Here is a 144179-nt window from a genome sequence, read left to right as displayed (position 1 = left end):
AATGTGGGTTTATTCTATAACAATAACATTGACAACAGCTTCTTCTGTTGAGAAAATTCACTTTACTTCTGCCTCTTTTTGTTACATAACAAATAAGGAATAACATGCTATAACATGACAAAGCCCCCTTGAAATAGAGTGGTTATTGATACTCGAATCTAAATAACTCTCACATCCATGTGATAATCAGCATAAAGATAATATGTAATTCAGGCACAATGTGTACAATGACAAAGGGCTCGATTCAATCTGTACAGCTGAAGCGCTATCGAAATGTAAAGGTAATTCACGATTGAGCCAACATAGGCAGCGTTTACCGTGATGCAGTCTCCACTAACGTGGTAACATTGCCAACATTTCAATGATGCTATAACGCTGACCTTCACCAATACAGATTGAATCCAGCCCAAACTTTCCGAGGCTCTCATGCCCTCATCCCTTCAAAAAATGTTATAGTTAAATGATCGAAATACCTTGCTGTGAAATGTGTGTGTTAGATAATTATACAGCCTGAGCCTATCTACTGTATATCTACACTCTGAGAAAAAACATGCTATCTAAAAACCTAAAATTGTTCTTCTGCTGTTCCCTTGGAGAACCCTTTTGAAGAACCCTTTTGGTTTCAGGTAGAACCCTTTTGGGTTACATGTAGTACCCTTTCCACAGAGGGTTCTAAATGGAAACCAAAAGGGTTATCCCATGGGTACAGCCAAAGAACCCCTTTTGGAACCCTTTTTTCTAAGATTGTACTCTTGGAATGTTACAGGTTTGCATTTTTCATCACAAATCTTGTTCTGGAGGCAGCTCTGCAGAGTGATCACTAGCTTGCACAGCCACAAAGTAATAAAATCAGATTTTAAAGCTAACCCTAACCTTAAATCAATTAAATTGTTTTCATACATTTTTACAATATAACAATTTTGACTCTTCTAATGGAAATCTCTCAGTTCTGCCTCCATGACAAGACTCATGACAATAAACGTCAACCAGCAGAAATGTCAGCTTCTATTTCAGCCACTTGTTTTGAATAATCAAGTTTTCATTCCCCGACAGAAGCACTTTTGTCATACTAGACAAGGCAAATATACTTTGCTTTGATTGTATTGTAATTCATGAGAATAACTCAAAATGCTTGTCGATGTTTTTACAGTGATAACTTTGAAACAGGATATGATTCAATTAACACACACACACACTCAGCCCTGGCCCAGTTTGCAGGCCATATAATTATTTAACCCTTCGCATTGGTTTTCTAACTCCTCATTTCTCCACTGATGTTGAGATTGGCACTTGACAACAGAGTGCTAAGAGTTACAGGCCGCTCATTAGGCAAGTGGGTCCTCAATTATCTGTGTGAAGACAAACATTGGAAGTGTCAGCCACCCTCACTCAGTCATTTAAACGATGTTTATAAACTGTCAACAAGTGGTCAAGCTACACTTGTAAGGGATTCCTGCTGCCTTTTCGCTGGATTCTGACAGAGATAATAAGCTAACATCATTCTTATGTCTACATCAGTGTGTGTGTGTGTGTGTGTGTGTGTGTGTGTGTGTGTGTGTGTGTGTGTGTGTGTGTGTGTGTGTGTGTGTGTGTGTGTGTGTGTGTGTGTGTGTGTGTGTGTGTGTGTGTGTGTGTGTGTGCCAAACCAAAGCAAAAACTAATACAGAATGTGAGGATAATGTCTTTATTGAATCGGTTGTTAGCCTAGATATTGCTTTTTCATTTGGGTAAACATTTTTGAATTGATTACATTCTATTAATCTACGTACATCTACATGAGCAGCGTTTGCCCATGGGATGATGCTTCTATGAAAATTCTGAAGTCAAGTGAGTCATCCAAATCAGGCAGTACCATCTGTGTTACATTTTTGGGGGCTCTTTGCAAGCTATTTCCAGTTAATAGGGTAAATACATGCAGTTGAAACCCAACACGGATTCCCACCTCTGTCTCAACAACTCAACCCCATTTTCTGTAGATAACGACCAACACACTATCACAGCTTATTGTGAAATAGACACAAACTACTTATTCTAGATTTGTGATGGGATTTACATCACAACGCATTTTGTGTGTATTACACAATTTTCTTCCTTCATAACGCATTTCAAATTTGTTGTGGCTGATATTAGCTAAGCTAGCTAGGTGGCTAACATTATCTGGGTTAGGGTTAGGGGTTAAGGTTAGAGCTAGTTAGCTAAGTAGTTAAAGGGTTAAGTTTAGGAGTTAAGTTAAAGGGTTAAGGTTAGGGTTAGCTAACATGCTAAGTAGTTGACAGTAGCTAAAAAGTTGTAAGTAATAGCAAAGTAGCTAAAGTTATCCATGATGAGATTTGAACACACAACCTTTGGATTGCTAGAAGTTTGCGTTTTAGGTCCACCCATCCTCCCCAACCAACTTCCCTCTTATCGTTTCTGTTTTATTAATTTAAGTAACCTATTGTCTTCATCTGTGATTGTAACGCACTGTATACAAAATCTTATACTGCAATTGAAAAAATGTTTTTTGTGCGCCTGTCACAAATTTCCGATAAGCAACTTGTGTCTATTTCACAATAATCTGTAATACTGGGTTGGGGGGGGGGGCGACAAGTACACAGACCTATGTTACTGAAAGGGGAGGGTGGTATGTTTTACACCTAGTTCACTAACGTCCTCACCTCCTCACTGTGAAAACCGCAATGTATGGTTGACATTCTGTGGCTGATTTTTGGTATTACATGTTGGGAGCTCTCCCTATTAGCACAGTGCCTTGAAAACAATTGTACAATTTTTCCGCCAACCAAAACTATCTATCACCCTCTCTGTGACTGATTTGATAATAACATTTATTCATAATGAGAAAACTGTTGAATCCATGTACTGTAGGAAAAATGTATATCAGTCATTTTCAATTCAACAGACACTCAGACAGTACTCACACTATACAAACACTTCCATCCACAACAAGCACACTGTTCTCTCTTGTTGAACTTTCTGCACCCCTTTTCTTGGTCGTGAATGATTTTTCAATAACACTCCCAACAGACAGCCTCTAATTGTCTGTTTCCCCTCAAAAACTAATCCAAAAGGCATTTCTCTTTGAGAGGTTTGCAGATGAACACTAACCAAACAAACAGTCTTCTATCCCCTTTCCAGAAGAAGGGCTAGATTTCACCGTGTATCCAGATAAGGGGTCAAATTAAATCAGCATAAAAATAATAACTCAAATAACATGAATTGTGATGAATCGCCCAGATTCTGTAACACACCTTTCCTTGTCAAAAACAAATCTCTGCATAATTTAAACTGATCGCCTGTTGAAATTAATAGAAAATGGAGAGAGAGCTGCCAACCCCAAGAATTCGCCCCTGTAGCAGCTTCGGGCCAACACTATCAATTGTGCTGTAGATTCGAAACCATTGTTATTCTTGCAGATGTTAGCAATAAAGGAAGGGGGGGGGGGTGAGAGATGAGGGAAGAACAGGATTAAGCAAAAGCAGACGTTAGAAATTACACTGTGGGCCTGTAATCATGGGAGCCGGCTGTAGTTTAGTAGTTATGGATACCAGACCGCAGAGCACCTGACGTTCTATTGCTATATTTATATCTTTCTAAATAGGCTTTTGGCCCATCACCCAAAATCATTCTTGTCGGCTCCTACAGCAGCAGTAAAAAGGATGTGGGGGAAAAGGAGAATTGGACTGTGTCCCAATGCTCTTAAATGGCTTCTCTTCTTATACTCTCTCTCACGACCATTGAGGTGAAAAGACAGGATAGGCTTAGGTCAAACACCATGTTGTACACCATGTACTGTACACTGACTCTCTTACAGTACCCACACACTTACACATACTGTACCTACACCGACACTCCAAAACACACACACACACACACACACACACACACACACACACACACACACACACACACACACACACACACACACACACACACACACACACACACACACACACACACACACACACACACACACACACACACACACACACACTACATTTGCTCACACACATACACGCACACGCAGAATAATCTATGTACATTGTGTGCAAAATGCATGAGGAGGTAGGCAATAAATAGGCCATAGGAGTGAATAATTACAATTTAGCAGATTAACACTGGAGTGATAAATGATCAGATGAACATGTGCAGGTAGAGATACTGGTTTGCAAAAGAGTAGAAAAGTAAATCAAATAAAAAAAGTATGGGGATGAGGTAGGTAAATTGGGTGGGCGATATACCGATGCACGATGTACAGCTGCAGCGATCGGTTAGCTGCTCAGATAGCAGATGTTTAAAGTTGGTGAGGGAGATAAAAGTCTCCAACTTCAGAGATTTTTGCAATTCGTTCCAGTCTCAGGCAGCAGAGAACTGGAAAGAAAGGCAGCCAAATGAGGTTTTGGCTTTAGGGATGATCAGTGAGGTACACCTGCTGGAGCGCGTGCCATGGGTGGGTGTTGCCATTGTGACCAGTGAACTGAGATAAGGCGGAGCTTTACCTAGCATAGACTTGTAGATGACCTGGAGCCAGTGGGTCTGGCGACGAACATGTAGTGAGGGCCAGCCGACTAGAGCATACAGGTCGCAGTGGTGGGTGGTATAAGGTGCTTTTGTGACAAAACGGATGGCACTGTGATGAACTGCATCCAGTTTGCTGCGTAGAGTATTGGAAGCTATTATGTAGATGACATCGCCGAAGTCGAGGATCGGTAGGATAGTCAGTTTTACTAGGGTAAGTTTTGCAGCGTGAGTGAAGGAGGCTTTTTTGCGAAATAGAAAGCCGACTCTAGATTTGATTTTGGATTGGAGATGTTTGATATGAGTCTGGAAGGAGAATTTACAGTCTAGCCAGACACCTAGGTACTTATAGATGTCCACATATTCTAGGTCGGGACTCATCCAAGGCGGTGATGCTAATCGGACGTGCGGGTGCAGGCTGCGAACGGTTGAAAAGCATGCATTTAGTTTTACTAGCGTTTAAGAGCAGCTGGAGGCCACGGAAGGAGTGTTGTATGGCATTGAAGCTCGTTTGGAGGTTAGATAGCACAGTGTCCAAGGAAGGGCCAGAAGTAAACAGAATGGTGTCGTCTGCGTAGAGGTGGATCAGGGAATCGCCCGCAACAAGAGCAACATCATTGATATACACAGAGAAAAGAGTCGGCCCGAGAATTGAACCCTGTGGTACCCCCATAGAGACTGCCAAGGACCGGACAACATGCCCTCCGATTTGACACACTGAACTCTGATTTGAGGCTATTGAAAGGAGGCTATTGAAGACTGTTTGGAACCAGCCCTGAGTTGGGAAGTGTCCAACTACTTCTCTGTAATGATCCTTCGCAAAGTCAAAATACTAATCCAAAATGTACTCCTAATTTCCTCTTTCCCCCATCTGACACTGTTCAGAAGACTTGAGCGAGTAGGTGAGAACAGGTGAATGTAGAAAAGCGTCACATCATGATGGCTTTTAAATTCCTTTTGATCCCTGGTTTGTCATTTCAAACTCCGGTTACGTTTTTTTAATAATGCGCTGCGATGACAGATGAATGGATGGTAATAAGTACACCTTATCTACATCCCTTATTTAGCTCAAGAGATTGGTTCTTAGAGAAACAATGAAAAAGACATTAGGGGTGTTGCTCATGGAATAGTGGTTGGTAGACTTGTTGGGTTTCACCTGAGGACTGGAATTGTAAAAAATGTACATTCAACCTCCAGTCAATCCATCCTTAATCCCCCATATCCCCAAACCACTTTGGAACAATGAGGGCGGAGATTCACAGTCCCTCTGTGAAAGAGATGCCATCTCTCGCGTTGGATTTTGTGGCCACATAAATTCTTAGGGGATATTGTAGCAATTTGCCAGGAATCTGCTTTTGTAAAAGAGCCCTGTTGTCAGACGAGGCCTCATGTCAAACTGAGGAAATTCTTGCGATCGTTTTGTAGAATCAACATGCCAAATCCTGGGCTCCCCACCACTCTGCTTCTGCTAGTATTATAGTAGTATAACATTGGTCTGTGGTTGAATTTTTTTCGGGTTTCTAGGAGACTTCTACACCACAGACATTCATGTTAGCTCTCTGGTAGCTTTATAGCATTGACTCTTTCGTGCACTGGTTCCGTTTCAAGTGCTTTGCAGCTTTGTTTTATGGCGGGAACACTCAAGCTCCCTAGCTAAATCATCTGTGCAAACAACCATCCACAGTGTAAATTAATTGCGATATTTATGTATGTATTGATTTATAGTTCTCAACCAAGTTTAGTGCAGGGGGCAACCCACAGCCCCTGTGCTAAATGACTCTATTAAATAAACAGCCTATGTCTAATGTTGGGCATTAGTGTGTTGAATTACCATAAACACTGACACCTCTAAAAGTCTTGAAATGGGAGCAAAAACACCAGCATTTAATTCCTTATTGCTTCCATATTAACCATTACATTATTACAAGACAAAAGAGATGAAGGAGGGGGTTAGAACCCAGGAGAGAGGAAGTGTTGGGGGGTCAGCCTCTTGGGCTTTCTGGGATCCAGATGAACAGAAGCAGCTCCGACGGCAGCCATCGGGGATTTGTGTTTGCAGGAGTCGTCAACGGGCTAGACTGGCCTGAGATAAAGAGAGTATAGGGAGAGTCTCGGTCATGTCAACACTGGTCGGGCACACGGCGTCCTGCTCCTAAACCACTCTTTCAGCCATTTGTCAAAGGAATGCAATTATAGTGACTCGCACCCGAGGAGCACATACCTCTATTCATCCTCAAGGGCCTTTATCCAAACAGAAGCACCAAATTGTACAGTAAATAAAAACTGCAATGTTTTTTTTTTTGCTCACTGTGACAGCATGGGCCGACGGGCGGATGTGAGACTGCACTCAGAGTAAACCTGTTGATATACTGAGGGCAAAAAGAAAACACCAGGACGATGACACGGTTAATTACAGGCTGAAGACACAGTGCCATAGTCTTCAATAGGACCCACTTAACCCAGTTTACGGGAGAAGTCGATGACATCACTTGTCTTGAATCTGAAGAATGTGCTATTTGATTCATGTTCTTGACATTACGCTGTTTACAATGTGAACCAAAAAATAACTCTATGCATATTAATTTAAAAAATGCCTTGATATTGTGCAAGACAAATATTCCAGAAACCCAGTAATTAGTTTTAATTGATTGTAGCCCTCATAAGTAGACTTGTTGGTTCACTTTGATACTTTGGTTCAAAGTGATTCACAGGGATTTTTGACATATAAAAACATATTTGACGTTCGCACCCTGATGCAGTTCCCCATTTATGAGAATTCCAGAATATGTTTCAATTTCAATCTCAAAGTAAAAATGTCAGGGTGTGTTGAACACTATGCACGTTCTATAGTACGTTAACACACTCCCAGCTGTCTAAAAACTGCCACTGTTGAACACCGTGGCATAAAACAAAGACTTCAATAACTATAGGCCTGGCTAACACCGACCCCTCAGCACGAAGTTGGGTTGGTTTATGTAGGTGACTTTTTCAATTATGTAATGCACCGAAGAGTGTGTACACGCAGAGTCCCATCCATCCGTCAAAAGGAATGCCCATCAGCGGACCACCATCTCTGGGGGATGCCCCCCTCCCGACCCTCTCCTTATGCTGTCACCCCTGGCCCAACCTTCCATCATGAACCCTGAAAGGCTGCGTTGAAATATGAGGCACCTCACAGTCAAGGTCACCCTGTTCCTCCCTGCCCCGGGTTCATATTTATTTAGGGATTGGCCACCAAGCAAAGCGTGCCAGTAAGCTAACTGTTTCCCTGCACTGGCAAATATCCAACTTCAAGGCTGGAATTATGGCATTGAAAACCACCTTCTAATTGGGAGAGGAAGAAAAAAGTGGGAAAAGAATGTAGGAGAGTTCCTGAATATCAGAGTGAGGAATTCATGTTGCTCTCCTTCCACAAATGTGAGTGTGGTTGAGGTTCCTACAGTGTGGCAAACTACCAAAGTGGTCCAAAGTACACAGGTCCAGGAGTGCGCAAGTTAATATTGGTTCCTATCACACAATATAAAAACTGTACTGAATGGATCTGACAAAGTAGAACGAGCCCCTCTGTTTGAAAAGCCCGGGAGCGTACTGACACTGTGACTATTTTAGCTCAGAAAGAAAGGATTAGCTCCAAAAATGGGATAATTTCATCCATCGTATAACACTATTTCTTCTACTTTTACTTCATTGTTGCGTCTACATATACACATCCCTCTACTAGCACCCAATTTAAATTGGACGAACTATCCCCTTAAATATTTTCAATATACTAAAGTATGCATGCAAGTGTGAATGCAACGCTTCTGTCAAACTAACAATAAGCATCACCATTACACCTTATGTGAATGTATCCTTATTGCTGATATTAAGTCCCATGGTGTAAATGCCCTATATCAAACTCAAGAGCCATGGAGGTTTTGACAATGACTGCAGGTACTTAACAGGTTAGCGGTACGCAATATGATAAACTTGGCAAGTACTGTATGTGTTTGATGAAGCTTCTGAAGAAGCACCCTAGAGCTATGCTAAAGACACCAGATAGACTGGTAAAGTAAAGTTGAGGAAAGTGTGACAAACTATAGTGTTAGCCATGGCACCATTTCAATCAAATATGCCAGATAACAGCTGAAAACAATTATAAACGAAAGAATATAGATAAGATAACAAACCTTGATTAATTTAACAGATATTAATATCAATGTCATTCAGCCAACAAAATGTAACACTTGAATTTCAAATGCCCAGGAAGCTTTCATTACCTCTTTCATTGAAACTAATCTTGAGTCAACACAGACATCAGGCGAAAGGCTCACACGAGAGCTGAGGAAATAGTCAGAAGAGAAAAAGAAAGATGGACCTAACGACTCGTACTTATGTAGTCATTGTAGGATTGACATGGCATTAATAAAACTTGAATGTCTCCAGGTGTGGCTTCAACTTGGATCCCACAAAAATATGTAAGCATGTTTATGTTTGTTTAGTCTGGGATCAACCGTGAGAATCCCGCCAGGTGTTCTCCACACCTAAAACATATAAGATGAGATAAGAAAACGATGAGAGATTCTGCACTTGGATTCAATAAATACAGTTGAAGTCAGAAGTTTAATACACTTGGGTTGGAGTCATTAAAACAAGTTTTTCAACCACTCCACAATGTCTTGTTAACAAACTATAGTTTTGGCAAGTTGGTTAGAACATCTACTTTGTGCATGACACAAGTAATTTTTCCAACAATTCTTTACAGACAGATTATTTCACTTATAATTCACTGTGTCACAATTCCAGTGGTCAGAAGTTTACATACACTAAGTTGACTGTGCCTTTAAACAGCTTGGAAAATTCCAGAGAATGATATCATGGCTTTAGAAGCTACTGATAGGCCAATTGACATCATCTGAGTCAATTGGAGGTGTACCTGTGGATGTATTTCAAGGCCTACCTTCAAACTCAGTGCCTCTTTGCTTGACATCATGGGAAAATCAATAAAAATCAGCCAAGACCTCAAATTTTTTTTGTAGACCTCCACAATCTGGTTCATCCTTCGGAGCAATTTTCAAACACCTGAAGGTACCGTGTTCTTCTGTACAAACAATAGTACGCAAGTATAAATACCATGGGACCACACAGCCATCATACTGCTCAGGAAGGAGACGCATGGCATCATGGCATCATTATGGGGTGTTGGACATTATGAGGTGTTGGACTGAAAGGTTGCAAGTTAAAATCCCTGAGCTGACAAGGTACAAATCTGTCGTTCTACCCCTGAACAGGCAGTTAACCCACCGTCATTAGGCCGTCATTGAAAGTAAGAATTTGTTCTTAACTGACTTGCCTAGTTAAATAAAGGTAAAATATATATATATATACAGTGGGGCAAAAAAGTATTTAGTCAGCCACCAATTGTGCAAGTTCTCCCACTTAAAAAGATGAGAGAGGCCTGTAATTTTAATCACCGGTACACTTCAACTATGATGGACAAAATGAGAAAAAAAATCCAGAAAATCCCATTGTAGGATTTTTAATGAATTTATTTGCAAATTATGGTGGAAAATAAGTATTTGGTCACCTACAAACAAGCAAGATTTCTGGCTCTCACAGACCTCTAACTTCTTCTTTAAGAGGCTCCTATGTCCCCCACTCGCTACCTGTATTAATGGCTCCTGTTTGAACTTGTTATCAGTATAAAAGACACCTGTCCACAACCTCAAACAGTCACACTCCAAACTCCACTATGGCCAAGGCCAAAGAGCTGTCAAAGGACACCAGAAACAATATTTTAGACCTGCACCAGGCTGGGAAGACTGAATCTGCAATAGGTAAGCAGCTTGGTTTGAAGAAATCAACTGTTGGAGCAATTATTAGGAAACGGAAGACATACAGGACCACTGATAATCTCCCTCGATCTGGGGCTCCACGCAAGATCTCACCCCGTGGGGTCAAAATGATCACAAGAACGGTGAGCAAAAACCCCAGAACCACACAGGGGGACCTAGTGAATGACCTGCAGAGAGCTGGGACCAAAGTAACAAAGCCTACCATCAGTAACACACTACGCCGCCAGGGACTCAAGTCCTGCAGTGCCAGACGTGTCTCCCTACTTAAGCCAGTACATGTCCAGGCCCGTCAGGCCCCAAAACATCACTGCTCGGGAGGAGATCTGCATGGAGGAATGGGCCAAAATACCAGCAACAGTGTGTGAAAACCTTGTGAAGACTTACAGAAAACGTTTGACCTCTGTCATTGCCAACAAAGGGTATATAACAAAGTATTGAGAAACTTTTGTTATTGACCAAATACTTATTTTCCATAATAATTTGCAAATAAATTCATTAAAAATCCTACAATGTGATTTTCTGGATTTTTTTTCTTCTCATTTTGTCTGTCATAGTTGAAGTGTACCTATGATGAAAATGACATGCCTCTCTCATCTTTTTAAGTGGAGAACTTGCTCAATTGGTGGCTGACTAAATACTTTTTTGCCCCACTGTATATGTTGTTGGGGTTCGGCTGCAGGAAGAACTGGTGAACTTCACAAAATAGATGGCTTCACGAGGAAGGAAAAGTATGTGGATATATTGAAGCAACATCTCAAGACATCATTCAGGAAGTTACAGCTTAGTTGCAAATGGGTCCTCCAAATGGACAATGACCCCCAAGTTGTGGCAAAATGACTTAAGGATGACAAAGTCAAGGTATTGGAATGGCCATCACAAAGCCCTGACCTCAAACCTATAGAAAATGTATGGGCAGAACTGAAAAAGTGTCTGTGCGAGATAGGAGGTTGGAGTGTAATGCCACTTACCAAGTCCCAAAGTTGTTAGTGTGCAACTACACTTGACTGGATCAATCTTTGCCCTTTTAAAAAATGATTTTAATGGCTTCCCTATTTGAATTGGCTTGGACCTCCAGAACACAGGAGTATGCACCTGGTGGACCCCACTGGCAGTAGCACTAATGAAATGGGAACATATATAGCACATGAAGAAACAACAGATCTGTACAGAAACCATTACAGCCATCAGAAGAGTGTACTGTAAAAGCTAAATATTAGTTGAAAGAATGGATTTACATTGAGGGGTGAATGGTGTGGTTCTGAATGATAATATTGGTTCAAGAGCAAAACAAAGAGTTGATGGTCACTGTAAAAATATCCCTTTGCTTAGGGCCCTATACAGCTTGTTGAGTGCGATCTTAGTGCCTGCATTGGTCTGTGGTATTAAATATACAGCGACGAAAAATATAGATGAAAACTCTCTTGGAAAACAGGGGCATGCAGAGTATCATAATGTATTCTAACAGAGCTGTCACGATCGTCGTCAAGGAAATGACCGCACCAAGGTGCAGCGTTGTAAGCGTACATTCTTTGATTTTAAATGTCGCCAACAAAACAATAAACAACAAAAAGAATGTGAAGCTCTATAAGGCTACATGCCACTAACAAAGACAACAACCCACAAATGAGAAACGGAACAAAGGCTGCCTAAGTATGATTCCCAATCAGAGAAAACTAATGATAGTTATCCCTGAATCCCTGATTTTTGATTTGATTTGAGATTTTTGAATCATACCTGGCCAAAAACAAAGAACCAGAAAGCATAGACTTTCCCACCCGAGTCACACCCCGACCAAACAAACATTATCTCTACAGTCAGGGAGTGACACGAGCAAAACTGTGAGACTTACTTACCATTAAAGATTGCGCACCAGCTGTTGTTAACAAAGAGACACAAACCTCCCTACTTACCTTAACCGAAGCAGCCGTTCAGCCGTGTGTAAAAAAATCAGCTAAATGTACACTACCATTCAAAAGTTTGGGGTCACTTAAAAATGTCCTCGTTTTTTAAATACAATTAAAAAAATTGCCCATTAAAATAAGATCAAATAGATCAGAAATACAGTTTAGACATTGGTAATGTTGTAAAGGACTATTGTAGCTGGAAAAGGCAGATGTTTTATGGAATATCTACATAGACGTACAGAGGCCCATTATCAGCAACCATCACTCCTGTTTTCCAATGTCACGTTGTGTTAGCTAATCCAAGTTTCTCATTTTTAGTCTGACGATTTTCAGAAGAAAGTTATTTATTTCTAGCCATTTTGAGCCTGTAATCGAACCCACAAATGCTGATGCTCCAGATACTCAACTTGTCTAAAGAAGGCCAGTTGTATTGCGTCTTTAATCAGCACAACAGTTTTCAGCTGTGCTAACATAATTGCAAAAGGGTTTTCTAATGATCAATTAGCCTTTTAAAATGCTAAAATTGGATTAGCTAACACAATGTGCCATTGGAACACAGGAGTGATGGTTGCTGGTAATGTAGATATGTCATGTAAAAATCTGCCGTACATAACCGGAAGCCATGGATGACAGGCAACATCTGCACTGAGCTACAGGATAGCGCTGTCGCTTTCATGGAGCGGGACACTAATCCGGACCCTTATAAGAAGCTGCCCAGATAAGCGAGCCTACCAGACGAGCTAAATTCCATCTGTGCTTGCATCGATGCAAGCAACACTGAACCATGCATGAGAGCACCAGCTTTTCCAGATGACTGTGTGATCTCGCACTCAGTAGCCGATGTGAACAAGAACTTTAATCTGAAAACAAGACTCCTTAAATTTTATTTTACATTTACATTTAAGTCATTTAGCAGACGCTCTTATCCAGAGCGACTTACAAATTGGTGCATTCACCTTATGACATCCAGTGGAACAGCCACATTACAATAGTGCATCTAAATATTTTAAGGGGGGGGGGGGGTGAGAAGGATTACTTTATCCTATCCTAGGTATTCCTTAAAGAGGTGGGGTTTCAGGTGACTCCGGAAGGTGGTGATTGACTCCGCTGTCCTGGCGTCGTGAGGGAGTTTGTTCCACCATTGGGGAGCCAGAGCTGCGAACAGTTATTATTATTAGTTTTATCAGCATATCGATTGCGCAAACAGGGATGGAAAAACCTTGGATCATTGCTATTCCAACTTCCGCGACGCATATAAGGCCCTGCCCCGCTCTCCTTTCGGAAAAGCTGACCACGACTCCATTTTGTTGATCCCTGCCTACAGACAGAAACTAAAACAAGAAGCTCCCGCGCTGAGGTCTGTTCAACGCTGGTCCGACCAATCTGATTCCACACTCCAAGACTGCTTCCATCACGTGGACTGGGATATGTTCCGTATTGCGTCAGACAACAACATTGACGAATATGCTGATTCGGTGAGCGAGTTCATTAGAACGTGCGTTGAAGATGTCGTTCCCATAGCAACGATAAAAACATTCCTAAACCAGAAACCGTGGATTGATGGCAGCATTCGCGTGAAACTGAAAGCGCGAACCACTGCTTTTAATCAGGGCAAGGTGACTGGAAACATGACCGAATACAAACAGTGTAACTATTCCCTCCGCAAGGCAATCAAACAAGCTAAGCGTCAGTATAGAGACAAAGTAGAATCTCAATTCAACGGCACAGACACAAGAGGTATGTGACAGGGTCTACAGTCAATCACGGATTACAAAAAGAAAACCAGCCCCGTCATGGACCAGGATGTCTTGCTGCCAGGCAGACTAAATAACTTTTTTGCCCGCTTTGAGGACAATACAGTGCCACTGACACGGCCCGCAACTAAAACATGCGGACTCTCCTTCACTGCAGCCGACGCGAGGAAAACATTTAAACGTGTCAACCCTCGCAAGGCTGCAGGCCCAGACGGCATCCCCAGCCGAGCCCTCAGAGCATGCGCAGACCAGCTGGTTGGTGTGTTTACGGACATATTCAATCAATCCCTATCCCAGTCTGTTGTTCCCACATGCTTCAAGAGGGCCACCATCGTTCCTGTTCCCAATAAAGCTAAGGTAACTGAGCTAAACGACTACCGCCCAGTAGCACTCACTTCCGTCATCATGAAGTGCTTTGAGAGACTAGTCAAGGACCATATCACCTCCACCCTACCTGACACCCTAGACCCACTCCAATTTGCTTACCGCCCAAATAGGTCCACAGACGATGCAATCTCAACCACACTGCACACTGCCCTAACCCATCTGGACAAGAGGAATACCTATGTGAGAATGCTGTTCATTGACTACAGCTCGGCATTTAACACCACAGTGCCCTCCAAGCTCGTCATCAAGCTCGAGACCCTGGGTCTCGACCCCGCCCTGTGCAACTGGGTACTGGACTTCCTGACGGGCTTCCCCCCAGGTGGTGAGGGTAGGCAACAACATCTCCACCCCACTGATCCTCAACACTGGGGCCCCACAAGGGTGCGTTCTGAGCCCTCTCCTGTACTCCCTGTTCACCCACAACTGCGTGGCCACGCACGCCTCCAACTCAATCATCAAGTTTGCGGACGACACAACAGTGGTAGGCTTGATTACCAACAACGACGAGACGGCCTACAGGGAAGAGGTGAGGGCCCTCGGAGTGTGGTGTCAGGAAAATAACCTCACACTCCACGTCAACAAAACGAAGGAGATGATTGTGGACTTCAGGAAACAGCAGAGGGAACACCCCCCTATCCACATCGATGGAACAGTAGTGGAGAGGGTAGTAAGTTTTAAATTCCTCGGCGTACACATCACAGACAAACTGAATTGGTACACCCACACAGACAGCATCGTGAAGAAGGCGCAGCAGCGCCTCTTCAACCTCAGGAGGCTGAAGAAATTCGACTTGTCACCAAAAGCACTCACAAACTTCTACAGATGCACAATCGAGAGCATCCTGTTGGGCTGTATCACCGCCTGGTACGGCAACTGCTCCTCCCACAACTGTAAGGCTCTCAAGAGGGTAGTGAGGTCTGTACAACACATCACCGGGGGCAAACTACCTGCCCTCCAGGACACCTACACCACCCGATGTCACAGGAAGGCCATAAAGATCATCAAGGACAACAACCACCCGAGCCACTGTCTGTTCACCCCGCTATCATCCAGAAGGCGAGGTCAGTACAGGTACATCAAAGCTGGGACCGAGAGACTGAAAAACTGCTTATATCTCAAGGCCATCAGACTGTTAAACAGCCACCACTAACATTGAGTGGCTGCTGCCAACACACTGACTCAACTCCAGCCACTTTAATAATGGGAATTGATGGGAAATTATGTAAAATATATCACTAGCCACTTTAAACAATGCTACCTAATATAATGTTTACATACCCTACATTATTCATCTCATATGTATACGTATATAATGTACTCTATATCATCTACTGCATCCTTATGTAATACATGTATCACTAGCCACTTTAACTATGCCACTTTGTTTACATACTCATCTCATATGTATATACTGCACTCAATACCATCTACTGTATCCTGCCTATGCCGCTCTGTACCATCACTCATTCATATATCTTTATGTACATATTCTTTATCCCCTTACACTTGTGTCTATAACATTTACATTTACATTTAAGTCATTTAGCAGACGCTCTTATCCAGAGCGACTTACAAATTGGTGCATTCACCTTATGACATCCAGTGGAACAGCCACTTTACAATAGTGCATCTAAATCTTTTAAGGGGGGGGGGGTGAGAAGGATTACTTTATCCTATCCTAGGTATTCCTTAAAGAGGTGGGGTTTCAGGTGTCTCTGGAAGGTGGTGATTGACTCCGCTGTCCTGGCGTCGTGAGGGAGTTTGTTCCACCATTGGGGGGCCAGAGCAGCGAACAGTTTTGACTGGGCTGAGCGGGAACTGTACTTCCTCAGTGGTAGGGAGGCGAGCAGGCCAGAGGTGGATGAACGCAGTGCCCTTGTTTGGGTGTAGGGCCTGATCAGAGCCTGGAGGTACTGAGGTGCCGTTCCCCTCACAGCTCCGTAGGCAAGCACCATGATCTTGTAGCGGATGCGAGCTTCAACTGGAAGCCAGTGGAGAGAGCGGAGGAGCGGGGTGACGTGAGAGAACTTGGGAAGGTTGAACACCAGACGGGCTGCGGCGTTCTGGATGAGTTGTAGGGGTTTAATGGCACAGGCAGGGAGCCCAGCCAACAGCGAGTTGCAGTAATCCAGACGGGGAGATGACAAGTGCCTGGATTAGGACCTGCGCCGCTTCCTGTGTGAGGCAGGGTCGTACTCTGCGGATGTTGTAGAGCATGAACCTACAGGAACGGGCCACCGCCTTGATGTTAGTTGAGAACGACAGGGTGTTGTCCAGGATCACGCCAAGGTTCTTAGCGCTCTGGGAGGAGGACACAATGGAGTTGTCAACCGTGATGGCGAGATCATGGAACGGGCAGTCCTTCCCCGGGAAGAAGAGCAGCTCCGTCTTGCCGAGGTTCAGCTTGAGGTGGTGATCCGTCATCCACACTGATATGTCTGCCAGACATGCAGAGATGCGATTCGCCACCTGGTCATCAGAAGGGGGGAAGGAGAAGATTAATTGTGTGTCGTCTGCATAGCAATGATAGGAGAGACCATGTGAGGTAGTAGTTTTGGAATTGTTAGCTAGATTACTTGTTGGTTATTACTGCATTGTCGGAACTAGACGCACAAGCATTTTGCTACACTCGCATTAACATCTGCTAACCATGTGTATGTGACAAATAACATTTGATTTTAACTAGGTTAACATTCACAAGGCATTTGGGCTCCCGAGTGGTGCAGCATTCTAAGACACTGCATCTCAGTGCTAGAGGCGTCACTACAGACCCTGGTTCGATCCTGGGTTGTATCACAACCGGTTGTAATTGGGAGTGGTGCACAATTAGCCCAGTGTCATCCGGGTTAGGGTTTGGCCGGGATAGGCCATCACTGTAAATAAGAATTTGATCTTAACTGACTTGCCTAGTTAAATAAAGATTAAATAAAATTTTAAAAAACAATGCTGAGGGGCCAGAAGTATTACCAGGATGTGTACTCAGAGCACTTGCTGACTCAGGATGATGCTGGGCCAATTGTGCGCTGCCCTATGGGACTCCCAATGACCTACTACATGTTTCAAGCAGCCAAGATAGCAAGTTTAAAAGACAATAGACCCATAGCACTGACATTTGTAGCCATACAATGCTTTGATAGGCTGGTCATGGCTCACATCAACACCATCATCTCAGACGCACTCTAATTTTTCAATAGATACACAGATGAAACAATCTCTATTGCACTCCACCTGCCTTTTCCAACCTGGACAAGAGGAACACCAATGTGAGAACTCTGTTCTTTGACTATAGCTCAGCGTTCAACACCATAGTGCCCTCCAAGCTCATCACTAAGCTCAGGACCCTGGGACTGAACTCCTCCAACCACAACTGGATCCTGGACTTCCTGACGAGCCACCCCTAGGTGGTGAGGGTAGGAAACAACACATATTTCATGGGGGCCCTCAGGGGTGCGTGCTTAGTCACCTCCTGTACTCATTAAGTTTGCTGATGACACGATCATGGTTGGCCTGAATCACTGACGACGATGAGACAGCCTATAGAGAGGAGGTCAGTGACCTGCCAGTGTGGTGCCAGGACAACAACCTCTCCCAAAGCGTCAGCAAGACAAAGGAGCTGATCATGAACTACAGGAAACGGAGGGCCGAGCACACCCCCATCCACATGACAAGGCTATAGTGGAGTGGGTCGAGAGCTTCAAATTCCTCGGTGTCCACATTATTAAGGAATAATCATGGTCCACATACACCAACACAGTCGTGACACCACAATGTCTCTTCCCCTTCAGGAGGCTGAAAAGATTTGGTATGGGCCCTCGGTACCTTAAAAAATACTACAGCTGAACCATTCATAGCATCTTGACTGGCTGCATCACTGCTTGGTATGGCAACTGTTTGGCATCTGACCAATGGCGGTACAGAGGTTAATTTTTTATTTATTTTACCTTTATTTAACCAGGCAAGTCAGTTAAGAACAAATTCTTATTTTCAATGACGGCCTAGGAACAGTGGGTTAACTGCCTGTTCAGGGGCAGAACGACAGATTTGTACCTTGTCAGCTCGGGGGTTTGAACTTGCAACCTTCCGGTTATTAGTCCAACACTCTAACCACCAGGCTACCCTGCCGCCCACATGCGTATGGCTCCTTGCCATCCAGGACCTCTATACCAGGCGGTGTCAGAGGAAGGTCCTAAAAAGACTCCAGCCACCCAAGTGGTACTGATGCACCAAGTCTGGAACCAACAGGACCCTGAACAGCTTCTACCCCCAAGCCGTGAGACTGCTAAGTAGTTGGTTAAATAGTCTGGGTAGCTATTAGTTAACTATCTACATTAACCCTTTTTTTTCACTAACTCTTTTGACTCATCACATTCGCTGCTGCTACTGTTTATTATCAGTCCTGTTGCCTAGTCACTTTATCCCTACATATATGTACATATCGACCTCAATTATCTCATACCGCTACACATTGACTCGGTATTGGTACGCTGTGTATCTAGCCAAGTTATCGTTCCTAATTTTGTATTCATTGCTAGTGTTACTATTTTTCTATTTTTTTTCTCTCTGCATTGTCTGTAACCATTTCCCTGTTAGTCTTCGCCTGTTGTTTACGAAGCATGTGAGAGGGAGGGAGGGAGGGAGTGAGGAATAGAGGGAGGAAGAGAGGAAGGGAGAAAGGGAGAGAGAGGGAGGGAGAAAGGGAGGGAGAGAGGGAGAGAGGGAGGGAGATCTGCACATATAGTATATGACGTAGTACTCAATTTTCGGCGACCTGTTTTGGCTCGAGCGCTACTTTCAAAACTATTGGCTAAAAAGGATGGAAATCTTCAGGAAAGTCTAAGTAGACCACTAATCCTTTGTGTGTGTGTGTTTGTTTGTGCATGTTCAAATTTTTGGTGGGTGAATGATGAAGTAACATTTAAATAATATTACTTTTCTCTGACCAATGTTTAGAGAGACATGTTAGACCTCAAGAAGAATTGCAAGTACAAATTATCCAAGTTCAAATATCATGTAAACTCCGTTTCATATGGGATTTCTATAAAAATAGATAATTTCACAAGGAGGAATGTAAACTCTAACAGGGGAGCAAATTAACCGCCCGCAAATGATTGCTAAGAGTATGAAGTTTTCCACCAAAAGTCCCAGTGGAATGCCTTTGCCAAGGGCATGAAATAAGAGTTACACATGTTTCTATTTGAACAGACTGTAACTGTGGTTTTGTTACGCTTTCAGAGGATGTACAGGAGAACAAGACTTGGTGCTCTGTGAATTCACTCAACATCAGAAATGTCTTCCTCTTTCTTCTGGAGACATTTAATGAGCAGGAAATCGTACTTATTGTGTGTGTGTGTGTGTGTGTGTGTGTGTGTGTGTGTGTGTGTGTGTGTGTGTGTGTGTGTGTGTGTGTGTGTGTGTGTGTGTGTGTGTGTGTGTGTGTGTGTGTGTGTGTGTTGGGGTAGTCCACGTGTCAAGAAATAGACAGAGAAATCAGTAACATGATTCATGAGTGATTTATAAGTTCTTCATAAGAATTAAATAACTCAAATACTTCACTAAACCATGCTTTTTATGGCTTCTGATTGAGCTACAGGTCCTATATGAAGGGTCACATGACACCAATGGAGAACAATATTGGGCTGTATCATATAATAATAATTATTTAACCTTTTTTTAACTAGACATGTCAGTTTTCTGCCCCAACTTCAGACTATCACCTTTTTCTGGTTGAAACTACAATCCCATTGGACTCTAATCTAGGGGACTGTGTTTCTCCAGATGTGAGAGGGGTGTTGGTGAATTCTGCTGCCATTATGTGGCCACTAGACTGTAAAGATCAACACCGATTAGGATAGAAATTCCTCAGCTAGTGATTTTGTCAACCTATTTACGCCTGATAGAATGATGTAGTAGGCAGCAGGTAAACTGTGATATTGAACTTTCGATTGTTAGGTTGGGGGGATTTCAGCAAATTTTCGAATGGTGGCCTTTTTTAAACTGTTATTTAACATTTACATTTACATTTAAGTCATTTAGCAGACGCTCTTATCCAGAGCGACTTACAAATTGGTGCATACACCTTATGACATCCAGTGGAACAGCCACTTACAATAGTGCATCTAAATCTTTTTAGGGGGGGAGAAGGGGGGTGAGAAGGATTACTTACCCTTACTTACCCTATCCTAGGTATTCCTTGAAGAGGTGGGGTTTCAGGTGTCTCCGGAAGGTGGTGATTGACTCCGCTGTCCTGGCGTCGTGAGGGAGTTTGTTCCACCATTGGGGGCCAGAGCAGCGAACAGTTTTGACTGGGCTGAGCGGGAACTGTACTTCCTCAGTGGTACGGAGGCGAGCAGGCCAGAGGTGGATGAACGCAGTGCCCTTGTTTGGGTGTAGGGCCTGATCAGAGCCTGGAGGTACTGAGGTGCCATTCCCCTCACAGCTCCGTAGGCAAGCACCATGGTCTTGTAGCGGATGCGAGCTTCAACTGGAAGCCAGTGGAGAGAGCGGAGGAGCGGGGTGACGTGAGAGAACTTGGGAAGGTTGAACACCAGACGGGCTGCGGCGTTCTGGATGAGTTGTAGGGGTTTAATGGCACAGGCAGGGAGCCCAGCCAACAGCGAGTTGCAGTAATCAAGACGGGAGATGACAAGTGCCTGGATTACTCTGCGGATGTTGTAGAGCATGAACCTACAGGAACGGGACACCGCCTTGATGTTAGTTGAGAACGTCAGGGTGTTGTCCAGGATCACGCCAAGGTTCTTAGCGCTCTGGGAGGAGGACACAATGGAGTTGTCAACCGTGATGGCGAGATCATGGAACGGGCAGTCCTTCCCCGGGAGGAAGAGGAGCTCCGTCTTGCTGAGGTTCAGCTTGAGGTGGTGATCCGTCATCCACACTGATATGTCTGCCAGACATGCAGAGATGCGATTCGCCACCTGGTCATCAGAAGGGGACAGGAGAAGATTAATTGTGTGTCGTCTGCATAGCAATGATAGGAGAGACCATGTGAGGTTATGACAGAGCCAAGTGACTTGGTGTATAGCGAGAATAAGAGAGGGCCTAGAACAGAGCCCTGGGGACACCAGTGGTGAGAGCGCGTGGTGAGGAGACAGATTCTCGCCACGCCACCTGGTAGGAGCGACCTGTCAGGTAGGACGCAATCCAAGCGTGGGCCGCGCCGGAGATGCCCAACTCGGAGAGGGTGGAGAGGAGGATCTGATGGTTCACAGTATCGAAGGCAGCCGATAGGTCTAGAAGGATGAGAGCAGAGGAGAGAGAGTTAGCTTTAGCAGTGCGGAGCGCCTCCGTGATACAGAGAAGAGCAGTCTCAGTTGAATGACTAGTCTTGAAACCTGACTGATTTGGATCAAGAAGGTCATTCTGAGAGAGATAGCGGTAGAGCTGGCCAAGGACGGCACGCTCAAGAGTTTTGGAGAGAAAAGAGAGAAGGGATACTGGTCTGTAGTTGTTGACATCGGAGGGATCGAGTGTAGGTTTTTTCAGAAGGGGTGCAACTCTCGCTCTCTTGAAGACGGGAGGGACGTAGCCAGCGGTCAGGGATGAGTTGATGAGCGAGGTGAGGTAAGGGAGAAGGTCTCCGGAAATGGTCTGGAGAAGAGAGGAGGGGATAGGGTCAAGCGGGCAGGTTGTTGGGCGGCCGGCCATCACAAAGCGCGAGATTTCATCTGGAGAGAGAGGGGAGAAAGAGGTTAGAGCATAGGGTAGGGCAGTGTGAGCAGAACCAGCGGTGTCGTTTGACTTAGCAAACGAGGATCGGATGTCGTCGACCTTCTTTTCAAAATGGTTGACGAAGTCATCTGCAGAGAGGGAGGAGGGGGGAGGATTCAGGAGGGAGGAGAAGGTGGCAAAGAGCTTCCTAGGGTTAGAGGCAGATGCTTGGAATTTAGAATGGTAGAAAGTGGCTTTAGCAGCAGAGACAGAGGAGGAAAATGTAGAGAGGAGGGAGTGAAAGGATGCCAGGTCCGCAGGGAGGCGAGTTTTCCTCCATTTCCGCTCGGCTGCCCGGAGCCCTGTTCTGTGAGCTCGCAAGGAGTCGTCGAGCCACGGAGCGGGAGGGGAGGACCGAGCCGGCCTGGAGGATAGGGGACATAGGGAGTCAAAGGATGCAGTAAGGGAGGAGAGGAGGGTTGAGGAGGCAGAATCAGGAGATAGGTTGGAGAAAGTTTGAGCAGAGGGAAGAGATGATAGGATGGAAGAGGAGAGAGTAGCGGGGGAGAGAGAGCGAAGGTTGGGACGGCGCGATACCATCCGAGTAGGGGCAGTGTGGGAAGTGTTGGATGAGAGCGAGAGGGAAAAGGATACAAGGTAGTGGTCGGAGACTTGGAGGGGAGTTGCAATGAGGTTAGTGGAAGAACAGCATCTAGTAAAGATGAGGTCAAGCGTATTGCCTGCCTTGTGAGTAGGGGGGGAAGGTGAGAGGGTGAGGTCAAAAGAGGAGAGGAGTGGAAAGAAGGAGGCAGAGAGGAATGAGTCAAAGGTAGACGTGGGGAGGTTAAAGTCGCCCAGAACTGTGAGAGGTGAGCCGTCCTCAGGAAAGGAGCTTATCAAGGCATCAAGCTCATTGACTAGGCAAGACAGTTAAGAACAAATTATTATTTAGAAAATGTTGTAATGTTTTTTTTATTTAACTCTGGTTTTGTCTCAGCAAGAGGAATGTCCATGAAAATGGACAATAAAGATGTCCTGTCTCATCACTTCATGTTGACACACACCATTTTGAAGATTGCCTAGGAATTCCCGGGGGCTGTATCTAAGGTACTGCATCTCACTGCTAGAGGCGTCACTACAGACCCTGTTTCGATGCCAGGCAATATCACACAACCTGCCGTGATTGGGAGTCCCATAGGGTGGTGCACAATTGGCCCAACGTCGTCCGGGTTAGGGTTTTGCCAGGGTAGGCCATCCTTATTGGGCGGAAGGAAGCCTAGTGGCTAGAGCATTGGGCCAGTTAACGCACTGTTCCTAGGCGTCATTATAAATAAGAATTTGTTCCTAACTGACTTGCCTGGATAAGTAACTGGAGTTGGAAAGCAGCTTTGTTTCAATCAGGATTTGGAACCTCCTCCTTTGGAACCTTCAGGAGAACCTTAACACAACCATATACCGGCATGGCCAACATTTACAATCAAGGGGTTAGGAAGTTGTGCAATAACAGATGCCATTAAGCAAAGCCATAAGGGCAATAATAAGGCCTGGACACACTGTAAAACTTTTCTCTGTACATTTACAACATTATTCTGGCACCACAGTGGCCAGCTTAACACTGTAGTTTTGCTTAACAGCAGAGATGCAGTAATATGTTTTACAGTACTATTTTCCTTACTTTAAAGACATATTACAGCATCCTTGCTGTACATTTACAGGGATGCTGTAATGTTTTACAGTAAGGAAAATAGTATTGTAAAGCAAAATTACAGTATTAAGGTGGCAACTTACAGTGAAATTCCACATGAAATCTAAACGTAAGAAAAACAATACATTTATACAAAAAAATATATTTATTCAAATTATTAACGACATAAAAAAAATAATTAACTACAGAATTGACAATAGAAATAGCAAAAGTTAACACGTACCCAAATAAGAGAATCAATACAACACTAATGTAAAAAACGATATTGTGTGCCTGTGAGTGTGGGCTGTGGGGGAGAGAGAGACAAATAGAGATTTGATGTTGATTTTATTTGGATCTCCTTTAGTCCTCATTTGGACAAATTTTCCAAGAGTCCTTAAACATTCAAATATAATTCGAAATACGATCACATTTACACTAACATATTGGCCAGATAAATACTCTAACAGTCTAAAAAGAAAGATTGATTGTACACTTACATAGTCCAGCACAACTTTTCTATATATTATATATACATGGTTTTAAAGTATTGTTTAAATCTATATATTGAAAGGTTTCTGGTTTGCTCAGTTAAATTGTTCAATTTCTTTATTGCTCTAAATCTAAATGTTATTTTTCCTATTTCTCTTTTCTGTCTGGATAACACATGATGGTGGACAATCTATTCCTAGTATTTACTGAACGTCTTTTCTCTTACCAACTGGATACTGTTGTGAATAGAGTTTGGCAGTTTTAAATGGTGTATATTATGACATTTTAAAAAACATATTTTTTTTTCAATTATCTTGTTGATTGATGACCAACCAAGAGCATTGCGCATGACTTCCAACTCTGACTCCCAGTACCAAAACTCAAAATTCAAGCCTGAAACCTTGAACAAAGACTATTAACATCTAATGGAAGCCAAAGGAATTGCAATCTGGGACCTGGAATTGCATACAACCCATAGCTTTCCATTGTAAGAGCAAAGGCTCTCAAAAAATATATATATTCTGGTTTGTTTATCTTTGGATGTTCTGCTGCCATATCAATTGTGTTATAGTCTCATTCATTATTTATACTTCAAAGTGTTTTCTATCCAATGGTACCATGGTTTTATTTCTTTCATCACATTGCCAGTGTGCCAGACGTTTATATGCACTCAATCAGTATTTGGTAGCACTGCCTTGAAATTGCTTAACTTGGGTCAAATGTTTCGGGTAGCCTTCCACAAGCTTCCCACAATAAGTTGGGTGAATTTTGGCCCATTCCTCCTGACAGAAGTGGTGCAACTGAGTCAGGTTTGTATGCTTCCTTGCTCGCACACGCTTTTTTCCACAAATTTTCTATAGGATTGAGGTCAGGACTTTGTGATGGCCACCCCAATAACTTGAATTTGTTGTCCTTAATAAGCCATTTTGCCACAACTTTGGAAGTATGCTTGGGGTCATTGTCCATTCCGAAGACCCATTTGCGACCAAGCTTTAATTTCTTTACCTATGTCTTGAGATGTTGCTTCAATATATCCACATAATGTTCCTGCCTCATGATGCCATCTATTTTGTGAAGTGCACCAGTCCCTCCTGCAGCAAAGCACCCCCACAACATGATGCTGCCACCCCCGTGCTTCACGGTTGGGATGGTGTTCTTCGGCTTGCCAGCCTAACCCTTTTTCCTCCAAACATAACAAAGGTCATTGTGGCCAAACAGTTCTATTTTTGTTTCATCAGACCAGAGGACATTTCTGCAAAAACTACAATCTCTGTCCACGTGTGCAGTTGCAAACCATAGTCTGGATTTTTTATGGCGATTTTGGAGCAGTGGCTTCTTCCTTGCTGAGTGGCCTTTCAGCTTATGTCGATATAGGACTCGTTTTACTGTGGATGTATACTTCTGTACCAGTTTCCTCCAGCATCTTCACAATGTCCTTTGCTGTTGTTCTGGGATTGATTTCCACTTTTTTTATTCACACCAAAGTATGTTCCTCTTTAGGAGACAACTCCTTCCTGATTGATATGACGGCTGCTTGGTCCCATTGTGTGTATACTTACATACTGTTGTTTGTACATTTGAATGTGGTACCTAAAATTGCTCCCAAGGATGAACCAGACTTGTGGAGGTCCACATTTTTCAGCTGATTTCTTTAGATTTTCCCATGATGTCAAGCAACGAGGCACTGAGATTGAAGGTAGGCCTTGAAATACATCCACAGGTACACCTCCAATTGACTCAGATGATGTCAAAGCCATGACATTATTTTCTGGAATTGTCCAAGCTGTTTAAAGGCACAGCCAACTCAGTACATGTAAACTCCTGACCACTGGAATTTTGATACAGTGAATTATAAGTGAAATAATCTGTCTGTAAACAATTGTTTTAAAAATGACTTGTCATGCACAAAGTAGATGTCCTAACCTACTTGCCAAAACTATAGTTTGTTAACAAGAAATGTGTGGAGTGGTTGAAAAATTGAGTGGAGTGGTTGCATTTTAATGACTCATACCTCAGTGTATGTAAACTTCCGACTTTAATTGTAGTTAGTACTATTTCTATGTTTGTTATTACAATTTTCATTGTTATATTTAATTTAGTCCTGGATGTTGGAGCTCAGAGCCCTGAATCTGATCATCTAGGATTGGACCCAATCCAAATTTTAACTTTGTCTCCCTCTTGGGTATATTACGAGAGGACATCAATGCATTATGTGCTAGTCTAGAATTCAGCCAACGTCAGATTGATGATCTAAGGAAAGAGAACACGAAGCTGAAAGGTACTGTAGACTATATTCATGGCAAGGTGGAGGTGGTGCAATGGGACAACAAACAACTTAAAGAAACCTTGCTTGATGTACAGTGTTGATCAATAAGGGAATCTAATATTTTCAGGGATAACAGAGTATGACAACAGCAAAGGCTGTGAGGACACTGTCCGAGACTTTATGTCAACTCAACTGGAACTGCCCATAGATGTCGTGCATAATGTAACTTTCTCCAGAGTCCATGGAATGGGTAAGGCCTCTGGGAATAGGGCACGGGCATTATTGCATGTTTTGACAATTTTAAGCAAAAGGAAATGGCGAAGAGCAGGGGCAGAAACACTGATTTTGGGATGAATGATCACTTCCCCACCGAGATCAATGAAAGGAGAAAAAACGGTTTCCCATCATGATTCAGCGTTGTCTGAATCAACGAGTCTCCATGGTGATTGATAAACTTTACATCAACTGGCAACTGTATCGGGGCTCTAGAGTAACTCCCTGGCTATTTTAATCCAACTGCATCGGGACTCTAGAGTAACTCCCTGGCTATTTTAATCCAATGTTCAAATCTGAGTTTGTGTGTTGTAGTGTATCATGACAACTTCAACTATAATGAATACATGCTCTATTGATCTCCACTATAATGAATACATGCTCTATTGATCTCCACTATAATGAATACATGCTCTATTGATCTCCACTTGACAAGGAAAGGGCTGCATATAGTTCAGGTAAATGTCTGTAGCCTTCCTAACAAAAAACATTCAGTTTTTAACTTGGTCAACATAAATCATATTCATATTTTGACTTGGACCGAAACGCATTTAGATGCATCTGTAAATGATGGGCAACTTAACATTCAAGGATATAGTCTATGTCACGTTCTGACCTTTATTTCCTTTGTTTTGTATTTATTTAGTATGGTCAGGGCGTGAGTTGGGTGGGCAGTCTATGTTTGTTTTTCTATGATTTGGGTATTTCCATGTTTCGGCCTAGTATGTTTCTCAATCAGAGGCAGGTGTCATTAGTTGTCTCTGATTGAGAATCATACTTAGGTAGCCTGGGTTGCACTGTTTGTTTGTGGGTGATTGTCTATGTTGATGGCTTGTTTCAGCGCAGCTCACATTAGCTTCACCGTTGTTATTTTGTTTACTGTTTTTGTATAGTGTTTCAGTGTTCCTTTCTTTAATTAAACATTCAACATGAACACATATCACGCTGCATATTGGTCCTCCGATCCTTCTCGCCTCTCATCTTCAGATGAAGAGGAGGACGACCGTGACAGTCTACTTAGAAGGGACAGGAATAGGAATCGTGGTGGTGTAGAGCTGTACATTCAGAATCATATACCTTTTAAGAGGATGGATGACTTTAATGTATGTCAAATAGAGGCACTATGGCCTCAAGTACATCTGCCTCACCAGGCACCCATATTGGTAGGATGTGTGTATAGACCTCCTAGCTCTAAGGTGTCCTATGTGGATGACTTATGCACTGGGTTTGACCAGGACACAGATAGTAACAGAGATATATTTGTCTTGGATGATTTTAATATAAATTGGAATGATCATAATAATTCAAATAGAACTAAATTGATGAGATATACCGAGAACTGTGGTTTGAAACAAATTGTTAATGATACCTCTAGATCATTAACTAAGCCACTCTGTACCTCCTGGACTCGGATCTGGTTTTGACCTTTTTGCCTGTCCATGACCATTCTCTTGCCTACCCCTTTGGATTATTAAATATTGTAAGACTCCAACCATCTGCCTCCTGTGTCTGCATCTGGGTCTGTCGCCTTGTGCCTTGACAATTTTGCAGATTTTTTACAAAGAAAATGAATTTACTGAGCGATAATATAAACACCCATTCTTCCAAACAAGCTATTGTCCAATGGATTGATGATCATATTCTGAGCAACAAAACCTGCTATTTTAGTCTACAAATGGTGTCAGTAGAGGAGGTCTTAAACCTATTGAAGTCATTACCTGATGGTAAATCTACAGGTTAGGATCTTATGGACAATTTTTTACATCGCTATGCTGCTCCCCAGATTACAGCTCCACTGAAATAAATATTGAATTGGTCACAGGAAAAGGGAATGTTTGCAAATGTATGGAAGCATGCTAAACTGTGTCCTATTCCAAAAGACAGCAAAGAACCCATTACTCCTGCCAATTAGTCTACTCCCTTCACTCAGTAAGATATTGGAGGGTATTGTGAGTAGACACATATGGACGTACATGGAAAATAATTATTTGATTACAGCCAATCAGCATGCTCATTGCAACAACCATTCCACTACCACTGCATTGGTTGACATGACTGACCAGTGGCTCAATGTTATGCATAATGGCAGGTTTGTGGGTGTACTATCTTTTGATTTTAATGCAGCATTTGATTTAGTGGATCATGAAATAATTTTGACAAAATTAATGCATAATGGTTTTAAGGAGGTAGCATTGAATTGGGTACAGTCATATCTAACTGACAGGAAACAGTCCACCGATATCCATGGTTCATTTTCTTCAACCTCATGCTTCAAACTGTGGAATATCGCAGGACAGCTTCCCTGGACCACTTCTTTACTTAATATATACCAACTACCTTCCTTATGCCTTATTTTAAACTCAAACTAATATATTTACAGATGATACTACAATTTATACAGCAAGCCAATCGGTTCAACAGATACAGCAAGCTCTACAAGTAGATTTGGAAAATATCAGGGAGTGGGTTTGCCAGGGACAAACTTGTTTTAAACACCAAGAAGTGGTGGTCTGTTCCACCAGGAAAAGGCCAACACAGCGTCGGATACAATTTAGAATGGGAGGAGTACAAATTGAGTAAGTGGCAGAAACCAAACTACTGGGAGTGCAGCTAGACAACTGCTTATCATGGTCGTCTCTAACTATGTTTAAAAAAAATAACACTAGCATGAATTGAGAGTCAGGTGAACTACTGTTCTGTGGTCTGGGGAAATGCATCAGCAAGTGGAATTAGGAGGCTGCAGATTGCTCAGAAAAAATCTGCAAGGATTGTTTTAATAATGTTTACATATCTGGCATTACTCATCTCATATGTATATACTGTATTCTACACTAATCTACGGTATCTTAGTCACTTAATAATGTTTACATATCTGGCAATACTCATCTCATATGTACAGTGGGGCAAAAACATTTAGTCAGCCACCAATTGTGCAAGTTCTCCCACTTACCTCGGCAAGACGGAGCTGCTCTTCCTCCCGGGGAAGGACTGCCCGCTCCATGATCTCGCCATCACGGTTGACAACTCCATTGTGTCCTCCTCCCAGAGCGCCAAGAACCTTGGCGTGATCCTGGACAACACCCTGTCGTTCTCAACTAACATCAAATGGGTGGCCCGTTCCTGTAGGTTCATGCTCTACAACATCCGCAGAGTACGACCCTGCCTCACACAGGAAGCGGCGCAGGTCCTAATCCAGGCACTTGTCATCTCCCGTCTGGATTACTGCAACTCGCTGTTGGCTGGGCTCCCTGCCTGTGCCATTAAACCCCTAGAACTCATCCAGAACGCCGCAGCCCGTCTGGTGTTCAACCTTCCCAAGTTCTCTCACGTCACCCCGCTCCTCCGCTCTCTCCACTGGCTTCCAGTTGAAGCTCGCATCCGCTACAAGACCATGGTGCTTGCCTACGGAGCTGTGAGGGGAACGGCACCTCAGTACCTCCAGGCTCTGATCAGGCCCTACACCCAAACAAGGGCACTGCGTTCATCCACCTCTGGCCTCCTCGCCTCCCTACCACTGAGGAAGTACAGTTTCCGCTCAGCCCAGTCAAAACTGTTCGCTGCTCTGGCTCCCCAATGGTGGAACACACTCCCTCACGACGCCAGGACAGCAGAGTCAATCACCACCTTCCGGAGACACCTGAAACCCCACCTCTTTAAGGAATACCTAGGATAGGATAAAGTAATCCTTCTCACCCCCCTTAAAATATTTAGATGCACTATTGTAAAGTGGCTGTTCCACTGGATGTCATAAGGTGAATGCACCAATTTGTAAGTCGCTCTGGATAAGAGCGTCTGCTAAATGACATAAATGTAAATGTTACAAAGATGAGTGAGGCCTGTAATTTTCATCCTAGGTATACTTCAACTATGACATACAAAATGAGAAGAAAACAAATCCAGAAAATCACATTGTAGGATTTTTAATGAAGTTATTTGCTAATTATGGTGGAAAATAAGTATTTGGTCAATAACAAAAGTTGATCTCAATACTTAGTTATATACCCTTTGTTGGCAATGACAGAGGTCAAATGTTTTCTGTAACTCTTCACAAGGTTTTCACACACTGTTGCTGGTATTTTGGCCAATTCCTCCATGCAGATCTCCCCTAGAGCAGTGAAGTTTGGGGCTGTTGCTGGGCAACACGGACTCCCTCCAAAGATTTTCTATGGGGTTGAGATCTGGAGACTGGCTAGTCCACTCCAGGACCTTGAAATGCTTCTCACTCCTTAGTTGCCCTGGCTGTGTGTTTCGGGTCGTTGTCATGCTGGAAGACCCAGCCACGACCCATCTTCCATGCTCTTACTGAGGGAAGGAGGTTGTTGGTGATACATGGCCCCATCCATCCTCCTCTCAATACGGTGCAGTCATCCTGTCCCCTTTGCAGAAAATCATCCGCAAAAATGATGTTTCCACCTCCATCCTTCACGGTTGGGATGGTGTTCTTGGGGTTGTACTCATCCTTCTTCTTCCTCCAAACACGGCAAGTGGAGTTTAGACCAAAAAGCTCTTTTTTTGTCTCATCAGACCACATGACCTTCTCCCATTCCTCCTCTGGATCATCCAGATGGTCATTAGCAAACTTCAGACGGGCCTGGACATGCGCTGGCTTGAGCAGGGGGACCTTGCGTGTGCTGCAGGATTTTAATCCATGACAGCGTAGTGTGTTACTAATGGTTTTCTTTGAGACTGTGGTCCCAGCTCTCTTCAGGTGAGATCTTGCATGGAGCCCCAGACCGAGGGTGATTGACCGTCATCTTGAACTTCTTCCATTTTCTAATAATTGCGCCAACAGTTGTTGCCTTCTCACCAAGCTATTTTACTATTGTCCTGTAGCCCATCCCATCCTTGTGCAGGTCTACAATTTTATCCCTGATGTCCTTACACAGCTCTCTGGTCTTGGCCATTGTGGAGAGGTTGGAGTCTGTTTTATTGAGTGTGCGGACAGGTGTCTTTTATACAGGTAACGAGTTCAAACAGGTGCAGTTAATACAGGTAATGAGTGGAGAACAGGAGGGCTTCTTAAAGAAAAACAGGTCTGTGAGAGCTGGAATTCTTACTGGTTGGTAGGTGATCAAATACTTATGTCATGCAATAAAATGCTAATTAATTACTTAAAAATCATACAATGTGATTTTCTGGATTTTTGTTTTAGATTCTGTCTCTCGCAGTTGAAGTGTACCTATGATAAAAATGACAGACCTCTGCATGGTTTGTGAGTAGGAAAACGTGCATAATCGGCAGTATATCAAATACTTGTTCTCCCCACTGTATATAGTGTATTCTATACTATTCTACTGTATCTTAGTTCATTCCACTCTGACATCGCTCGTCCATATATGTATATAGTCTTAATTCATTCCTACTTAGATTTGTGTGTATTGGGCATATGTTGTGTAATTTGTTAGCTATTACTGCACTGTCGGAGCTAGAAGCACAAGCACAAGCAATGTGTTAGGATACAGCTGACCAGTGACACTGCACCTTACAGTAGGTCGGCAGGCACCTCAATACAACTAGGGTGCCCTGGTCATTCGCATCAGCTTGAGCAGCTCGCGAGTACGGCCCACAACGCGGTTTATGTGTAAAATGCGGCCCGTCAATTCCTAAAAATATGGGTCATCTTTTGAACTGCTGGAAACGAGCCATTTTCTCTGTAGTAATGGTGGAAACATAACGGTCACTAATCTGAGCTCAGTGTATTCTCTATGGCAATCAGAGGCTGCGATATAGCCTGTAATCACAATATTCTCTGGGTGATGCTTTTCTAGATTGCACAGATATTTACGAGCAATTTAGAGCAAACCGAAATGGCTTTTGTCTACTTGAGCTAGCTAGCTAATGAATGTTAGCCAGCTATCTAGCTAGGTTAGCTAAGGAAATGTTGTCACGTTCGTTGAATGTAAGGAGACCAAGGCGCAGCAGGATATGAATACATGTTACTTTTAATAAAGACGGACACTAAACAAACTATACAAAATAACAAAACGACCATGAAGCTATAATATAAATGTGCAGACACAGGCAACTAGACATAGACAATAACCCACAAAATACCCAAAGAAGATGGCTGCCTAAATATGGTTCTCAGTCAGAGACAATGAGAAACAGCTGCCTCTGAGAACCAATCCATAGACTTACAAAACATCTAGAATGTAAACAACCCATAAACATAAAAAAAAACCCTAGACAGTACAAAAACACATACATCACCCATGTCACACCCTGACCTAATCAAAATAATAAAGAAAACAAAGAATACTAAGGTCAGGGCGTGACAAATGTTCAGTAATCCAACGTTGGCTAGCAGTAAATATACTAATAAACAAGGGAAGGTACCTTCCCAGCAGCTGCTCAAAATATTCTTCCATTTCACAGCCGCTTCATGAGGATATTTACCAAAATAGTCTGACCTTCATGTGTCTCACCCGACAGCATAAGGTTGGTGCCTGAAATGGATCATTTGAATCTACAGTAGGCATAAGCTATTACTTTAAAACAAACACAGTATTTTATAGTCATTTTTACAGGATGCTTCCGAATTACAGTTAATAACAATATTTTCCAGCATTTTACCCATAATGCAGTGCAATCTACAGCATGAATGCTGTAAAACACATTTATGGTATTATACTGTGCATCCTACAGTGTTTTACTGTTGAAATTACAGAAAAGTCTATGCTGTAGTACACAAAATTGTCATTTTACTGGGATTGGTAAGCAGTTTATCAGCATTTTTGTTTTATGTGCTACGGGGATATGTTCAAATGTGAATGCACTCAAACTTAATCAAACCTTAAAGTAAAAGAGTGGTAAAAATGTATCCTATACAACACTATCCCCTCATGTACTAATAAAAAGGTCAATGTGAAATAATCAAAAGTGTGAGATATTGGGGCTGTCTTAGATTGCTGTCAAGCATGATTATTGTGGAGGTCTGGGGGCCGACTGCTAAGTTTGTCTGTGATTGGCAGAGGCAGAGATATTATTTCCCCTGCTGTTCTGATGTTGCTGAATGATTAGGATTGGTTGACATTGTGGTTGGGTCTGTGGCTTGGATGAGGGGCTGATTACACAGGGGCAAGAAGACTGGGGCAAGCCGCTTGGGAACCACATATACTACATGCTTCCGGAAGTGACTGCAGTCAGAGAGAGCCACGGAAAGCTGTACCACTGAGTGTATGAGAGCTAGAGACATTTTAAATGAAAACCCAGAGTTCTTGAAATGTTGAGACATAAATTGAGCTCACAGTCTGCGACCTTTGTGTCCCTTTTGGATGATCTATCCATCCTTTAAATGCAAGCCAACAGTGGGATAGAGATGATAGGAATGGAGGGTGGTATGGTGGCTGACAATACAATTGTTACACATAATTTCATTTAAGCCAAAAGGCGATAGGATATTTTTTGTGCAGAAAGAACTTCAGTTATAAACCATATCACACTCAACATAATCACCACTTTGTTTGATAAGACGGAAGAGAACACAGAGATAAAGTTTGTTCTGTCGATACAAATATTTGGTCGTTCTCCCAATGATCCTATACTCTGTGCCAAAGTCCACTCATGTCAGTCAAGATGTCAGTAGACTGCACAGATGGATTCATTACAACAAGACACTTGAGAGAAGCTTTCCAGACAAAGAAATAGGACCAAATGAGAAGGTTGGGAACTAATAAGGAAAAATACATTTTAGTGGCTCAGATAAGCCTGAGTTTGTATTTAGCTTGATTGTTGGCCATCGCTGTATAAGCCCAAAAATATTTAAAGTAGAATTTGCAGCCAGACGGAACAATAATGAATTGCTTATGAAAACGTGTACCTGCCAAAGACCATATAACATACTGTAAATCTTTGTTAGATGAAGGATCATAATCTAGGAATTCCAAGACATAAAATATATTAGCCTGAGCTACTTGACTGGTGGGGCCCTGAAGCAATTTGGCGTCATCCTCATAAAGAAACCATTTGGTGGGCTTGGACCTATGTCCTGTTTACTCTTGGCTGGTTCCCCGCTTCTTGCCCCAGTTTATTTGATTAAACTATGTAAAGAGATCTATTTTTACGTACGCATTTCGAATCAATCTACGTCTAACAGGCAAGGGTTTGATACAACAACATCCTTGAATGACTTAATGAAATCAAACTAATCATTAAACATTGTACATCTACTTTTTGGGGCACGACAATGGATTACAGAATGCCTTAAATGTCATATCTAGCAGAAGTAGTGATGTTTGAAGGGTAGGTGAAGCACTGCCCCGCGTTTGAGTTTTGAGAGATCAAAGCTCCTGTCTGTCAGTAAGTTTGGATGTGGAACAAGTGCCACAGAAACCACACAAACCTCCCATAGATTGCTGAAATAAACAAATCCACCCACAACTTAAAGGGTAGATAGCATAAACATAACCACATTTAACAAATTCATTTCAAATCAAAACAAATTATATTAATCATATGCGCCAAATATGCGCCAAATACAACAGCTAACCAACAATGCAGTTTAAAAATATGAATAAGAATTAAAAGTAACAAATAGTTTTAAAGAGCATCAGTAAAATAACAATAGCGAGACAATATACAGGGTGTACCGGTACAGAGTCATTGTGCGGGGGCACCGGCTAGTCGAGGTAATTGAAGTAATATGTACATGTAGTTATTAAAATGACTACGCATAGATAATAACAGAGAGTAACAGCGGTGTAAAAAAGGGGGGGGGCAATGCAAATAGTCTGGTTAGCCATTTGATTAGATGTTCAGGAGACTGATGGCTTGGGGGTAGAAGCTGTTTATAGAAGCCTCCTTGGACCTAGACTTGGCGCTCCTGTACCTCTTGCCGTGCGGTAGCAGAGAGAACAGTCTATGACTAGGGTGGCTGGAGACGTGGACAATTTTTAGGGCCTTCCTCTGACACCACCTGGTATAGAGATCCTGGATGGCAGAAAGCTTGACCAAAGTGATGTACTGGGCTGTACGCACGTGTCTCGTGGTCGGAGGCCGAGCAGTTGCCATACCAGGCATTGATGCAACCAGATGGTGCAGCTGTAGAACCTTTTGAGGATCTGAGGACCCATGCCAAATCTTTTCAGTCTCCTGAGGGGGAATAGGTTTTGTCGTGCCCTCTTCACGACTGTCTTGGTGTGCTTGGACCATGATAGTTTGCTGGGGATGTGGACACCAAGGAACTTGAAGCTCTCAACTTACTCCACTACAGCCCTGTCGATGAGAATGGGAGCGTGCTCGGTCCTCCTTTTCCTGTAGTCCACAATCATCTCCTTTGTCTTGATCACATTGATGGAGAGGTTGTTGTCCTGGCACCACATGGCCAGGTCTCTGACCTCCTCCCTATAGGCTGTCACATCTGTTTAAAGGTCTTACATTGGCTGCGGAGAGTGTGATCACACAGTCGTCAGGAACAGCTGGTGCTCTCATGGGTGTTTCAGTGTTATGTGCCTCGAAGCGAGTATAGAAGTAGTTTAGCTCATCTGGTAGGCTCATGTCACTGAGCAGCTCTCGGCTGTGCTTCCCTTTGTAGTCTGTAGTGGTTTGCAAGCCCTGACAAATCTGATGAGCGTCAGTAATCCGTGGCTTCTGGTTGGGGTATGTGCGTACGGTCACTGTGGGGATGACGTCATCAATCCAATTATTGAAGAAGCCAATGACTGATGTGGTGTACTCCTCAATGCCATAGGAATAATCCCGGAACATATTCCTGTCTGTGCTAGGAAAACAGACCTGTAGCATAGCATCTGCTTCATCTGACCACTTTCTTATTGACAGAGTCACTGGTGCGTCCTGCTTTAATTTGAGCTTGTAAGCAGGAATCAGGAGGATAAAATGATGGTCAGATTTGCCAAATGGAGTGCCAGGGAAAGCTTTGTACCCGTCTCTGTGTTTGGGAAAAAGGCGGTCTAGAGTTTTTTTCCCCCTCTGGTTGCACATTTTCCATGTTGATAGAAATTTGGTGAAGCAGATTTGTTAAGTTTCCCTGCATTAATGTCCCCAGTCCCCGTCGCCTCTGGATGAACATTTTCCTGTTTGCTTTCAGCAAAATACAGCTCATTGAGTACCGTCTTAGTGCCAGCATCAGTCCGTGGTGGTATGTAGACAGCTACAACAAATACAGATGAAAACTCTAGGTTAGATTGTGTGGTCTACAGCTTATTGTGAGATACTCTACCTCAGGCGAGCAAAACCTTGAGACTTCCTTAGATATCGTGCACTAGCTGTTGTTTACAGATATGCATAGTCCTCCACCCCTTGTCTTACCAGACGATGCTGTTCCATGCTGCCGATACAGCGTATAACCAGCTAGCTGTATGTTGATAATGGCGTTGTTCAGCTCTGAAGCATAATATATTACTGTTTTTAATGTCCCATTGGTAGTTTAATCTTCCTCGTAGGTTGGTGATTTTATTTTCAAATGATTACACGTTAGCTAGTTAAACTGAAGGCAGGGGGGTTTATTCGATCGCCACAAATTCTCAGATGGCAACCCAACCTCCATCCCCTTTTTCTCCGTCGTCTCTTCACGCAAATGACTGGGATTTGGGCCTGTTCCCGGGAAAGCAGTATGTCGCTCACGTCGGGCTCGTCGTTTAAAAAAAGTTTCTGCCAGTTTATGGTGAGTAACCGGTGTTCTGATGTCCACAAGTTATTCTTGATCATTAGAGACGGTAGCCGCAACATTATGCACAAAATAAGTAAAACAAATAAGTTATAAACAATGCAAAAAATTAACATAAAAACACAATCGGTTAGGAGCACGTAAAACACCAGCAATCTTCTCCGGCACCATCTTCCACTTTGTATTATTATACGGATGAAAAGTCCAAATGCAAAGTCACTTTTCTATTTTTGGAGTTATTAAATAAAACCAGACAGAATTCCGAAAAGTCTCGAAGTCAGGGCATTTCAGGCAAATTTTATATAAGTGCACTCAGGCTATCCTAGTTACTTTAAGGAGCAGCTCTCTCTCTGTGGGTCTAACCCCAAGAAGTTCTGGAAAACCTGGAGAATAAACCCTCCTCCTCACAGCTGCCCATGTCCTTTAATGTTGATGATGTGGTTGTTACTGACAAGGAGCACATGGCTGAGCTCTTTAATCACCACTTCATTATGTTAGGATTCCTATTTGACTCTGCCATGCCTCCTTGCCCGTGAAACATTTCCTCATCTCCCACCTCTCCTAATACAACTATCCCCGCTGCTCCACCCTCTATTCCTCTGCCCCGCTACAAAGTTTCTCCCTGCAGACGGTCACTGAGTCTGAGTTGCTAAAGGAGCTCCTTAAACTTGACCCCCAAAAAACATCTGGTTCAGATGGTTTAGACCCTTTTTTCTTCAAGGTTGCTGCCCAATGTCATCGCCAAGCCTATCTCTGACATTTTTAATCTGTCTCTCCTCTCTGGGGAGGTTCCCATTGCTTGGATGGCAGCCATGGTGCGTCCTTTATTTAAAAGGGGAGATCAAGCTGATCCTAACTGAAGAGTGGCGGGGGCGTATGCCTCATGACTAACGAGACATGGTGTGATGAAAGAAACATACAGGAACTCAAATCCTTCTGTTCACCTGATTTAGAATTCCTCACAATCAAATGTAGACCGCATTATCTACCAAGAGAATTCTCTTCGATTATATCGAAGCAGACACATCGATGGCTCTGAACAAACTTTATTTAACTCTTTGCAAACGGGAAACCATTTATCCAGAGGCTGCATTCATTGTAGCTGGGGATTTTAACAAAGCTAATCTGAAAACAAGACTCCCTAAATTTTATCAGCATATCGATTGCGCAACCAGGGGTGGTAAAACCTTGGATCATTGTTACTCTAACTTCCGCGACGCATATAAGGCCCTGCCCCGCCCCCCTTTCGGAAAAGCTGACCACGACTCCATTTTGTTGATCCCTGCCTACAGACAGAAACTTAAACAAGAGGCTCCCACGCTGAGGTCTGTCCAACGCTGGTCCGACCAAGCTGACTCCACACTCCAAGACTGCTTCCATCACGTGGACTGGGACATGTTTCGTATTGCGTCAGATAACAATATTGACGAATACGTTGATTCGGTGTGCGAGTTCATTAGAACGGGCGTTGAAGATGTCGTTCCCATAGCAACGATAAAAACATTCCCTAACCAGAAACCGTGGATTGATGGCAGCATTCGCGTGAAACTGAAAGCGCGAACCACTGCTTTTAATCAGGGCAAGGTGTCTGGTAACATGACCGAATACAAACAGTGCAGCTATTCCCTCCGCAAGGCTATCAAACAAGCTAAGCGTCAGTACAGAGACAAAGTAGAATCTCAATTCAACGGCTCAGACACAAGAGGCATGTGGCAGGGTCTACAGTCAATCACGAACTACAAGAAGAAACCCAGCCCCGTCACGGACCAGGATGTCTTGCTCCCAGGCAGACTAAATAACTTTTTTGCCCGCTTTGAGGACAATACAGTGCCACTGACACGGCCTGCAACGAAAACATGCGGTCTCTCCTTCACTGCAGCCGAGGTGAATAAGACATTTAAACGTGTTAACCCTCGCAAGGCTGGAGGCCCAGAAGGCATCCCCAGCCGCGCCCTCAGAGCATGCACAGACCAGCTGGCCGGTGTGTTTAAGGACATATTCAATCAATCCCTATACCAGTCTGCTGTTCCCACATGCTTCAAGAGGGCCACCATTGTTCCTGTTCCCAAGAAAGCTAAGGTAACTGAGCTAAACGACTACCGCCCCGTAGCACTCACTTCCGTCATCATGAAGTGCTTTGAGAGACTAGTCAAGGACCATATCACCTCCACCCTACCTGACACCCTAGACCCACTCCAATTTGCTTACCGCCCAAATAGGTCCACAGACGATGCAATCTCAACCACACTGCACACTGCCCTAACCCATCTGGACAAGAGGAATACCTATGTGAGAATGCTGTTCATCGACTACAGCTCAGCATTCAACACCATAGTACCCTCCAAGCTCGTCATCAAGCTCGAGACCCTGGGTCTCGACCCCGCCCTGTGCAACTGGGTACTGGACTTCCTGACGGGCCGCCCCTAGGTGGTGAGGGTAGGCAACAACATCTCCTCCCCGCTGATCCTCAACACGGGGGCCCCACAAGGGTGCGTTCTGAGCTCTCTCCTGTACTCCCTGTTAACCCACGACTGCGTGGCCACGCACGCCTCCAACTCAATCATCAAGTTTGCGGACGACACAACAGTGGTAGGCTTGATTACCAACAACGACAAGACGGCCTACAGGGAGTAGGTGAGGGCCCTCGGAAAATAACCTCACACTCAACGTCAACAAAACTAAGGAGATGATTGTGGACTTCAGGAAACAGCAGAGGGAGCACCCCCCTATCCACATCGATGGAACAGTAGTGGAGAGGGTTGTAAGTTTTAAGTTCATCGGCATACACATCACAGACAAACTGAATTGGTCCACTCACACAGACAGCGTCGTGAAGAAGGCGCAGCAGCGCCTCTTCAACCTCAGGAGGCTGAAGAAATTCGGCTTGTCACCAAAAGCACTCACAGACTTCTACAGATGCACAATCGAGAGCATCCTGGCGGGCTGTATCACCGCCTGGTACGGCAACTGCTCCGCCCTCAACCGTAAGGCTCTCCAGAGGGTAGTGAGGTCTGCACAATGCATCACCGGGGGCAAACTACCTGCCCTCCAGGACACCTACACCACCCGATGTTACAGCAAGGCCATAAAGATCATCAAGGACATCAACCACCCGAGCCACTGCCTGTTCACCCCGCTATCATCCAGAAGGCGAGGTCAGTACAGGTGCATCAAAGCTGGGACCGAGAGACTGAAAAACAGCTTCTATCTAAAGGCCATCAGACTGTTAAACAGCCACCACTAACATTGAGTGGCTGCTAGCAACACACTGACATTGACACTGACCCAACTCCAGCCACTTTAATAATGGGAATTGATGGGAAATTATGTAAATATATCACTAGCCACTTTAAACAATGCTACCTTATATAATGTTACTTACCCTACATTATTCATCTCATATGCATACGTATATACTGTACTCTATATCATCGACTGCGTCCTTATGTAATACATGTATCACTAGCCACTTTAACTATGCCACTTTGTTTACTTTGTCTACATACTCATCTCATATGTATATACTGTACTCGATACCATCTACTGTATGCTGCCCTGTACCATCACTCATTCATATATCCTTATGTACATATTCTTTATCCCCTTACACTGTGTATAAGACAGTAGTTTTGGAATTGTTAGTTAGATTACTTGTTGGTTATTACTGCATTGTCGGAACTAGAAGCACAAGCATTTCGCTACACTCGCATTAACATCTGCTAACCATGTGTATGTGACAAATACATTTTGATTTGATTTGAACTGTTATAGGCCAATTGTTGGAAAAACTTGTCAATAAATCAACTGACTGGCATTATTTATGTCAATAGTATTCTCTTGGGTATGCAATCTGGTTTCCGCTCAGGTTATCGATGTGTCAGTGAACCTAAGTGAAGTCCTAAATGATGTCACCATTGCCCTTGATTCTAAGCAATGTTGTGCTGCTATTTTTATAGACTTTGCCAAAGCTTTTGATACGGTAGACCATTCCATACTTGTGGGCCAACGAAGGAGTATTGGTGTATCTGAGGGGTCTTTGGCCTGGTTTGTTAACTACCTCTCTCAAAGAGTGCAGTGTATAAAGTCAGAACATCTGCTGTCTCAACCACTGCCTGTCACCAACGGAGTATCCAAGGCTCAAACCTAGGCCCCACATTCTTCTCAATTTACATCAACTACATAGCTCAAGCAGTAGGAAGCTCTCTCATTCATTTAAATGCAGATGATACAGTCTTATACTCAGCTGGCCCCTCCCTGTATTTTGTGTTAAACACTCTGCAACAAAGCTTTTTCAGTGTCGAACAAGCTTTCTCTGCCTTTAACCTTGTTCTGAACACCTCCAAAACAAAGGTAATGTGATTTTGTAAGAAGAATGCCCCTCTCCCCACTGGTGTGATTACTACCTCTGAGGGTTTAGAGCTCATACAACTACTTGGGAGTATGGCTAGATGGTACACTGTCCTTCTCTGAGCACATATCAACATTTCAGGCTTAGGTTAAATCTAGACTTGGTTTCCTCTATTGTAATTGCTCCTCTTTCACCACAGCTGCCAAATTAACCCTGATTAAGGTGACCATTTTACCCATTTTACCAACGCTAATTTATAGATCAGCAGGTAAGGGTGCTCTCGAGCAGTTAGATGTTCTTTACCATTCGGCCATCAGATTTGCCATACTACTCGGTAAACTGGTCATATATGTATACCCATCGCAAGATCCAATGGTTGATGCTTATTTATAAAACCCTCTTAGGCCTCACTCTCCCCTATCTGAGATACCTACTGCAGCCCTCATCCTCCACATACAACACCCGTTCTGCCAGTCACATTCTGTTAAAGGATCCTAAAGCACACACATCCCTGGATCGCTCCTCTTTTCAGTTCACTGCAGCTAGCTACTGGAACTAGCTGAAAAAAAAAACTCAACCTGGACCGAGAGTGGTTGCTTTGCGTGATGTATTGTTGTCTCTATCTTCTTGCCCTTTGTGCTGTTGTCTGTTCCCAAACATGTTTGTACCACGTTTTGTGCTGCAACCATGTTGTCCTGCTGCCATGTTGTGTTGCTACCATGCTGTGTTTTCATGTGTTGCTGCCATGCTATGTTGTTGTCTTAGGTCTCTCTTTATGTAGTGTTGTGGTGGCTCTCTTGTCATGATGTGTGTTTTGTCCTATATTTTTTAATCCCAGCCCCCGTCCCCGCAGGAGGCCTTTTGCCTTCTGGTAGGCCGTCATTGTAAGTAATAATTTGTTCTTAACTGACTTGCCTAGTTAAATAAAGGTTAAATAAAAAAACATGTCAACATTTCTGTTGTATGATGTAATATGAAGGACCCAGCAAGCCGGCCTATGCCCTATAATGTAAACTCCGACAGAAATAACTTCAAATGTATAACTTCAAATTAAACCAAAATCATTTGCACTCATGATGTCACGTTCTGACCTTAGTTCCTTTATTATGTCTTTGTGTTAGTTTGGTCAGGGCGAGAGTTGGGGTGGGTAGTCTATGGTCTTTTTTCTATGATGTTATATTTCTATGTGTTTGGCCTGGTATGGTTCTCTCTCTTGTTATTTTGTGTAGTGTTCAGTTTTTCAATTAAATTATGACGAACACTTACCACGCTGCATAATGGTCCGATTCTTCTTACTCTTCCTCAGATGAAGAGGAGTTTCGTTACAGAAACACCCACCAGAAAAGGACCAAGCAGCGTGGTAACCTGGAGCAGAGGGTTCTGGACTCCTGGACTTGGGAGGAGATTTTGGACGGCAAGAGACCCTGTGCACTGGCTGGGGAACACGGCAGCGCGATAGGCACGAGAGGCAGCCCCAAAATATATTTTGGGGGAGGAACACTGGGAGTGTGGCATAGTCAGGTTGGAGACCTGAGCCCACTCCTCGTGCTTACCGAAAGCAGCGTTGCACTGGTCAGGCACCGTGTTATGTGGTGGAGTGCACAGTGTCGCCAGTACGCGGTCATAGCCCAGAGCGCTATAGGCCAGCCCCCTGCAAGTGCCATGCGAGAGTGGTCATCCAGCCAGGGCGTGTTGTGCCGGCTCAGTGTGTCTAGTTTCGGCCCAGGGTATCCTGCGTCGGCTCTGCGTGCTGTGTCTCCGGGGGGCTGGGAGGGTGCAGTGCATCCTATGCCTGCGCTCCGCCCGTGCCGGGCGAATGTGGGCATTGAGCCTAAGGGAGAGGTGCCAGTAGTGTGCACCACATCTCCAGTGCTCCCCCACAGCTCGGTTCAACCTGTGCCTGCACTCTGGAGGGTCCGGGCTAAAGTGGTCATCCAGCCTGGAGGAGTGGTGCCAAGGCTGCACACCAGAGCTCCAGTGCTCCCCCACAGCCCGCTCCATCCGGTGCCTCCTCCACCGTGCTCCTGTAGGTCTCCCCAGCCCGGTGGGTCCTGTGGCAGCCCCACGCACCAGGCTGTCTCTCCATCTCCTCCCTCCAGGTTCTCTCTCCAAGCCAGAGCCGCCCGTCAGTCCAGAGCTGCCAGAGCCTCCCGTTCGAAGAGGAGTTTTGTTACACATGACTACTGGTTTCAATAACATTTTCACGTAACTTACGAGCAAATACTTTATGAATTTATTGATAATCTACTCGCAAGGTTGCTAGCCAACTAGCCGGCTAATGTTAGCCCTAGTAGCCCTATAACGTTAGCCCTACCAACTATTGTTACATTCCATTCGGAAAGTATTCAGAACCCTTGGCTTTTTCCACATTTTGTTAGGTTACAGTCTGCACACAATATCCCATAATGACAAAGCAAAAACATGTTTGCTGATTTATAAAACATAAAATAAACTCATATATCACATTTAAATAAGTACTTTGGCAGCGTTTACAACCTCGAGTCTTCTTGGGTATGATGCACCAATCTTGGCACACCTATATTTGGGGAGTTTCTCCCATTGTTCTCTGCAGATCCTCTCAACCTCTGTCAGGTTGGATGGGGAGCGTTGCTACACAGCTATTTCCAGGTCTGTCCAGAGATGTTGGATTGGGTTCAAATCTGGGCTCTGGCTGGGCCACTCAAGGACATTCAGAGACTTGTCCCAAAGCCACTCCTGCATAGTCTTGGCTGTGTGGTTGTCTTGGCTGCATTGTCTTGGCTGTGTGGTCTTGGGTGAAAAACATCCCCACAGCATGATGCTGCCACCAACATGTTTCACCGTAGAGATGGTTCCAGGTTTGCTCCAGACGTAACGCTTGGCATTCAGGCCAAAGAGTTCAATCTTGATTATATCAGACCAGAGAATCTTGTTCTTCATGGTCTTTGAGTCTTTAGGTTCCTTTTGGCAAACTCCAAGCGGGCACTCATGTGATTTTTACTGAACAGTGGCTACTGTCTGGCCACTCTACCAAAAAGGCCTGATTGGAGGAGTGCTGCAGAGATGGTTGTCCTTCTGGAAGGTTCTGCCATCTCCACAGAGGAACTCTAGAGCTCTGTTAGAGTGACCATCAGGTTCTTGGTCATGTCCCTGACGAAGGCCCTTCTCAGTTTGAGAACCGGTACCCATCCCCAGATCTGTGCCTCAACACAATCCTGTCTCGGAGCACTATGGACAATTCCTTTGACCTCATGGCTTGGTGTTTTGCTCTGACATGCACTGTCAACTGTGGACCTTATGTAGAAAGGTGTGTGCCTTTCCAAATCATGTCCAATCAATTGAATTTATCACAGGTGGACTCCAATCAAGTTGTAGAAACATCTCATGGATGATCAATGGAAACACGATCCACCTGAGCTCAATTTCGAGTCTCATAGAAAAGGGTCTGAATACTTAGGCAAATAATGTATTTCTGTTGTTTTTTAAATAAATTTGCCAGTATTTCTAAAAACAATTTTTTTCTTTGTCATTATGGGGTACCGTGTGTAGATTGCTGAGGACAATATTTATTTTTGAATAAGGCTTTAATGTAACAAAATGTGGAAAAGGTCAATGGGTCTCTGACTACTTTCCGAAGGCACTGTATGTTAGCTATGAATTAGTCATCCAGTTGCTATAAACACCCAGCTTCCAGCTACTTTAAAGTAAATCAAACTTTTGGAAATGCATAATGCCATCTAACCAAATATCAAAGAATGTTAGCTATATTCAGTTATCTTAGCCAGCAAGCTATTTAGCCATCTAACGCTGGCTATTAGTATAGCCAGCCTAGCCAACCAGCATGGTTATAGTCGGCAAGCAAGAGCCGAACTACTGCAGACCAGTTGGAACACAACTAACACAGCACAGCTAAGACATAACCACAGATCAAAATAGCAGAGACTTACAGATTGATGGCTTGGGCCCATCCAATGGGAAGAATCAGGGAAAATGTTATAAAAAAAAAAAATTGCGAGAAAAATTCAAAATAGTTTGATTCCAGATGTCAGTCAGCTAACACGCTAGCACTAAGCCAAGGTTGAAAAAGTTACAAAACTCCCGTAGCTTACTTCACAGAGAACATGCAATAAAGTTGGCAAAACAAAAAGTAGGTACTAATGTTACACAATTAGAGCAAGCAGGTATGATTTTTTTCTTTAGGTTTGAGCCCACAGGAAAGAAGGCACCAGAGCCTGCAGTGCTAACAAGTTCACACTAGAAGACACAGCCACAAAGTCCGTGAAGAGCATGTAGTTTGGCTAACGTTAGCCAGCTTGTACTATCTACTGAGCTAGCATACGACCAAGGTAGCACAAAGTAGATCCTCTATATTGAGGTTGAGAAATAGTGCATTGTGGGAAGTTTAGAAGAGATCTGTAAATAAGTTAATAAAAATGTAATAACCCAAAAACATAACTATGTTTGTAGTTATAGGTACTCAGACCGTGACTGCAACTAAGTTACTAAGTCTTTGACCACACTTTATTGTTACATTGGTGAGTAAAAACATCAGTTCAATGGGGGTAAAACTGTTGGTATGCATACCATTAAAGAGTGTCCAACAAGCACAGTTGTTCTTATTGTGGATGAATATTGTACATGGGTTTGGGAAACAAATGCTAATCTAAAATATATGCAGGGTCAGCCGGTACTGGGCTATTTCTGTGTAAACTGGCAGCAATTTTCTTCAGTGGAATACCATAAAGTAAAGGAATCTTGCAACATTTTCTGCTGCTATTCGAATTACAACAAAGGAGTTGCAAATGTAAAACAGCTGTCAGTGGTAGCAATAAGCATAGACTGAGGCAGAGAATTGTAGCCATATATGTGAACTTGTAGAGCTAGCAAACATCATCATAATGGGATGAGTGGGGCTGTGTACTCCCTCTATAGTACTGTAGACACACTGTCCTCTAGGTGTTATACAGGTGTTATAGCAGTACACAAGTCTTTTCACGTTTTACATTTTTTGTTGGCCATGCTCATCTTTTCTCTCAGAATGCCAACCATCAACTGAAATAAATAGATGCCAAACTCGTATAGGCGGGAGCCTACAGAGTTAGTGATATAGGGGAAACACTGATGCAGACCCTATCGGAGTAGGACTATACAGACGGCAGCTGTCAAGGGGCAGTACGTGCCAAAGCTAACAGTACTGAAGGGCTCTGCCATGCTGGACTGATTAAGTCCCCAACCTCCTTTTAGCATTGACTGACAGAGCTAGAGAGAACAGTATTCGATGATGTAACCCGTTTTACACGCATGGGTGGGTAAGTGTTTTGCAGTCTGTGGTATTAAGGTATTTATGTGAGGGAAAGAAAATAAAGAAATCAGTTTAAAATTAATTCAGTTGTTTTTCTTTATGACAGCCCTTTTGTCCTTGTATTTTCCAGATTTTTTGTTGTTGATGAATTTCAAAGTTTTCTCTTTCAATCAGATCAAATGAGCTCCAAAATGCCGCACATGTGTACTGAAGTGGTAACCCTCTGACTTCACCAGAGGAGAAAGAGGGTTTGTTCATTCAGGAACAAGGACACCAAAGCAAACATACTGCAACCTGTTTTAAATTGTCTTGACGTGACCAAAATGAAATGTCTACACGTGTATGTTTGTGTGTGTTTCTGTTTGTTTGTTCTCACAGTCTTACTGCAGAATTAGGCGTTTATCCACGTTTCTCCAAAAGACAAATTTCTAAATTCGTCCAAACGTAAAATGTAGGAGGTTAAGGGTAAAAGTTTTTGATAGGAGTAAAACATTAAGTTTAGGCACTCATTCTGAATGGTTAAAGCCAAAATCCATAGGTTGTGGGCCCCACTTCCTATGCCGCCCCACTTCTTGTGTAGTGCTTTCACTTTGAACAAAAACATGGGGTTTGAGCCCTAAGCCGCCTTGGGCTGGCCTTCTAGGATAGGTGTGTCTTTGCATTAATCCTGCCTACTGGAATGACCCTGCTGCCCCGGAGCTGGAGAGGAAGTGAATGTCACTTGTAACCTAACGTTATAGACGCCAGAAACAAACAGAGCAGACGAAGCCAACAAGCATCATTCTCTGTTCTTGGGTCTGAATCAACTCGACTCCTAAAGAAAAAAAGAAGAAGAAAAGAAAAGTAGAAAAATACTAATGAACAATCCAAAAAACAGATAAACATTGGAAAACATTTTGAAAAGTGGAAGAGTGATGCCGAAATGGACTAGTAACATTACGTAAGTGTTGGGTTGCGTATTTAGTCTGCAAGCTATGTTAGCTGCTAACCTTAGTGTGGTCAATATTCAAGCTCACTAACAAGGCTACTTAGCTAGCTAGCTAACATCTTCTGTATTCTGACTGTTTTGTACCCAAAGGAATCTAATGATAGCATCATGTAGCTTCACTGCATAAACCCCACAAGATGCCCAATGCCTTTATTTCATCTAGCTAACGTTATCTAGCTAAATCTAGATATGCAGATTGTTGATATGATAGTGTGTTTCGTTTGTGGTTAATAATGCTAGCTAGCTAGGTGGTCGATAGCATTTTCAGCATCTGGGAAAAAAACAGGAAACGTACCGACCTAACAAATAAACAATCACGCACAAAGACATGGGGGAAACAGAGGGCTAAATACACAACACATAATGAGGGAAATGAAACCAGGTGTGTGGGAAAACAAGACAACACAAATCGAAAATGAAAAATGCATCAGCGATGGCTAGAAGAACGGCGACGTCGACTGCCGAACACCGACCGAACAAGGAGAGGCATCAACTTCGGCAGAAGTCGTGACTCACTGTAACTGACCGTTAATTAACATAAACACGTTTAGCATTTCCAGGCCTCCACGCACACCAGCCGCTAGTGCGAGCCTTTGGAACATCTACATTTTAAAAATCCATAAATCAATGTAATATACACCATCACAATTAATCAATTATTTATTTTAGGCATTTCTAAAGAAACAATTATATGAAGAACAGAATATCAGTTGGTCTACTGTATGTTTTCTGGCTATATGCCATACCACAGGCTGTAGGCTTGTTCATTTAGAAGCATAAGTTCTGTGCCATTATTATATATAATACGATTTTATAGTAAGAAGAATATATTTGAACTTAGCTTTATAAAATCAAAAGGACCGAGCTTAAATGGATTTAGTGTAAAAGTGTTCATTTGAAACAGGTGCTATGCCTAGATTTAGTTATTTGGCAACTTAAGTTGTGAATGATACAATCCTTAGATTGTCTTAGAAATCAAAACATATATGGGCTGCATGATGTGCTATAAGCTGATTTTGACTTGAGAAAGTCACAATAAAGTTTGTGCTCTGCTCCTTGCCTCAGGCTGCACAGCTCATCAAGTGATCAAATTTTTACTATTTTCAATTTTATCTTGTACATCATTATTTTCATTCTGTTTTTTTTTTTTTTTTTTTTCTTCAGGTTTGGGCTCATAGGCCTATGCATATGTATATGCTCTAATATGAATATAGGTGTTCTGAATGAATCATCACCTTAGAAGCGCTGTCCATTTTGTTGTGTTAGGCTTTGAAACAACATCCACAACGACCATGTTTTCCATTCAGTTTCAACCTGTTGTTGAACTTCTTTTTTTTCAAATTGATCAATCACAGTGAGGTGAGTTTTAAAAGCACTATACTGTTTTGATGGTAAGTGTTTGATCTGATTTAAAAATATATATTTTATATATGTGATTGATGTGATTTTTGATTGCATTTGCATTGACCTTAGAGTGGTTAGAGGGACAATACAGCCCTGAGAAGTAGGCCATCAGTGGCCTGATGGTCTTTAGTGAGTTAGGTACTACCAACGCATGTCTAATTTTATAAGAGGAGATTACCATGACTCAACGGTCACGTGGAATTTGACTGTGGTCATGACTCATGACTCATGACTGGCAGTGTGGCAGTAATACTGTCACCGCAACAACACTAGTAACATCACACAAGCATGTATTTCTCAGGGAGATACCGGTGGAAAGGGTCTGACTTTGAGGGAACCTGAGGCTATATAAGTTGTAGCATGACACGTTACACTGGTTACAGCACAACACCACATGCTATCTATGTAAAGGACACTGTTGTGACACTGACATATTTGGTAGTAATGCTGTAGTCAACAGAGCATTTATGGTGATTCACAACCCTGGAGAGCATTGAATAAGATATCGTTGAATTCCTAAACGGTGCATTTGTTATCACTATAATGTTCTCATATTCAAAAAATAATATATTATCAAATCAAAATCAAAGTTTATTTGGCATATGCACAGGATACATTGTGATATATACGGGAATATGACATTGCGCTGTACCGTGTACTATTGAAGTAACAATTTGTTTAATGTTTTCCCAATGTCAACCAATAATGCACTGGATAGCTTGGACCTGTTGGTTGGAAGAAACAAAGTCAGCCATAGATGATGACGAACATCCTAACCCTCCAGCTACACTACATGCGTCACCATCAGCAGTGTCCATGTGACATTCTACCTGCTACACCAGAAACCAACCAAATCAACATTATATCACACTATTTCAATTCACAAGATTGAATGAACTTGTGTGTAAGCCATTGATAATTGAACCTCTGTAGCAAGGTCGTAAGGATCCATTGCGGGGGCTGCAGGTAGCCTAGTGGTTAGAGCGTTGGGCCAGTAACCGCTAGATCGACTCCCCGAGCTGACAAGGTACAAATTTGTTGTTCTACCCCTGAACAAGGCAGTTAACCCACTGTTCCTAGGCTGTCATTGTAAATAAGAATTTGTTCTTAACTGACGAGTTAAATAAAGGTTAAATAAAAAAATAAAAAAACCTGCTCTGATGACCTCCTAGTAGGGGGTGTGTGAAATATGTTATGCTCTGCCATGCTGTATGAACAAAAGTTTCCTACCAAGTCCTTTTCACCTGATGTTCATGGAGTAACTCTTGCTTGGTTGGTAGTTAGGACAGGAGAGACGAGTCTGAGTCTTTGGGGTGTGTCGGCACTGTGGGAAAACGTGTTACTTCAATAGTACACAGTACAATGGAATGTCCTATTCCTGTATACACCCCACTGTATCCTGTGCATATGCCAAATAAAACATAGATTTTTATAACATAATATGGATGGAATATGTGGTGTTGTAACCAGTGTAGCATGCTAATTTTAACATCCTATGACATGATGGCCCATTGACTGTTACTATGGTTACTCCTTGAATATCAGTCTGAAAGAAGTCGCTGTTGAAAAAGACTCAATAGTCTCTACAAGGCAGGATGTTCAATTACTTTACCGGATGTAGATGCTGTTGGTGCTTTTGGCAATAGGTGGTGATAGAGTATCCACAGGAAAGTATTGTTTACCTGACTTTTTGCGGCTCGGGTAGGTTCAATATGTAAACAATAGCCGAGTGAAACCGAATGTAGTCGACCTAAACATGTTTCCTCGCAGTTCAGTTGGGCTTGGCCGTATTGTGCATGTGTTTGTCACATGCAAATTTCTTCAGTATTGAAAATAAACAACCGAAATAGAAACAATATACAGACCAGCATACTGAAGTTCGGGTTGATAGCACTACTCTGTGGGTATTTTGCCTCACATTATTACCAGCAAAATGACTAATCCCATGGATAACCGGTAAAGTATCATTTTATTCAGCATTGTAGTATGTAGAGGTTGTAAAGAGGAAACTTTCCTGATCCAAAAGCTAATTTCTGCCAAACGTAGAATTCTATGTAATTAAACGTCGGATCTTTAGGCTAAATGGACCATACTCCACCAATATGTTATGCAGATGAACTATTGTTTACTTTACTGACCACGCTGGATATTCATTCAGTCGTTCTGGTGGGTAATTCCCACTAGGTAGGAATCAATGCTGTATATAAGCAGGCAATGTGCTGAACAGGTAAACATAGCTAACTATTTTGGTCGATAACCAAGAAAATAATTAATGAATCACAAAGCATAACAGAAAATACATAGAGCATTTCTTATCTCTTTCAGTGTTGAGGTTTGCACAACCACAACTTGTCTCCTGCAGTATCTCCCTGGAAAATACATGTTTGTGTGGTGTTACTTTACCGTGAGAGCGGCAATCTTTTACATGACAATAAACAGCACACAAAATGTCATGACCGCCACTGCCCTAGATGTCAATGTACCGAATTTTATAGCCAGATACATTTTATGGGGTGGTCCTGGGTCGAAAATGCTGTCGACCACGTAGTTAGCTAGCATTATCATCTACAAATGAAACACATGTCAACAATGTGCATATCTAGCTTTAACTAGCTAACGTTAGCTAGTTGAAATAAAGCCATTGGGCATCTTGTTGGGTTTTTGCAGTTTAACTACATTATGCTATTGTTAGATTCCTTTGATTACTTAACACTCCGAATAGCTAACATTACCAGTCCATGAGAATGGTGGCCATTTCGGCATCACTCTTCCACCATTCAAAATGAGTTCCAATGTTTATCTGGTTTATTGATTGGTCACGAGCGGTCTTTGCCGCCGCAACTAGCCTAGCTGCCACTGTTAGCTGCCTGTCAAGCCAGTGGGGTTTCCTTGAGGTCTTGAATTGCAGCCTGCGACGGAGTTAGCCCTTGTGGCTGGGACCACGGATTGTCCCGTGCTTGTAACTGTCTAGATCCCTGCTGTTTGTTTCCATCTTCCCTGGGACCTGCACTGCCTGGAAATGCGAGGAGTAACAGCGTAGCCTACATTGCTAACATGACATAGACCAAAGCCAGTGGGTGTACCGTTGAGGACAATATTGTCTCTCTGTCACAGGTGAATGATCTTTTTAACAATCATAAATAGTTTTACAAGCAGTCGTTACAACAAGAAAATAGCTTCAAGTGTTGTTTCCAAATACTGGTGGACCCAACTAATAAAATAATAAATGACATGACCCGAGAGGTCCAGGACCTGAAGAACAGTTTGCAGTTCTCCCATGATCGGATCAAAGAGTAGGAAAAAGATGGCAAGATGACAGCAATCTGTAAGTCACTGAGAGAGGACATCAGTTCTGTATGTGAATCCATGATAACAATGACAGAGAAATCAGATTAACTCGAGGGACAATCAAGGCGGAACAACATTGTTGTGGATGGAATTGCATAATCTCCACATGAGACCTGGATGGAATCTGAGAACAAAGTGTAGGAAATTATCTCAGAGAAACTGAAGATGAACCACAGGAAGACTGAGGTAGAGCATGCCCACAGGATTGGAAAACCCACCACCGGCCCAGGTGTAAGGTCCAGGTCGATAGTGGTCAAGTTCCTGATGTTCAAGGACAAGATAGCTGTTGTGTAAAGAGCCAAGAACTTGAGAAGAACATATATCTTCCTCAACGAGGACTATTCTGAAGCTGTGTGCCAGAAGAGAAAATCCCGGCCATGAAAGCTGCCAGAGCGTGTGGGACATTGCTTACATTCGCTATGACAGGCTCATTGTCCATCCTCCCTCCCAAAAGCCTGGAAGGGATGAGAGATCCAAGCCTATGGGTTCATATATTCAACCCCACAGCCCACACACACAAAATTACACACACCAATTAATGATTAATGGGCTGCAGGTTTTTTTCTTCTCTTGCTTTGTTTGTTCTTTTCACTATTATGTCTATCTCTGAGAAGCTACCCAGGAAAGGGCTAAAAATAGCCCATATTAATATACTGTATGTATGAAATCAATAACTTACTAACATCAGATAACATTAATATATTAGCTATTTCTGAGACTCACTAAGATAATTCCCTTGATGATACAGCAGTAGCAATATAAGGATATAACATATATAGAAGAGACAGGAATGCTTATGGGGGAGGTGTTGCTGTATATATTCAGAACCATATCCGTGTAATGCCTAGAGAAAATCTCATGTCAAGTGTTATTGAAGTGCTGTTGTTGCCAGTCCACCTGCCTAATCTAAAGCCTATTATTTTGGGGTGTTGCTAATGGCCATCAAGTGCTAACAGTCAGTATTTAAATAATGTGTGTGAAATGCTTGATAGTGTATGTGATGTAAACAGAGAGGTCTACTTTCTTGGGGATATTAAAATTGACTGTTTTTCATCAAGCTGTCCGCTCAAGAGAAAACTTCTCACTGTAACCAGTGCCTGTAATCTGGTTCTGGTTATTAATCAATTTACCAGGGTGTTTACAAACACTACAGGAACAAGATCGTCCACATGTATTGATCACATTTTTGCTAATACTGTAGAACTTTGGCCTAAAGCTGCATCCGTACCCATTGCATGCAGTGATCACAATATATAGTGGCTATATCCAGGAAAGCCAAAGTTCCAAAAACTGGGCCTAAAATAGTGTATAAATATCATACAAAAGATTTTGCTGTGACTGTATGTGGATCATATTAAAAATTGTTAAGGCTCCATGGATTGATGAGGAATTAAAAAGCTGTATGGTTGAAAGAGATGGGGTGAAAGGACTGACTTACTGCAAATTTTGAAATTATGTGACTAAACTCAACACAAATAAGAATAAACTGTATTATGAAGGCAAGCTCAATGACATAAAGAATGATGAAAAAAAACTTTGAAATACTTTAAATGAAATTATGGGCAGAAAGACAAATTCAAATGCCATCTTTAATCGAATCAGATGGCTTAATCATCACAAAACCATTTGATGTTATTCATCACAAAACCATTTGATGTTGCCAATTATTTTAATTATTACTTAATTGGCAAAGTGGGCAAACTTATATTCATGCATTATTTAGGAATATTGACAAACCTGGCATTGACAACTTAGACGGAAAGCTACTGAAGATGGTAGCTGACTCTATGGCCCCTCCTATCTGTTATATCTTTAATCTGAGTCTAGAGGAAGGTGTTTGTCCTCAGGCCTGGAGGGAAGCCAAAGTCAATCCGCCTTTACTAGTTCTAACAGTAGACCTACAGCATCAGCTTGTTGCCAGCTCTTAGCAAACTGATGAAAAAAATAGTTCGACCAAATACAATGCTATTTCTCTGTAAACAAATCGACAACAGACTTTCAGCATGCTTTTAGAGAAGGGCACTCAACTTGAACTGCACTGACACAAATGACTGAAGATTGGTTGAAATAAATTGATAATAAGCAAGATTGTGGGAGCTGTATTGTTAGATTTTAGTACAACCTTTGATATTATTGACCGTAACCTGTTGTTAAGAAAACTTGTGTGTTATGGCTGTTCAACCTCTGCCATATCGTGGAATCAAAGCTACTGCATCTATCTAATAGAACGCAGAGGGGTTTCTTTATTAATGAAAGCATCTATAACGTCAAACATGTAGGGTGTGGTGTTCCACAGGTCAGCTTTCAAGACCCTTTCCTCTTTTCTATCTTTACCAATGACCTGCCACTGGCATTAAACAAAGCCTGTGTGTCCATGTATGCTAATGATTCAACCATATATGTGTCAGCAACCACAGCTAATGAAGTCATTGAAACCCTTAACAATGAGTTGCAGTCAATTTTGGAATAAAATGCGTCCTGAACATCTCTAAAACTAAGAGCATTGTATTTCGTACAAATCATACCCTAAGCTCTAAACTGAGTTTAGTTTTGAATGGTGTGGCTGTTGAACAAGTTGAGGAGACAACATTACTTGGGGTTACCTTATATTGTAAACTGTCATGGTCAAAATATATAGATTGAATGCTTGTGCAGATGGTCCATAATAAAGAGATGCTCTGCTTTTTAGACACCACACTCAAATAAGCAAGTCCTGCAGGCTCTAGTTTGTCTTACGTTGATTATTGTCCAGTCATGTGGTCAAGTGCTGCAAAGAAAGATCTAGTTAAGCTGCAGCTGGCCCAGAACAGAGCTGCAGGTCTTGCTCTTCATTGTAATCAGAGAGCTAATACAAATAGTATGCATGCCAGTCTCTCTTGGCTAAGAGTACTTCTTTTTATAAGAAACATTCATGTGTTAAAATTCCAAATAGTTTGAAAAGTCAAATTAAACACACACTTACCCCACCAGGGGTCTTTTCACAGTCCCCAAATCCAGAACAAATTCAAGAAAGTGTACAGTATTATATAGAGACATAATTGCATGGAACTCCCATATCATATTGCTCAAATAACAGATAAAGTAACACCTCACGGCACAACACCACAACTCTCTCCTATTTAACCTACATATTTTGTATTGATATGTAGGGTATGTGTCACGTTCTGACCATCGTTCGCAATGTGTTTTCCTTGTTTTAGTGTTGGTCAGGACGTGAGCTGGGTGGGCATTCTATGTTGTGTGTCTGGTTTGTCTATTTCTATGTTTTGCCTGATATGGTTCTCAGTCAGAGGCAGGTGTTAGTCATTGTCTCTGATTGGTAACCATATTTAGGTAGCCTGTTTTGTGTTGGGTTTTGTGGATGATTGTTCCTGTCTCTGTGTTTGCACCAGATAGGACTGTTTAGGTTTTCGCACGTTTATTGTTTTTGTTAGTTTATTCATGTATAGTGTCTTTATAAATTAAACATGAATAACCACCACGCTGCATTTTGGTCCGCCTCTCTTTCACCAGAAGAAAACCGTTACAGTATGTGTGCTGTTTAAATTCATGAGGTTCTATCCTTGAGATGTTCTTGTCTATTAATGTTCTGTATTATGTCATGTTTTGTGTGGACACCAGGAAGCTAATGGGGATCCTAATAAAATACCCAAACAGAAAAATACAGAACGAGTGTCCACCACTCGGTTTGAAGACACAACCTTCTGATCCAGAGTCATGGTTCTGAAGGCACTTCCTGATTTCCTCAGGAACATGGATTGACATCCAATTTCCAAGCCACAGTCACGGGTGTACCACTTCAGTGGGTTCTTTCCATTGAAACTTCTGTGACATACCACTTCATCTAGTATGATTTCCTATCTTAAATTTGCTGAAATAATTTACAACTTCAAAATATCTGAGACATTAATGCATAGTCAAACCCACTGCCAACTAATTTATAATGTTTCTTAACAAAAACTGCTAAGTTATTGATGAGTAAAAAATCCCAACAGATTCCCATTGGCCCTGCTTTGTGTTGTAACATTGGAAGAGAGAGAGAGTCGTATATCGCAACTGCAATGCATGTGTGCTCAAATTAATTGAAAATGTTTGGTGTGTGGGAGCAATTTGGCAAAGAAACTGATAGGTGTGAATACGTTGACAGCCAAAGCGAGATTTGAAAGGCACACAGCTGTGTTGCTTTCAATACAATGATGTCCAGTATGTCCAACGAATAGCCAGGTGTAGATCTTCATTTGCAATCCAAATGATGTGTTTCTCTGTCTTTCGTTTTCGCATTTCATGATGTCACAGGTGAGAGGATTTATTGGTTTTAATAAGGCAAGGAAGCGCAGGAGTCAGGTGTTAGTGGTGGGGGTTGGTGACAATAAAGAGGAATGTTATGTGTGCTGAGTAATTTTTTTCCTTTGCGGCAGCAGCCAGTTGCCAATTTTTTAACAATGCACACTTGTAAGAGTTGTGTTTGGAAAACACCTTTCATTCTTTCTCGAGTACTTTGGCATCGCTGTCTGTTGCAAGTGTGGACAATGTGGCTTTTGTCTTATTCGTCTTCTTTATTTCTCCATCTCCGAGATAAAGGTGGGAGATAAGCAGGGTCCAGGAGCAAGAGACAAACAAAGGTGTCATATGGGGTTTGGAAATAGAGAGGCATTCAATTCACATTTTAAACTTTATTAAGCTCTAGCCTTAAGATTCTGGATATTGTAAAATGACCAACTAACGTAGTCAAAACAGTTTGGATGAAAGTTGAAATGATAACAAAAATTAAGCTAAACTTACTTAACTACCCTTAAGTACCACAACCCTGTCGGGTACACAAGGCAAGCGATCTGCTGACACAGACATAGACAGGGTCAGACAACATAAAACATAACTGGAGAGACACACCCTGATAAGATGACAGTTTATTTAGAAAGCAATACAAAATGATTACTGTATAACTCAGAATATACATAATTACAAGTAGTTGTAAATGTTTAACAAGGGTGATGTAAACAGTCATGGGTGGGTGAAGTGAACTCCCAGAGGAGCCAGTGCTGTACATATCTGTCGCATGGAGATAATGTGCATTAATGTCAACAAAGTCGGGTGTGAACTTAGACCTCTGACAAAATACGAGTCAGTTCAAGTAAACAGATGTGGTAGCAGATAATAATACAGTGAGATAATTTCAGTAACACTGGATGGTACAGCTCTTGACAACTGACACAGTTGTTTTGGTGAAGTACCTGACAGTCGTTAATGTTATAACTGATAATGGCATCTATTACATTATTGTCAGGGGACCGTGATGTAACACCCAAGTTTAGTGCTACCAAAATGTCTGTACACCACCTCTATGTCCATGTTCTGTGATACCCTTATCCTGAATAACCATTCAATACAACTCCAGAGGATATTCTTCAGATGATGTGGCACTGGATTCCTTAATGAATACTGAAAACCTTAATCATACCTAAGAGAAACACAACTGGTTTCAGTCAATACATTTTGCTCTACTGATTGGCAAAGGTGGTTGTCTGCTGTGAAAATCGACCATGTGCTTCATTGTCTCTGAAATGTGTGCAACAGGAAACGGTAATGCAGAGGTATTGGAAGAGATCAACGATAGTCTAAAATAGGAGAGGTACTCTTGGTCAACGAATGCCTTTGCTGAGGAATGATAGGAATGAAAAGACAATGAATGGTCATGGTGTTAACTGAATATAGGATCTGACAATGTTAGTTCCATTTACAAAGTCAAGGTTATTTTGTGCTGTGAGCTTTGGACATTGACAGCATTGGTGCAGTTCTGCATATCAATTTGAATGTCTTGCCTCAATAATAAATGTGTCTCTCTAACTAATAATTTTCTTTGGTCAACAATAGTTATTTTAATAAATATTTCAAGTGTTCTTTTTCTTGGATTCATTAATTTCCAAATGATCAATAGACATTCATTCATGGTCGGGAAGGCAGTCACAAAGGTTAATCTTTTTCCAATTGAAACATACTTTTGGACCGAAGAGAGGCCGAACGTGTTCAGTCGTGCGTATCTCCGTCAAGGCGAAAACGAATCCAATGAAAAAAACAAACATAGTTTTAATCCCTTGTATGGTGAGTGAACAAATCCAGGTGTTTGTTATTGTAAGAGATTTGCCTTTGCCAGACATCTCCTGACATACCCTTGTCAGGAGGTGGGGTGTATGGAAGCGGGTACAGTTAAGCGCAGTTGTACAATTCACAAAGGTGTTCCCTTCTTCTTCCCTCTCGTTTCCCGTCATTGACTCCACCGTGTGGGGAGTTCGTGGTGAGACAGGATAGAGCAGGTGAAAACAATGTGGCCGACACCCCCAACACACCTAGCATCATTGGAAAGATAGTTCAAGCAATTGAAGTATTGGCTTACATGTAATTAGCAGAATTGTAGACATGGGATGGCGTCAATGAGTTGCAGATGGGAGGGCACGAGTCAGACTGGGCTCCCTGACACTGTTTTCCTCTCAAGCAACAATGTGACATTCCGCTGTCGCTTGTAGCGGAGAGGAGGAGAATGAGTTCCACCTCTCACTGACGCTCAGATCAGGGTTGTATTCACAAAGTGTCTCAGAGTACAAGTTCCGATCTAGGATAAGGTCCCTAATGGTCCCTAAAGTCCCCAATGAACCCTTGTGCATTAGGATTTAAACGTCTAAATTCATCCCAGATCAACACTCCTACTCTGAAAGGTGTTTTAAATACAGACCCAGGTAAACTGCTGACACCAATTGCCTTACATTTTTGAATTTCTGAATCAATATTTTTTCTGTCAGACATGACTACCAAGTGTGTTGCAATGATAGCTTGACTTGAAGACCCAGTAGGTCTTCCACAATGTGATTATCTTATCTCTTATGTAAAAAAAAACAGTGTGTCGACCGCATGAAAAATTCCCTCCAGGCAGTTCAGACTTCCCTGAAAGACAGCTAGTTCATCAACAGAACAGAAGTTGTATTGTGGTTAAGCTGTTTCGCTCCAATGGAATGTACTGTTGAGAGATCTCAATTAATAACACCCAACAGTTTTTCACTGCTGACCTGCTAATTAGAGTGCACACAGGTATAGTAAGTGTCTGAATGCTTGGAAGCTTTCACAAGACACATTCACATGAAATTGTGTTCTGTATATGACTAGAAATAAAGTTTCAACGAACCTATGCATCATTTTTGCCCAGGTGGCTGTTGAACGGAAGGGTTTAATGTACAGAAATATTGGACAGAATATTGTCATTGGACAGAAAGGGACACACCCTCTTAAATCCTCTCATCTTACCACCCTTGCAAAAAATCAAACATGAAAAATCACGTGAAAAGAATACATTAATACATGTGTTATTCAGACACGTGACGTTTCACAGGAATTTTTACGTGAACAAATATATATATATATATGTAGACATGTGTGAAGTTTCACAAGACTCAGATACATGTGGTTGCCCAAGATATCACATGGTCACATGTCTTGACCATTCGATCCCAAGAGGAACACCACTCACTTTTAAGTCGCAGGCGGGGCTACCTCATCACGTGACCATGACAAACCCATGTCCGCTACACTTTAATCTTGTGTTGCTTTTATCGCAGGATTTGCTTTGACTAAATCAAGATTAATTACAAATTCATAATTTGCTCAAATTGAGCTGTAATTTAAGATTTTTTTCATACAAAAAGCATGACAAGAATATTGTCGTTTTGATTTGTCCAAAGTAACTGTTAGCAAAATCTGGTAAAAGGATATACACACTTTCTTTAACCTCAAGTCAACTTTTTCCCACATTGCTGTCACGGTTTTCATGTGATGAAGGAGAGTCGGACCAAACTGCAGCGCGTATATTGTGACACAACGTAACACGAATCCAAAACACAAACTCTACAAAACAATAAACGTAGTGAAACCCGAAACAGCCTTAACTGGTGCAAACTAACACAGACTAAGGACATCAAGACACTCAGGAAATCACCCACAATACAACCAAAGAATATGGCTGCCTAAATATGGCTCCCAATCAGAGACAACGATAAACACCTGCCTCTGATTGAGAACCACTTCAGACAGCCATAGACTCTCCTAGAACACCCCACTAAGCTACAATCCCACTAAGCTACACACCACATACAAAAACCCATGTCACACCCTGGCCTGACCAAATACATAAAGAAAAACACAAAATACTTCGACCAGGGCGTGACAATTGCATTGTTGTTTTTAGCTGTATAGATGATGTATTCTCGATGTTTTCAGTGTATTGTGAATGCTTTCCGACAAGAAACAAGAAATTAATGCTTGTCATGCATAGGTGTAATAGGTGGCAGGGAAGTCAGGCGCAGGAGAGTCAAATGGAGTGTAAATATGGAGTCTTTTAATAAAGTTCCACAAGTATGCTCCATAACAATAAATGTACAAACAAACAAAACATGGGTACGAAGACCGGACGCACACCTATACAAACAGTAAACTACACTGACAACAAATCAATCTCTGACAAAGACATGAGGGGAAACAGAGGGTTAAATACACAACAGGTAATGAATGGGATTGAAAACAGGTGTGTGGGAAGACAAGACAAAACCAATGGAAAATGAAAAAAGGATCAATGATGGCTAGAAGACCGGTTACGTCGAACGCCGAGCACCGCCCGAACAAGGAGAGGCAACGACTTCGGCAGAAGTCGTGACATTACCCCCCCCCCTGACGCGCGGCTCCAGCTGCGCGTCGACACCGGCCTCGGGGACGACCCGGAGGGCGAGGTGCAGGGCGATCCTGATGGAGACGGTGGAATTCTGATAACATGGAAGGATCTAACACGTCCTCCACCGGAACCCAGCATCTCTCCTCCGGCCCGTACCCCTCCCAGTCCACGAGGTACTGAAGGCCCCTCGCCCGACGTCTCGAATCCAAAATGGATCGAACAGAGTACGCCGGAACCCCCTCGATGTCTAGAGGAGGCGGAGGAACATCACGCACTTCAGCCTCCTGGAGCGGGCCAGCCACCATCAGCCTGAGGAGAGACACATGGAACGAGGGATTAATATGGTAATGAGTGGGTAGTTGTAACCTATAACATACCTCATTCACTCTCCTCAGTACTTTAAACGGCCCCACAAACCGCGGACCCAGCTTCCGGCAGAGCAGGCGAAGGGGCAGGTTTCGGGTCGAGAGCCAGACCCTGTCCCCTGGTGCGAACACTGGGGCCTCACTGCGGCGACGGTCTGCGCCAATTTTCTGGCGCCTTATGGCACGCTGAAGGTGGACGTGGGCTGCCTCCCAGGTTTCCTCAGCGTGCCGAAACCAATTGTCCACCGCAGGGGCCTCGGTCTGGCTCTGATGCCAAGGAGCCAGAACCGGCTGATACCCTAATACACATTGAAAGGGAGTAAGGTTAGTGGAGGAGTGACGTAGCGAGTTCTGAGCCATCTCTGCCCAGGGCACGAACTTCGCCCACTCCCCCGGCCGATCCTGGCATTAAGACCGCAGAAACCTACCCACATCCTGGTTAACTCTCTCCACCTGCCCATTACTCTCGGGGTGAAAACCTGAGGTAAGACTAACCGAGATCCCCAGACGCTCCATGAACGCCTTCCAGACCCTTGATGTGAACTGGGGACCCCGATCAGACACTATATCCTCAGGCACCCCCATAGTGCCGGAAAACGTGTGTAAACAGGGCCTCTGCAGTTTGTAAGGCCGTAGGGAGACCGGGCAAAGGGAGGAGACGACAGGACTTTGAAAACCGATCCACAACGACCAGGATCGTGGTGTAACCCTGTGAAGGTGGAAGATCAGTCAAAAAATCCACCGACAGGTGCGACCATGGCCGTTGAGGAACGGGTAGAGGTTGTAGCTTACCTCTGGGCAGGTGTCTAGGAGCCTTGCACTGGTCGCACACCGAACAGGAAGAAACATAAATCCTCACATCCATGACAGGGTAAAAAAAAACATGCCCTGTTAAGAACTCTTTCTATTTTTTTTAAATATTTTTTATATATATTGACTAAAGTGGGCCACCAGTACCTTCCTTCAAGACAGCGCATCGTCCGACCTATCCCAGGATGACCAGAGGAGGGTGACGTGTGAGCCCAATATATCAATCGGTCGCGGACAGCAGACGGAACGTACAGACGACCAGCTGGACACTCAGGGGGAGAAGGCTCTGCACGTGACCCCCGCTCAATGTCCGCGTCCAGCTCCCACACTACCGGCACCACCAGACACGAAGCTGGGAGTATGGGAGTGGGATCCATGGACCGCTCCTCTGTGTCATACAGCCGAGACAATGCGTCTGCCTTAATGTTCTGGGAGCCTGGTCTGTAAGAAAGAGTAAACACAAAACGAGTGAAAAACATGGCCCACCTTGCCTGGCGAGGATTCAATCTCTTCGCCTGCTGGATGTACTCCAGATTGCGGTGGTCAGTCCAGATGAGAAAAGGGTGTTTAGCCCCCTCAATCCAATGCCTCCACACCTTCAAGGCTTCTACGACAGCTAACAGCTCTCGGTTCCCCACATCATAGTTTCGCTCCGCTGGGCTGAGCTTCTTCGAAAAGAAAGCACAGGGGCGAAGCTTCAGTGGCATACCCGAACGCTGAGAGAGCACTGCTCCTATCCCAGCTTTGGATGCGTCCACCTCCACTATGAATGGCAAAGAGGGATCCGGATGAGCCAGCACAGGCACCGAGGTAAACAGAGTCTTCAGGTGCTCAAAAGCCCTGTTCGCCTCAGCCGACCACTGCAAGCGCACCGGGCCCCCCTTTAGCAGTGAGGTAATGGGAGCTGCCACCTGACCAAAACCCCGGATAAACCTCCGGTAGTAATTGGAAAACCCCAAAAATCGCTGCAACTCCTTTACCGTGGTTGGAGTCGGCCAATTACGCACGGCTGTAATGCGGTCGCTCTCCATCTCCACTCCTGAAGTGGAAATCCGATGCCCTAGGAAGGAGATGGATTGTTGGAAAAACAAGGATTTTTCAGCCTTGACATATAGATCATGCTCCAACAGGCGACCAAGCACCCTGCGCACCAGGGACACATGCTCGGCGCGTGTAGCAGAGTATATCAGAATATCATCGATATACACCACACATACACTACACCCTGCCCGTGCAGGTCCCTGAAGATCTCATCTACAAATGATTGGAAAACTGATGGAGCATTCATCAACCCATATGGCATGACCAGGTACTCATAATGACCTGAGGTAGTGCTAAATGCCGTCTTCCACTCAGCACCCTTCTTAATACGCACCAGATTGTATGCACTCCTGAGATCCAATTTTGTGAAAAAACGTGCCCCGTGCATTAACTCAATAACCGTATTGATCAGAGGTAGCGGGTAGCTATATTTCACTGTGATTTTATTAAGACCTCGATAATCAATGCACGGGCGTAAACCGCCATCCTTTTTCTTCACAAAAAAGAAACTCGAGGAGACGGGTGAAATGGATGGCTGAATGAACCCCTGATGCAGGGATTCAGAGACATATGTCTCCATAGCCTCCGTCTCCGCTTGCGACAAGGGATACACGTGACTCTTGGGATATGCAGCGTCTACCAGGAGATCTATCGCACAATCCCCCCGTCGATGGGGTGGTAATTGAGTCGCCTTCTTTTTTCAGAAGGCGAGAGCCAAATCGGCATATTCGGGGGGAATGCGCACGGTGGAGACCTGGTCTGGACTTTCCACCGTAGTAGCACCAACGGAAACCCCTAAACACATACCTGAGCATTCTCGCGACCACCCCGTGAGAGCCCTCTGTGGCCAAGAAACAGTGGGGTTATGACAAACTAACCAGGGTAGGCCTAGCACCACAGAATACGCAGGAGAATCAATAAGGAAAAGACTAATCTTCTCCTTGTGACCCTCCTGCGTTATCATACACAAAGGTGCGGTAACCTCCCTGATAAACCCTGACCCTAATGGTCGACTATCTAAGACATGAATAGGGATAGGCATATCCACAGGAACAATAGGGATCCCTAAACTATGAGCTAGACTTTTATTAATGAAATTCCCAGCCGCACCCGAATCAACTAGTGCCTTATACTGGGAATGCAGTGAAAAATCAGGAAAAGAGACAGAGACAAATATTAGTGCAGCAGAGGGCTCTGGATGAGAATGGTGCCTACTCACCTGGGGTGACGCCAGAATGCCCTGCCTGCCCTCTCTATTCCCAGAGGAACCAACCCGGCACCGACCAGCAGTGTGCCTTCTGCGACCATGAATGGTGCTGAGCGGGAACCCCCTCCGGTCTCCCTGCGCACCATCCCTCCCAATTCCATAGGTTCGGGAGAGAGGGTGCGGGAGGATGGAACAACCAGACCCCGATCTAGACGTCCACGAGTAGCCAGCATGTTGTCCAGCTTGATGGACATGTCCACCAGCTGGTCGAAGGTGAGGGTGGTGTCTCTACAGGCCAGCTCCCGACGGACTTCCTCGCGTAGACTACAACGGTAATGGTCGATCAGGGCCCTGTCGCTCCATCCAGCGCCAGCAGCCAAGGTCCTAAATTCCAAAGCAAAATCCTGTGCACTCCTCGTCTCCTGCCTCAGATGATAGAGGAGGTGATCGAATACTATCCGGAACTGGCGGGTGAACTGGCCCATTCCAGGGCTTTCCCGGTGAGGCATGAGACGAGGGCGTAACTCTTCTCACGGTCAGATGGTACTGGGGAGGCCGTGGCTAGATATAAGTTTAGCTTGAGGAGGAAACCCTGGCAGCCGGCAGTATCTCCGTTGTATCCCGTGGGTAGGGATAAATGGATCCTCGATTCCGGAGAGGAAAAAACGTTCACGGGAGATTCCGGTTGTGGTGGTGGTGGCGCTGGAGAAACTCCCTGTCTCTCCCAGCGATCCATTTTCTGGACAATGTGCTCCATGACGGAGCTGATACACTCAAGCTCCCTCGCTTGTTCCTGAACACGTTCCTCCAGGTCCATGGGTATAGAGTCTTCTCCTGCTGACTTCATATATATTGGTCAGAGATTCTGTCATGCATAGGTGTAATAGGTGGCAGGGAAGTCAGGCGCAGGAGAGTCAAATGGAGTGTAAATATGGAGTCTTTTAATAAAGTTCCACAAGTATGCTCCATAACAATAAATGTACAAACAAACAAAACATGGGTACGAAGACCCGACGCGCACCTATACAAACAATAACACTACACTGACAACAAATCAATCTCTGACAAAGACATGAGGGGAAACAGAGGTAATGAATGGGATTGAAAACAGGTGTGTGGGAAGATAAGACAAAACCAATGGAAAATAAAAAAGGATCAATGATGGCTGAAGAACGGTGACGTCGAACGCAGAGCACCGCCCGAACAAGGAGAGGCAACGACTTCGTCAGAAGTCGTGACAATGCTTCCCGACAAGAAAAGGAAATGATGTACTAAAATTACAAAAAGTTAGCTTGAGTTAACTCATTAACCCTGGCAGCATACATTTTTACATGTTAAAAAGGATAAATAAGGAGACACGGAGTGCTAGCTTCTCTGTTCTTTCACTGGACTTCTTCCAACAGTCACTGACCAACATATGAAGAGAGGCCTGCGCCTGCAGCAGTAACACCCAGAATGGATGGTTATACTCAGGTAGGCTAAGTTATCTTTTTACAGAATGGCATTACAGAATTTGCAATTCCATATGTGGAAACATTGCTAGTGCAACATGTTAACACCACCTTTACACTTAAGGAGAATAACACTATCTCACCACCACATATGAACTTACAATTCCAAATGTGAACGTTAGATTTTCTCATGTAAATGTTTATTCCATGTAAAACTGCAAATGTGATTTTTTACATATTATGTTATTTTACACATGAAAATGAAATTCCATATGTGAAAGAGAAATTTTCACGTGGAGTTTTCTTACATGTGAAACTGCAAATTATATTTTCAACGTGATTGATTTCCATGTGATTGTGATTTCTCATGTGGAACTGCTATTCACGTGAGGTGAAAACATGTTTTTTTACTCATGTGAAATGGTGGTGTTAACACGTGAAATTTAGGCTCAACATGTGAAAACAACATTTCACATGAGAGCATGCAATTTTCACAGGTTAAACTGTAAGGGCAATCACTGGCTGTACAATTAGCATTTCATGAAATTCTGGCATAGCTGTATACTTTATAAAAAGTTAGTCTTGGTCTTTCATCTGTTTACTCTGTAGCATTATATGTGTCATTAATTAAATATAGGTAGTTAATTCAGGGCAGTAATACTGGTGCAACCGACACTTAATGTTGGCTTATTCTCACCCTCCTAGAATAGGCTGCCTCTTTATTAATGCATGCCTTGTGCCATGTGATCCTGTTAATGAGGAGTCACACATAAGTATTTGAGCCTGTCCGGGGGAATCACGCTGATGATGACCGTTATTGTTGCCGGCACCCCCGCAGCCATTGGAAATGACGTCTCCCACCCCTGCCTCTCAGCAGTTATCCCCGCACATCAGAGAGTAGTGAACTCATCCTCTCAACATGCCACCAAGAACGTGGCCGAATAAATTATTGTTACAAATAACATTGACTCAACTTTGTGTTCATTGGCTATAAAAGTTATATCCAAGAGAGATGGGAGGATTGGAGTCGTTAGATATTAAACTTCAGATAAAATACTTCTCAAAAGACCGCAGCTTCCCTATAAATGCCCCCTAACTGGTTGGGCCTTTGTGGGAGGTAGGAGACACAGATCTTAGTGCTCTTCGGATAAAAACAAAAACAAAACATGTGTAAACTAAGGGCACGAAAAAGGATAATTGAGGATGCTATTTTTTCATGATACCAGGAACAAGGAAGTTGTTTTCTCTGAAACATGTAATGCTTTTTAACATGGCTAACAGCAGAAAACTGAGCAGAAGGAAATGGGAAAGAGAGGGTTCTTCTGAACAACATTTTCACTGCACAAATCAGAGCCAATCAAATCTACTATTTACACTGAAATGTTTTGTTTGCAGAATGACATATCAATGGAGAAGCAACATACCATTTTAATAAGACAATGATTCTCCCTCCATCCCCTCCAAAAGTCCCACCACATTTCTCATCTCCCATCCGTCCCTTGCCACACTGCACTCACGGCGTGACGTGCTTGGCTCTTGTATCCATGTTGCATACCTCAGGCCCTTGTCTAAACAGGAAACGGAGTTTGAATCAGTCCCCCTTTATAGTGGATCACTTTTGGCGGGCAGCCTTCCAACTCATCTTGCTGTAACCTCTCCACAGTGCAGCAGTGAGTCGAAGAGAGGGGAGAAAAAAGAGCTGAGATTTGAGATTCAGCCTGACTTCTGTGTACAATAGTGCCTTACTTAGATCTCGCACACACAGATTCTTTCTGACAAATGAAGACACTGAGCGCATCTGGCAGGTTTGTGTCAGGAGACCCTGTGTTTTGAAAGTACATTCCTTCACAGAAAGACCCACTTCTGGGATGCTTCCATTGGAAATGTTTTCTGGTTCTCAGTGGAGTCCCTTCCATGCGATAATGCAGTTATGATTTGATATCAGCTTGATAACATTATCTCCAATGCCAACATGCAGTATCTTTACTAGTACACTTACTTATCACACTTGGTTGGTCTTATTAAACAAACGTAATTGTTCGACTATAATGCCATACAAGATTGCCCCGACAGAGATGGACGCCTCGCCTCGCATTCTTAGGAAACTATGCATAATTTTCGTTTTTTATGTATCATTTCTTACATTGTTACCCCAGGAAATATTACGTCTTATTATATAAAGCTGTGAAGAACTATTGGATATAAGAGCAACGTCAACTTGCCAACATTATGACCAGGAATACTACGTTCCCCAAGCAGATCTTCTCTTCGGACCAGGACAATGCATCTAATCCCAGCAGCTGACCCAAAACAACGGCGACTCAGATTGGGTAGACGGAGCGGTCTTCTGGTCAGGCTTCGAAAACGGGCACATCGATCTACGCTGCCGAGTATACTACTGGGCATTCCCAGTCTCTTGACAACACGGTAGATGAAATTTGAGCAAAGGTTGCCTTCCAGAGAGACATCAGAGATTGTAACATTCTCTGTTTCACGGAAACATGGCTCTCACGGGATATGTTGTAGGAATCGGTTCATCCACCGGGCTTCTCCATGTCTCGCGCCGACAGATAAACACGTCTCTGGGAAGAAGAAGGGTGAGGGTGTATGCTTTATGATTTACAACTCTTGGTGCAATCATAACAACATACAGGAACTCAAGTCATTCTGCTCACCCGACCTAGAATTCCTTACATTCAAATGTCGGCCATTCTACCTACCAAGAGAATTCTCATCAGTTATAGTCACAGCTGTGTACATCCACCCTCAAGAGGACACCACTTCTGCGATGCATACAAAGCCCTCCCCCGCCTTCCCTTCGGCAAATCCGACCACTACGCCATCTTGCTCGCCCAGACTTATAGGCAGAAACTCAAACAGGGTGTACCAGTGATGAGAACCATTCAATGCTGGTCTGACCAATCGGAAGACATGCTCCAAGATTGTTTTGATCACGCAAACTGGGATATCTTCTGATCAGCCTCAGAGGACAATGTTGACCAGCAAGCTGGTGTGCTTACATACATATTTTATCGCTCCCTATCCCAGTCTGTTGTCGCCAAATGCTTCAAGATGTCTACCATTGTTCCTGTACCCAAGAAAGCAAAGATGAACTAAACTGAACTGAATGACTACCGCCCCGTAGCCCTCACTTCTGTCATCATGAAGTGCTTTGAGGGGCTAGTCAAGGATCATATCACCGCCACCTTACCGACCACCCTAGACCTACTTCAGTTTGCATACCGCCCCAACGGGTCCACAGATGACGCAATCGCCATCACACTGCACACAATGCCCTATTCCATTTGGACAAAAATAATACCTAGGTTAGAATACTGTTCATTGACTACAGCTCAGCATTCAACACCATAGTACCCTCCAAGCTCATCATCAAGCTTGAGGCCCTGGGTCTCAACCCCTCCCTCTGCAACTGGGTCCTGGTGGTGAAGGTAGGAAACAACCACTCCACTTCGCTGACCTTGAACACTTGGGCCTCAGCCCTCTCCTGTACTCCCTGTTCACCCACGACTGCCTGGTCATGCACACCTCCAACTCAATCATCAAGTTTGCAGACGACACAACAGTAGAGGGCTTGATCTCCAACAACGACGAGACAGCCTACAGGGAGGAGGTGAGGGCACTCGGAGTGTGGTGTCAGGAAAACAACCTCTCACTCAATGTCAACAAAACAAAGGAAATGATCGTGGACTTCAGGAAACAGCAGTGGAAGGGACAGCAGTGGAGAAGGTGGAAAGATTTAAGTTCATGGGCATACACATCACAGACAAACTGCAATGGTCCACCCACACAGACAGTGTGTTGAAGAAGGCGTAACAGCGACTCTTCAGTATATACATGTGAGAGAGGCTGAAGAAATTTGGCCTGTCACCCAAAACCCTGACAAACTTTTACATCTTGTCAGGCTGTATCACAGCCTGGTACGGCAACTGCACCGCCCTCAACCGCAAGGCTCTCTAGAGGGTGGTGGGGTCTGCACAACGCATCACCGGGGGTCAACTACCTGACCTCCATGACACCTATAGCAACCGATGTCACAGGAAGGCAAAAAGGTCATCAAGGACAACAACCAACCGAGCCACTGCCTTTTCACACCGTTATCTTCCAGAAGGCATGGTCAGTACAGGTGCATTAAAGCTGGGACCGAGATAATGAAAAACAGCTTCTATCTCAAGGCTGACTGCCATCACTAACTCAGTGAGGCTGCTGCCTAGACTGAGACCCAATCACTGGATACTTTAATAAATGGATCACTAGTCACTAATAGCCACTTACAGATAGGGGGCATATTATAATTAATAATTATAATTCATATTGGATAGAAAACACTCTGAAGTTTCTAAAACAGTTTGAATTATGTCTGTGAGTATAACAGAACACACAGGGCAGGCAATCTTCCAAAGAAGTTTTGAAATCCTGAAAGTTGGGGCAACTTTGACGTCGCCCCCTCCCTTCCCAACAAGTTATGGATCTGGAAACACTTCCTACGTCTTCCACTAGATGTCCTCATTCAGTAGAAAGTGTAATGAAGCATTTGTTGTGAACTTTGACCTAATGGGAAGGAAAGTAGTTGGTGTCGCAAAAGAATACCATTTTGTTGTGGCGCGTTTGTCTTTGAGTGCTTCGGCTGTTGCAATCAGCCCCAGATGAAAACTAATGATCCGGTTGGGATGCTATTGGATATATATGATTATAACAGCCTGAAGATTGATTCTGCACTTAGTTTGACCAGTTTCTTAGACCTGTAATATGTCTTTTGGAAGTTTTGGAAGTTTTCATGCAAATTTATCCTGGACCAGAAGTAATTTTTTGGGCATGTGAGCTGAAAGTGGTAGCAAATGCTGTTACTTGGACACTAGAATTGAACATTATGAATCAAAACGATTTATTGTTGAACGAGGACTCCTTGCACTACATTTTGATGAAAGATCATCAAAGTTAAGGGAATATTTATGTTGTAATTTCGTATTTCTGTTGACTCCAACATGGCGGAGAAATATTGTTACGTCTGTTACGTTTTCCGTAACGTAAAAAAAAATGTGACACAACGGTTGCATTAAGAATCAGTGTATCTTTAATTATATGTAGAACATGTATCTTTAGTCAAAGTTTATGATGAGTATTTCTGTTATCTGGCGTAGCTTTCTATAATTCCTCCGGATATTTTGGAGGATTTTCTGAACATGGCGTCAATGTAAACCAAGATTTATGGATATAAAATGCATATTATCGAACAAAACATAAATGTACTGTGTAACATGTCATATGACTGTCATCTGCTGAAGATTTTCAAGAGGTTAGTGATTGATTTTTTTTTTTTATCCTGCTTTTGTGATTTTTATCTTTTGCTGGAAAAAAATGGCTACGTTTTTTCTTTGGTTTGGTGGTGGTCTAACATAAATATATGTTGTGTTTTCGCCGTAAAACATTTAAAAAATCTTATACGCTGGGTAGATGAACAAGGTGTTTATCTTTCATTTGAGGTATTGGACTTGTTAAAACCTCTTAAAGATCGGGTGAATTTTTTCAACTTTTTGTTAAAAATCGCGCACAATTTATGCCAGAAATATAGTATATGCATATGATTAGTATGTGTGGATAGAAAACACTCTGAAGTTTCTAAAACTGGTTAAATCATGTCTATGACTATAACAAAACGTGTGTAGCAGGCAAAACCCCAAGGAAAACTGTTCACCAAAAAAAAAAGAATATCCCTCCGCCAGTTCTCTGTATTGTCTATGGCAAGGGAAAATAGATAGCGCCCAGTTTACAATTCCACACGATGTCGCTAGTCTTGGCAATTGGGTTGAAGTTAATCCTTGGTGAAATGAAGAATAGGCACTTCCTGTCATCGGGTACACCGGAGGAAGTTATGAAAGAGAGAATATCGACCATGATTTCAAGACCTGCTGCTGTTGAATACAGATCGCCCCGTGATCAATTTGATCGATTATTAACGTTTACTAATACCCAAAATTGGATTACAAAAGTAGTTTGAAGTGTTTTGTCAAAGTTTATAGGCAACTTTTTTCATTTAAAAAAATGACGTTGCGTTTTGGAAAGCTGTTTTTTCCTGGATTAGACGGGCTTCATAAATGGACATTTTGGGTATACATGGACGGATTTAATCGAAAGAAATACCCAATTGTGATGTTTATGGGACATATAGGAGTGCCAACAAAGAAGCTCGTCAAAGGTAATGAATGTTTTATAGTTTATTTATGTGTTTTGTGTAGCGCCAGCTACGCTAATTCTTTTGTTTACGTCCCCTTCAGGTATTTCGGGGGGTTGCATGCTATCAGATAATAGCTTCTCATGCTTTCGCCGAAAAGCATTTTAAAAATCTGACATGTTGGCTAGATTCACAACGAGTATAGCTTTAATTGAGTACCCTGCATATGTGTTTTAATTAATGAAAGTTTGAGTTTTTTATCGAGTACTATTAGCATTTGGCGTTGCGCATTTCCATTTCCTGTTGGCTAAGTGAGACCCTAGCGTCTCACCTTGCTCTAAGAGGTTTAATTAATGTGTGGAGGTTAAATATTTCTAAATAATATTTTTGCATTCCCTGCGCCACCTTTTCAGCTGAACGGGGAGGTGGAGTTCCCGTAGGGGAACCCATCGCCTCAACCACATGTATATACTGTATTGAGACCCAATTTAATAAATGGATAACTAGTCACTTTAAACAATGCCACTTTAAATAATGCCACTTTAACCTCTTAAGACAAGGCGTCAATACTGCCCCCTTTGGAGGAAGTGCGTGCCCATAGTATACTGAAAATATTTTTTCCCAAAATTGCTAATATATGCATATAATAATTATTATTGAATAGAAAACACTCTAAAGTTTCTAAAACCGTTTAAATTATGTCTGTATGTAAAGCAGAACTCTCAGGGCAGCCTTTCTCCCAAACTCTCTCTTGTCAAGAGAAAAGTTGGGTCAACTTTGACGTCATCGCCCCTACCCTTCCCAGGCAGCTACCGATCTGGGAACTGTATGTATGTGTTCAGCGCGATGCCTGCTTTCAAATGGCACGTTCATTGTGAGAATCTCGCGAGCCCTTGTCGTTTGGCGGGCGAAAATGTTCGGGTCACTCTCAAATACATGCACTAAACTAAAAAAACATGACGAGAAAAATAACCTCAATCTAATGGTGACACCTCATTGCTCATTTACAAAAGGTACAAAGAAAAACAAGAAACTGAATAAGAGATGAGAAACCATGAAAAAACATGAAGAAACCATGAGAAACTCTATTGCGCGCGGACGATTTGGGGCACACTCTTTTCCAAGAAACACCAATTGACGGCGGTTTGTCTGTTCGCGCTGATCATCGTTTTACATTTTAAAAACATCATAAAGCTCGATTCTGCACATAGTTTGACCAGTTTAGTCGACATATAATATGTACATTTGAAGTTTTGATGCGCAAGAGTGTGGGACCAGAAGTCATTTTGGGTGCATTTCAGCTGAAGCTGTTAGCATATGCTAATACAGAGACACACAACGTGAAACCAAATGATGTATTGGGTAAGTATGACTCCTTCTACGTCTTCTGATCGAAGAACATCAAAGGTAAGGGAATATTTATGTGGTTATTTTGGGTTTCTGTGGACTCCAAACGTAGAGGAGACATACTGATAATATCTGAGCGCCGTCTCATTGTATAGCCAGTGAACGAATTCTGTAACGTTAAAAATAAATGTAATACAGCGGTTGCATTAAGAAGAAGTGTATCTTTGTAACTATATGTAGAACATGTATATTTAGTCATGTTTATTGCTTGTTATCTGACGTTATCTGTCGGAGCTATCATCATTTCTCCGGACATTTGAGTAGCATTTTTTGAAATGTCGTCATTGTAAACAGAGATTTATGGATATAAATGGCATATTATTGAAAAAAAAAATGTATTGTGTAACATGTACTATTACTGTCATCTGATGAAGATTTTCAAAAGGTTAGTGAATTATTTATTTTTTAATCCTGCTTTTATAATTTTATATTTTCTGGGACAAAATGGCTGCCTCTCGTCTTTTGTCTCGGTTGTGGTCTAATACAAATATGTGCTATGTTTTCGCCGTAAAACATTTTAGAAATCTGACTCGCTGGGTAGATGAACAAGGTGTTTATCTTTCATTTGAGCTATTGGACTTGTTAATGTGTGGAGGTTAAATATTTCTAAGAATATTTTTTTGCATTTTGCGTTATGGTAATGAGCTTGAGCCGTAGTCACGATCCCGGATCCGGGATGGGTCGCCGCAAGAAGTTAATAATGTTTACATATCTTACATCACTCATATCACATGTATATACTGTATTTTATACCATCTACTGCACCTTGCCTATGCCACTTGGTCATCGCTCATCCATATACATATATATACATATTCTCGTTCACCCCTTTAGATTTGTGTGTATTAGGTAGTTGTTGGGGAATTGTTAGATTACTTGTCACTTGTGCCTGGATTAGTACCTGCGCCACTGTCACGCCCTGACCATAGAGAGTCCTTGGATTCTCAATAGTGGTTTAGGTCAGGGTGTGACAAGGGGGGGTGTTCTAGAATGTGTATTTCTATGTTGGTGGTTTTGTATGGTTCCCAATTAGAGTCAGCTGGTAATCGTTGCCTCTATTGGGGATCATATTTAGGAAGCCCTATCTCCCACCTACTTTGTGGGATAATGTTTGCGTTATTGTGTTTGGGCACTACGTAGTAGTTTCACTTTGTATTAAAAAGATGTGGAACTCAATGCACCTTGGTCTGCTCATTTTGAAGTTCGTGACAGAATATCCCACCAAACCAGGACCAAGCAGCGTGCCCAAAAGGGAAAGGAGTTTTGGACACGGAAAGAAGTGATGGGTGGATGCGAAACCATTCCTTGGCGGCAGACGGAAGGTAATAATGGAGGACAGGGACGACGCCAGGGTTTGCAGCCAAAGAAAGTCCAAGGACAACCCCAAGATTTTTGGGGGGGGAGCACAAGGTGTGGCCGGTCGAGCCGAGGCAAGAGCCAGATACCGTCAGGGAGGCAATGGAGAAGTTGGGAGAGAGAGAGATGTTGTGCAAGTGTGTTCTGCTCAACATTTGACCAGAAGATCCGGTTTGCAGTCTGGTGAAACCTGTGCCGGCTCCACACATCTGGACTCCAGTGCGCATTCACAGTCCAGATCTTCCGGCGACGGTTCCCAGTCCAGAGCTTCTGGCGACGGTTCCCAGTCCAGTTTTGCGGCTGGAGTCCGCATCTTTGGGGGGGCGGGATACTGTCACGCCCTGACCATAGAGAGCCCGTGGATTTTCTATAGTGGTTTAGGTCAGGGTGTGACTAGGGGGATGTTCTAGAATCAGCTGGTAATCTTTGCATCTATTGGGGATCATATTTAGGAAGCCCTATCTCCCCCCTGCTTTGTGTGATAATGTTTGTGTTAGTGTGTTTGGGTCTTCACGTTCTTTGTAAGTTTTGTTTTGTTTCTAGTTTCACTTTGTATTAAAAAGAGCTGGAACTCAATGCACGCTGCGCATTGGTCCGCTCATTTTGAAGTTCGTGACAGCCACTTCTTGTGTGAGGTAGGGTCATACTCTACGGATGTTGTAGAGCATGAACCTACAGGAGCAAGTCAATGCTCTGATGTTTGCAGAGAATGACAAGGTATTGTCCAGGGTCACGTTAGGGTTCTTTGCACTCTGGGAGGGGGACACCGTGGAGTTGTCAGTGTATAGAGAGAAGAGGAGAGGGCCTAGAACTGAGCTCTGAGGGACACCAGTTGTGAGAGTACATGGTGCAGACAGAGATCCTCTCCACATCACCTGGTAGGAGAGGCCTGCAAGGTAGGATACAATTCAAGTGTGTGCACAGCCGGAGATGCCCAGTCCTGAGAGGTTGGAGAGGAGGATATGATGGTTCACAGTGTTGAAGGCAGTGGATAGATCTAGGAGGGTGAGAACAGAGGAGAATAAGTTTTGGCAGTGTGGAGAGCTTCACTGACACAGAGAAGAGCAGTCTCAAACCTTCAGGCTTCAAGATGGAGTGACCCGTCTTGAAGCCTGAAGGGTTAGGGTCAAGAAGATTGTTAGGGTCAAGAAGAAGCCTCCCTCACTGTAAGGACAAGATAGCGAGAGAGTTGGTCAGATACAGCACTCTCAAGCATTCTGGATTTTTTTTTAAAAGAAGGGAAACCGGTCTGTAGTTTTTGATGTCAGAGGGATTGAGTGTTGGTTTCTTGAGTAGGGGGGCAACCCTGAACAGTTGAGGGAAGTGAGGAATGGGAGAAGGTCTCCAGAGATTGTGTGGAGAAGGGAGGAGGGATGTGGTCTAGCGGGCAGGTGGTCAGGCGGCCGGACCTTATGAGTGGAGAAAAAGTTCAAGGCATAGAGTAGTTCGGTGTGAGTGTTGGTGTGAATCTTCTTGCTGAACCATACTGGCTCATAACCTCACAAATCTGCCTATGACCGAATTGTTGAGCTGCTAAGCATGTATTCATGCGAATACAGAAATGGAACGATTCTGAAAGTGGTAGAGCAGCCCAGAAATATAATAAACTTGGGATAATCTAAGGAGGATCCACTTCTTTCTAAATCACTCAAATCAAACACTGTGCATCTCTCCAATTGGAAACAGTGAGGGCATGGTTTGTGTGGCCCAACTGGGAACACCTCATATATTCACTGCACACTGAATGAATCACTGGCTCGTCAGTTGCAGACTCCAGGTCTGTTGCACAAGATCTGTATACTTAAACAGTATGAAAAGCATCCATCATTTAAGACCAGAGCAGACACCCCCCTCACTGTAAGGACCAATTGGTTAATTGAAAATTGATTATTGGCCATAAAACACAATTCTGGGTTTATTTTCAAATGCATTTATTCATTGATTTATATGGATCTTTTTTGTTAGAAGATGATGAATCGATCTGAGGATGGAAAAATGTAAAATAAAAATCCTGGGCAAAGATCCCTAATGACACTTTCCTGAATTGAACCATTTGGCCGTTAGTTAGCAATAGGAACAGAGAAGGGGTTGTAAAACAGTTTGTATACTGCACTATGTAGTAAGGAGCAAGACACTTACGGCTCAGTATAGTGAACATTTCTTTACAACCCCCACAGGAGGAACATTGCAGCCCTAATGATGTTGAGTATTGCGTTATGTGATATATTATTATACAATGACTTGAACATCCTAAAGTAGGTGACAATTGGATGAATGTTGCATGAGAGTTGAGTTCAAGGCAAGCACGTCATATACAGTAGTAGCATATCAAATAACCCTTACATCCAACCTCATCTCTACACAGTGACCAGGCTCTGACCACAAACAAACCTAGACCTAGACCTAATCCCTAGTCTGTAATTACATAGTAACAAACCATATTTAGAGTTTACCATGTAGTCATGGAGCAAAATATGATGCTGTCCTTAATACGCACTGGCACTGCTCGCTGCATCCTTGTTTGTATCCATTGAATCGCTTCTATTTCCATGCAAACGTAATTAGGATATGATAGTGGTGTCCCATTTGCCTAGAAAAACTAATGAAATCAGAAGGTTGAAAAGAGTGTACCATCAACCCATCTGGTAGAATATTTTTTTGGTCATTGAAAAATAAGTGGTTTCAAGCAAAGCCTTAGTAAGCAGTGTGGGAACTAACGAATCTGAAAAGTCACTGGCACACCAGACTGCCAACCACAACGGGGAAAAAGGTACAATTATTTTGGGAGCTATATACATTTTTTGTTTGTTAACTTTCACATTACAGCTACTGTAATTTCTGTGTTTGTTTTTGTTGGTGCAGCATTGTCACGTTCTGACCTTTATTTTCTGTGTTTTGTGTTTAGTTAGTATGGTCAGGGCGTGAGTTGGGTGGGCAGTCTATGTTTGTTTTTCTATGTTTTGGTTATTTCTATGTTTCGGCCTAGTATGGTTCTCAATCAGAGGCAGGTGTCATTAGTTGTCTCTGATTGAGAATCATACTTAGGTGGCCTGGGTTTCACTGTGTGTTTGTGGGTGATTGTTCCTGTCTCTGTGTGTGCACCAGATAGGTCTGTTTTGAGTTTTCACATTTCTTGTTTTTTTGTTAGTTTGTTCATGTGTACCTTTACGTATTAAAAAAGAACCATGGACAATTACCATGCCGCGTATTGGTCCTCTGATCCGTTTCGCCTCTCCTCTTCGGAGGAGGAGGAGGAAATTCATTACAAGCATAAGGTTCCCAATCTCTCAAGGATATGGTTCCCTCAAGATGAACTGGGTCCAGAATCCATTCTTAGGGAAGGTGGGGTTTGGGTTTTGGACCGTGTTTTCTGATGCCCCGCAGAGCGCCTGTCAAAATCGCTTGGCTTTTATTGTTGTCACTTTGGCGAAAGTGTAATAAAATAAGGTTTGTAATTATAATGTGGCACATAAAAAGTGTACAAGAATGTTCCCCTGCAGTACCCTCCCAGTCTTACACATTCCCTGCTGTGAGGCTGGGTCGGTGTGTTTACTTCCATGGCCGGTGGCTTGGTTACATTGGGACAAAACTAGCTCTTTCACAATCAGAGAGACGTCCAATATTATTGTTACTGTTATTGTTTTTGGTGGAGAGATTATGCACAGGTGTACAGTTTTCGGAGACCTTCTTTGTGTCAAGGAGTGACATCAGTGGTGCTTAGATTAACATTTAAGTAGACAGGAACTTTATTCCCTTCAAAACCATTGGCTCCTGTTGGGACATGAACTGCCCTACATTGTCATTATAAAAATGGTGCTCTTGACATGGACAAAAAACAGTAAATTGTCTTTTGGGAAACGTGTTCCACTGTGTTTCGATGGTGCGCCATCACACAATATATGGCTGCAGAATTTTCTCTTAGGCTTTGGAGTAGATTCCTTCATAACATACTCAAATCAGGGAGAGCATTGATGAATGTATGTATTGACAAGAATCCATTGAAAATAAAGGACAATATCTCAAATATATTCAAATTCAAATTCATGGTGGCTGCACACTAGCTGGGAGTGGACACCTTTAAGCTCAACCATCAGGTTGTAGTGACCTGGACACACCCACTTCCAACCCTAACAAGTTCACATGAAGTACCTCACATGAAATGCGAGAAAATGATTCCGCGGGCTTGGTCCATGGTCTTGTTTGTTACCTCAATTTAAGGCTCTTTTTTCTCCCTCCATGAGGAATTTCCATTATTCCGAAACTAATGTCCATACCAGCCCTGAAAAATTATTAATACTACTAATAATACAATTTGTGACATTGCTGATTGTTTCTCCAGTTTGTTTCAGCGTCATCGGGCGGTGGCAACTCTGGGAAACAATGTTTCTTGGCCATGCTGGTTGCTCTGATTTCCCTCATTCCGACCAGAGGTTAAGACCTAGAGGACGCCTCATTACGACCAGGGATTAAGACATAAAGGATGTCTCCTTACGACCAGAGGTTAGACCTAGAGGACAACCTCATTATGACCAGGGATGAAGACATAAACGATGCCTCCTTACGACCAGAGGTTAAGACCTCGAGAATGTCAAGACGGCAAAGAAATGTTGACTGTGAGGTTGGCTGAACCGCTGGTTCCATTCAGACTACATTTGAAGGCTCATTATTTTCTTGGAGTCTATCCCCTGTGCGTGATAGATGCCGACGACAACGACATAGATTCGCCTGCCAGTTGAGGTCATGGCCTTTCTAGCCATGTTTGAGTAAAATCTATTTTCAAGGGACGTAGTTTTGAATGACTTGCCCTTGTTGAGTCACTACAGATCAAAATGGCTAGGCATCATCTGGGTGTGGAGGGGCAAGTTTTACTAGCACTTCACTTTGTTCTTGGTGTTTGAGTTTCAGTGGCAAAGAGTAAACAATTATGGATCTGAAATATACTCCACCAGCAGACAACTACTGCTGATCACCTAGACTTCAGATCAACGGGAGAGATTAGACATGTTGAGTTGGTGACAGGAGTGTCATCGGGGTCCTCTTGGGAAGGGCTACGTCAGAGGTCACAGTGCAGTACATTATAACAACTTAATTTAACAAATTAATTAATAAACAACTTCACAAATGAATTAATAAGCCATTATAAGTGATACAAAATGTGCTTAACTACCTACGTATAAGTACCTTATATATCATTAGAAAACTCTTCACCATTGTCATCTTAATAATCCAATACTTTACTCTGCACAGTACTTGCTGCACACATGAACTTCATAGCAGCAACCATGCTTATGAAAGTATGCAGACAGCCATGCATCGCCAAATGCTTTAAGAACCAGACGGGTTAACCGAAGGTCGTCAGCCCAGAAGGTCCAAATGTAGAACATTAACAATAATAATCACTGTCATAAAACTAGAAGCTGAGTGGATTGAGAGCGAAAGCTTCTGTTCCCTCTCATCTTAGTCTGGCATCGTTGGAGGACGCTGAGAAAGCGCACACCTCCTCTATTCTGAGGGAGGACCGTAAAAGTCTGCTTCCTGTCTTACATTTACATTACATTTAAGTCATTTAGCAGACGCTCTTATCCAGAGCGACTTACAAATTGGTGCATTCACCTTATGGCATCCAGTAGAATAGTCACTTTACAATAGTGCATCTAAATCTTAAAGGGGGGGTGAGAAGGATTACTTATCCTATCCTAGGTATTCCTTAAAGAGGTGGGGTTTCAGGTGTCTCCGGAAGGTGGTTATTGACTCCGCTGTCCTGGCGTCGTGAGGGAGTTTGTTCCACCATTGGGGGGCCAGAGCAGCGAACAGTTTTGACTGGGCTGAGCGGGAACTGTACTTCCTCAGTGGTAGGGAGGCGAGCAGGCCAGAGGTGGATGAACGCAGTGCCCTTGTTTGGGTGTAGGGCCTGATCAGAGCCTGGAGGTACTGAGGTGCCGTTCCCCTCACAGCTCCGTAGGCAAGCACCATGGTCTTGCAGCGGATGCGAGCTTCAACTGGAAGCCAGTGGAGAGAGCGGAGGAGCGGGGTGACGTGAGAGAACTTGGGAAGGTTGAACACCAGACGGGCTGCGGCGTTCTGGATGAGTTGTAGGGGTTTAATGGCACAGGCAGGGAGCCCAGCCAACAGCGAGTTGCAGTAGTCCAGACGGGAGATGACAAGTGCCTGGGTTAGGACCTGCGCCGCTTCCTGTGTGAGGCAGGGTCGTACTCTGCGGATGTTGTAGAGCATGAACCTACAGGAACGGGCCATCGCCTTGATGTTAGTTGAGAACGACAGGGTGTTGTCCAGGATCACGCCAAGGTTCTTAGCGCTCTGGGAGGAGGACACAATGGAGTTGTCAACCGTGATGGCGAGATCATGGAACGGGCAGTCCTTCCCCGGGAGGAAGAGCAGCTCCGTCTTGCCGAGATTCAGCTTGAGGTGGTGATCCGTCATCCACACTGATATGTCTGCCAGACATGCAGAGATGCGATTCGCCACCTGTCTCAGCTCTGAGTCATCCAACTGGTGCAGGCCATGTCTGTTGAGAGCACGGTCCAGCTGTAGTAGCTCTATGCCATGGCTGTTCAGTCGAGTGGCAATCATGGGAGTTGGGAGTCGGGAAGAACAGGGGACAGAGTTGCCTCTTGTGGCAGAGGTCTAGTAGGCGGCTGTCTTTGACATGTGAACCTGCACTCTCAAGCCCCTTCACCACTGCCCAGTGGTGTTGGACCCTGTGGGAATGGTTCACTTCCTGGAACTCTGTCTGCTGCTGGCGGGTCCAGAAGTGGCGGATCAGGAGCTGGCGGGGGAAAAGGTACATTAGGACAAACACCAGATAGTTGGCAAATGGAGGAATAGAAATTAAAAGCAGCGGAATGGCTTTAATCATGTCTCTGCGAAACTGCCCGAGTTTCTCCATATCACGATAGGTTAAGTCCTGGACTTTGACACTGTTGGTGAGCATCCTTGTTTTTATCACCTTCACCTCTTTGGCATCTTGGAAAAAGAGCTGAAATCCTTTCGTAAAAGTGCTATAGAGAACATAAAAGCGAGGAACGTCTTTGGAGGAAGTGCTCATATTTGGCATGGACCCTTTGAAGCCTGGACACAACTTGCTGGCCATTCCCTAGCCTGGATTTGGAGGATGAGCAGTGTCTATACAGCCGCAGTCTGCTGGATTGTCCGAGACCAGCCTCCCGGACAGCTGATGAAACTGTGGTTCGTGCTCGTTGTCCTCACCAGGGTCTTGACTTGACTGCAGTTCGGCATCGTAACTGACTTCAGTGTGCAAATGCTCACCATCGATGGCCACTGGCAAGTTGGAGAAGTGTGTTCTTCACTGATGAATCCCGGTCTTGTCGCTAGTGGATTGGAAGCTGGGACCAGAAAGGAAACACTCGCTGATTAGTGTTTCGGCGGGACTGATAGCAGCGTGCTGTCTAGACAACTGGGGACCCTGGGAAGAAGAGGCGAAGCAGCGGCGAGTCAGCTCTGTAACTCCTCCTCTCCCTCGTTCCCTCCTTCACCCCGATTAACCAGGGCTATGTTTCATTCCCTCCTCCCTTCTGCCCTCGTTCGATCCGCTTCATGGATCTGATGGAAATGGATAGGTGACAGGATGTCAATGTAGCTGGACAATAGTGATAGAGCTGCTGGAGTTATACCGATCCAGTTGTGTTTCAGATATGTGAAAAGGTTTGAGCAAGGGTTGAAGGGAGGGGGACAACTTTACCAATTGCCAAACTTGTGAATTGCAGAGAGGCAAGGTGACACTGGCTGTTGAAGTCAGAGCAGATGAGAAGCAGACAGCGGAGGTTACAGACAGAGACCAGCTCCTGATAACATAGTAGAAAGTGGGGACAAGTTTACTGTATACTGATTTAACAGGACTAAGGGAGGGAAGAAGATGGTCATGAGCCAGTGTCAGTGCTGGAATGAATGGCTAATTAAAGATACATGTGGGAATGGTATTAGAACTTGCTCTCTTCAAGAGAACATTAAATATATAAATAAATAAATATAAATAAAAAATGCCAGTGGAATGCTTACAGTTACTTCTATGTCCTGCAGCATCCTAGCTTGTCTCATTTGACATAGATTTCTTAACTCATCAGTCACCAGGCATAGCAGACAATTGATAATATGAACACAAACCACAGCCATATAATTGGATTATGCACTGACGACAGAATTTATGTTTTTGTCAAATTAATAAACAAATGAAAGAGTATGCTGTATCAATTTTCCTTCTGAATGCTATTCTATAAATCAATGGAGGACACATACATGGAAAGAAAACCCTTTGATGTCATGCTCCCTTGATGGATGAAGGAAATCTACTGCAGGTTTATGGACATACAGAGCCAGTTTGCTACAGCAGGAAAATAATCCTACGGCAACAGGAAATGTGAATTATTATGTGGATTATAGTTAATGGATATTTTTGTAGGGGTGGATAGATTTTTCATAAGGGGAAATCAAGTCTGACATTTCAATGTGGAAATTACGATCTTCAGAAGCATTTTTAAACCTCAAATACACTACAAGTTTTACGTTTCCTCCATTGCAGGAAAGTTATCCTGTAATAGAGTGATCAAAACAAGATCCTGCATGTGTACATGTAACAGTTGATAGGGTTTGCCAATCGGAGTAGATGTAAATGTGTACCATTCCTTCCCTTTGATTCGTACAATATTGTGGAGCCTGACACACCAATGTAAATATTCTTCTGTCGATGCTTCCTGGTCCAAGCCAGTACATATACATGAAATAGTCTATTTCTACTAATATTCAAACCTATCAAAAAGATTGCAACATCAAAACACAAGCTTCATGGGAGGTTTACCGTACATTAATAGCATACAGTACACCAGTTAATGATGCTCATGAATGTTATTTAAGCATTGTTTACCCATTGTAAAAGTTAATTGAACAATTGGAAACTGTAGATGGGGAGAAGCATGGCATGCCTGCATCTTAGCTTAAAAACAAAAGGGGAAATGTAATTTTACTACCACAATGTCCTGAAAATGCTTTGAATTCGAACCCGTCCCTGCCTGAGTAAGTCATCCAAGGAAAACGTTTCGATCTAGTGTGATGAAACAGTGAATTGAAAGGCGAATGTTCCTAATCACTCTAAATTAAGCCCTTTCACTATTTTTTCGTAACCCCCACACCCATACATTATTTTGTTTTCCATTATAGAACTATTTTGTGGATGGACTAGTCCTCTGAGCTAGCTTGACCACTTCACCCCACCGCAACAAAAAACAGGAAGTCTTCCACCAAAAAAGCCACTTTGTCTTAAACAGTTTTGCAACCATGTTTCACTAAATTATCCTGGATTCGTTGGATGTTCATTGGTACTTTCCCCACCGCATAATCCAGATGGAACTACTTAGACATTCAATGTTTAATTATTTAATACACTTTGAAAAGGAAGTAATAGTAATGGCCACTTATGCCTGTTATGACTGAGTATTGAATATCAAGTATATAAAACATTTGTATAGTGCCTTATTAAAATGCATCCACTTATGTATGCACATATTTTCTTACTACATCTGTGGTACAGTAGTCCATTGTGACTGCTGAAGGGCTTTGTAAATAAAGGGCTTTATAAATACATTTGATTGATTGATTGATAGATTCCGACTGTGACTTAACGCTTCAAAAGCGTTATGCTGTAATGCTGCAATGTACATTGAAACATCAAACCAATATCTAATGCCTTCCAGCTCCTTGACAATAACCTTACACTGAGTGTACAAAACATTAGGAACACCTGCTCTTTCCGTGACATAGACTGACCAGGGGAATCCAGGTGAAAGCTATGATCCCTTATTGATGTCACTTGAGACAGGTTAAACAGGGATGTTTAAGCTTTGAGACAATTGAGACATGGGCTGTGTATGTGTGCTTTTCAGAGGATGAATGGGCAAGACGAAATATGTATGTGCCTTTGAACGGAGTATGGTAGAGTGTGTCAAGAATTATAATGCTGCTGGATTTTTCACGCTCAACAGTTTCCTGTGTGTATCATGAATGATCCACCACCCGAAGGACATCCAGCCAACTTGACACAACTGTAGGAAGCATTGGAGTAAACATGGGCCATCATCCCTGTGAAACGCTTTCCACACCTTGTAGAGTCCATGCCCCGATGAATTGAGGTTCTTCTGAGGGCAAAAGGGGGTGCAACTCAATATTAGAAAGGTGTTCCTTATCTTTTGTACACTCAGTATATTGTGTATATACATGTAGTTCAACTAGTAATTTAACTCAATTCAAATCTCGATAGCGTTTAACTACTTTTTTGCCATATGGTGGCGTAGCTAACTACTGGATCTACAAACTACTTTTTTTGCAAAAATGTAGTAAAATGTTGGTGAAGTTAGCCAATAATTAATTTTTCGTAGGTGTAGTGTAACGTCTTTCGGTGTGAAGTAAATGGTAGCTTGGTAAACTATCTTTTCAGAGTCGCTTTCCCAACAATGCCTTATATTTTGGATTATTCAAGAATCGATGGTTATACCTCCACTGCATCAATAATTAAAATAAACATTGAACAGCAGTAAATGTTACAGATTGTACCTCTAATGAAGTGACACACTTTAGCATCTGCATGATTTCAAGAGTTAAAATGAGCAGTGTTATGAAGTGGGCCTTTCAAAATTGTCTCAGGGATTGAAGTTCACATCATGAAAAAGAAGATAGTACCCAACACTGGTTTGTTTGATCTCTCCTGACATTTCACTCCTATTAAACTTCTCCTCTTCCTTCCTTTTTCTATGCCATTCGTATATGTACCCTGCATCCGTGGAGATCTGTTGGATGCGTGTACACTGCTTTTGAACAAAGTTTCCATTATTCCACATTGTTGGCGAAGCCCTCAGCTCCCCTGCTTTGTAGGACAAGAGATGCTGGAGCCTCAGATCTAGAGATATCAGTGAGGCTTCAGGGACATTTCCACTGGTTGAGGTTAACCCCTAACTCAGACCATCACATCGCTGTTTACATGTTCTAACCAAGGACCAAGAAAAAGCAAACAACTTGCTCATTCAAACTATTTTCTTTAAAATAGAGTGCTGAGTCCTCCTCATTGTAATCCATGAAGAACACAGGTTTAAAAAGTATCTCTCAAATAGTTTGAGCGTTTTCTTGAGCCTGCCTTGAGTGCCAGATGGGTGGTATTTGCACTTTTGGGACTATTCCATTGGTTCCATTGTGCCAGACCAGCTTATATTAAAACCCAGGATCATGTTCATTAGGGCACATCATATCAAAACATTCCAAAATGTTGTGAAACGGAAAACGAAAATGAGTTTTTCTTACTGGAGATATGGTTAGTCCCAACAGGGTCTCGATGCAGTTACGAAAGTCTCTTAGGCTCACGGCCCAGGGCTGTCAGCTCAACTTCACAGCAAGGACCGGTCTCTCCACAGTGCGCCTCAGTGGGCGACTCTCGCGGCGCTGTTTGCTTGTTTACATTTGCTCACTCTGTTATTATCTTTCCCAGAGTGTGTTTAATGTCGTTTAATTTACAAAGCTTCCCGACCATGACTTGCTCTGCAGGGGTTTAGGGAGATGGAGGCCTGGGGGGTCGGGGAGGGGTGTGTGTGTGATGGGGGCTGGTGGCGTTGGGCCAGGACAGCAGTGTGTGTGTTTGTGATCGTCTGCCAAGCACAGCAGAGCGGAGAAAGCTTGGTCCCAATCAGCAGAATATAGTGTCTTGTCTCCAGCCGAGCTGTGTCACCCTTTCATGTAGTCCGTCAGCTCCTCGTCCACCCAGGGCCTTCATGAAGTGGACCACAGGCTTCGGTGGTGGTGTAGCCTCGGTTCACTGCTGGGACAGACATCACGGGTGCTGTAGTGCTGTGTGTCTGAACATTCTGCTTTGGACTAGCATCCCAGCTGTGGTATGTGCGCCGCTGTGCAGGCCTCACAGCTGCAATTAGAGGATGTGAAGTACTTGTACGCCTATAAGGGGTGCAATTGCTTGCACCTTTTATTGTATTTCTTCATAATTTATTGATTTTGCGGAACGTGCCACTTGAGGTGGTGCCCGGCTGGCTGTGTGTGTATTCTGTGTGGATTTTATTTTATCCAGTCTCCCTTGTCTCACTGAGACAAGAGAGTTATCCTCCCTCTCTTTATGAGGCATGGGGAGCAAACAGTCTTTCAAATTACACAGAATTGATTGAAGTACGTATGGCTTGAACTGGAGTACACTGTCCACACTTCCTGAGAAACTCCACAGGCTTCTCCTTAACCATATCAAAACACAGTTTTAACCATTCTTAACATTCCATTAAACATAAATGCCTTGAACAAGTAAGAAAATGTTGTACAAAATAAACATATATGTGAGATATTGCTTTTGTACTATAGACAATTTCACATATAAATCACATGCACCGTCACTTTGCTGTATACAACATCTATTCTTTGGGCCTCAGAAAATACACTTTTAAATGGATTTTGCCAAATTGCCTGAGCAGCTACTTGTCCAAAAACATCTCTTTAGCCCTCAGTGTGCAGAGCCAAATGGATTGTTTGTTTCAAAGTCATACTAATTAGCCATATTTAGATTGATAAAATTCCCTCATCCCACCAGAGAACTTATTTCAGCCCCTTTGGAAAACAGAACCTACAATAAAATATGCAATCAGTTTTGCTTGGCTGCGAGACAGAAGGAAGCACATTGAGATGCATTTGTTTTTACAGAGAAGCCCATTACCCCAGCCCATGTATGTAGATAACTGACCACTAGGGGGTGGCGTAGATGCTCTGCCTGCCATAGCCTTGTCATCACAAGGTGCTCCTAATTATAATCACAATGGTCTTGGACAAATGGGATTGACCTGGCACAGCTTTGTTGATTTTCATTACAACTCATTTAAACAGTGTTCAGTTATGTGTTTTCGTGAAGTATTTGATCTTTCGGCCGCTTATACCGCAGCCTGTACACTGTCCTTCTCTCTGCACATATCAAAGCTGCAGGATAAAGTTAAATCTAGACTCTATCGTAATCGCTCCTCTTTCACCCCAGCTGCTAAACTAACCCTGATTCAGATGACCATCCTACCCATGCTAGATTAAAGAGACGTAATTCATAGATCGGCAGGTAAGGGTGCTCTCGAGCGGCTTGATGCTCTTTACCATTTGGCCGTCAGATTTGCCAGCAATGCTCCTTATAGGACACATCACTGCACTCTATACTCTTCTGTAAACTGGTCATCTCTGTATACCCGTCGCAAGACCCACTGGTTGGTGCTTATTTAAAAAAATAACTCTTATGCCTCACTCCCCCCTATCTGAGATATCTACTGCAGCCCTCATCCTCCACACCCATTCTGCCAGTCATATTCTGTTAAAGGTCCCCTAAGCACACACAACCCTGGGTTGCTCGTCTGTTATGTTCGCTGCAGCTAGCGACTGGAACGAGCTGCAACAAACACTCAAACTGGACAGTTTCATCTCAATCTCTTCATTCAAAGACTCAATCATCGACACTCTTACTGATAGTTGTGGCTGCTTTGCCCTTTGTGCTGTTGTCTGTGCCAAACAATGTTTGTACCCTGTGTTGTGCTGCTACCATGTTGTGCTTCTGCCATGTTGTATTGCTACCATGCTGTGTTGTCTTGTGTTGCTGCCATGCTATTTTGTTGTCTTAGGTCTCTCTTTATGTAGTGTTGTGTTGTCTCTCTTGTTGGGATGTGTGTTTTGTCCTATATTGTTATTAAATATTTTATTTTAATCCCAGCCCCCGTCCCCCACAGGAGGCCTTTTGCATTTTGGGAGGGATTTGGTAAGAATTTGTTCTTAACTGACTTGCCTAGTTAAATACATGTTAAATAAAATAATTTAATCAATAAATTGAGAGAAAGATGACCACGTCATCCAGCCTAGGTACATATCAGGAGTTTTTCCCCCACTTATTGTGTTTTTTTTCTCAGCCTTCTCTCCTCAGCTCCAACACAGCTCCTCATTGGGACTGTAGTTACTGAGTGTGTGGTGTGTGTGTGTGTGTGTGTGTGTGTGGGGCGGGGCGTGCATAGACTCACTACAGGCTGTGTAGAGGGTTTATTTCCTAGAGCCCAGGAAATACATGCAGAGCAGCCTGAGAAATACAGTGTAGAACTCCTAACGGCATCATGTCCTCACAGTGTGTGTAAAAGCTGCCCATATAGTAAGTGCTGATCAAAGCTTTGTGAGGATGAGGATGTCCTTAAATGTACACCATAATGCTTTATGTTAATAGTAACATATTTAATTTGTATTGCTCTTTCATTACATCAAGAACTTCAAAGACTCTTAATTAAAACATTTCAGTTAACCTATTGAAAGTTCTGGCAGGTCACATCCTGTGTCCGATCCAGAATTCCTCACCCACGCCGTCCACGTCTCTTCCAACCGAGGCCCAGATGAAGGCTTGACCAAGGGAAATGATGATCAGATCCAGGGGGGAAACAAGTCAGTGGTCAGGTCACCTCTTGCCCCAGCCGTAACTTTATACTCGGCCGAAAAAAAACATGTAGCACCCATCTGGGTGAAGCCATGCAGCGAAGCTTATAGGTTGCATGAAGCTCCCTACAGTCAACAGGGTTAGTCCACCTTGAAATTAACCACAAGGGAAAGACTTTTGTGATCCTTTGCCATCTTCATCCATTTCCAGGCCTCTGACATTTCTTGTTGTTTAAAATAAAGACAGGAAGCTGGCTAGCTGTCTGGTCAGTTGGCAAAATTATGTCTCAGCTCAGTTGGTAAAACAAACTGACTTGACAGACTTAAAAACAAAAAAATATTCCACCTTTATTTAACCAGGTAGGCTACTTGAGAAAAATGTATAATTTGCAACAGCAACCTGGCCAAGATAAACCAGTTCAGAGTCCAGGAGGTACAGAGTGGCAGGCAGGCTTGAGGTCAAGGCAGGCAGAAGGGTCAGGTAGGCGGGTACAGAGTCCAGAAACAGGCACGGGTCAAAATCGGGAGGACTAGCAAAAAGAGAATAGAAAAAGCAGGCGCACGGGAAAAAACACGGTGGTTGCCTTGAACATACAAGGCGAACTGGCACAGAGACAGGAAACACAGGGATAAATACACCAGGGAAAATAAGCTACTCCTGGAGGGAGTGGAGACAATCACAAGGACAGGTGAAACAGAGCAGGGCATGACACAGTCCATCCATTATCTCAGCCAATCATCGCTAGCGGGAAGGTTCCTTTTTTTCCTGTGGCTAAACCATCTAGGCTCGTAATTGAACAATTTTATTTGGATTTACAGATGGAATCCAAGTTTATTATTAAGTCACATGAAAGTTCACATGTTCTAGAAGGCATTTCTGTCAAAAAACACATTCAAATGCCTGTCCTGTGAAGTAGTGACATATGCCTAGCTTCCTGAAACGGGTCACTTATAATACAATCAGAACCATGTTGGCTAACAAAAGAAAGTGAAAAAAAAACACTACCTCATGGCACCATGGAAACAATCAGAACCTCGGTTAAGGCTAGAGTCGGGGTGAGTTTAGGTTAACTGACCCTAGATTGATGACTTGAGGGCGATTTCTTTCTAGGCCTAATGATACCGTCTGTTTCTCTAACAATTTGTGTCTGACCAAAAGCCACAGGACTCAGGTGCAGAAAATGGTAGCTCTCCAGCACACATAAAGCCAGCATAAGACCAACCATACATTGGTGTTACATGTTTGTAGAGCTCATAAAGTGCTTGCTGTGAAGCCGTTTGCCTCCATTTGAAAGTACTGAGAGATGGAGAGAGAGAGGAGGAAGAGAGAGGAAGGTGGAGACAAGGGAGACCAAGAAAGGGACAGAAAGACTGATCACTACCGATATCTCCAGATTGCCCATCCCACTGTATTCCCTCTTTAAAAAGGTTTGTCATAACACCTGCATTGAATTACATCATACATTAACTAGTACTTGCACCATGTGGCCATGTATAATGCACATATAGGTACTGTGTGTCAACAGTATCAGATGCTTATGCGAAGATGTGAGCTTTGTCAAAGCTTATACTGCCTCAAATATGGTCAACCAAAAGATATGTTAAGTACAGTCCGGGGGAAGTGCACTGCAAGTGCAAACTCTATAACTACCCCACTTGACTCCAACACATCCCATTGAAATGTGCTGAGTAGCTGCTTGCGCAGGAAAATATGGAAAGAAAAATGGGTTGAGGGGGAAGTTTATTATTTTGGCATGGAACTGGCACATGGATTATTGCTTTTGGCCACTGGTTTTTATTAGGGGCTGAGGAGGGTACAGGGCATGGGTTCATGTGTGTTTTTATTAGTAGCTGTGTACCACTGTAGGCCAGCCCTAGCTCAGGGATGTGGTATGAGAGGTTTCAACTCCAAGGAACTCCTTTCTTCGTCATCAATCTCCTAGTTTACTACTTGGCGAAGCAGCAAACAGATATGTCATTTTTGAGTGTTAGGTTAAGTGTTGCAGGGGGATTTAGGGGAAGAACAGTGATATCTGGGCGATATGTCAGTTTTGTGTTGGCTAAGAGTGTTCTGGTAAGCATGTCCTTTTTCAAGAGTTTGATAAAAAAAATACAATGGTAAACCACTTGTTTTCTATATGATGTCATTTTCTGGTTGTAAACTGTTTGTCTGGTTGAGAAGATGTCATAATCAGATTACAACCAACTGGTCTTCTTCGTAATTCGTTTGTTATCAGATCAAATCCTAAAGTATCTAAAACATTGTTTGTGTACTCAATGAATTTACTTTTACAGTGAGTGTACAAAACATTAAGAACACCTGCTTTTTCCATGACATAGACTGACCAGGTGAATCCAAGTGAAAGCTATGGTCCCTTATTGATGTCACTTGTTAAATCCACTTCAATCCGTGTAGATTAAGACAGGTTTAAGAGGGATTAAGAGGGATTAAGCTTTGAGACATTTGAAATATGGATTGTGTATGTGTGCCATTCAGAAGGTGAACGGGCAAGACCAAATATTTAAGTGCCTTTGAAAGAGGCATGGTAGAGGGTGCCAGATGCATCGGTCAATATTAGGAAGGTGTTCCTAATGTTTGGTATACTCCGTGTAGATGATCTGATCATGAAGCGTGAAAATGCTAGTATAGGTAGAATTGACTTGCCTTGCTAAAATGTTAGCATTTGAAACAGTGGCCAGGGAAGCAAAGCCAAAGCATGGATTCATGTCATACCGTATCTATAAACTGCTAACACAGTAAGGAAACCAATCATTCATTTTTTTAATTTTGTAATACTCCTTTCCCATACTTGCATCAACCAAAATAAAAAAAATATAACGTAACATTTGTCAATAACAAAATAATTTTCATAGTTAAGCAAACATTTAACATCCAACTTAAAATGTATAGTTCAGCTGATTATATCCTTACATCTATAAGTTGAAAGTACTTGAAATCAAAAGTTGAGACAGGGAAACCAGCTGCAATACAATTTCTAGTTTACTCAATCAATCATTCAATCAAATGTATATATAAAGCCCTTCTTACATCAGCTGATGTCACAAAGTGCTGTACAGAAACCCAGCCTAAAATCCCAAACAGCAAGCAATGCAGGTGTAGAAGAACAGTGGCTAGGAAAAACTCCCTAGAAAGGCCGGTACCTAGGAAGAAACCTAGAGAGGAACAAGGCTATGAGGGATGGCCAGTCCTCTTCTGGCTGTGCCGGGTGGAGATAATAACAGAACATGGCCAAGATGTTCAAATGTTCATAGATGACCAGCTGGGTCAACTTTGGAAAATTTGTTTAGTAAACCTAGGAATGTATGTTAGCAGAACATTCCAGACCCAAAGTTGAGTAAACTAGGAATCGTATTTTAGCTGATTGCCTTGATTTTTAAAGTTGACTCAACTTCAAATGTCTCCCTATGCAATTCTGCTTCTGGATGGGCCAACTCTTCATCAATACCTCAGAGTACAGAATAAATAAAAAAAAACTGTTGTTTCACAGAGTCCATCATAGGTAGTCTGTATTTTATTACAGGAAAAAAATGTCATAGCAGTAAGAAAAAAACAAAAAACATTCAATTTAAGTCCCCGCCGTACGGAATTGTAGTAGCCATGCTTTCAACTTAAAGCCTGGGGAGAGAGTAACCAGTTAATATTTCATTATTTTTTATTAGTATGTAATTATTAGCTTTTCTCCCTTCCAAACATTGTTATTTTTCTTCTTTGTTTTCATTGGGGCACAACCCCGAAGGGATCTCCGACTACTCTTTAGTTAGATGTGGCTGACATCCCACCACTATAAAATCATACATTTTTTTATAGTGTCCATTAGAATGCATCAAGTACTACATCTCACTGTATATGTATAAAAAAACATCCAGTATGTTATGCAGGGCCTGTAGATTTGGATGGATTGATGGGTGGGCTATTATAAAGAATATTGTTTGGCCCCTAAGCCCCTATTTTGAGGCTCCTGAGGTTTGTAAAACCTTTGTCATTTGGCTTGACTTTTTTTTGTCCTAAAATGATAAACTTTTTGTTTCTGATGCTCCCACTTATTTTTTTTTTACCTTGATTTAACTAGGCAAGTCAGTTAAGAACAAATTCTTATGTTACAATGACGTCTACCGTGGCCAAATCCTCCCCTAAGGATGTTGGGCCAATTGTGCGCCGCCATGTGGGACTCCCGATCACAGCCAGTTGTGATACAGCCCGGGATCGTACCAGGGTCTGTAGTGATGCCTCTAAGCACTGAGATGCAGTGCCTTAGACCGCTGCGCCACTCAGGAGCCCTAATTTTAATTGTAGCAGTGTGAATACTGTAGCTTGTTATATGACTCAGCCTCAATGTGCATATCACAGTAATACAGTTATCATCAGCGTTATTATTTGTCTCAGCAGGAGATTGTAGTTTGAGGACTGTTTCTAATAAAAAAAACTGATTGAGATTACGTTTACCTCATTATACAAAACAGCCCTTAACAAAGGATGAGAGTGTGTGGAAAATAAAACTAAAGGCATAGTAAGGCAGAGCTTTGAACCAATGCATAAAAAGCAACTTAATGAACATTTAAAATGTCTTACAATTGATCTAGGACTTCATAATTGCTCATAAATGACACACAGTTGCAAACACAGTAAGCCATGTAACAGTCATTTTAATGACGCAGTTCTTGAATAGATCTGAGAGTAAATCATTCTCAAGTGATACGCTCAATGAGAGATTTATCGTTTTGAAACATACACTGCACATGGGTCAGAAGAAACTAAGTTTTGATAAAAAAGGTAATAAAATGCTGTTGTATTTTCGATCCATGAAATTGAAGGGGTAGCATACAAAACATTACGCTATAACATCCATGGTTATCTTATTTGGCCAACCATATGATCAATCTTGACACGTGAGGTACTTTTTACGCATTCCCGATTTCACATACATCACACATTTTTCATGGTGGTGGTAATGCTAACATTCATGTACAGGTGCTTGTGTGTTTGTATGTGTACAGTATGTGTGGGTGGTTGAGCACTTTTTGGCACAGGGTTAGGGTTAGAAGGATGGGGTTTGCCTGTTCTGTGGAGATGTGAATGGCTTACAAGAAGAGATGGGACTGGCAGAACCTCATGATAGTGGGTCTGGCATCATACACAGCATGAAATAAGACCAGTCCTTGTTGACCATCGCTATTCACTTACAAATCAAATCAAAGTTTATTGGTCGTGTACACAGATCTGCAGATGTCATCACAGGTGCAGCAAAATGCTTGTGCTTCTAGCTCCAACAGTGCAGTAATACCTAGCAATTTGAAACAATACACACAATTCTAAAAGTAAAAAGAAAGAAATTAAGAAATATTAGAAGGAACAATGTCAGTGTCTAGAATATAAATATGTACAGTATATACAGCTAAAGTCAGAAGTTTACATATACCTTAGCCAAGTACATTTAAACTCAGTTTTTCACAATTCCTGACATTGAATCCAAGTAAACATTCCCTGTCTTAGGTCAGTTAGGATCACCACTTTATTTCAAGAATGTGAAATGTCAGAATAATAGCAGAGAGAATGATATATTTCAGATTTGATTTCTTTCATCACATTCCCAGTGGGTCAGACATGTACATAAACTCAATTAGTATTTGGTAGCATGGCCTATAAATTTGTTTAACTTGGGTCAAACATTGTGTACCCTTCCACAAGCTTCCCACCATAAATTGGGTGAATTTTGGCCCATTCCTCCTGACAGAGCTGAGTCAGGTATGTAGGTCTTCTTGCTCGCACAGACACTTTTTCAGTTCTGCCCACACATTTTCTATAGGATGGAGGTCAGGGCTTTGTTATGGCCACTCCAATACCTTGACTTTGTTGTCCTTAAGCCATTTTGCCACGACTTTGGAAGTATGCTTTGGGTCATTGTTCATTGGGAAGACCCATATGCGACCAAGCTTTAACTTCCTGACTGATGTCTTCAGATGTTACCTCAATATATCCACATAATTTTCCTACCTCATGATTTCATTTATTTTGTGAAGTGCACCAGTCCCTCCTGCAGCAAAGCACCCCCACAACATGATGCTGCCACCCCCGTGCTTCACGGTTGGGATGGTGTTCTTCGGCTTGCAAGCATCCCCCTTTTTCCTCCAAATATAACAATGGTCATTATGGCCAAACAGTTCTAATTTTGTTTCATAAGACCAGAGGACATTTCTCCAAAAAGTATGATCTTTGTCCCCATGTGCAGTGGAAAACCGTAGTCTGTCTTTTTTATGGCGGTTTTGGAGCAGTGGCTTCTTCCTTGCTGAGCGGCCTTTCAGGTTATGTCGATACAGGACTAGTTTTACTGTGGATATAGTGTTACGGTTTTCTTCCGTCGAAGGAGAGTCGGACCAAAATGCAGCGTGGTTAGTTCGATACATCTTAAATAAAGAAAAAAACACGAACAATACAAAAACAACAAACGGAAATGTGAAAACCTATACAGCCTATCTGGTGAAAACTAACACAGAGACAGGAACAATCACCCACGAAACACTCAAAGAATATGGCTGCCTAAATATGGTTCCCAATCAGAGACAACGATAATCACCTGCCTCTGATTAAGAACCGCCTCAGGCAACCATAGACTTTCCTAGACAACCCTACTCAGCCACAATTCCTATACCTTCTAAAACCCCAATTCAAAAACACACCACAAAATAAACCCATGTCACACCCTGGCCTGACCAAATAAATAAACACAAAATACTAAGACCAAGGCGTGACATATAGATACTTTTGTACCCGTTTCCTCCAGCATCTTCACAAGGTCATTTTCTGTTGTTCTGGGATTGATTTGCACTTTTCGGACCAAAGTATGTTAATCTCTATGAGACAGAATGTGTCTCCTTCAAATCTAATCAAATCACATTTTATTTGTCACATACACATGGTTAGCAGATGTTAATGCGAGTGTAGCGAAATGCTTGTGCTTCTAGTTCCGACAATGCAGTAATAACCAACAAGTAATCTAACTAACAATTCCAAAACTACTGTCTTATACACAGTGTAAGGGGATAAAGAATATGTACATAAGGATATATGAATGAGTGATGGTACAGGGCAGCATAGGCAAGATACAGTAGATGGTATCGAGTACAGTATATACATATGAGATGAGTATGTAAACAAAGTGGCATAGTTAGTGGCTAGTGATACATGTATTACATAAGGATGCAGTCGATGATATAGAGTACAGTATATACGTATGCATATGAGATTAATAATGTAGGGTAAGTAACATTATATAAGGTAGCATTGTTTAAAGTGGCTAGTGATATATTTACATCATTTCCCATCAATTCCCATTATTAAAGTGGCTGGAGTTGAGTCAGTGTCAATGTCAGTGTGTTGGCAGCAGCCACTCAATGTTAGTGGTGGCTGTTTAACAGTCTGATGGCCTTTAGATAGAAGCTGTTTTTCAGTCTCTCGGTCCCAGCTTTGATGCACCTGTACTGACCTCGCCTTCTGTTGATAGCAGGGTGAACAGGCAGTGGTTCGGGTGGTTGATGTCCTTGATGATCTTTATGGCTTTCCTGTAACATCGGGTGGTGTAGGTGTCCTGGAGGGCAGGTAGTTTGCCCCCGGTGATGCGTTGTGCAGACCTCACTACCCTCTGGAGAGCCTTACGGTTGAGGGCGGAGCAGTTGCCGTACCAGGCGGTGATACAGCCCGCCAGGATGCTCTCGATTGTGCATCTGTAGAAGTTTGTGAGTGCTTTTGGTGACAAGCCGAATTTCCTCAGCCTCCTGAGGTTGCTGCGCCTTCTTCACGATGCTGTCTGTGTGAGTGGACCAATTCAGTTTGTCTGTGATGTGTATGCCGAGGAACTTAAAATTTGCTACCCTCTCCACTACTGTTCCATCGATGTGGATAGGGGGCTGTTCCCTCTGCTGTTTCCTGAAGTCCACAATCATCTCCTTAGTTTTGTTGAGTGTGAGGTTATTTTCCTGACACAACACTCTGAGGGCCCTCACCTCCTCCCTGTAGGCCGTCTCGTCGTTGTTGGTAATCAAGCCTACCACTGTTGTGTCGTCCGCAAACTTGATGATTGAGTTGGAGGCGTGCGTGGCCACGCAGTCGTGGGTGAACAGGGAGTACAGGAGAGGGCTCAGAACGCACCCTTGTGGGGCCCCGTGTTGAGGATCAGCGGGGAGGAGATGTTGTTGCCTACCCTCACCACCTGGGGGCGGCCCGTCAGGAAGTCCAGTACCCAGTTGCACAGGGCGGGGTCGAGACCCAGGGTCTCGAGCTTGATGACGAGCTTGGAAGGTACTATGGTGTTGAATGCCGAGCTGTAGTCGATGAACAGCATTCTCACATAGGTATTCCTCTTGTCCAGATGGGTTAGGGCAGTGTGCAGTGTGGTTGAGATTGCATCGTCTGTGGACATATTTGGGCGGTAAGCAAATTGGAGTGGGTCTAGGGTGTCAGGTAGGGTGGAGGTGATATGGTCCTTGACTAGTCTCTCAAAGCACTTCATGATGACGGAAGTGAGTGCTACGGGCGGTAGTCGTTTAGCTCAGTTACCTTAGCTTTCTTGGGAACAGGATCAATGGTGGCCCTCTTGAAGCATGTGGGAACAGCAGACTGGAATAGGGATTGATTGAATATGTCCGTAAACACACCGGCCAGCTGGTCTGCGCATGCTCTGAGGGCGCGGCTGGGGATGCCTTCTGGGCCTGCAGCCTTGCGAGGGTTAACACGTTTAAATGTCTTATTCACCTCGGCTGCAGTGAAGGAGAGACCGCATGTTTTCGTTGCAGGCCGTGTCAGTGGCACTGTATTGTCCTCAAAGCGGGCAAAAAGTTATTTAGTCTGCCTGGGAGCAAGACATCCTGGTCCGTGACTGGGCTGGATTTCTTCTTGTAGTCCGTGATTGAATGTAGACCCTGCCACATGCCTCTTGTGTCTGAGCCGTTGAATTGAGATTCTACTTTGTCTCTGTACTGACGCTTAGCTTGTTTGATAGCCTTGCGGAGGGAATAGCTGCACTGTTTGTATTCGGTCATGTTACCAGACACCTTGCCCCGATTAAAAGCAGTGGTTCGTGCTTTCAGTTTCATGCAAATGCTGCCATCAATCCACGGTTTCTGGTTAGGGAATGTTTTAATCGTTGCTATGGGAACGACATCTTCAATGCACGTTCTAATGAACTCGCACACCGAATCAGCGTATTCGTCAATATTGTTATCTGACGCAATACGAAACATATCCCAGTCCACGTGATGGAAGCAGTCTTGGAGTGTGGAGTCAGCTTGGTCGGACCAGCGTTGGACAGACCTCAGCGTGGGAGCCTCTTGTTTAAGTTTCTGTCTGTAGGAAGGGATCAACAAAATGGAGTCGTGGTCAGCTTTTCCGAAAGGGGGGCGGGGCAGTGCCTTATATGCGTCGCAGAAGTTAGAGTAACAATGATCCAAGGTTTTACCACCCCTGGTTGCGCAATCGATATGCTGATAAGATTTAGGGAGTCTTGTTTTCAGATTAGCCTTGTTAAAATCCCCAGCTACAATGAATGCAGCCTCCGGATGAATGGTTTCCTGAGCGCTATGACGGCTGCGTTGTCCCATGGTGTTCATACTTGCATATTGTTAGTAAAGATGAACGTGGTACCTTCAGGCGTTTGGAAATTGCTCCCAAGGATGTGGAGGCTACCATTTTTTTCCCTGAGGTCTTGGCTGATTTCTTTTGATTTTTCCATGATCAAGCAAAGAGGCAATGAGTTTGAAGGTAGGCCTTGAAATACATCCACAGGTACACCTCCAATTGACTCAAATGATGTCAATTAGCCTATCAGAAGCTTCTAAAGCCATGACATCATTTTCTGGAATTTTCCAAGCTATTTAAAGGCACAGTCAACTTAGCGTATGTAAACTTCTGACCCACTGGAATTGTGATACTGTGAGTTTTAAGTGAAATAATCTGTCTGTAAACAATTGTTTGAAAAATGACTTGTGTCATGCACAAAGTAGATGTCCTAACCGACTTGCCAAAATTATGGTGTGTATGGACAGTAAATCTATAGAAAAACTGTTTACATTTATAGTTATATAGGATGAGTCATGACTAGAACACAGTTATACATATAACGTAGGTAAAACATATGTAAACATTATTAAAGTGAACAGTGTTCAATGACTCTTTGTACATAGGGCAGAGTTCCGGGTTTTAGCCGGCTTGATGATAATATAATGATGTGAGGGAGAAGAGAAGCTCTATGCAATGCGCCCATGGTTTTTGGGCCATATGATGATTAGTCGGACGTATCAATGGCGCAGAAGGAGATGGCTGCCGTATTACGATCCCGAAACCATTTGTACTATTGTGTATGTTTTTTTTGCATTATTTGTAAGTTATTTTGTACGTAATGTTTCTGCCACTCTGTCTTATGAACTAAAGAGCTTCTACATATCAGGACAGCGATTTCTCACCCCATACTGGAGGATTACTTTTTCTTAACTTCTTGCGTCGAGCAATCCCGTATCCGGGAGCGTAATCATAGCCTCAAGCTCATTACCATAAAGCAACGTTAACTATTCATGAAAATCACAAATGAAATGAAAGAAATATATTCACTCACAAGCTTAGCCTTTTGTTAACAACACTGTCATCTCAGATTTTCAAAATATGCTTTTCAATCATAGCTACACAAGCATTTGTGTAAGAGTATTGATAGCTAGCATAGCATTAAGCCTAGCATTCAGCAGGCAACATTTTCACAAAAACAAGAAAAGCAGTCAAATAAATAATTTACCTTTGAAGAACTTTGGATGTTTTCAATGAGGAGACTCTCAGTTAGATAGCAAATGTTCAGTTTTTCCAAAAATATTATTTGTGTAGGAGAAATCGCTCCGTTTTGTTCATCACATTTGGCTAAGAAAAAAAACGGAAAATTCAGTCATTACAACGCCAAACTTTTTTTCAAAATTAACTCCATAATATCGACAAAAACATGGCAAACGTTGTTTAGAATCAATCCTCAAGGTGTTTTTCACATATCTATTCGATGATAAATCATTTGTGGCAGTTGGGTTTCTCCTCTGAAGCAAATGCAAATGGAAAAATACACGCAGCTGGAGATTACGCAATAATTTCGACGGAGGACACCAAGCGGGCACCTGGTAAATGTAGTCTCTTATGGTAAATTTTCCAATGATATTTCTACAAATACGTCACAATGCTGCAGCCACCTTGGGGAAACGACAGAAAGTGTAGGCTCATTCCTGGCGCATTCACAGCCAAAACTTGATTTGATTTGATTTATAAGGAGACATTGGAACACAGCGCCTTCAAAATCTGGGGCATTTCCTGTTTGAAATTTCATCTTGGTTTCGCCTGTAGCATCAGTTCTGTGGCACTCACAGATAATATATTTGCAGTTTTGGAAACGTCAGAGTGTTTTCTTTCCAAAGCTGTCAATTATATGCATATTTGAGCATCTTTTCGTGACAAAATATCTTGTTTAAAACGGGAACGTTTTTTTATCCAAAAATTAAAAGAGCGCCCCCTATATCGAAGAAGTTAAACGAGTCGGACGGTAAGGATTTACTTCAGACGCCCGACAAGGCCCTTATTCCCGTAATTCACAGGAGAAAGAGACGGAGGTATCGTGGTTGAAGATCCGGGTGACTTTTTAGGATCCATCGCCGAGAGGGTAATCCACCTCTAACATTTCCCCCTTCTGATGACCAGGTGGCGAATCGCATCTCTGCATGTCTGGCAGACATATCAGTGTGGATGACGGATCACCACCTCAAGCTGAACCTCGGCAAGACGGAGCTGCTCTTCCTCCCGGGGAAGGACTGCCCGTTCCATGATCTCGCCATCACGGTTGACAACTCCATTGTGTCCTCCTCCCAGAGCGCTAAGAACCTTGGCGTGATCCTGGACAACACCCTGTCGTTCTCAACTAACATCAAGGCGGTGGCCCGTTCCTGTAGGTTCATGCTCTACAACATCCGCAGAGTACGACCCTGCCTCACACAGGAAGCGGCGCAGGTCCTAATCCAGGCACTTGTCATCTCCCGTCTGGATTACTGCAACTCGCTGTTGGCTGGGCTCCCTGCCTGTGCCATTAAACCCCTACAACTCATCCAGAACGCCGCAGCCCGTCTGGTGTTCAACCTTCCCAAGTTCTCTCACGTCACCCCGCTCCTCCGCTCTCTCCACTGGCTTCCAGTTGAAGCTCGCATCCGCTACAAGACCATGGTGCTTGCCTAAGGAGCTGTGAGGGGAACGGCACCTCAGTACCTCCAGGCTCTGATCAGGCCCTACACCCAAACAATGGCACTGCTTTCATCCACCTATGGCCTGCTCGCCTCCCTACCACTGAGGAAGTACAGTTCCCGCTCAGCCCAGTCAAAACTGTTCGCTGCTCTGGCTCCCCAATGGTGGAACACACTCCCTCACGACGCCAGGACAGCGGAGTCAATCACCACCTTCCGGAGACACCTGAAACCCCACCTCTTTAAGGAATACCTAGGATAGGATAAAGTAATCCTTCTCACCCCCCTTAAAAGATTTAGATGCACTATTGTAAAGTGGCTGTTCCACTGGATGTCATAAGGTGAATGCACCAATTTGTAAGTCGCTCTGGATAAGAGCGTCTGCTAAATGACTTAAATGTAAATGTAAATGTAACATCTGTCCTATTAGCCAACGTACAATCAACAGATAATAAAATAGACGAACTACGATCAAGTAAATCCTACCAACGGGACACTAGGGTAGCCTAGTGGTTAGAGCGTTGGACTAGTAACCGGAAGGTTGCGAGTTCAAACCCCCGAGCTGACAAGGTACAAATCTGTCGTTCTGCCCCTGAACAGGCAGTTAACCCACTGTTCCGAGGCCGTCATTGAAAATAAGAATTTGTTCTTAACTGACTTGCCTGGTTAAATAAAGGTAAAATTAAAAAGTGTAATATCTTATGTTTCACTGAGTGGTGGCTGAACGAAGAAATGAATAACATACAGCTGGAGCGTTTTAAGCTTTTTCGGCAGGATAGAACAGCGGCCACTGGTAAAGCAAGGGGTGACGGTCTATGTATATTTGTAAACGCCAGCTGGTGCACAAAATCTAAGGAAGTCTCGAGGTTTTGATTGCCTGAGGTAGAGTATCTCATGATAAGCCATAGATCACACTATTTACCAAGAGTGTTTTCATCTGTATACTTCGTAGCTGTCTACATACCACCACGAACCGATGCTGGCACTAAGACCACATTCGAATAAGCTGTATACGGCCATAAGTAAACAGGAAAACACTCACCCAGAGGCGGAGCTCCTAGTGGCCGAGGACTGTAAGCAGGGGAATTTAAATCCGTTTTACCTCATTTCTACCAGGATGTTAAATGTGCAACCAGAGGGAAAAAACTCTAGACCACCTTTACTCCACACACAGAGAGGCGTATAAAGCTCTCACTCACCCTCCATTTGGCAGATCTGACCATAATTCTGTCCTGATTCCTGCTTACAACCAAAAACTAAAGCAGGACCTGTGACTTGGTCAATAACAAAGTGGTCAGATGAAGCAGATGCTAAGCTACAGGACTGTTTTGCTAGCACAGACTGGAATATATTCCAGAATTCTTCCAATGGCATTGAGGAGTACACAACATCAGTTACTGCCTTCATCAATAAGTGCATCGATGACGTCGTCCCCACAGTGACTGTACGTACATACCCCAACCAGAAGTAATGGATTACAGGCAACATTCACACTGAACTGAAGTATAGAGCTGCCGCTTTCAAGGAGTGGGACTCTAACCTGGAAGCTTATAAGAAATCCCGCTATGCTCTCCGACGAACCATCAAACAGGCAAAGAGTTAATAATACAGGACTAAGATTGAATTGTACAACACCGGCTCAAATGCTCGTTGGATGTGGCAGGGTTTGCAAACTATTATAGACTACAAAGGGAAGCACAGCCGCGAGCTGCCCAGTGACACGTGTCTAACAGATCAGCTAAATTACTTCTATGCTCACTTCGAATCAAGTAACAGTGAAGCATGCATGAGAGCATCAGCTGTTCTGGAGGACTGTGTGATCACGCTCTCCGTAGCTGATGCGAGTAAGACCTTCAAACAGGTCAACATTCACAAGGCCGCAGGGCCAGACGGATTACAAGGATGTGTACCCCAAGCATGAGCAGACCAACTGTTAAGTGTCTTCACTGACATTTTCAACCTCTCCCTCTAAGTCTGTAATAACAACATGTTTCAGCAGACCACCATAGTCCCTGTGCCCAAGAACATTAAGGTAACCTGCCTAAATGACTTCCGACCCATTGCACTCACGTCTGTAGCCATGAAAGTGCTTTGAAAAACTGGTCATGGCTCACATCAACATCATTATCCCAGAAACCCTAGACACACTCCAATTTGCATACCGCCCCAACAGATCCACAGATGATGTAATCTCTATTGCACACCACACTGCCCTTTCACACCTGGACAAAAGGAACACCTGCCTACACTACTGTGATGAGCTTTGAGAGCACTATGGTGTTGAACGCTGAGATTTAGTCAACAAATAGCATTCTCACATATACTACCATTCAAAAGTTTGGGGTCACTTAGAAATGTCCTTGTTTTTGAAAGAAAAGCAAATTTTTGCTGATATAAATAACATAAAAGTTTTCAGAAATACAGTGTAGACATTGTTAATGTTGTAAATGAAGATTGCAGTTGTAAACAGCTGGAAACTGTTGTTTAGATACTCCATAAAAAAATCTGCCGTTCCCAGCTACAATAGTCATTTACAACATTAACAATGTCTACACTGTATTTCAGATCAATTGAATGTTATTTTAATGGACAAAAAAATTGCTTTTCTTTAAAAAACAAGGACATTTCTAAGTGACCCCATACTTTTGAAAGTTAGTGTATGTGAGAACTATTCGTTGACTACAGCTCAGTGTTCAACACCATAGTGCCCTCAAAGCTCATCACTAAGCTAAGTACCCTGGGACTAAACACCTCCCTCTGCAACTGGATCCTGGACTTCTTGACCGGCCGTCCCCAGGTGGTAAGGGTAGGGAACAACACATCCACCACCCTGATCTCAAACACGTTGCCCCTCAGGGGTGCGTGCACAATCCCCTCCTGTACTCCCTATTCAATCAAGACTGCATTGCCAGGCACGACTCCAACACCATCATTAAATTTGCCGATGACACAACATTGGTAGGCCTGAACACCGACAACAACGAGACAGACTATAGGGAGGAGGTTAGATACCTGGCCGTGTGGTGCAAGGACAACAACCTCTCCCTCATAGTGATCAAGACAAAGGAGATGATTGTGGACTACAGGAGGACCGAGCACACCCCCATTCTCATTGACAGGGCTGGAGTGGAGCAGGTTGAGAGTTTCAAGTTCCTTGGAGTCACCACCAACAAACTAACATGGTCCCAGCACACCAAGACAGTCGTGAAGAGGGCATGACAAAATCTTTTCCCCCTCAGGAGACTGAAAAGATTTGGCATGGGTCCTCAGATCCTCAAAAGGTTCTACAGCTGCACCATCGAGAGCATCCTGACTGGTTGCATCACTGCCTGGTATGGCAACTGCTCGGCCTCCGACCGCAAGGCAGTACAAAGGGTAGTGCATACGGCCCAGTATATAACTGGGGCCAAACTTTCTGCCATCCAGGACCTCTATACCAGGCGGTTTCAGAGGAAGGTCCTAAAAATTGTCAAAGACTCCAGTCACCCGATGAAAAGACTGTCCTCTCTGCTACCGCACGGTAAGCGGTACCAGAGTACCAGGTCTAGGTCCAAGAGGCTTCTAAACAGATTCTACCCCCAAGCCATAAGACTCCTGAACATCTAATCAAATGGCTACCCAGATTATTTGCATTGCTGCTGCTACTTTCTGTTTATAATCTATTTATAGTCACTTTAATAACTCTACCTACATGTACATATTACCTCAATTACCTCGACTGCTCTTTAATTATGTGTTGCTTTTATTAATATATATATATTTTTTATTGTTTTAATTTTTATTATTCATTTATTTTTGGCATTTTTTTCTTAAAAGTGCATTGTTGGTTAAGGGCTTGTAAGTAAGCATTTCACTGTAAGGTCTACTGTTTTATTTGGCGCATGTGACAAATACAATTTGATTTGTTTGGTTTAAAGTGCGGATTGGCAAGAAAATAACATCTATGTAAGAAGAAGGTCCAATGTCAGTAGAAAGAAGGAGATGACTGCATTAGTACAGTGTCCATATTAGGACAGCCTAATCTTCAGACATGGAATCCTCCTCGATTCATGTTGGCTCTCAACAAAGAAGATTGTGGAATACTTTCACTCTTAGATGTGGGATGGCTTCATATCAAATGTGTAACTCTTCATAGCTAGTCTATAAGACAGGGGATTCCCCAAGTATTATTACACAATTTAATGCACACTCTGATCCCAATATAATTTGCTAATTGACTGACTGATTTAATTTATTTGATAAATCTAAAAAATATATTTTTAAATCTATATACAGCCAGTAGAAAATCAAAAACAATTAGACTATAAATAAAGTCACTGACTTATTCCTCCTGTGGTCCGTGCTATGTTCCAATATCCATACTAGCACACCACAGAATGAAGCAATGTATTGGGGATGCATAACTGGTACTGCATGCTAATATGAACATTGGTGCTTGACACAGTTCATGTGATAATAATCATGGTGGTAATGATTGGAATTACATCATTATACACTACACAGAAAGACATAAGCCACAAGCTGTTATCTGAATACAAGTTTGTCAAAATGGCAGTACTTTGTGCCAAAGATCTTATATATTATATTATATTGCATATTAAAATAACTATAGTGGAATTTATATGGCATCCCTGGTTCAATCTGGTTCAATCTGGTTCAATCTAATATTATACTAGCCATAGTTGCAACATGCCTGCTTATTTCCATTCTACTACAAATCACGTAGAATAGCTCATACAATGAACAAAGAAAACAGACATGTTTTTAGTTTCCCCCTTGACACCTCGTTGTAATGAGAAGTCTACCACAAGACCTAGACAGTGTCAGAGCTTTTTTCAATAAAATGACTTCTCTGTCTTCCCAATAGCCTTTTTTCCTTTCGGGAAGGTTTCGAGGCCCAGGCCTTGTCATTTCACAAAGGCAGCGGTGATAAATGAGAGAGATAATGTGTATTAAGCATGCCCAGTTCTTTGGGAACTTGTTTAAAGTAGCCAAACAGGATAGACCATGTCCCTGGTCTTTATCAAGGCTATTCCTTCTGCAATGAGCCTTGTCATACTGGCTGTAAAAAAAATATATCTCCCTGGTGTTCTCTCTCTCTCTCTCTCTCTCTCTCTGTGCGTGCATGTGTGTTTTTCTCTGTGTCGCTCTCATTAGAACATCACTCTGGAACTTACTAAAAAAAATGTTTCTCTAAAAGACAGTGATTACTGAAGATTATTCCATGTTAATTTTGTTTTCTGTTTATCTTCACCAACATTTCTCAAAAGAAGGGTGAGGGGTTAAAAAAGTTGAGAATGTGTCTTCTTTACATTTTCAAGTGACCAATAATGAGAATCTAACATTTAAACAGAAACCTTGTGTTAACATGCTTTCCTTTTCTTGATTTCGTCCACATTCTGATTGTGCCTACATTTTCTAAACATGGTATTAAAATGTATCTCTTATCTGTCCACTGTGTCCGCATTGTGAACACATTTCCTGATTCCTCCCTGTATGCAAATTGTTTGACAGATATTCTTTCAAAACAATATTCATTTATTTATTTTAAGACACATTCATACCAAGTCAATGTTGCAACCTGTAAATTATTTTAGAGGGCGGGATAACACTTGTAAATTGTCCAGACACAATGTGTGCCTGAATACCTCCGGAGGTGATCAGGAAGATCTGATCTTCTATACCTGTCTAAAAATGTGGACACAATCAGAATGATGATCAGGACAAAGGACGCATGTTAGCACCATGTAAAAAATAATCTAGAGAAAAAATCCTGCTCAGACTGAGGCTCTCCTAATATGTACACTGTTGCAGTGAAGTGACAATCCTCATTTTAAAAAGATGATTTTTTTTTCTATTTTGAACAAAATAGTTATGCTGCATTCATTCATGATTTTGGAAGTCGGAACGTTCAAGTTAGGATGCATCTGGACAGTTTATGGTAATTATTTTGTCCAGAGTTTAAATTATTCATAAAAAATTCCATTACTTATCAAGGAGTAGTCTATATTTGTTTCACAACTTGCATTTCCCTCTCTATTTCTAACCAACCTATGTATAATGGTTGCCTTGACTTCAGCATAGTTTGTTTTACACTGTGGGTAAAACCCCTCATCTTGTTTTGGTACTTAAAGAGAACTTTCCCAACACTGCGTTAACTTGACTCACCAGTCGCCAATAAACATAAAAACGCCTAAATAGGCAGGAAATAGTTGTGGTAAAATCTGTACATTTTCATTGCAACCTCCATAGCGCCACTTGTGCAGACGTCAAACGAGATGGGTCACCTCCAAAAGCAAACGCCTGCACACACACACCTTCCACAGGAGACACGTAAGGATGGGTTATAGGGGATGACAACATCCACGAATCCATGATCACTAAACCATATCACGAGTTGTATCACGACACCTATAGACCGCATCGCAGCCCTATGAATCCCATACGATAAAAGTAGGGCATGAAGTCGATCAGAGGAGGATGGCATGTGCCATAAACATCTTGTAACGTGGACAGTAAAAGACCTCTCAGAGCATTTCATAGACACAGAGTGGGCCAAACGTTCCAGATGTCTCGCATTGCTCCTCCAATTTATAGGCAGGGTGGTGTGCGAGGAAGAGGCCTTTAGGATGTCAAGATGTGTTCTGCGCAAAATGGTCACTCATCGCCTAGTCCACATGATCAATCGTGGAAAATGGCCGATCGCCTGGATTGTTTTTGCCATATTGGAGGTACAAAAAAGTACTTTCAATGAAGAATCTCGATTGAGAATGCTTTTTGATACAATACTAGGCTTAATCTGGGTCCAGGAATAAATCATAATGTCTGGGAAAATCCAGTTATCCATATGGCATGATACATTTGTTAGGAGACGGATGAGCAAATTAAGATTTCTGTGATCAATTACAAGTATATCTAGTAAAGGCATTTCTGCCAACATGCTTATAAGACTAGGCGATCAAGAAAAGTGTGACCAAGTAGTTTTATCAAGCCTTTATCTTATAATATACATTTACTGCATGAGTACAATCATTTTTTTAAAGATGAAAAAAATAATGTGCTATAAAAGTATGTAACGGTGGGAAAAAGCTAGGATTTAAAATCTATAAACACATTTTATATTTCACACTTCACACTGTCCTTAGGGTCAAATATTGTGTGAACTATCACCACACACATACTCCCTCTACCACAATTCAGCAATGTCTGGGAGGCAGAAACAACAAATGTTTCACAATGGGGTTATAGTTGCTATCAAAGACATGACCCCTGGACAAATGACCTGTTTCATATTTGACCAGAGGAGCAAACCGATTACTCAGTGAATGTGTGGATGGATGTGCTCCAGGGGAGATAAAGGTTCCCACAACCGACTAACAAAGGATTCAATCCATACTATTGAAACACAAGTGTCGACATTTAGTGGCGGTATGGGTTTGATTTCTACTGCTCTCTTAGTGTTGGAGGGGTGTTGTCTCCCTTTCAGAATTAATTTACACAATAGTATTGGTCGTCATGGGCTGAAACATATTTGGGGGCAAAGTAATCGGATTACAGCACTCACCGCAGAGGCCCGGGCAACTACCTTACCTTAGTAATTACCCTATAACAAGATGATTATGACCCCAATTTTGTGTTGGATGGGCAAGAACATACCCTGCTATCACTTTCTTAACTTTCTCTTGGGTAAGGCTTTCTGACTCCCAGATAATAGAGAGATCAGATTACGTCCTTTCTAACATTGTTGGGTCGAATATCTGTTCGCGTAAATCATCATCACCACCAATACATCCATCCTATCCTGTGGGAGCTGTAATACATTTCTCCTGAGACGTAACCTATACTGACCAAGATATTTGTCCTCATCTCAGTCACTCCTCCCTGGAAAGTCTAGTCCCACTTTACAAGCATCCATAATACCTTTGTAGTTACATAGGTATAGAATAGTGTAATTAATGTGAAGGAACATAGTACTTGCAGTACTTTTCTAATTGTCACAAACCAAAGTTATTTCAATCTAAATCCACAGACACAGGCAGGAGGTGGACGGTCAGCCTCTACAGTTCTTTAACCTTTTTGGAATAGGGGGCAGCATTTTCACTTTTGGATGAATAGCGTGCCCAGAGTGAACTGCCTCCTACTCTGTCCCAGATGCTAATATATGCATATTTTATTAGTAGTATTGGATAGAAAACACTCTGAAGTTTCTAAAACTGAATGATGTCTGTGAGTATAACAGAACTCATATGGCAGGTGAAAACCAGAGAAAAATCAAACCAGGAAGTGGGACATCTGAAGTTTGCAGTATTTCAAAGATTGGCCTACCGAATACACATTGAGATATGGATAAAGTTGCACTTCCTACGGCTTCCACTAGATGTCAACCATCTTTAGAAACTTGGATGAGGAATCTACTATAAAGGAGGGGCTCATGAGACCTCTTTGAGTCAGTGGTCTGGCAGAGAGCCTTGGTCTCATGACACGCGCTCCCGACAGAGTTAATAATTAAGTGTTGTTCCAGTGCTTTTCTGAAGACAAAGGAATTGGAACATTGATGATTTATATTAAAAACATCCTAAAGATAGATTCCATACATTCTTTGACTTGTTTCTAAAAGACTGTAATGGAACTTTGAGTTTTTGTCTGGATGAAGTGCCTGCGCCTCATGAAGATGGATTACTGGGCTGAATACACTAACAACAAGTGGCTATTTAGACATAAATGATGGAACTTTATGTAACAAATCAGTAATTTATTGTCGAACTTGGATTCCTGGGAGTGCCTTCTGATAAAGATCATCAAAGATAAGTGAATATTTATCGTGTTGTTTTTAACTTTGTTGATTCCAAAATGGCAGATATTCCCCTGGCTGTTTTGGGTTCTGAGCGCCGTTCTCAGATTATGCTTTTTCCATATTTTTTGGGAAATATGACACAGCGGTTGCATTAAGGAGAAGTCGATCTTTAATTCTGTGAATAACACTTGCTACTTGTATCAATGTTTATTATGAGTGTTTCTGCAAAATCACTGGATGTTTTGGAATCAAAACATTACTGCACGTAAGGCGCCAATGTAAACTAAGATTTTTCGATATAAATATGCACATTATCGAACAAAACATACTTGTATTGTGTAACATGAGTGTTATCTGATGAAGAACAAAGGTTAGTGATTCATTTCTTCTATATTTCTGCTTTTTGTGACTCCTATCTTTGGCTGGAAAAATGGCTGTGTTGTTTCGACTTTGCTATGACCTAACATAATAATATGTTGTGCTTTAGCTGTAAAGCATTTTTGAAATTGGACACGATGGGTAGATTAACAAGATGTTTATCTTTCATTTGCTGTATTGAACTTGTGAAAGTTGGACTATTGGACTAATGAAAGTTACATTTTTCTCAAAAATATTTTAGAAATTGCGCGCTGCCTTTTCAGTGGAATGCTGTCGAGGGGTTCCGCGAGCGTAACCCCTGCGCTAGAAAGGTTAACCACTGATTCCTCGTCTGGTCTCTTCTCTGCACCTGGGTCCAACCTCACCATGTCACAGCAAGCTTCTGCCTCAACATGGACCCAGCAGAGATCATCCAGATCCAGAATACTGTAACCCACCAAGGAGCACTACTGGAGCGGCAGCAAGAACAACTCTTCCAAATATCAGAGACCCTCCGGGCACTTACCGATTCCCTCCAACCACGACCAAACCCCAAACCAGGACGAGCCAATGCCCAAGTCTCAATGCCCAGTACTACAGGCGTCGCCGTAGTTCCTCCAGGGAACTTGCATGGGGAACCCAAGATTCCAGCCCCCGTGTGATATAACGGCCACCCAGGAGGATGGAAGGGGTTCCTCACTCAGTGCTCGCTGGTGTTTGAGCTACAGTCCTCCTCGTTCCACACCCTGATCTCCTACCTCAACTCTCGGGCAAGGCCCTGGCGTGGGAAACGGCGATAAGGGAACAGCAGCCACCATCCTGCAGCTCCATATTAGCCTTCACTGCCGAGCTGCGACGAGTCTTCCACCACCCAGTCGGCAGACGAGAAGCGGCAAGCCAACCTTTCAACCTCCGCCAAGTGGCCAGACCAGTGGCTGACTTCGCCATTGAGTTACTACCCTCGCCGCCAAGAGTGGGTGGAATACTGAGGCACTGGTCACCGCTTTCCAACAGGGTCTGTCTAACTCCTTAATAACCTCGTGACTAGGGGGCAGTATTTTCATTTTTGGAAAAATAAGTTCCCAAAGTAAACGGGATATTTTGTCAGGACAAGATCCTAAAATATGCATATAATTGACAGCTTAGGATGGAAAACACTCTAAAGTTTCCAAAACTGTAAAAATATTGTCTGTGAGTATAACAGAACTGATATTGCAGGCGAAAGCCTGAGAAAAATCCAATCCGGAAGTACCTCATGTTTTGAAAGCTTTACGTTCCAATGCATCCCTACTGAGCAGTGAATGGGCAATCAACCAGATTACTTTTTCTATGTATTCCCCAAGGTGTCTACAGCATTGTGACGTAGTTTTACGTCTTTATGTTGAAGAATACCCGTAAGAGGCTACATTGTGTAAGTGGTCACGTGATGGCTCTCAGATTGATTCTCACATGAAATACAGAGTTAGCCATTTTTCCGATCGGTCCTACTGAAAAACCAATTGTCCCGGTGGATATATTATCGAATAGATATTTGAAAAACACCTTGAGGATTGATTATAAACAACGTTTGCCATGTGTCTGTCGATATCATGGAGCTAATTTGGAATATTTTTCGGCGTTGTCGTGACCACAATTTCCGGTCGATTTGTCAACCAAACGTGAGGAACAAACGGAGCTATTTCGCCTACAAAAATAATATTTTTGGAAAAAAGGAACATTGGCTATCTAACTGGGAGTGTCGTGAGTGAAAACATCCGAAGCTCAAAGGTAAACAATCTAATTTGATTGCTTTTCTGATTTTTGTGACCAAGTTACCTGCTGCTAGCTGGACATAATGCTATGCTAGGCTATCGATAAACTTACACAAATGCTTGTCTTGCTTTGGCTGTAAAGCATATTTTGAAAATCTGAGATGACAGGGTAATTAACAAAAAGCTAAGCTGTGTCTCAATATATTTCACTTGTGATTTTCATGAATAGGAATATTTTCTTGTAATATTTATGTCCGTTGCGTTATGCTAATTAGTGTCAGTCGATGATTATGCTCCCGGATCCGGGATGGGGTGTCACTAGAGGTTTTAAAAGACGAACTGGCCGCTCTGAACTGGGAGAAGACCTTGCGCCCCTGATAACGCTGATCATCGGGATGGACAAACGCATCCGAGAATGTGTGAGACAGCGCCTTTTTGACACCATCACGGATTCCCGAGCACCTCAAGCCCCCCGAGCTCAGCATTAAGGAGCCCAGACAAGGGGGGACACACACGGCTGAGCCCACAGGAACGTGAAAGGTGGATGTGCGACGGCTGCTGCCTCTACTGCGGAGATCTTGAACATCTCTGTTCTACATGCCCAGAGTTGACGGGAAACACCGGGGGAGATAAGGGGAGACTCTGATGAGCTCTGCAGTTACACCCCAGCTACCCAGTCTCCATCTGACACTAACCGCAACCCTCCATTGGGACAACTGTCAGCGCCTCAACCACCCAGAGACTCTTAGTTTTCTTTTGATCACTGCTCCTGAGGACCCCCTTATCCTAGAGTACCGCCGGCTAGTGCTACATAACCCACTATTGTCTTGGTCCATGGGACACCTACTAGACTGGAGTAAGAACTGCCAGACTAACTGGCTAAGACCCCAACAGGCCCTCACAGAGAGCCTCGCCATGACTTGTCTGCTCTCCCTCCCGAGTACCTTGACATTCGGGAGGCCTTCAGTAAGAGGCCACCCTCCCTCCTCATCATCCATATGACTGCGCCATAGAACTCCTTCCCTGCTACTCCCCGGGGCCATCTGTACTCCCTCTCGACCCCTGAAGCAGCAGTCATGGACAATTACATCGCTGGAGGCAGGTTTCATTTGCTCCTCTTCATCCCCAGCTGGTGCAGGCTTATTTTTCCTGGGAAAGAAGGGTGGAGGTCTGCATCCCTTTATCAATTACGTAGGGCTGAACAGGATTATGATTAAGAATCGTTACAGCCTACCTCTGATGTTCGTCGCCTTTGAGTTGGCCCAAGGGGCCCAATTCTTCACTAAACTGGACCTCCGCAATGCTTACAATCTGGTGAGAATCAGCGAGGGAGATGAATGGAAGAATGCCTTTAACACCCTGAGTGGCAACTAGCGTTTTATATGCAACTTTGGTGTGGTGGCAGCGCCTCTCACGGCCCTAACCTGCAAGTCCCAGGACCGTTTTGCTGGACCGCAGAGGCTGACAGGGCATTTGGGGAGCTAAAGGGACATTTCACCTCCGGACCCATCTTCGTCCATCCTGATCCTACCCATCCCTCCGTGGTAGAGGTGTATGCCTCGTTCACAGCAGAACGAGGGGGACAAGAAACTTCACCCATGTGCTTTTCTCTCCAAGCGGTTCTTGCCAGCGGAACATAACTACGATGTAGGCAACCGGGAGCTCTTGGCAGTTAAGTGTGCTCTTGACGGGTGGAGACACTGGTTGGAGGGGGCACCAAAACCTTTCGTGATCTGGATGGACCATAAGAACTTTGTTGCCATTCAAGAAGCCAAGTGGTTGAACGCTCGCCAGGAACGCTCTCTAGCCAGGAGAGGGACTCCAAGCCCATCATCTCCAGCTCCCGCATTAAGGCCCCTATGATATGAGGTATTGAGAACAAGGTGTGCATCCAGGGGTTAATCAGACACTGGAGTTCCTGTGGCGGAGGTTCTGGTGGCCCAACATGATTGACGATGTGAGATCCTCCGTTACGCCCAGAGGTTCATTCAATGATGTCTCCGCACCTGGATCAGTGCCATCCTCCTTGCTTTGCTCCTCTGCCCGACACCAACACCTGGCAAACCGGCATCGAAGGTCTCTTCGGCTCCTCTGACGGGGTCAATGGGTGTGGCTGTCCACACGTGATCTTCCCTTAAAGATCGCTCGCTCCACGCTACATAGGACCAATCAAGATCCTGAGTCGCATCAACCCAGTCACCTATCATCTCCAACTTCCCAGGTCTATGAGGGTCTGTCCATCCTGTCTATCCATGTCTCATCTCAAGCTGGTAAGGACCAGTCCCTTCTCTCCCCCCACACCTGCCCCTCCACCCCTCAAATTTTTGATGGTCGCCCGGGCCTACACTGTCCGGCATTTGTTGGAGGCTCATCGGGTCTGAGGCACCATGCAGTACCTGTTGGACTGGGAGGGCTACGGCCCCGAGGAGCGGGCGTGGGTGCCTGTCCGGGACATCCTGGATCCGGGACTTGTTCAAGACTTCAACCAACTACGTGGTGGTCACCCTGGTTCCGCGGCTGGAGCCGCTCCTAGAAGGTGAGGGGGGGTACTTTCATGGTTCCACCTGTCACCAGAGGGCGGCAGAGACCGTCCTAGAGATTTCCCTGTTAAAAAAATTGTGTTTTCTGTTGTCCTTTGCAGAAGCTTGAATTGTTTACCTTGTGCGTTCGTATCCTGAGTGAGTTTTTGAGAATTAGTGGTTGTTGTTTTTCAAGTGTACTGTGATCCCGCGGCTACCGATTCTCAGTAAAGTATTATGTTCATCCTTTAACCACTAATTCCTCATCTGGTCTCTTCTCTGCACCTGGGTCCAACCTCACCACGTAACATTTTAAACAGGATAAAAGCAACACAGAACACAAAACAAGGACAGGCCTAGGTACACACACCAGAAACACACTAGGGTCCATCATTGTTTTGCATGGATCATTCGTCACCTCTGCGTAGGCATCATGGGGTTCCGATGCAGTTGTCGCGGCCTCGGCAGTCTCTTCATAAAAAAGGCCCAACTTCATCCAGAGCAGGGTCGTTACGTTTGGCTCTTCCCGAGCAGAGTCATACTCATCCGGTCCCCTCTCCCCAGATGTGGCTGTAGTGGTGTGGCTATGGCACTTGTCCTCTCCCGTTGTTGGCTTGAATCTGCTGAACAATGTCTGAGAGATGCCTTTGTGTAGGGACAGCTCCTTAGCCCAAATGCTCCTCAGGTGTGGGGGCACAGGCGCAGGTCACTAATTACCACTCCTTCCCACAACGAGACAAACACTCAAAAAAAAGTTAACCGATTCAGAGTAAAGGAAGGTTCTCAAATAATTAAAAATGAAACAAACCAAAACACAGCACACAATAAGATAATATAGCACACGAGGGAATAAATAAAAATACTAAATAGAGCCATAGTTATATCTGACATAATGATGACATGTTTACATGCATTACATTTGTAAACCAACTAAAGTTAATTGCAGCTACACTTCTCTCTCCCTAGGAGTATTTTTATGCGCCAAACAGGTATAGTTGTTCATAGTGTTTTACACTGTACTGTAAATTACTCTATTCTGCAAAATGACTGATGTTCAGGGCCCATATTCGTAAAACATCTTAAACCAGGAGAGGAAATTGACTATTTTAGTGAATGACAGTATTTTCCACGTGTAGCCTACTATTGAAGAATGTTCCTGACATCATAGTTGCCATAGAGGGGATTGGGGAAGGCGAAAAAGTTGCACATCCTCCGCTCACTGTAGGTTTTTCATCCCTACATTAGGTTATCACTCTAGTATAAACAAGTGTTTATGTTCCTGCATATGCACATTTATCGTGCGGGCTCACTGTATCTGTTTGACTTTGCACATTGAGTAAAAGGTCCCCTCACTATATTTCAAAATGCCTCTTTCTGCAATAAAACTCGCTACACTGTTTCACCCGAGACATTCCATGTGCTGCTTTTCTTTGGCTGAGCGGCACCGCTCTTAAAAGCTCCCCAATTGTTTTATTTTCTTTTATTGGGCTCCTGGATGCTCTTCGGCAGTGGAGCAGCATTTGAAGAATTATGCCCGGGAAACTTCTGGAGTGTTCCCAACGCACCTGTGTTTTCACTGCCGCCTCTTTTTTTCTCTCTCTTCTCCTCAAGGGCCTGTGAGGTCATAACCTAAGACACATTTGCATCATAAACAAACACAGAGACATATTCAACTAATTAGAGGGACAGGAATGGAAGGACTGAAACCCCTTTTCATTAGGGTGTGTGTGTGTGTGTGTGTGTGTGTGTGTGTGTGTGTGTGTGTGTGTGTGTGTGTGTGTGTGTGTGTGTGTGTGTGTGTGTGTGTGTGTCAGTGTGTTTTGAGACAGGGGGGTGAGATGGAATGGGTGTGTATCTATGTGTGTGTAGGGGGTGGGGGTGCGCTAATCAGATTTTTGCCCTTTCAAAGCAGCATGCTAAACACACCATTTTGTTTTGCATTCATCAGTAGTTTATACAGTGTCAAAGCTATAGTCAAAGCTAATTAGTAAGATTCGTGCCACCGTTAAATTGCATAAAGTTGAACTTTACTCGACTTTGCCTCATTGCTCCTGCAGCCAGATTCACATCACTAACGGTTACATTGCTCGTGTCCTCATGTCACCTTCCTTCACTTGAAATGACTGACATCAGGTTTCTCCTCTGTCTAAGGACGCCTTCAAACCAGACAAAGGGATGCGAAAATATACAGCAACTCAATGGTTTGTATTGCACTGTTCATCAAAAAAGTAACAAAGACAAATCCGTCAACCAACTGAAAACGTAGAATAGTGTTTATAACGAATCATTTCTCTCCACCCCATCACACCCACTGCGTCGGACATGGGTTCCATAGCCACGGCAAGATGTTTGGGGGTGGGGGTGCTGCGATTGTTTTCGCCTATGGGTGCTACAACATGCGCTACAGACGACAATATCGGTCTGCTAATACAGGACTAGTAAAGGCCCAGTGCATTACTTTTGTGCAAAATAAAAAAGGTTATAATTTGTATTTCATTCATATATTTTTTTATTCCGATTTTTCGGGGGGTGCTGCTCAACCTCAGCACCCCTACTTCCCGCGACTATGTTGCATGTGTTTTGTTTTGAAGGCACCCTCTCCGAGTAAGCAAATAGGCCAGGTTACAAATCACATTACACTTAAATTGCATGACAGGATTACCTGCTTTGTTATTTAATCTCTTTCACATGGACAAGTAAACTCTACAATGGCTAAGCCGTTATGATGGCTCATAATGATGGATAATGACAAGATAAATATTGAACATTTCCAGGGAAAATTCTCAACACCATCCCCACGAACACAGAAATCAGACACCTAATTTTGGATACCTCGGTGAGTATAAGTGATTGATATCCTTGCTAACACTCATTCGAGAATTCCCATGGATTTGTCCAAAATCCCCTTCAGCCCGATGGGAAAAACATAACAACCCTACAGACGGACTCATCTGAGTCGAATACAACCTCACAGCTCTATAATGGGCCCTGGAATTAAACAAATTGGACATTTCTATTTTCTTTGTGGGTTTTCTTGCATTTCGATTCAGATTTATGTTGCATCCTGGGGCAGTCGGTCGACATTTCCATGGCTATATGCAGACGTAAGTAATAACACAGAGAAACCACCAAGACAAACACACACCTTTGAGGTCATTGTTGGTGTTGGATTGTGTTCCGTGTCAGAAATGGTTTAGGGGGATTATTAAGTGGTCCATAGAGTGAGAGGGGTGGCTTTGGGTTGTCTTGGTTAAGCTTAATTTATCATTGTGTGACCGTGCCCTATGCATCTAATATATAATATATGCCATTTAGCAGACGCTTTTATCCAAAGCGACTTACAGTCATGTGTGCATACATTCTACGTATGGGTGGTCCCGGGAATCGAACCCACTACCCTGGCGTTACAAGCGCCATGCTCTACCAACTGAGCTACAGAAAGCGATGATCACACAGAATGATGAAGACTCGAGTGAGGTGATAAGGAATGAACACAGAGAGTGGGGCCTTTGCACTCTGACTCAGGGGTCTTGGGTTATGAAATCATGCCTGTAAGAAACCGCAGATATGCACTAATGGGCAGATATGTAAAGTACTTAACAACCTGTTGTGACTAGGGGGCAGTATTTTCATTTTTGGAAAAATAACGTACCCAAAGTAAACAGGATATTTTGTCAGGACAAGATGCTGAATATGCATATTATTGACAGCTTAGGATAGAACACACTCTAAAGTCTCCAAAACTGTACAAATATTGTCTGTGAGTATAACAGAACTGATATTGCAGGCGAAAACCTGAGGAAAATCCAATCCGGAAGAGCCTCATGTTTTGAAACTTCTGCGTTCCAATGCGTCCCTATTGAGCAGTGAATGGGCTATCAACCAGATTACTTTTTCTACGTATTCCCCAAGGTGTCTACAGCATTGTGACGCATTAATGTTGAAGAATACCCGTAAGCGGCTACATTGTGTAGGTGGTCACCTGATGGCTCTCAGAGTGATTCTCGCGTAAAATACAGATGTAGCCATTTTTCCAATCGGTCCTACTGAAAATCAAATTGTCCCGGTGGATATATTACCGAAAAGATATTTGAAAAACAGTAAACCATGTTTTCGTGACCACAATTTCCGGTCGATTTCTCAGCCAAACTATTTAGGAAAAAAGGAACATTGGCTATCTAACTGGGAGTCTCGTGAGTCAAAACATCCGAAGCTTATCAATGGTAAACGATTTAAGTTGATTGCTTTTCTGATTTTCGTGACCAAGTTACCTGCTGCTAGCTGGACATAATACTATGCTAGGCTGTTGATAAACTTACACAAATGCTTGTCTTGCTTTGGCTGTAAAGAGTATTTTGAAAATCTGTGTCTCAATATATTTCACTTGTGATTTTCATGAATAGGAATATTTTCTAGTAATATTTATGCCTGTTACTTTATGCTAATTAGTGTCAGTCGATGATTACGCTCCCATATCCGGGTTGGGGTGTCACTAGAGGTCGTTTTTCTGGGAATCTGTGCTTTAGTATTTATATTTTTCACAACTTTTACTTTTACTCATTCCCTAGAAAATATTGACTTTTTACTCCAATACATTTTCCCTGACACCCAAAAGTACACGATACATTTTGAATGCCCAGGCAGGACAGCAATATTGTCCAATTCACACACATATAATGCCTTGTCACCCCTACTGCCTCTGATCTGACCCACAGAAATAAGCAATTATTTAGTTATGTCTGAGTGTTGGAGTGTGCCCGCCTGTCAGTAAATGTACAAAAACAAGAAAATAATGCCGTCTGGTTGCTTGATATTAAGGAATTTTGTAAGGTTGTGTATTTATTTTCTTAGTCAACATTGTCTTCTGTTTTGTTGTGTTCTTGAACGCAGCCCCGTCTTTCATTTTTGTTTGTTGAATTCACCTTTGTTAGTTACTCACCTGGTCTCATCAGCTCCTTATTTAGTTCAGTTCATTCTGTTTGTGCCTTTGTAAGGTATTGTTCGTTTTGACTCTACTCAGCCTTTTCCTAGCTCATTTGTGAGAACCAGTTATAGCCTTCAGTCCTAGTTTTGCTTCTCCTGCCTGTTTGCCTACCTGATTATGACCATTACCTGCCCGTGACCATGATTCCTGCCTTCCCCGAAGATGAAATAAACACCTGCTAAAGCAGTGAATAAAGCAAACTTAGGGAGTAGGCATCTAATGTTAACATTCATGAAACCAAGGCTTTTACGGTTACAGAAGTCAACAAATGAGAGCACCTGGGGAGTAGGAGTGGAGCTAGGCACTGCAGGTCCTGGATTAACCTCTACATCACCAGAGGAGAAGTTGGATAAGGTCACGGCTAAAGGCTATAAGAACTGGCCGTCTAGCACGGTCGGCACAGAGAGTAAAAGGAGCAGGTTTCTGGGCACGATAGCATAGATTCAAGGCATAATGTCCTAACAAAAGGTATGGTAGTAAGAGAGTGCATTGGAAGTAAACCTAGGCATTGAGTAATGATGAGAGAGGTATAGTCTCTAGAGACGTTTAAACCAGGTGATGTCATTGCATATGTAGGAGATGGAACAACATGGTTGGTTTATGCATATTGAGCAGGGCTAGAGGCTCTACAGTGAAATAAGACAGTAATCACTAACCAGGACACCTATGGACAAGGCATATTGATATTACAGAGATGCATGCGTAGCCAAGTGATCGTATGGGTCCAGTGAGTGGTTGGGCTGGCTGGGAACATGGTGATTCAGACAGTTAGCAAGCCAGAGCTAGCAAGCTAGCAGTAATACCTTGGATGGACGTCGCGATGGAGGAAAGTCTGTTTTTGCCTCCTCGTGCGGTGACGTCGATAGACCAGTCGTGGATTAGAAGGGTTCCAAGTAGCAGAGGGGACCAAGCCCAAATGGCAAAATGGGTATAGTGGTCCAAGAAACTGACCGACGGATCAGCTAACAGTCCAATATGCTCTAGATAGCTAGCAGGCCACGGTTAGCAGAATGGGCCTTCAGGGGACATCGCGCCTGAGGGGCCTGTTGGAATCCTCGGGAAGATTATGTCGGTATTCTAGTCGTGAAGGATCGGCGGGGTTCCGTGCCCTGCAGCAGAAGGGGTCCAGATATTGTAGCCCAGGAGTGGGCTTCAGGAGTAGCCCAGGAGCCATAGCCGGGAGATGGGCCAAGCATGGGCTCGCTCCAGGCTAATTGGTGCTTGCTCCGGGACGGAAACTTCAGCCAGCAGTAGTCAACCTCGGTTGCGGTTAGCTAGCTGCGATGATCCAGATGTAAAGGTTCAGAGTTTGCAGTAGGAATCGAGAGAAAAATAGGTCCGGTATGCTCTGGTTTGAAACGCGTTGTACGAACTGGCGAGAGCTTTTGAGCTAAAGGTTAGCTGCTGACCGCTAGCAATGGTTAACTGACTGATAGCTGGTAGCTAGTTAGCTGGCTAGCTTCAGTTGATGGATTCCAATTCCGAGGTAAATATAAATACTTTAGAAAAAAAATGATCCACACCACATTGGGTGAGGTGGGTTGGAGGAGAGTATTTTGAAATTGAGGTTTAGGAAAAATAATTTTAAAAAGAATACGAAGAAAAATATATATACATGGACACGACAGGACAAAGACAAAGACGTCTGACTGCTACGCCATCTTGGATTGAGAAGATGGTTCGTGTTCTTTGTTGGCAAGAGTGTTTCAGTCATTAGCCTGGCATGTCATACAACAGCTTTCCCGGTCACAATGCTAACCCTCTAGACAGTAAAGGGGATCTTATCATGGATAAATGTCCATGATAATGTCTGGACTGGCAGACTGTGAAGAGATAAGCAGCACAGGCTGAGCAAAGATAATGTTATCAAATGGGTAAGTGTCGATAAAGAGAAGACTCAACAAAAGCAGACCCTAAAGAAAAAAGTATCAACGTGTATTCTACATCAGCACCGTTTACTTTGCCTAGACATCCTTAGCATGGGTGGAGTTTTGGCTTGCCTGGTGACATCACCAGGTGGTATAAGTTGAAGGCCCAGTGTAGTCAAAATCATTATTTCCCTGTGTTTTAAATATATGTGTAACGGCGTTCGTCTGTTGAAAGAGAGTCGGACCAAAATGCGGCGTGGTGGTTACTCATGTTCTTTAATGAAAATCGAACGATACATGAAATAACTAAATATGCAAAACAACAAACGAAACGCGAAAACCTATACAGCCTATCTTGTGACAAACACAGAGACAGGAACAATCACCCACAAAACCCACAGTGAAACCTAGGCTACCTAAATATGGTTCCCAATCAGAGGCAACGAGAATCACCTGACTCTGATTGAGAACCGCCTCAGGCAGCCAAGCCTATGCTAGACACCCCTACTCAGCCGCAATCCCAATGCCTACTAAAACCCCAATACGAAAACACAACAAAATTAAACCCATGTCACACCCTGGCCTGACCAAATAAATAACAAAAACACAAAATACTAAGACCAAGGCGTGACAATATGAGGTTGGAATAATACTGTGAAATTGTGAAAATTATGATAATGCCCTTTTAGCTTAAAAGCTGTTTCAAAAGATCCCCTGAAATTTCAGCCTGTTTTGGTGGAGTTTTGGCCTGCGACATCACCATATGGTAAATTAGTTAACCAATAAGAAAGAGAGTTCCAAACCTCTCTGCCAATACAAGCTAGTTTTCAGTTTTCCCCTCTCCACTCAGACAACTCATAGCAAAGTTCTTGCTTTAAATAATTCTACATTTCTTCTAAAATAAGTTGAAATTGAAAACTTTTGTTCTCCACACCATGTTATTGGATTTTCAACATTGCAGAAGCACATTTGTTTTTGTAACTTAAGTTAATCAGTTTAATTTAGAAAATAAACACAAATAGCATTGGACGGAATTATTGGCACCCCTGGGAAAGTATTGGTTGCACAGCCAAGATAAATGCAAACAAATGCTTTGTATAACTTGCTGCACCTTTCTACTGGTAATTTGGCCCACTCTTAAGCAGCAAACTGCTGTTTTCAGATCTTGCCATAGGTTTTTGGATGTGATTCAGATCTGGACTCTTCGTCGGCCAATTCCAAACAGTCCAGAGTTTCCTGAACCATTTCTGGTTGATTTTTAATGCGTGTTTGGAGTCATTGTCCTGCTGGAAGACCCACTGGAGACCCAGTTCAATGGAGACCCAGGTTTTGGACACTCCACATAAAATAAGTCAGTTTACTATAGAATACTACAGTACTTACTATATAATTATGTAGTAAACTATACCACACACTGTACTATGACTGGGGCGGCAGGGTAGCCTAGTGGTTAGTGTGTTGGACTAGTTACCAGAAGGTTGCAAGTTCAAATCCCCGAGCTGACAAGGTACAAATCTGTCGTTCTGCCCCTGAACAGGCAGCCACTGTTCCTAGGCAGTCATTGAAAATAAGAATTTGTTCTTAACTGACTTGCCTAGTTAAATAAAGGTGAAATAAAAATAAATATCTCTCGACCATTTGTAGTACTTAATATTGTGTAGAATGCTATAGTAAATACTACAAAAATGTCAGAAAAAAACACATTTTTACTTTAGTAAATATTAGTTTGCATATACCCTGCCCATTCCCCTCCCCATGTCCAAATTTTTGCCACCATATTGTATTCCCTACATGTTATCGAATTGAGCAGAAGCTCTAAACTCTCCGTTCAGAACCCATTCCTACCTACCTTTTAGTATTTCTCCGGATAGGTTTCCTCAAGGAAAAAGACCCCCACTTCTATATCAAATACAATAAAACAAAAACACTTTAGTACGTACTACAGCAATGTCGCCAAGAACACTACAGTATACCATACTACAGTCTGCAAATCACTACAGTAAATACTACAGTCCACAAAACACTACTGTTATTACTATAGTATATACTACTCTTTCTTTACTGCAGTATTTATACTATATATAAATACAATTTTTTTTTTATGTGGGCTGGGTTGAACATTGGGCTCAAAAACATATTTCCTGCCTCTGGTACTGGGGGCCTTGAACCTGTGCAAGACACCATGAAAATCAGCAGATTATCAGTGGACTGCAATGTTCAACCCAGTGTTCAAAAATTGTGTATCTGTTGAAGGTTGTGGGTCTTCCAGCATGACAACAACCCCAAACACTTAAAAGCAACAACAACAAAGTGGTGAAATTGCCAGTAGAATGGTGTAGCAAGGTCATTATAATGTATACATCAAATGATGTAACCAATCATTTTGTCCATGCCATTTCTCTTTACTTTCAAATGTAAAATTGTGAACATAAGTTTACAAAAATACAATTGGTTCTGCAATGTTGAAAATCCAATAACAAGGTGTGGACAAGTGTTCTGTGCTCAATTTCAAGAAATAGGGAATTATTTAAGAAAAATGCAAGTGTGCCAAGTGTACGATACATTAAGGATACCTGCTCTTTCCATGACATAGCTTTCACTTGGATTCACCTGATCAGTCTATGATCCCTTATTAATGTTACTTGTTCCCAGGTTGATGCTGTAAATGAAAATGTGTTCTCAGTCAATTTACCTGGTCAAATAAGGGTAAAATAAATTAAATTAAATCCACTTCAAATCAGTGTACACTACACTCATAGAAAAAAAGGGTTACAAATGGGTTCTTCAGCTGTCCCAATAGTATAACCCTTTTGGATTCCATGTGGGGCCTACATGGAACCCAAAAGGGTTCCTCAAAAGGTTATACTATGGGGACAGCCGAATATCCCTTTTAGGTTCTAGATGGCACCTAGAGTGTAGATGAAAGTGTAGATGAAAGGGATGAGACTGTAAAATAAGGATTTTTAAGCCTTGAGACATGGATTGTGTATGTGTGCCATTCATAGGGAGAATGGGCAAGACAAAATATTTAAGAGACTTTGAATGGGTTATGGTAGTAGGTGACAGGCACACCAGTTGGTGTCAATAACTGCAATGCTGCTGGGTTTTTCACGCTCAACAGTTCCTTGTGCGTATCAAGAATGGGCCATCACCCAAAGGACATCCTGCGAACTTCAAACAACTGTGGGAAGCATTGGAGTCAACAAGCGCCAGCATCCCTGTAGAGCACTTTTGACACCTTGTAGAGTCCATCCCTCGACAAATTAAGGCTGAGGTGGGGTGTGCAACCCAATATTAGGAAGGTGTCCTGAATGTTTTGTATACTCAGTGTAATTGGCCACAACTGTAGCTCTCTCACTCCGCTTCATCAAAAACAAATAGTAAAAAGTACAAAAGTTTTCTCCTGTGGGGGTGGGGGGGGGTGGTTTATACACCGAGTATGTACTTAAAAGTGTTTCCAGCTTTTGAACGTATTTTGCCAGTTCTGAGCAGGGGTGAGTGCTCTCGGTGTGTGGTTGATGCTCGCACTCTGTGGCTCAGCACCCTCAGGACTGTCAGGCCAGGTGATAAGTTAATTACCTGACTCTGGATACTCTGGCACAGCGGCATCTGGAAAGAAGTGGAAGGAGAGAAGGCCTTTGCTCATGCCTTAGAGACAAATACAGAGAGAGGGAAAGAGAGAGGGAGTGGCTATATATAGCTTTTTAAATGAAGTTGTAAAATACAAACCTAGCCAATTTCAGAGTAGAGTTTGGCCCCTATCCTCCTCACCCCTGAGCAAATGGTTCCTTGGCACTATCCCTCTAAAACCCATATATCCTATTTTGTAGGCCCTATTCAATCTATGACATGTGTATTGAGCAGTTAGAATTTATAATATATTCCACAAATTGTCAACAATATGCTTTGTTACATTTGAATGAGGAGACCAAGGTGCAGCGTGGTAGACAAACATCTTACTTTTATTCAAATGAACACCGAAAAACAAAATAAAAAAAGAACAAAGTTCTACAGGCTACACAGCAACTATTCAAAATCAAGATCCCTCTAACTAAGGTGGGAAAAGGGCTGCCTAAGTATGATCCCCAATCAGAGACAAGGATAGACAGCTGCCTCTGATTGGGGACCATACCAGTGCAAACAAAGAAATAGGAAGACTAGATTGCCCACCCTAGTCACACCCTGACCTAACTTAAATAGAGAATTAAAAGGATCTCTAAGGTCAGGGCGTGACAGTACCCCCCCCCAAAGGTGAGGACTCCGGCCGCAAACCTGAACCTATAGGGGAGCGTCTGTGTGGGCATCTACCCTCGGTGGCGGCTCCGGTGTGGGATGCAGACCCCGCTCCGCTCGTGGCTCCACCAAAGTCGGTGGCGCCTCTGGTGCGGAGATTGTCGTCGGAAGCTCCGGACCGTGAATCGTCGCCGGGAACTCCGGACCGTAGATCGTCGCCAGGGATACCGGACTGGGGACCCCCGCTGGAGGCTCCGGACTGGGGACCGTCGCTAGAGGCTCTGGACTGGGGGCCGTCGCTGGAGGGAGGCTTCGCGTCATGGATCATCACTGGAGGCTTCGGGCCATGGATCATCACTGGAGGCTTCAGGCCATGGACCATCACTGGAGGCTGTGTGTGTAGAGCTGGCACAGGGCGTACCAGGCTGGGGAGACACACTGGAGGCCGGGTGCGTGGAGCTGGCACAGTATATACTGGGCCGTGGAGGCGCACTGGAGGTCTGGAGCGTAGAGCTGGCACAACCCGTCCTGGCTGGATTCTCATTTTCGCACGGCAAGTGCAGGGAGCTGGCACCGAGCACACCGGGCTGTGAATGCGCACTGGAGACCCAGTGCGTTTCACCACATAACATGGTGCCTGAACAGTCACACGCTCCTTAACCTGTTAGAACTCTAGGGGCAGTATTTCATTTTTGGATAAAAAGACGTGCCCGTTTTTAGCGCGATATTTTGTCACGAAAAGATGCTCGACTATGCTTGGAATTGATAGTTTTGGAAAGAAGACACTCTGACGTTTCCAGAACTGCAAAGATTTTCACTGTGAGTGCCATAGAACAATATCTACAGGCAAAACCAAGATGTTTGAGTGACCAGGAAATCAACAGGATTTTTGAAGGCACGTTTTCCATGATCTCCTTATATGGCTGTGAATGGCACAGGAATCAACGGACACTTCCTATCGTTTCCCCCAGGTGTCTGCAGCATTGTGACGTATTTGTAGGCATATCATTGGAAGATTGGCCATAAGAGCCTACAATTACCAAGTGTCCCGCATGGTGTCTGCGTGGAAATTGGTGCGCAAAAGTCAGGTCCCAGTATTTTTCCATCCGAATCAGAGAAGAATGCACGTGTCTAGGACTGGCATTTCAATGAAGAGATATATGACCAAACACCTTGAGGATTGATTCAAACAACGTTTTCCATGTTTCAGTCGATATTATGGAGTTAATTCGGAAAAAAGTTCGACGTTTAGGTGACTGAATTTTCGGTTAGTTTCGGTAGCCAAATGCATAGTAACAAAACGGAACGTTGTGTCCTACACAAGCATCTTTCAGGAAAAACTGGACATCTGCTATGTAACTGAGAGTCTCCTCATTGAAACATCTGAAGTTCTTCAAAGGTAAATTATTTTATTTGATCCCTTTGCTGGTTTTTGTGAATGTTGCGTGCTAAATGCTAACGCTAAATGCTACGCTAGCTATCACCACTCTTACACAAATTATTGATTTTCTCTGGTTCTAAAGCATATTTTGAAAATCTGAGACGACAGGATTGTTAAGAAAAGGATAAGCTTGAGGACAGGCATATTTATTTCATTTATTTTGCAATTTTCAGAAATCGCTAATGTTGCGTTATGGTAATGAGCTTGAGGCTGTAGTCACAATCCCGGATCCGGGATGGGGCGGCCTAACAGGTTAAAGTGAGTACGGGGAGTTGGCTCTGGTCTGAAACCTGGCTCGGACAACCACCCCGCGTGCCTCACCCCAGAATTGTTTTCGGGGCTGCCTCTCGTGCTTGCGTCGTGGTTGCGAACCCCAGAGTAATCGTTGATCCTCCTTCGCTGCCTCCGCCTGCTTCCATGTCAGGGTCTTGTCCCCTGCCATAACCTCCTCCCATGTCCATGATGTCCTCCACTCCCTCTTCTCCCGGGCCCAGGATTCCTGCTCCTCCTGGCCACGCTGCGAGAATCCCCGCTCCTCCTGTAGTAAATAGCCAACAGACGTCAGTTCAACATCTAGTTTTGATTTACATTTGGTTGACGTGTCAACTAAACTGAATTCAACAAAACATGTCACCATGTTACTGGATTTAGGTTACAAGTCTAGTGAAAAAAAATGACAAAATGCCCTTATGTTGATGACTTTTTGCAAATCCAATCAGTTTTCCACGCTAAATCAATGTCATCACGTTGATTCAACCAGTTTTTTCACAGTGGGAAGAGTCATGATCTACTATAATTGGATCCCACCATTTGGGACAGTGAATATATGTCTGAACAAAGTGGAATGTGCCTAGGAATATACAGAGTTGCGGGGGTAAGTGGAGGGTGGTTGTTGTGTGTGTGTGTGCGAGTGTGTTCACATGGGATAGTTCACATGTGATAGTGTCTTGTTATGTGTGTGTGTGTGTGTATATGTGTTGGGTGTGAGCTGCTCCCATCCAGCCAGGCAAATGACTATCTTCAACGGGATTCTGTTTTGAAGATAGTTTCTAAGGAAACAGAATAATAGTAGAGCACACAAGTAGAGCACACTTCAAACATTAAAGAGCACACTAAGGCCAATGCAGGATATAGACAGAAAAAGTGATATCTCATTAAAATTACTTTTGTTAAGTTCTTCCAAGATGTGGTATTTCTGCTTTCCAATTATATAGTTTAATGAGATTGATGGGTACTAAACAGTTTCTGGAAGTTGAAACACTTCAGATAGCTATCCTCTAGTCCTGTTTAACCTCAACCCACAGAGTTAACCTTTGTTTGAGTGGTGGTTTGAGCAGGTTGGATAAGCCTACCTGATGTTAAGGTGCCCCCCTGGGACAAAGTAACTTACCTTGGAGATCTACATCACAACATACAATAGTTGAAATGTAAAGATAAAACATTTAATTTCACAAAGCTGAAGTTTAAAACAGTTTCACAGATCATAACTTGCCAATTTTGGTCTAGAGTTTGGACTCATTCCTTGGGAAAATTGGGAAATCATGAGACTTGTTTGAGTCAGGGTTACCTCCAAATATCCATGGCTTAACTCAACTTGTACATTGGCTAGCATGTTGTGTTTGTGAATGTTTAAGATGGTCCCACTTGAGATATCTATCACCGCTTCCCTCCCCTCGTCATTGGCCTCTGCACTGTATAAAGTGTGATGTATAAAGACCCTGGTAATGGAAGTGCTGGCTCAGCCTGCAAAACATTGTTGGAACATCTCAATCTGAGAATGTTTGTGACTGTCATAATCACATGTATCATCAGGGGCATCACAGCTCTCTCTCCTTAACCCAGTTCCACACAACTTCACCAGTGTCCCCAGATTGCTGTTTCCAATTATAACTGTTAGGTCTCTCTTATTGTGTTCTGAGGTTTTCTTGAGGCCTGTAATGTGAGCTTTCAAGTGGAATAAACCAAAGTCTGACTGACCAGATCCAGTCAGTTAAAGATGAAGACCTGCAGTAAGCAGGATTTACCATGGTCACATTTGTCAAAGTCAGGGGTCATTTCCCCAAATGTCTAAGGTTAATGTCATTATTCCTTAGGTATAGGCTTTACCATGTAATCCTCAAAGATTCACTATGGCGAATGTAATACCTTCACGTTTTCAACAAAAAGAACAAACAGTGATGGCATGTCCTTGGGAGGACGTAGGCCATTAAAATACAGGGAAAAAACTAATATAGTTCCCACATGCTTGCAATCAACCATCAGAATCTAGGAAGGTCCGTTTTCCATTACCGAATCGAAGGGAGGCCATGAGAAGTCTGGTTTGGCCAAACCCAAAGGAATGAACTGTACAAAGGCAAACTTCATGGCACACTGACTTTCACTCAGTGCTGAGATCCCATTTTCACTCTTGCAATTCATCCTCTGTGCTAGTAACTACTGTATGGAATAAAATAGGACTGAAAAAACGTTCAACTGGAGGAGCTTCAGACTTTGGTTCTTGCCAAAGACATAAGACAATGGTTACGAACATAATGGGACGCCTACGCAAAGACACTGATGTTGCGTAGAAATTGCACTCTGCTGGACTCTTATCCGCAATCTGTCAGTATTATGTCAGGCTCACATATCCGTCCAGGGAGGTCTACCGTTTTCCACTCAAATTCCAAGCGTTCCATTTGTTGTGTTTAGTTGTTGGGCAGCTGGTCGCAAATAAAAAACATCTGTGATTTCACATTCAAGAGGTAGAGCTATACTGGCAGATCAACGGGGGTGCTGAGAGATTGTAGCAGACTTGTTTGGTCATTTCGAGGGAGATCGGTTGACCCGTGTGGGTCCGTGGCCTCAGGAATGTGCTTAAAAATAGTCATTTGCGGAAAAGGGAAGCCAAAGAATCAATGACACAATGATGATGAGAATGACAGAGTTCTGGTTTGGGCTCGCTGAAAGCATTACACCAGCAAGCCAACGTTCCAATACAATCAAAATGAAGAAGTAAAGGAAAATCTTGGATTGTTATTTGAGTATTAAAAGGTCATGTTTGAAGCCCCAATTGATGCCAAGGAAATAGTAAGGGACATATTTATCAACATTTTTATCTGAAAGTAAGATATCAGATAAATAAAACCTTTGTTATGTAGCAAAACTACAGAAAAACAATGACATGTTTAACCTTAACTCTTAATTCATTCTCATTCTGGTTGCTTTGATTTAATTTGGAAGTCTTTCGTGTTTTATTATTTCCCGGAAACAAACAGGTGCTTGTGTCTGTAAAAAACAAGGATCTTATTCAAAACTGTCTGTAGCCAATCAAAACTGGCTACAGACTATTCAGATACAAGAAATGTATTGGGCTTTAACTGAACCCCAATTAACCTTGGAACTGAGGAGGAAATGTTCAAACAGGGAGAACCTTTAAAAACGTTTAATGCCTCGTTCATCTTAAATGGAGTGGTTGGAGTTGTTGTATACAGTGAGGTCTGGGGTGTGTGGGCATGTTTAATTTAACAGGGCCATGTTGAGAGAGTGCAATTAACACAGGCGGCCATTAAATACTTGAGCTGCTTCTCGATCCTGAAAAAAAGTAGCCTCCTTCCCTCCGAAATTGTTTCTGCATCACATTTCCTATGGCAATGAACAGCCCAGCTCAATGCACATTACCGCTAACAATGTACAACACTCTCCCTTACACCATTTAACAACTCTGTGTCAGAATGAAAAATGATAATGCATAAATTAATAGCAACCACGTCTGTTATGTGCCTGACTCTCTACTTCTTGCCTCCCTCTCTGCTCACATATTGAAGGTTATGCTATACTCTAATCAAATTAAACTTTGAAACATTAAAACCTTAAACTCGGAAAGATGTTGGGATTTGGTGTTCCGAAGTTGGGGTTTGGTGTTTTTAAAGTTGCGATTGACAGAGGGTTTTTACAAATTGTTCATTGGTAACATATTTGGCAAATTTCAGTTGTGGTCAAGTTATGAACTATTTTTGATCAATGGTATTGGTCATGTTTAGTCCCTATCACTCACCATTGTATATGATTAGTTATTGTGCGTCTACACAAGTAGCTTAGTACAAGTATCCCAATTACCCAAACTCAGGTTTGGCATCAGAGAAGAAAACAGCAAGGATAGAAAACATGAAAAGAAAAACAGTAGACCATATAAATTGGTGTTACAGTTTAAACTTTGGGCCCATTAAACTGGAACGTGAACTGCAATTGGGACTTGAGACAACAGAGGCCGTTGACCAGAGAATTTCTCTCCGATTGTTGTTTCTGTCCTTAACACACGCATTATTCATCCTTGGAAGATAGGGTTTCAAATTAGCTTTCTGCACTGTGCGACCCTGCACTGTAAATCACCCCACCATTTTGTTTAGAGTGAAAACATGAGCGAAAATTCACAGCCAGCATCCACAGAGATTGAAACGCTCTTTGCTACTACAAGGCCATAGACCCTTAGCCACTGTTTCCGGTCTGATGAATAAAGCCTTCTGTTTCCTTTGCCAAAAATGGATTGACCATGTCACACTTGGGGTCAAGGTGCTGTTGTTGCAGATATTAAAGCCTTTGAATGTTTGCTGAGTATAAGAGGCCACCACGGTAAACGACTGTATGGTTGTAGTGTAAAGGAACAGTGAGTGGCATGGGGATGAGGAGCATCACATTAATATCTCATTAGCATTTTCACATGTAAGAAATACATAATGTGTTTTTTTTTGTTGTTGTTGCCGTTTCACGTTAGAAAGCTCCACGTGAAAATGGTACATTTCATATGTCAAAAACGTTCACGTGCAAATCACACTTTCGCATATGGAATTGCAGATTCAAATGTGGGGTTAAAATATTATTTTCCTCACAAGTAAAAATATGGTGTTAAAGAGCGACTGAACTTCCTGATTTGGTCCCGTTTTGATGCTTAGTTATTAAGAAATACTAGCGGCCATGACTGAAGCCAAACGACAGTTTTCTTAGGGATGTAATTTGATGTGGGTGTTTCTTTGCCATTCAATCACAACAAACAAGGGCATTTACATTTTAGTCATTCAGCATTTAGTCATTCAGCATTCAGCGTTCTTATCCAGAGCAACTTATAGTTAGTGCATTCATCTTAAGATAGCTTGGTGGGACATCCACATCACAGGCGTAGACAGTACATTTTCCTCAATAACGTAGCTATCAGTAGAGTCAGAGATAGAAGGGGTGTGTGACGTGCAAGTGCTGGTAAATAGTTAAAGGGGGTTTGTGGTGCTTGGCGGTGTGGGTCGAGTTGAGGAGGAGGATTATTTAAGATACTGTTTGAACAGGTAGGATTTCAGAAGATGGGCAGGGACTCTGCTGTCCTAGCTTCAGGGGAAAGCTGTTTCCAATAATGGGGTGCCAGACAGAAGAGCCTGGACTGGTAGCTCCTCTCCCATAGGGGTGGAGGGCCAAGAGACCTGAGGTGGCATAATGGAGTGATCAGGTTGGGGTGTAGGGTTTGAGCATAGCCTGAAGGTAGGGAGGGGCAGTTCCTCTTGCTGTTCTGTAGGTAAACGCCATGGTCTTGTAGTGGATGCAAGCTTAGACTGGAAGCCAGTGGGGTGTGTGGAGGAGAGGGGTGACATGAGAGAACTTGGGAAGGTTGAAAATCAGGCGGGCTGCAGCATTCTGGATGAGTTGCATGGGTTTGATGGCCCAGTCAACAGCGAGTTGCAGTAGTCCAGATGGGGGAGGACAAGTGCTTGGATTATGACCTGTGCCTCTTCCTGTGTGAGGTAGGGTCATACACTATGGCTGAACCAAGCCCTGGGGGACACCAGGTATGAGCAGCCTGCTGGTAGGATGCAATCCAAGTGTGCAGAGCTTGAGAGGGTGGAGAGGAGGACCTGATGGTTCACGGTGTGAAAGGTAGCGGGTAGATTTAGGAAGATGAGAACAGATTAAGGAGGGAGTAGGTGTAAAATAGTTTCTTAGGGTTCGAGGCAGAAGCTTGACATTTAGTGGTATAAAGTGGCTTTAGCAGCGAATCCAGAGAAGGAGAAGGTAGAGGAGGGAGTGAAAGGATGATAGGTCCTCCAGAAGTTTAGTTTTCCTCTATATTCGCTCAGCTGCCCGCAGCCCTGTTCTGTAAGATCGCAATGAGGTGTTCACTAAGCTCGCAATGAGTCACTCAGCAGGAGGGGGGGGGGCAGACCCGGCCGGAAGAAAAAGCGAGATTTCGAGAAAAATTGAGGAGAGTAGCGTCGAAAGGCTGATTTAGGAGACAGGAGGGAAAAGAATTTAGCAGAAGGGAGAGATGATAGGATAGAAGAGGACAGATTAGTGGGGGAGAGAGAGCAAAGATTGCAACGGCGCATGACCATCTGGATAGGGCTTGAGTGGTTAGGCTTGGAGGAAACGGAGACAGAAAAGAAAATTAAGTAGTGATCAGAGACCTGGAGAGGGATTGCAGTGGGATTACTAGGCGTATTGCCTGCCTTGTGAGTTGGAGAGGATTGGGAGGTCAAAAGAGGCAAGGAGGGAAAGAGACAGTTGGAAAGAAATTAATCGAAGGCAGACGTTGGGATGTTGAAGTTGCCAAGTACGAAGAGTGGTGAGCTATCGTCAGGAAATTAGGTCATCAAGGTGTCAAGCTCATTGAGGAACTCTCCAAGGCCACCTGTAGGGTGATGGATGACAATAGTGTAAAGGCTTGAGTGAACAAGTGACAGTGACGAGATGGACAGGTGAGAGAGGGAGAAAAGAGAAAATCTCCACAAAGGAGAAATGAGTAGACCTATGCCACAAAGTTTTGAAGATAAGGGCTTCTTCCCTCCTTACTGACTCGACATCCCAAGATGTTCAGCTAATTCAGTTGTGGCTCTGACCTTGTGTTTAGACAAGCTGACAGTAGCTAGCTAGCATAGCTTGGTGATTGCCGTAGCAGGGGGTTCATGGTGCTTGGCGGTGGGGGTCCTCAATTTTGTGGTATCCAATTGGTAGTTACAGTCTCATCACTTCAACTCCCGTACGGACAGCATGCTCTACGCCCGGCCCGCCACAGGAGTCGCTAGTGCGCGATGGGACAAGGACATCCCTGCCGGCCAAACCCTCCCCTAACCCAGACGACGCTGGGCCAATTGAGAGCTGCCCCATGGGTCTCCCGGTCGTGGCTCACTTGCGACAGAGCATGACTCAAATCTAGAATTCTAGTGCCTTAGTCCACTGCGCCACACGGAAGGCCCTGGAATGTGTTTCTACTACACAGGTATGTTAAACGGTATCAGGTGCCAGCTGAAAGCCTGGTCTTGAGTCAGCTGTCCTACAACACAATATTCTATAACTGGCTAGTTTTGTCTCATCTCTCCTGATGTCCGATCTTACCCGAGGACAAATCCCGGAACTAATAATATCCCTACAGGTGTAGGATACATGTGGACATTGCATAAACAAATCGCACAGCTTGAGTGTAGATAGATTTATCAAAATATTTGTAAAAATATATTATCAATATGAGTGTTCGTGTTACAAAGAAAAAAAATGTTATGCTGTAAAAATCATATTGATGTGCTAATAAAGATGGTATGCCTATACTTACAGTACCGAGCAAATAACAATACGTTGTGTGTAGAGTACAACTTCAGCTGTTTAACCATTACTGAAATGGCATTATATGTGTCTATTTGGCCAATTCTAAGGATATGGCTATCTAACCACACACTGACATGCACAGCTCTCTGGGTGAGGTTCTGTCTTCAAGTCTACAATGGGTGATGAAGTGCCTTTCATCTATGTAATGTATTACATGTTATGGACAGGTGCAGTCAGGTGGGTGGAGGGGTGGAGTACATGACACTCCATGCTGGATATGGCAGTTTGACTCAACCCATGGGTCCAGCAGGCAGAGTTAAATAACTATAGGCAGATGAGAGGAGCGTGGAGCTGATAAATCTCACCTCACAGATACTGTCTTCCGCTTCTATATCCGTCCCAGCTCTTATATCACAGAGGTAGGGAGACAAAGACAGTCACCATACAGTTATGGAAGCAAATAGGAGTGAAAATATGCTTCAGTAAATACATGGTTGAACATAGCCAATCAGAGATCTTGATTCACAGTTAATTCACAAGGGTCATGTGACAGCATGACACTGACTGGTTGGCATTACTTACTCGGGCCCAGGTGTATTCCATTGGCACATTGGAAAGGGACAACTTCTTACAACATACACAGCACTGATTACAGGATCAGTGGTGCTTAGGTGAATTACAGAACAGATAGTGTTTTGACCATTGACCAGATCAAATGTTACCAACCTGATTCAAGTATCCTTCCATTACTCTGAAGCAGTACTGATGTTTGGCCACTGCCTCAGCCTTCTGTAATAGCTCCTGATATGGTAGGGGGTGTTCCCACAAAAGCAAGCTGGCTACAGCCTATGATTACCAAGCAAGGTAGTATCCAATGCCTGCCCTCTATTGACCCCAAATGCAAATGACTAGATCTCTTGTTAGCAAGTTAGCTAGCCAACATGAGCTATGCACAGCTTTCTCTGACATGCTACATTACACATTAGCTTGATGTATTTAGCCCAACATATACTCCTAAGGAGCCTACAGTTAGTCATTATGGTCCATCTACATCTACGTTCATGTCACATCAAAATAATTTCACAAATGCAAAATATACACTTACTGTTGTCACGTCTACTCCCGCTCATCGTCACCAGTTTACTAATCACCGGTCAAGGCAGCACATCATTACGCACACCTGGCAACCGTTATTACGCACACCTGCACCCCATCATCAGTCACAACTGTACGTCATTACTTATAATTTATCTAGCACTCTGTTCTTTCAGTCATCAGGTAGTATTGTGAATGTTTTCCTTGTTAGACACTTCTCTTGTTTTGTTTTCATTAAACTCACAATACACTTGCTTCCAGACTCCCTGGGTCTATGTTACAGAATATTACCTGTAACGCTGAAAACCCTCCACCTCTCCTGGACATCGATGGGAGTTCCACCTATACCGTCAGATCCCTCCTATACTCTGACATTGTGAGGTTCGTCTCCAATACCTGGTGGACTGGGAGGGGTACAGTCCAAAGGAGCGGTGTTGGTTCCGGTGTACGTCATTCTAGATCCCAACATCATCTGAGATTTCAACCTTCACCGTCATCCTGCGGCTGTAGCTGTGCGTCTGGGCTACTGTCACTTCTACTCCCGGTCACTGGTCTACTAACTACCAGTTCTGGCAACCCATCATTACTCAAACCTGCACCCCATCATCAGTCAGACCTGGACTTCTTTGCTACCTTGATTACTTACCATTTATCTATCACTCTGTTTCAGTCATCAGGTAGTAAGGTTTGTTTTTCCTTGTTAATTAAGACGCTGCTCGTTTTGAATTTTTCCATGTTCGTTTTCATTTAACTCGATTCCGGACTCCCTGTGTCTACGTTACAACTGTATACGGTTTTAACCGACTTTATCACAGTTCGAGATAACAGTATTTTTCAGTGACAACACGTTTCTGACGGCAGCCTTCTTTGGAGCATGCTAGATTGCTAATTAGCACAGGTGGCCTCTCTGTCTATCTTCCTTAAACATGCTCTGTTACATGGAGATATGACCGTGTGGGAAAACTAACCCTATAAAAGATGTATCCTTTTAACCTTTTATTTCTCACTGATCACAAAGCCTTGACCTCAATCTTATCGAAAATTTGGGGGCAGAACTGAAAAGCGTGTGCGAGCAGGGGGGCCTACAAACATGACTCAGTTACACCAGCTCTGTCCGGAGGAATGGGCCAAAATTCACCCCAACTTATTCTGGGTGCCACGACTTCTGCCGAAGTCGATGCCTCTCCTTGTTCGGGCTGAGAAATGCCTGTTCTTCCAGCAGGTCATCTCCTTCCTAGGGTACCGCATTTCCACATCAGGGGTGGAGATGGAGAGTGACCGCATTTCAGCCGTGCGTAATTGACCGACTCCCACCACGGTAAAGGAGGTGCAGCGGTTTTTAGGGTTTGCCAATTATTACCGGAGGTTTATCCAGGGTTTTGGCCAGGTGGGAGCTCCCATTTCCTCACTGCTGAAGGGGGGGTCCTGTACATTTGCAGTGGTAGACTGAGGCGGACAAGGCTTTTGGTCACCTAAAGGCTCTGCCTACCTCGGCTCCCGTGCTGGCCCATCCGGATCCTTCTTTGGTGTTCATAGTGGAGGCGGACGAGTCCGAGGCTGGGATAGGAGCTGTGCTCTCTCAGCGCTTGGGCACGCCACCGGAGCTCCACCCCGTGCTTTCTTCTCGAAGAAGCTCAGCCCGGTAGAGCGGAACTATGATGTGGGGGACCGGGAGTTGTTGGCTGTGGTGAAGGCCTTGTAGGCATGGAGACACTGGCTTGAGGGGGCTAAACACCCTTTTCTCATATGGACTGACCACCGCAACCTGGAGTACATCCGGGCAGCAAGGAGACTGAATCCTCGTCAGGCAAGGTGGGCCATGTTTTTTTCCCATTTTGTGTTTACCCTGTCCTACACACCAGGTTCCCAAAATGTGAAGGCAGACGCACTGTCCCGGCTGTCTGACACAGAGGAGTGGCTCATGGATCATACTTTCATACTCCCGGCCTCCTGCCTCGTGGTGCCGGTCGTGTGGGAGCCGGACGTGGACATTGAGTCGGTGTTACGTACAGAGTGTCCAGCGGGGCATCTGTACGTTCCGTCTGCTGTCCGTAACCGGCTGATCTATTGGGCCCACATGTCACCCCCCTCCGGTCATCTTGGTATCTGTCGGACGGTTCGCTGTCTTCGTGGGAAGTACTGGTGGCCCACTTTGGCTAAGGACGTGAGAGTTTATGTTTCCTCCTGTTCGGTGTGCGCCCAGTGCAAGGCTCCTAGGCACCTGCCCAGAGGTAAGTTATACAACCCTTACCCGTTCCACAACAGCCGTGGTCACACCTGTCGGTAGATTTCCTGACCGATCTTCCCCCCTCACAGGTCGTTGTGGATCATTTTTCTAAGACCTGTCGTCTCCTCCCTTTGCCCGGTCTCCCTGCGGCTCTACAAACTGCGGAGGCCTTGTTTACACACGTCTTCCGGCACTACGGGGTGCTGGAGGATATAGTGTCTGACCGGGGTCCCCAGTTCACGTTGAGGGTCTGGATGGCGTTCCTGGAACGTCTGGGGGTCTGTTATAGGTTACAGCTTCCCCTCGATTACCGCATTAACCCCTCGTTCCATGTGTCTCTCCTCAGGCCGGTGGTGGCTAGCCCGTTCCAGGAGTTTGAGGTGCGGGAGGTTCCTCCACCCCCTCTGGACATCAAGGGGGCCCCGGCATACTCCGTTCATTCCGTACTGGATTCGAAATGCCGGGCGAGGGGCCTTCTGTACCTCGTGGACTGGGAGGGGTATGGTCCGGAGAAGAGATGCTGGGTTCCGGTGGAGCATGTGTTGGACCCTTCAATGCTGCGGGAGTTCCATCGTCTCTGTCCGATCGCCCTGTGCCTTGCCCTCTAGGTCGACCCAGAGGCAGGTGTCGTCAAGGGGGGGGATACTTTCACGACTTCTGCCGAAGTCGTTGCCTCTCCTTGTTTGGGCAGTGTTCTGCGGTTCACGTCGCCAGTCTTCTAGGCATCGTCGATCCATTTTTCATTTTCCACTTGTGTTGTCTTGTTTTCCCACATTATGTCTTGTGTAATTTAGCCCTCTGTTTCCTCCATGTCTTTGTGCGTGATTGTTAGGTTGGTACGTTTCCGGCTGGTTTATTCCCGGGTGTTGTTTTACCCGTGTTTAGTGGCAACCGTTATTTTGTTCGCACATTGGGTTACTTTGTGCATTTGCCTTTATTAAAGTGCATTGTTCACTTATCTCTCCTCTCCTGCACCTGACTTCATGTACCAGCTACACCCACCAACTGACACTGGGAAGCTACCCAAAACGTTTGGCCCAAGTTAAACAACTTAAAGGCAATGCTACCAAATACTAATTGAGTCTATGTAAACTTCTGACCCACTGGGAATGTGATGAAAGAAATAAAAGCTGAAATAAATCATTCTCTGTACTATTATTCTGTACTATTAAAGTGGTGATCCTAACTGACCTAAAACAGGGCATTGTTACTTGGGTTAAATGTTAGGAATTGTGAAACTGAGTTTAAATGTATTTGGCTAACGTGTATGTGAACTTCTGACTTCAACTGTACATATTACCTCAACTAACCGGTGCCCCCGCACATTGACTCTGTACCGGTACCCCCTGTATATAGTCTCACTATTGTTATTTTACTGCTGCTCTTTAATTACTTGTTTTATTTCTTATTCATATTTTTTAAAACTGCATTGTTGGTTAGGAGCTTGTAAGTAAGCATGTATTTGGCGCATGTGACGAATAAAATTTGATTTCAAATGATCCGCTAAGAAATGAATGCCTTAGTGAATTTTCACGTACATAATTCTCAGGTGGTAAGGGAAGGGTGTAAACTTTTTTTATTTATTTTTTAAATAAGATGGATGTGTGTGTGTGTGTGTGTGTGTGGCATGGTGGGGCAAATGTAGTCACAGAAATAAGGTGAGGGAGCGAAGGTCACACCAAGCATGTTTTCTGACATACCAGAAGCTATGAGAAGGACAATCAGGTCCAAGTTCCAGGTTGTTTTCTTCTTCTAGGGAATATAGTGAAACTAAGCAGTATGGCATTAACTTTGCTACGGCGCGGCTCGGTCCGGAACATACCAGACTTATTTTTCTCTATATGTCCCCGGATTTCAACCGCAAGCTCTGGACATTTATACCTGGATCTCGAGGCTAGCTAGCTGCTATCCATGTGACTATCGGCTTACGTCGATTCCGGAGCAAACATCAATTATTCCGGAGCTAGCTGAAGAGTTCCATCAGTTACTCCTGGGCTACAATCACCTATCCGGACCTGTTTTACTGCCAACGCGGAGCCCCACCGGGCCTTCACAACTGGACTACCGATGTTATCTGCCCGTGGGAGTTATCCAGCTGGCTCCTCCGTCGCAACGTTACCTGAACGCCCACCTGCAGTCCGCTAATCGTTAGCTGTCTTATCGGCTGCTATCTGAATAGACCTATCAGACATTTTTTTTCTTTCTTGGGCCTCTATAACTATATCTATTATTTATTTCGCAAATTGGATTGATCCCCTGTACCACACGGAACCCCACTAATCCTACCGACGGAAACGCACGAGGTGGCTAAAAACAGACCTCCATCCTATGCTAGCTTGCTACCGATGGCCCGGCTAGCTGTCTGAATCGCCATGACCCCGACCAACCTCACTACTCACTGGACCCTTTTGATCACTCGACTAAGCATGCCTCTCCTTAATGTCAATATGCCTTGTCCATTGCTGTTCTGTTTAGTGTTTATTGGCTTATTTCACTGTCGAGCCTCTAATCCTGCTCACAATACCTTATCCAATCTATTAGTTCCACCACCCACACATGCGATGACATCTCCTGTTTTCAATGATGTTTCTAGAGACAATATCTCTCTCATCATCACTCAATACCTAGGTTTACCTCCACTGTATTCACATCCTACCATACCTTTGTCTGTACATTATACCTTGAAGCTCTTTTATCGCCCCCAGAAACCTCCTTTTACTCTCTGTTCCAGACGTTCTAGACAATCAATTCTAATTGCTTTTAGCCGTACCCTTATCCTACTACTCCTCTTTTCCTCTGGTGATGTAGAGGTGAATCCAGGCCCTGCAGTGCATAGCTCCACTCCTATTCCCCAGGCGCTCTCTTTTGATGACTTCTGTAACCGTAATAGCCTTGGTTTCATGCATGTTAACATTAGAAGCCTCCTCCCTAAGTTTGTTTTATTCACTGCTTTAGCACACTCTGCCAACCCAGATGTTCTAGAGCTTGTTAGGGACTAGCTCCCTCTGCAGGGATCAAATCAGCGGAAATTTCAGGAGCGCCACGTATAGTTTTTGATAAAAATCTAACTTTCATTAAAACACACATACAAGGTACTGAATTAAAGCTACACTCGTTGTGAATCTAGCCACCGAGTCAGATTTGTAAAATGCTTTTCGCCGAAAGCATGAGAAGCTATTATCTGATAGCATGCACCCCCAAAGTACTGGAACGTCATCTACAACGACAGATTTTGCGGTAGCCGGCGCTACCCAAAACGCAGAAATAAAATATAAAACATTCATTACCTTTGATGAGCTTCTTTCTTGGCACTCCTATATATCACATAAACATCACAATTGGGTCTTTTTCCCGATTAAATCCGTCATTGTATAGCCAAAGTGTCATTTTCTGAAGACCGGTCTGATCCAGGAATATTCCCTTTTACAAGACGCAACGTCACTTTTTAAAATGACAAAAGGTGCCTATATACTTTTACAAAACACTTCAAACTACTTTTCTAAACCAACTTTAGGTATTAATAAATGTTAATAATCTATACGATTCATCACGGGGCGATCTGTATTCGATAGCAGCTAGTCTTGAAATCAGCGGCCATCTTTTCCATTTTAATAACATCCTGTTGAGAGACTGAAACAGGAAAGGGTAAAACGTCATACAACCAAGGATTAAGTCTGCTCGAAATGCCAGCACTGGCGACATCGTGTGGAAGCTGTAGGCGTTTACATAACAGCTTCATGTATTTGCAGTCGCCTTAAACAATACATTGACTGGCGGATTAATATATTTTTTGTGTTTTTGGAGAACAGTTTTTCGATGGATTTTTACTCCGAAACACGTTGTGTTATAGCCACAGACACGATTTAACCAGTTTTAGAGACTTCAGAGTGTTTTCTATACACACAAACTTATCATTTGCATATCCAGCTAGGGAGTTTTATTCCTCTGCTGGTAGCGTGACTACAGCTCAAGCTCATTACCATAACGCACAATGCGCAAAAATATTCCTAAAAATATTTAACCTCCACACATTAACAAGTAAAATAGCTCAAATGAAAGATAAACAAGTTGTTTATCTAGCCAGCAAGTCAGATTTCTAAAATGTTTTACGGCGAAAACATAGCACATATTTATGTCAAACCACCACCGCAGACATAGCTCATTAGCATAGCCAAGTAGGAAAAAATATGCAATCAACAAACGCAGGATTGAAAGAAAAATAATTTCACTAACCTTTTTGAAATCTTCATCAGATGACAGTAATATAACATGTTACACAGTACATTCATTTTTTTCAATAATATGCTATATATATCCATAAATCTCTGTTTACAATGATGCATCGTTCAAAAAATGCTACCCAAATGTCCTGAGAAATGACGATAGCCCCGGCAGATAACGTCAGCTAACAAGGAATACACATCATAAACTTTGACTAAATATGCATGTTTTACATATGTATAGCAAGATACACTTCTTCTAAATGCAATTGCATTGTTACATTTCATTTTAACGTTACATTTTGCGTTCACTAGACTATAATATGGAGTCGGCGCTCCCACAGTAGCATAATGACTCCTCTATCTTGGAGTCGACAGAAACCCAAAATTAATACATTAAATATTCCCTTACCTTTGTTATTCTTCCATCAAACGACCTGTAAGGGATTATACTCACCAAATTAGCGTTCAGTTTTCAAGTCTGCGTCTTTCGGTTCTCAAAATAGCCTGATTTTGGTAAAAATGTAGTCAAAATTGAAGTGGTTGCGCACCAAAACTTTGAAAGTATATATAATATGTCCAGTAAACTTGTCAAACTAACTTCATAATCAAGCTTTAACATGTTATAAAGGTGTACAGCAATTTTGAGAACAAACAGAAACACAAGCACTGTTCAATCGATCTTGGAAAAGAGAGAGGACTTGACCATTGCGCACAGGTTTTTTTGAGTGACTGAGAGCTTACCGCGTGCTCAAACTCTTGCAAGCGGGCGATTCTCACAATGAGAAGCCCCATTGAAAGCTGAGATCACGCTGAACACGTGGAGACTGTTCCTGGTGCTGTGACTGTTTGGGGAGGGTGTTTGCGATGAGGTCAAAGGTGACCCAACTTTTCAGATGAGAAGAGATATTTTGGGAAAATGCAGATTTTGAGAGTTCTGCTTTACATAGAGACATAATTTAAACGGTTTTAAAAGCTTTAGAGTGTTTTCTATTCGATAATATTTTTTATTTGCATATATTAGCAACTTTTGACAAAAATGTATCATGTTTTATATGGGTACCCAAATCCTCCAGAAGGGGCAGTAAACCGTGGTATCCTGAACAGG

The 144179-nt window shown here is 43.2% G+C and overlaps 1 long non-coding RNA gene and 1 pseudogene across 1 annotated transcript; both read right to left on the bottom strand.

The window, feature by feature from the left end:
- Positions 1–6330: 6330 nt before the first annotated feature.
- On the bottom strand, positions 6331–8910 carry LOC118369287 (uncharacterized). The gene is made up of 3 exons (XR_004822543.2): positions 8775–8910; positions 6737–6884; positions 6331–6598 (listed from the first exon to the last, which is right to left on the bottom strand). It is a non-coding gene; the product is annotated as an uncharacterized LOC118369287 (long non-coding RNA).
- A 59975-nt stretch (positions 8911–68885) lies between these two features.
- On the bottom strand, positions 68886–115134 carry LOC127915505 (LETM1 domain-containing protein 1-like; annotated as a pseudogene).
- Between the last annotated feature and the right edge of the window lie 29045 nt (positions 115135–144179).

This window comes from Oncorhynchus keta, chromosome 35 (genome assembly GCF_023373465.1).
Source record: "Oncorhynchus keta strain PuntledgeMale-10-30-2019 chromosome 35, Oket_V2, whole genome shotgun sequence".
NCBI classification, from domain to species: Eukaryota; Metazoa; Chordata; class Actinopteri; order Salmoniformes; family Salmonidae; genus Oncorhynchus; species Oncorhynchus keta.
The sequence above is the reverse complement of the archived record's forward strand: the minus strand, read 5'-3'. Positions and strand labels throughout refer to the sequence as shown.